The sequence below is a fragment of the Scleropages formosus genome, chromosome 7, assembly GCF_900964775.1.
Source record: "Scleropages formosus chromosome 7, fSclFor1.1, whole genome shotgun sequence".
Lineage (NCBI taxonomy): Eukaryota > Metazoa > Chordata > Actinopteri > Osteoglossiformes > Osteoglossidae > Scleropages > Scleropages formosus.
This window is the reverse complement of record NC_041812.1, coordinates 14,562,134-14,684,312: the sequence shown is the minus strand read 5'-3', so window position 1 is coordinate 14,684,312 and position 122,179 is coordinate 14,562,134. Positions and strand designations below refer to the sequence as shown.

Genomic DNA, 122,179 nt, shown 5'->3' with positions numbered 1-122,179 from the left:
CTGTAGCAAAATGAAAAAAACAACATTACATGGAAGGTGATTTGGAATCGTCGACATTCGGATAATGTTTTATGCAGCTACTTGTATGATGTACATTGGTTTGTATGGTGAAAAGAAACTAACTGCACTTAAGAATCACGCATCTGCATCTATGTCTCTCTTTCTGCTAATGTAATGAACACAATGTATTTTCTATGAGATGTATGTCGCTTTGGAGAAAATCATCTGCTAAATGAATAAATGAATAAATGTAAATGTATGCACCCATTTATATTTTTAATACATCTAGCTGAATACTATATCGCCCTAATACACAGTTACAGGTCTAAATTCATTACCTTGAAAATGTTTTAATCCAGTTTCTGTATTGATGCCAGTTAGAAAAGCTGTAACGGTTATTTGATAATTCTGATGTATCAATGGTGAAAGTGCACTGACAGCTACCAGCATGATGCTTTAAAATAGAATAGGATAGGATACAATAGGATAGGATAGGACAGGATAATTATTAATCCCAGCACAGAAATTCAAACACAGCGGCTCAACATGACATAGCAGACATGACAACAAAGTGCATTATACCAACAAAGCGAATTAAAAAAAAAAAAATCTACATTTAGAAGTTTCATATATGCTAGAACTAAAGTGAGAATGATTAAACTGGTGCAATGACTCAAAGTACTCAATACACCTCCTGGCTTCACCTCTTGAGGAGCTAACAGGCCTTTGAATATTTGAATGACATTATGGAAGCAGATGGCTGTTGATAAGAAGGACAGCTAAAAGCGTCTCTTTGTGTAACTGCATGATCCGATGACTAAAGGAGCTCATGGTGATCACCTAGTGGAGGAGGTGTCAGCTATTGTCCATAATTGACTTGAACTTCCTCCTCATCTTGGCCTATACCACAGCTTGCACTGGGTTCAGGGTTCAGAACCTGCTTTCTTCACAAGCTTGTTGAGTTTATGGGTCTTGAAAATAGTGGTGTTTCTCTCACCACACAACAGCATAAAAGATAACACTGATGACTATGGTCTGATAAAACATGTAGAATTCTTTTGTAACCTCAGCCATCTAAGAAAGCGGTCATCCTTATAAGATCAGTTTCCACATCTTTGCCCTCAGTGGGTGTGGTGGTGCAGTGGGTTGGCCCACAATCCTGCTGTCTGCTGGGTCTGGGGTTCGAGTCCTGCTTGGGGTACCTTGTGACGAACTGGCATCCTGTCCTGGGTGTGTCCCCTCCCCCTCCGGCCTTATGCCCTGTGTTACCGGGTTGGCTCCGGTTCCCTGTGACCCTGTATGGGACAAGCGGTTCTGAACGTGTGTGTGTGCCCTCAGTGGTAACCACATGAAGCACTCTCTGACAGGGTGAAAGTCAACCATCAACTTCTTCTTCCTGCTGTTGAGCTAGAGATAGTTTACCTTACACCATGAAACAAAGTCTTCATTTAGACAGCTGCACTCAGGACAGAATACAAAGATTTTCTTGAAATGTACAAAATGGAATATTATAACTAATAGTAACTAATGGATCATGACTTTTAAGAGCATGATGGGGATGAAACTTTAACATTGATACCAATGTAAACATAAACCCACAGTTAAAATGCTATGCAACTTCTTTTCTTTCCAGGTTGCAGTTATAACTCAGGACTGGCAGGGCCTCTTGGATCTACAATCCATCCTCTCCACTTGATTTAAAACACTACTGGTGGTCTAGAATTTAATATTCCCTGCTTTTCTAAAAAGCACTCCTCTTCACTGGTCAATACATTGGTTCCCCACAACTACTAAGATCATGTTCAAGACATATCTGTAGATCCTGATATTGTGCTGCTCCTTATTACCTTCAGATTCTCATCTCTCACTACTTTCTACCACGTAGTTTGCAATCTGTCTCTAGCAGCTTAGGCTCTTTTCTGTCTCCTCTAGACACACTAGACAGGATGGCACATTCTGTACCCCCCAGTCCTGCAATGAACCTCTACATCAAATCTAGTCTCCAGAATTTACTTCTAAAGCCCAATTATCTTCAGAAGTGAACATAGACCCATCCATCAACTGCTCTTCTATGCTACCTCACTTTTCTACATACCTCACTCACTGTGATCTCAAGCATCGAATATTTTTGTAACAGTTTTTCTTTTTTTATCATTGATCCTGGCATTTTTTTTCTAGTTCTAGGTTAACTGTGTGCTTTTGCAGACTGGAATTCATCTTAGTCATGTTGAAATTGTTACCCTCTGCCATTACAATCACTGTATAAAGCTTCAGTATGGGCAAAGTCCATGGATAGATAGATAGATAGATAGATAGATAGATAGATAGATAGATAGATAGATAGATAGATAGAACTTACTGTAAAATATATGCTTGTAAGTATCTGGGCAAATTGAAAATTAACACACACACACACAAAAAGAACTGAAGCGCAACTGTCAACGATATGCCTGCCAAACTCCTTTTTGGGTTCTCAGTCACTCTGGCGTGAATCGAAGGCGTTTTCAGATCGCGTTAAAAGGGTATCATGCCTTTTTCTTTATTTGATGTTACTCATTTGGCGATATTAAGTCAGGGCCCACGTTGGGAATTGCATAACGTTTCGAATTCAGGCAGGCATACTTCTATTCACCGAGTGGGTGGATGTACGTGCGTGGGTCGGCACTCTCATACAGACACGAGGTAATTGCACATGGCCAGTTCCTCTTTTTTTACATCTATCAATTTCCCTTTGACCGCTTCCCTCGCTTATTTATATATTTATATATTATGTATTTATTTTTGTTTCATTTCACTTGTCCTGTTAATATTTTTTATTTAATCATCGTGACATGTACCTCTCCGAAGCAGCTCTGCAATAACGCACTTGCATAATATTACACACACAGACACACACGAGAAGTACAAGTGGAATTATTATTACAGAGTGTCAGAGAACGTACATGATATTAGGGCCGATTAATGCATCAGCGTTATATAACGGACGTCTCTGTACTTATTATTTGGAAAATAATCATGTCCTCAAAAAGGCTAACTAGTGTAGTGCTGCTGCTGCTCAGGATGATCGCTTCCTTAACAGTTAATGGATGACGAAACGGTTCTTCTTTCCCCGACGGCAGTCCTCCCCAGACACGCAAACTCATGCAGGCGGTAAAAAATGTTCGCCGTGCTGGAGAAAGTTCCTGAGGAGATGGATGGGCGAGTGAGAGACGCGGAGAAGCGGCGAGCGAGAAACGCAGTGAATCACTGAGTGCTTCGAGACTCCCCCCCTCACTTAAAATGCCATGTGAGGCTCGGATTGCTGTGCAAATCATTATTCGACATGACGAAAAACGTTACGAGTTAACGAACACTGGCAGCATATACATCCCATGGGTCCAGCGTCGAATTCTTCAATATATTCACTGGTAATTTTTTAGGGAGAACGTCATCATAAGGTAAGTTTTTTTTTTTTTTTTCCTGTAAAGTGTTTACCTTCACCGTGTGGTATACAAAATTACACTTTACCTCATGCAGTCTTGTTCTTGTAGTCAGAGCGTGTTTTTTGAACGTTTTTCATTCTTCGTGGTGTACATGCGTAGTAAATTATATAATTTCTGCATAATTACGCTTATATGGGTGTATGAACTTGCTTGTGAATTAAATTTATTAAACTAAAAATAAATTCATAACGGTTTTTAAACAGCTGAATGCAACGGGAGTGGTGGTTACTTTTTTGTGTGATTCATTGTTTACCATTACTAATTTAAATTTATTGAGCGCGAGCCCCGCTATAATATTGCTAAAATGAGGACCACCTTAGGCTTAGAACGTCACCTATTTGACTTTCTTGTCTCATAAGATAATACGTTTTCTTTTCCATTTAGCTCCTGCTAACTTCAAAGTTAGACTCTTGGACATGATTGGTGCTTATACTACAATGAAAAGGCATACCTACTCGTTTTTCTTTTTTTAAAAAAAAAAAAAAACTGCACATTGTTACATAATTTTTCAGTGAACGTCCACGTGGAGATATTAATGGAACATACGTCCATCGTGTATTAATATTTTCAGGTTTCCGCAAATTCCGGGTGTTAATTTGAAAATCCACTTTCTATTTAATAGAACAAAAGGTTTTTGTACTACAATACATCCAGTTCCATTATAAAAGTTTTCAAAGCTGTGACCGAATTTCTTGAAGCAGTTATATAATTCAGTTTAATCTGCTGTAATCTTGAGATGTATCACAAGCAGGATCTTCTAAATGTGATGCATTTGGTAATTAAGCAATTAAGGAAAGCAAGAAGGGTCAAAACATGGCTATTCAGCAGTTTCCTTTCACGCTGGTGCCTGGATCATAACAGGTTTTTATAGGTGTCTTAAGTGTCATCAATATGGAAGATGCCCACCTGAAGTTCTAGCTTGTGATCAAAGGTTCAAAATCCAGGAGGGTCTCAGGAACAATTGTTGAAAAGCAACCAGACTGAAAACCAAGTGTAAAAAATGGAAAAAGAGACCACAGAAACAATTTCACACATATACCGTGATTCAATGTATCAACTGTGGTTATTGCTGATCTGTAATTTTATACGATGGTTATGCTGTTCCTGAAGAAAAATAATCTGTGTTGCATTAGAGATTAACTATTGGCCTTAAATAATACATGATGCATGGCTGAGAGACTACATAAAATTTTCAAATACACCCCTCATTATTTGGTCTCTGGATATCCGATTCATCATATATCCAGTCAGCCGTTATTAACACCACTTTTCGTTACTTGGTCTAGATTTTCATATATTCATTTGCAATGCTGGATCTGGGCCTGTGGTAAACTGTGACCGTATTTGAAAACTGCAGTGTGAGAGAGGCTATAATTTTATTCTTCATTTATTTAAATATGACATATAACCTTTATCCTCCTCAAGCCAGTCACTTACACACTCTCATGGTAACTTTACTTTATGGAATCATTATTCTTAAAATTTATTTTGTAAATTTGACCGTGGAATTTCTGCAAGTAGCTTATTACCCTACAGACTGATTAAGCCTTAATAAAGCAACTATAGAGAAATACATCCTTAATTTTTGCATTTATTTGTAATTTAGCATAGAATAAAAGAAGAAATGGGCAACACAGTGGCCCAGAGGGTAGTTGCCTCACAGCGCTTGGGTTTTTCAAGCATTGCTGAGAATCCAGCTCAGTCTTTGTAAAGTTTGCATATTCTCCCTGTGTCTGGGTGGGTTTCCTCCAGGTGCTCTGGTTTGTTGTTCTAAAGACATGCAGTTCAGGTGAATTAACAATGGTAAATTGCCTGTACTTAATCTTTACTTGTGTCTTGAATGTTTTGTCTTAACTGAATTCAATTTGTTTTAATCTGAATAATTTCATTGCACCTTATGCATGGGATCTTATTTTATAACACACCAACAGTGTGCATATAACAAATTGAACGGGAGTGATGAGATGTCATGTGAAAAAAGCTATGTGTCGGTACTTGTTTATACGGTGGTAGGTAACAGATTGACCGTACTGAAGAATCACATGTCTGCATCCAGATCTTTCCTTCTGCTGGTGTAAGGCACTCTATTTTGCATTGGTGCACTGCACATTTGTATTCTCTGAGATGTGTGTGTGTGTGTGTGAGTCGCTTTGGAGAAAAGCGTCTGCTAAATAAATAAATGGAAAGTGCATGTCTGTATGGGGGACTGATTAATTAAACAAGCACTGGCCAAAATTGTTGCTTGACTGCTGTCAATGCATATGTATAAATCATCAGATAGGATGGATACGTCTAGAACAAAAGACCGATATGTCTGTTGTTCAGAGATATGGTTTGTGGAAGGTAAGGTAGGTCTCCAGGTCTATGGATGCTGATCCTATTGATCAGCTACTGAAACACAAGACGAAAAATGTTTTTAGTTTTTCTGTAAAGACAGCAACAGAGGGAGCATTTCTCACTGTTAGGCAGTGTTCCACAGGCCCGATGGCTAAATGCTCTGCCACCCACCATCTTCATGCTGATCTCAGGGACTACCAGGAAATTGGTGTCCTCTGAACACAGGATGCAACTTGGCTTCTGGTTGCTGAGGAGACTGGCCATTTAAGTTGAGTCCCTTGAGCACCTTGTAGGTTAGAATCAGTATCTTAGTCAAATCTATATGCAACAGGAAGTTGGTGATGACAGTGGAGAACTGGAAAAATATGGTAGCACTTCCGGGAGCCGGTGACAGTCCTGGCTGCAGCATTCTGGATGAGTGGAAGGGGCAAGATGACGTAAGCAGGAACGTCAGAAAGCAAGGAGTTTCAGTAGTCAAGCCTGCTGGAAGTGAAGGCATGACTAACTTCTCAATATCTGATCCAGAAAGAAACAGCTTTTGCTTAAATATAGTTCTCAGTTTCAGGAAGCAAGTCTTTGTAACTGTCTTGAAATGAGGTTTGTAAGACAGTTCTTGGTGAAAGAGAACATTGACATTGATTGCAGATAATGCAGTGCTAAAATTTAGGGCCTTGAGATTTAGCTGAGAGGGTATGTTTCTGGAAACGTGTTTCCTAGGAGCATGATCTCAGTTTTATCCACAATCAACGCAAGATAGTTTGCATCCATTCAGGCCTTTGGTGTTGTTGAGACAGCAGGATTGGTGCTTAATAGCAATAATATGTGAAGGCTTTGTAGACAGACAATGCTGTGTATAATTATTGTTGGTAATAAACATGATTTTTCTAGACAACATGACCTAGCAGTAACACAAACAGCAAGAAGAGCAATAGGCCCGCCACTGAACCCTGGACTATTCCATATCGAATAAGAGATAACAAGGACGGAGAGGAGTTACATGAAGATGTCTATACTGAAATCTATTTGTAATATAGGAGTTACACTATTTGAGCACAGTACTGGAAAGGCCAAGGGACATGTCCAACCTGTGCAACAGGATGCTGTGATCCATTTTATCGAAGGCTGCACTGAGATCATGGAGAATGAGCAATGGTGGCAACCCTGCATCAGTTGACAGGAGGATGTCATTGGCTACTCTAACCAGGGTGGTTTCAGGACTGTAGTGTGGAGGAAAAACCAGCCTGAGGTCTTTTAAACAGATAATTTGTGGCTAGATATGAGAGGAGGTGATCTACAACAGTCTTTTCTACGACTTTGGAAGTAAAAGCTGCACACCAGGTCACTAACAAGCATTTCAAGGAGTGCAAGCCTGCACTTCATTATGCATCACCGGCATGGGCCCAGAGACCACCAGTCTCTTACTTTTTTCTTTTTCTTTATAACACCATAACATGAACTTTTTCTTCAATATCTCTGATTATCGATACTTTGTATCATTACCAGGATGAGCAATCACAGTTGGCTTCATTTTGGGATATTAATTCTAGCTATATCTCAATATCAGATACCTTTGTTTCTGCGGAGATATAGATGGTTGGTGGTTTGGGAATTTAACATTTCTAATAATTAATTCAACAATAAGGAATCATTGACAATGTAATTTTCCATTTTTCAGTCCTGGATTGGATTTTGAGCTCTGAGAGGATGTTGTATTAGGAGCATGGATTTAGAACTACTGGATCTCTGTCAGACTGATACCCAGGAATTTTGATGTGGAGAACTCAGCAGGGAGTTGTCTGGTGGGCCAGGTTCAGAGTCCCTGGAGAGAGAGTGGCCTATGAGGTTTATACCCAGCTTGGAGTTTGCCAACTCATCCCTGCAAACAAAATAAAGACATGATTCGGCCTGTTTAATATCCCACAGGGTCAGTGTGTGCTCCTCCAGTTCCCGGACTTTCTCAACATATTACAAATTGACCATACTTTCATAGCAGGTAAAGCCATGCGCCCAGTCGGCAAAGCAGTCAGACTATATGAACTGCAGGATGCACAAGAGAACTGGTGACAGCCCCTGCATAAGCATAGTATGGTGATAATATTTCTTGCTAATAAACAATAATGACTCTATGCAGAGGCAGGAAGATAGGAGAAAAGACATCGTAGGACAGTGTTAGTGAAGGAAAAAATGGAATCAGAGAACACTTTAAGAGTCTAAGATCTGTGCCTTTACTACACTAAACCTACTTAGTGGATGCACAATTAGGTCACTGACCTGTGAAATGACTTTTAATGGTTCTTTGAATCATTCTCCTTCCACTGCAATTAAACAAAATAGAGCTAGACCCTTCAGTGCTTTGTATGACACTGGTGGCCAAGGTAGAGAGCAAAGAATAGGGGTAATATGACAGTATTTCCTGGAAATAATCCTTGCTGCTGCATTTTGGACCAGTTGAAGAAGTGAGATGAAGCAAGCAGGCCTGCAGGACAGCAGTGAATTGAAGCAGTCAAGCCTGCCAGAGATGAAGGCATGAATTAACTTCTTGATCTCCAGTCCAGAGAGAAGGCACTTTAATGTGGTGATATTCCTCAGGTGCGGAAAGCTGGTCTCTGCCACCGAATTGACATAAGATTTAAATGATCGCTTTGAAATGAAGAGAGCGCAAAGATTCTTCGCAGATGATATAACGATAAAATTTTCTGATGGATATTTTAAGTTTCAGAAGCAAGATCTCCTTTTTACCTGCATTTAAAGAACGATAATTAGCGCTTATCTAGGCCCTGATGTCAAAACAGTGCAACAGGTTCATTATTGTGAGCATATCTGATGGCTTGACGGATAGGTACAGTTGCATAACATCAGCATAGGAGTGAAAATTATTATTATTTTTTTTTTTTGCAAATATTACCTAATGATAACATATATAATGAGAACAGTAGTGATCCCAGCACCAGCTGAGTTTATAACTTCGAAGTGTTTGTAAATCCATCCACTGCCTTCTGATCAATAAGAGCTTGAGAATACAGCTTAATCCTTTGATTTATTTACGCATTAGGTTCTGTTAAAAACGTCAGCTAATGCTAAAATGAATTGAAAATTTACTTTAAGACTTTTTATGTATCCAGTTTTCAGCATTTGCTCAGAAGAAGTCTCAGTATTCCTCTCTTCTGGAATCAGTGGGCATCACGCAGAATACACCATGGACACTAGTTCATTTTTTAATCTTTAATTAATATGCAGCAATATTAAAGTTAGATTTACTTTAAAATGACTGGAAATAAAAAAAAATCTTTTCTCCCTAACCCCTTATTCAAATGACCTCATTGTACTAGGCAATGCCACATGCTTCCATCATGTACAATGAAGTAAAAAGATGGTGAGCTGCACTGTAATGGTGGATTGTTTTGGGATAATGTATTGAGTTTTTCACCTTCAGTGCAGGCTGCATGTCTCACAGCAACCTTCACAAAATGGGTCACACAGCTGATGCATTACATAAATGTTTGTCAGCATTTAATTAGTTTGCTGTCAAAATAACGTAATAGAAGTGTACCTATGTTCAGTTGGTGGGTGCTTTTTGTAAAACTTTCTGATATAGTGATAATGGAAAAATTGTGCATGCTCTATGAAGCTGCCCCTGACAGAGCTTGACTTTCTAATCCATATATAAGTGCATCTTGCTGCCCCTAAAGGTAAAGAAGTGGTAACACAAGATATTTGTGAAGATAGAAGACTGAAGAAAATGTGCATGTACACACACACACACACACACACACACACACACACACACACACACACACGCGCACAGTCTGAAACCACTTGTCCTATATGGGGCTGTGGTGAGCCAGAGCCCAACCCAGCAACACAGGGCATATGGCTGGAGGGGGAGGGGACACACCCAGGACAGGACAGAACACCAGTCCATCGCAAGGCACCCCAAGCAGGATTTGAACCCCAGACCCACCAGAGAGCAGGACCCATCACACCCCCCAAAGAAAATACAGTTAAAAATAAATAAATAAACCGAGAAATGTCTGTCTCTTTGAAAATCTCTAAGTTGGATGTTCATAATACGAGGAACAATTGTTCAGAAATCTATCTGTGATGTAGGATCCAAACCAACTGAGGACAATACGGGAAGATACTCTTCTCCAGCCTTTGCAGAAGGGCAGTAAGATCAGTAGTATTGAATGCTACAGTGAGAGAAAAGGGGGCAAGTAGTCAATTTGACTGATGGAAGCATAAGGCCATATTCTGCTCACCAACAGGTTCAAATGATGCAAGGCAGTGTTTAGGATTTGATGGTTCACCAGAAGCTGCTGTGGAATAGAACTGAACTTTTGAATTTGGAGGTGTAAATCTATTTTTAAGTTGAAAAAACTAGAATCTAGACATTCCTGCTGCTAAAGCCATGGAGGACAGCAGTAGTATTACTGTTGGTTTTTAGCAGGAATATTGTTGGGAAGAGAAAATATGGGTTATTACTGCTCTTGCTAATTAATTTGGAGTAAAAGGTCCAGTGAGCTGATAAGACCTCTGTTGTAGCTCATGGTATGGTTGGTCTTAGCGTAATGATGCACATGGAATTTGGTTGATCTCTCCTCGCATTCTTGTAAGAAATGTGCTGTTTCATTAAAGTGCAGGCAGTGCTTTCTAACTTTAACTACTTTAATGATGCAATCTCTTTTTTTCATTATAATGGTATTATAATTGTGTGAGACTTTGTTCACAGTAGCACTTCAGATATGAAATTGTGAAGTGTCTTAATGACTTTGCTGCAACTGATATTGGCAGTGGGCAGGCAGATATTACAATTGATGAGAAGACAATCTGATATTGTGACTAAAAGTACAAAACAACTAGGTTCTGGAGAGTAACGTCCCAGGTGATGACAAGATTCAGCGTATGGTTGTGGTCATGAGTAGGATAAGCAACGTGTTGACTGAGCCCTAATGAGTCCAACAAGAGGCAGAAAGGATTTCCTACTTGTGTCTGATTCCACATTATTGTGAATGTTGAAGTCAGAAAGAAAATGGTAACCCTTGCTTTTAAGAATGTGAGTACTGCCCTTAAAAATAGTAGCTAGACCCCTGCCAAGGCCAGAATCCCTTGGGTTATGCAAAAAGCAGTAGGTGTAGGGGAGACCTCTGCTAGCAGGATAATGTCAGGTGGTCTAAGATTCATTTCAGACAAATGAGGTAGATTGTGTGGGTGAGCATGAAGTTTTGTTTCAGGGAAGATTTTAGCACACATATATTGCTGTTCATAATCACTAAAAGACAAATCTAAGTGCAGATCTATTCCCAAGTCTCACCTAGTGCATCATAAGAGCCAGAATCAGTATTTGAAAAATCTTGATTCAATGAGGAAATCGTGCCCCTGGAACTGTTTGTTGTAATGATCTGTTTTTCACCTTATGTCAATTCTGTCCATAATCTATTCTCCTTTTCTTGGGCAGCATAAACATGAATAAAGTTTGTACTGGACAAGTCAAAATTCTTTCTTAAGAGGTTGAAATACACCAATGATTGATATCCAAACAAGATATTCAACACCCTTTCAGATTCCTCGTGCAGCCATCTCTGGAGGCCAATTTGGCAAATAGTTGGGGTGTGAGCTGGATTAAAAGCAACAGGAGACTGTAACAATAGACCATCCAGGATCCCCAGGAATCTCTTAAGCTCTCCAAACTCGAAGAGTGTTGAATACAACAAAATTTTTGGATAAAGAAGGGTTCTTATGAAATTTCTGAATGGAAGGCAGAGATCTTAACAATCCTGGGTAGCATGAAACAGACTCCATACCCACCCACAGAGAAATCTGGATTAGGCTGAATCCAATTAGTCATTTCTTTAATTTGTGCAACCAAATGGCAAAATCTCATGTTTAGTACGAAAGCCCTACCTTTGTCTTTTGGTTGACACAGTATAAAGAGCTTAATTCTGGTCCTTCCATTATTCTAGATAAATCTAGAGATCAAGGTGTCTAATTTAACAAAAAAAAAATTTGACAAGTAATGGGGTAGATTTTGAAGTAGGTGTGACAGCCTAGATAAAACATTCATCTTGACAACATCAATTCTCCCAAGAATTTAAATAAACAGGTTCACAAAGCCAGGTTCTCTTTAATCTTTTTAATTTGCGATGAATAGATGGTGTCTAAGAGGGGTGCGGTGGTGCAGTGGGTTGGACCGGGTCCTGCTTTCCAGTGGGTCTGGGGTTCGAGTCCCGCTTGGGGTGCCTTGTGACGGACTGGCATCCTGTCCTGGGTGTGTCCCCTCCCCCTCCAGCCTTATGCCCTGAGTTGCTGGGTTAGGCTCTGGTTCCCCATGACCCTGTATGGGACAAGCGGTTCAGAAAACGTGTGTGTGTAGATGGTGTCTAACTGGGGGATGTGGTGGCATGGTGGGTTTGGCCGGGTCCTGCTCTCTGGTGGGTCTGGGGTTCCAGTCCTGTTTGGGATGCCTTGTGATGGACTGGTGTCTTGTCCTGGGTGTGTCCCCTCCTGCCTGGGTTAGGCTCTGGTTTGCCTCAACCCTGCTTGGGACAAGTGGTTTCAGCCTGTGTGTGTGAGTTGGTGTCTAGGTGGCAATTAAGCTCAAGAAGAACAGAATTCCTAGGTTTCTATTCTATGTGCAACTACTGTGGACATGTGTGATGGAGAAGATGGTAGTTTTGGACTAATTACCTACTTTGAGAATCCTGTCTGCTTCTGAATCTGTCTATTGGTACAGTGCACTTTTGTTTACTCTGAGTTGTATGCTGGTTTGGAGGAAAGCTTCTGGTAAATAAACAAAGGTAATGTCAGCAACCAAAATAGCTCCATGGGTTGAGAGGCAGCAGCAGTACAATGTACTGTCTCCCTCTCTCTGTCACACTGAGCAGCGTGTAGAGACCAGATTGGCAAACATCCTTATGCGCGCACCTGTGCATTCTGAGCTCCCTGGCTTGGTATTTATGACCTGCTGTAAAGAAAGGCACATAAAAAAACCCTTATCAAAGCTATAGCAGGGTGTTGAAAAACTTAAGGAAGCACTTACTGTCTACGATTGCTACCTGTCGGTGAATTGGGTAAAGCTTTGGCACATGATTTGTATGGGTATGTTAGCGCTATCTGTGCAAGAAAGGTAAATAAACTAAATCCCTATCAAAGTATTTGTAACGGTGAAAAGGTTGCTACTCGAAAGTTGGTCTCTGTCACATATGTGTCTCTTGATTAAAATCCAGTTCAGGCTGTGTACAGCTGGGAGGGGACAGACTGTAGTGTAGTTAGAGCTTCCTTTGCACTAAAAGGTTGCAGGTTCAAATCCCACCTCCAGCTTTTGTACCCTTGAGTAGGGTACTTACCCTAAATTGCTCCAGTAAATTTACCCAGCTGTATAAATGGGGAAATAATTGTGGGTACCTTAACACCAGTATTATTGTTATTACTGTTACCATTATTTATTGCTATTGCTGTTGCACTACTCACTGTCATTGTCATTTTTTTGTTTGTGCAGTATTTCTATTCTCTCTGTCTTTGTCCATAGTCTGTGGAGAAGCATTCAGGAAGAATTTCATGATACTTGTACGTGGTACTTGTACCTATGACAATAAACAATAAACTTGAATACTGTAAGTCTTTTTGGAAAACAGCATAAGCTAAATTAATAAATGTATAGACTGCATATTCTCCCCATGTTTGTGTGGGTTTCCTTTGGGAGCTTTAGTTTCCTCCCACAGTCCAAAAACAAGCATGTTAGGTGAATTGGTGACTCTAAACTGCCCTTATGGTGTGTATATTTGAGTCAGAGTCTGTGATTTTTTTCTGTGATGGACTGGTGTTCTGTGGACGTTTATGTTATGTTTATCATATACGTTTAGGTTTCTTTATTTAGCAGACACTTTTCTCCAAAGCGACTTCCAATGAACTCTTTGTAGTGTTACCAGCCCACACACCTTGTTCACCGTGGTGACTTACACTGCTAGATACACTACTTACAATTGGTCACTCATCCATACATCAGTGAAACACACTCTCTCTGTCACTCAGACACTGTGGGTGACTTTAGAGTCACCAGTCCACCTGAACAGTATGTCTTTGTACCATGGTGTTATTCCATTGCTGATTAGTTCTCATTTTTAAAAGACTGGTATTTATTGTAAATCAATTTAGAGTTGTAACCCATATGCAGTGCCTTTACTGTAAAGCATTTTGAGGACCTATGTTTATGGTAAGGGGGGGTGTGGAGGCACAGTGGGTTTGGCTGGGTCCTGCTCTCTGGTGGGTCTGGGGTCAAGTCCTGCTTGGAGTGCCTTGCGACAGACTGGCGTCCCATCCTGGGTGTGTCCCCTCCTCCTCCAGCCTTGCACCCTGTACTGCTGGGTTAGGCTTCAGTTCGCCGCGACCCCACTTGGGACAAGCGGCTTCAGACGATGTGTGTTTATGTTAAGTGCACCATATAAAAGATCAGTAGTAGATTATAGATGATTATCACTTCAAGTTTTACATAAGACTTTCTTTTGCCTTTTCAAATCTGAGCAGTTTGTTTAAAACTTCTTTGCTTTAGAGTATTTTATTATTACCCATGATAAAGAGTAACAAGGTACATATGCTTTTAAGCCACCAGAGTATCTAACAACTGGCATGTTGAGGAGAAGTCTTGTCCAGTGTGAGGAGTAGTGTGAGATATCTGAAAAAGAGAAGGGTGTTCCAATTCTGTAATCATACTGAATGCTCTGTTCAATGCATCCCCCCCAGAAGCTGTATTACATAACTGAGAAGCTATAAGGGTTGATGTCTTTTTTTATTTTTATTTTTATGTAAGGAAGACAAATGAAGAGGACAGTTCATCTTGCCTGTAGGTGCCAGGCTATGTGGCCTTGACAGTCTTGTGGAAAAACAGCTCCTTGAACTCACATGTGTGTTTGGGTGTATGTATGAAATTGAATAGTTATGCCTTAACTTTAAACTGAGCTATAAGATACTGACGAAATTTATTTGCAGCTACGTTTTTTTCCCATGAAGCATACATTGTCACAGTTTTTGACACTTCCCCTTGATGTTTCACTAACCAGTGAACCTCCAGTTTGACCTCTTTCTAATTCTGTTAGCTGTCTTAGATTGCTTAAGAAACTCACACATTAAAGTGAGGATGGTCAAACTTTTTGATATATGGCAAATATAGGTAATTGTTATTTAATTTAATGCTATATAAGTTTTTATTAGGACCATTCCATGTGGTGTTTCCAGGATATTCTCCACCCCCGTAAATGTTTAATTCTGTCTCTGAACGTACATAGCCTTTAGGGAATGAAAAATGCTTACATTTTTATGAACTTCATAAAAGCCCACGCTGTTCACACTCAAGTGTGACCCTCTTTGAAAAGGCCATCTTCTATCTGCTGCGCTCTAAACAGGGATTGAGATATAAAGACTATGCATAAACTTGACAGAGCTAACCGTATCTGTTCTACAGAATATTGTGCTGAGCTGATGCAGATATAACACAAAATAATTTGGGTCCCACAGTAACTTTTTTACGTTTTGTTTCTACAAAAATGTGTCCCAGCTTTAGTGTCAGCACTGTCAGATTTTTACAAAAGTTTTATAAAATCAGGAGTATACATGGACAGCTATATATAAAATCAGGAATATAAACGGACAGCTATATACAAAGGACCCCTTTACTTCCTGTTTTCATTTTCTTAATGGCCATGCCACAACCATAGAAAGTCAATTTCTTTGTCTTGTAAATTGAAAAAATAAATCCATTATGTTCTAAAAAAGTTTGTATTTTGTTAATTTGAAGAGATTTTTTTTTTAATGATGCAGAATGGCCTTTCTATAGGTAACATGTAAGAAAACAAACCTCTATAATTTAGTCAGCTCTCTACAAGACCAGCTCCTTCAAGTGCTCTTTTGAGAAAAGTTCTTGGTGTGGATTCTGAACATTGTGACGCAGAAGCAAAATTTTTACACGACAGTGGTCCAAATGCTCATTTTTGGCAGAGACATGACAAAAAAGATATATGGTTCTGTCTACTTGATGACATATTGGTAGAAATCACTGGAAATGGAAGTTCCACCTGTATTCAGTGGTCAAGTGCGAAAAAGGGATTTAAAAAATTTTTTCAGGAGATTGTTTCTTTCTAAAACATGATAGCGAAATCCTAATCTGTCAAAACATGTAATATTTTGCTTAGCCCAAAAAATGTAAATTTAAGGACAACAATATTTTGTCCCAAATGTTAAGAATGCCTTCTTGACAAATGTGTATGCACATATTCAATGGAACCCTGCAGTTCTCTACATCTACTGTACATGAATTTGTGTTACAAATCACATTGTTGGATTCACAAACTTATATTGAGATCAAGTTCTGTTGGTTTGCTCATATAGGGTTTTTCAGCTCAGTAAGGTATGTTGTCATGAAAAGGTATTGTTTGTGCTTGTTAAGAACAGAGGTTTATTACTTTTTGGACCAGCACAGCTACTGTTGCTTTGAGTAGGTAAATGTCCTACCTCAAAGTTCTGGATCAACTGTGGTTATTGCTCTCGTTTTGAAAAAGAAAAAGGTCATTTGAATTTTGAAATGCTAAGTGCATTTCCAGTGTTTAGTTTGCAAGGGGTGTTCTCTAGCAGCACTGTACTAGCAGAGGAGCATGAAGTGGCAGATACCTGCTGTGGGAACAAGTGCTGATGATTGCACTCTGTCTCCTTTTATCTACACATGGTACCACAGTGTCCTGGTACTGGAATTAACTTGCTTCAAGGGACATCAGTTGAGATCGTCCTAGTCTCTTGAGAGCTTTTCAAATTAATCATTTTAACTCTCCTTACTGCCTGTCATCCAAGCAATTTACTACTCTAAAATCTATGTAGTAGAAAAATTTGACTACACCTTCTTTATTCTAAAGACAATTCCTGTTCCCTGCTCCGTAATAATCATTAAAAATATGTTATAAGTACCATGTGGAAGTACACCCCCTAATGTGTCACTCAGAAGTGGAAATGCATCTTTGGACATGTAGAACTCTGTTGTCATGGCAACTGTTTGCTTCTACATTCAAGTACTCGCTGACTGCCCACACAGTATCACCACGGTGATATCCAGCTTTGAGTTCCCAGAATGAGGGAAATAAAGCAGACAATTCAGAAACCCTCCACAGAAATTTCAGTTTATCACTGTTCGACATATTTCTGAAATTAATTTAAAATGATTAGGGGTTAAAATTTTCTGCCAGGCCTTATGCTTATGCATGCTTCTGGGACAAACAAAAGTTGAGGTTATTTAAAGATAATTATTCATAGTGTTGCCGGGTAGGCTCCGGTTCCCTGTGACCCCGTATGGGACAAGCGGTTCTGAAAATGTGTGTGTGTGTGTGTATTCATAGCTACTGCACATAGTTACTGTTCATGAGTGTATGGTAACGTTTATGGTTAAATATGGATGGCATGGTTGCACAGGGATTAGCGCTGCTGTCTCACAGCGCCTGGGTGGTGTGAGAGGATGTGGGTTTGATCCCCACTCAGTTTGTGTGGAGTGTGCATGTTCTACCCGTGTCTGCGTGGGTTTCCTCCCACAGTCCAAAAACATGCTGTTCAGGTTCCCCCATCGTGTGTGAGTGACACAGAGAGAATGTGTTCCACTGATGTATGGATGAGTGACCCAGTGTAAGTAGTGTATCTAGCAGTGTAAGTCACCTTGGTGAGTAAGTTGTCACTTAATCATGGAGGTTTGGAGCCTATCCTGGAATCACTGGGCGCAAGGTTAAGTAGACCCTGGACGGGGTACCAGAGGCAAGGTAGCCACATGCACATACTCATCCATTCATATGCTACAAGCAATTTACAATCACAAGTCAACCTGAACTGCATGTTTCTGGACTGTGAGATGAAATCAGAGCAAACCCACACAGACTGAGTTAGATCGGAACATGTCTATGTCCAAACAGCTCAGGCCCTCATTAGGCAGCAGAGCTACCCAGCACGCCACTGTGCTGCCCTGAAAATGATGACCAGTGAAACAAAATTTTTACCTGTAACTTATTTGAAGTGCCTGATTCAGAACTACATCCCACAGCAGCCGAGATGGGCCGTGGACCTGTGGGTGTGTATGAGTGTCGCACTGCGAAGTATAGCAAATATTCTTGTACCTCCAGCTGGATATGTAACCAGGGTTAGCTTGTGATTCATTCACATTCACTTGAATTAGTTTAAAGAGCATTATTTTTCATTTTAAGAATTATACATATTGTATATAAGGTGGCATTTGGCAGATACATTTATTCAAATTGATGTACAAGTCAGCATAAACAAAAGTACATTCCACAACAAACAAAACACATGAGTTCTAAAAGCCGCAGTACAACTCTGCTATAACCACCTCGGAAGGAAGCAAACACACACACTGGCTGAAGCCACTTGTCTCAAGGCAAGCCAGAGCCTAACCTGGCAACACAGGGTGCAAGGCTGGAGAGGGAGGGGACACACCCAGGATGGGATGCCAGTCTGTCACAAGGCACCCTAAGTGGGACTCGAACCCCAGACCCACCAGAGAGCAGGAACCAGCCAAACCTGCTGCGCCCCCACACCCCCAGAAAGCAAACAGGTATTTGCATGAAAAAAACTGGGCCCTTAGATTGAGGTGGGCAGGAACAAGTTATATTTACTCCATTACTTGTACTTAAGGAAATTTCTGTAGAAAATTTACTTCTCAGAGTAGTTTTTGACATTAATACTTCTTGATAGATTTTAATATATTTCTCTAATACATATGTAAAGAAAAATGTACTTTTATTCTGTCATATTTACTCCATTACAATTTTTTTTGTGTCCAGCTGTTACTACTGTATGTTATTTGCTGGGAAAGCCATATCTATAACCATGTAACTTTTGTTGATAATATGACACCTCTCTTCTTTTTTATCTTGTCCCACTTTGCCATAGCTTTCCTCCTAAGACACACACACATTTTCAGAACCGCTTGTCCCATATGGGGTCACAGGGGAACCAGAGCCTACCCAGCAACACAGGGCATAAGGCCAGAGGGGGAGGGGACACACCCAGGACAGGACGCCAGTCCATCACAAGGCACCCCAAGCGGGACTCGAACCCCAGACCCACAGAAGAGCAGGACCGCGCCACCGCGCCACCACGCCACCACACCCCCCTTTCCTCCTAAGAATCAAGCTCTTTTTAATCTCATGGCTGCAGTCACCATCTGCAGAGAGCTTGAGCCCAGGAAAATAAAATCAGTTACTGCCTCCACTTCTCTCCATTTATTTACAATGGATTTTTAGCACTTGTTCACAATCTTAGTTTTATTTTTAAGTTGGGCAGCAGATGAGCTTTGCCTTTTGTTTTTTCACCTTCATCAGCAGGCTTCTTGAATTCTCAAATCACTTTTTCCATGTTCTCTTCTTACTGTTGCATCTTGGTCTGCATGCAGATTCCTCAAGAGACTATTAAGGTGATCTGGTATCCTCCCATTTTGAAGAACTAGCCACAGTTTGTTATGGTATACACAGTGAAAGGCCTTACAGTAATCACTAAAGCAGAAATAGGTGTTATAGCTTTTGTAATAGATGTGAACCTGTTTGTTCCATTATCCAGTGGATGTTGGCAATTTGATCTCAGGTGCATCTGCCTCTTCTGAAGTCAGTCTATTCATCTGGGAGTTCTCAGCCCATATATTGCTGAAGTGTGACTTGCAAGCATTATCTTATTTTTGCATGTGAGATGAGTTCAATACTATAGTAATTAGAGCACCCTTTGGAGTTGCCCTTTTTTGGTATTGACGTAGAAATTTTCCAATCCAATGGCCACTCTTGTGTTTCCCAAATTTGCTGGCATATTGCAAGCAACAGTTTGACAGCATCATCGTGGAGGATTTTTAATAATTCAGCTGGGAATCCATCACCTTCTGCAGTCTTGTTATCTGCAGTACTTTCTAGGGCCCACTTAACGTCACTCTCCAAGGTGTCTAGCTCAAAATCACCACCAAGTGAGCACACCATTGTATGCCTCATATATAAATCCTTCATGTATTCCTTCCATTTCCTTTTAATCTTTTCTGTTTCTACGGTGACCCTTCCACCTTATATTGCGTGGAGGATCAAATTGATTTTTCCAATTTTGTTCAAAAATTTCCATCTTTCCCTTCAAGCTGTTTGCCTTGTTCTGTTAGGTATGTCTCCCTATCTTTTCTTGCTGTTCTTTGAAACTCTGTATCCAGCTGAACTTATTTTTCCCTATTTCCATTTCTTTTGCCTTCCTTCCTTTACCCAGCTATATAAAATGGGTAAATATTTGTAAGGACCTTAACATTGTGAGTCGCTTTGTAGAAAAGCATCAGCTAAATAAATAAATGTGTGTGCGCGGAGGCATGGTAACCTGCATTAGTGTATGTTGGAGTTTGCCCTCACATGCCTCAGCAGTCTTTTTAACGGTTCTGATCAGTTGAGCACATGTAATCTACTAGTAATGGGAGAAAAAGTAGTGAATACTTAAGTAAGGTAAAGGGATCTAAGGAGAGGAAAACAAAAAACTCCAAACAAACAAAAAAAAAGGAATATTGAGGGTCCAAATGTCAGTGGTTCCCAGCCATCCTGGGCATAGACCATTGCAGATCCTTTCCACTCCAGCCATCACATTTTCCAAGTGCTCCATTCTGCATAACAGTAAAGGCAAAAAACAAGACACAAAAATAGCCTTATTTCTGAGGCAGTGTTCTTTTTTAACCTCTGAAGTGCGCATTATAAACTATATCACTCATGAATGGACTTGAAGATTTTATTTTTGGCATCCAACTTCTCCACTTCTCCACAAGTATTGACTAATCAGATCGATATGGTTTTCTATTTCTCTTACCAGCTCCATAAATTTGCATTGCATCATCTGTTACAGTCATTTTTGTATTTCTTATTAGATTCCATTCTATAAGCAGCATCTTTCGTAATATGCACGGACTTTGAAATGCACTTTTACTCTGAGTTCTTTCACTTTAGAGATAAGAATCTGAAAATTAATAAATGTAAATACTGTATAGCACTGTAAAGTGACAGAGTACTGAACAATAAAGAACATGCTTGTGAGAGAAATTGAGGAGAGTGAGGAGACCGATTTAAGACACATGTTTCATGTACTGATTGTAAAATAGAGCAGCTTGGGCTCTTCTGTAAGGTCTATAAGAGAGTGGACCATAGGCTGGAGGACTTCCCTGTGACAAAGCTAGAACTCAGTTTACATTAGGTGGAATGCGATGAGGAGTAGGGGCATCTGCAGAACGAAGTGACGCAATCAGATGACTACTTTCTCGGCGACGTCTCAGTTCCCTTGACCAGTTCGGTGGTAACCGCGTCAAGGTATTGCTCTGAAACTGTGCCTAAGCCTCTTTTTTTGTGTGGTAAAAGTTGCAGGGCTGCAGCCATGGTTCCTAAGACTACCATTGGCTTGGCCCAAACTAAGCTGAAGGTCCAGCCTGTCCATGACTAATCCAGTGTCCCTGCCTGTGTCTTAGTGTCCTAAAACCCATCTCTGGTCCCACCCCTACCTCTGCCTAGGTGCTGCCTTTTTGTATTCTGGAATTTTCTCCTATCCAGAGTTGTCTCAGGTGACCCTGTCTGTGCCTGTCCTTGATTTTATGCCACTCCTCAAGCCTTTGCCTGTTGCTTGGCCCTGACCCTCACTGTTCAGGTTCCAAACCCCAAGACCATAAGGGACATCCTTCTGTTGGTGTAATGCACTGAGTGTATTTTTCTTTGAGGTATACGTAGCTTTGGAGAAAAGTGTTTTCCTTAGTGAAAAAATGTAAATTTAATTTACACCTCCTGACCCTTTCTGTAAGACTGTGCTGTTTATGCTTGACCATGTCCCCAAGACTGTCCGTGATCTCAATATTAAAATTTTATTAAATTATTAAATTCCTCAAATCTTGGAGTCACCATAAAGAAGAAAGATTTTAACAATTAAAAAATGTTCTGTATTCAGCACATATCACATGTTGTTATTTACATTCTGGTGTATATATTCTTAATTAATTCAATGCATTTTTCAGGCTACATGGACCCCTGTCAAATTCCTTCTAATTTTTAGTTTGAAAGCAATGCAGCAAAGCTGTTGGATCCATTTTTTTTCCTTCTGGATTTATTGTTGTTTTTATATTCTCTCTAAAGTGTTTGTGTTTTTTTAAAAAAAAATGCTGTTATTTGGCTGTCTGCATTGCCTGCTTAGGTTTGGCAGGTTATTCACTACAGCCCTAGTCCAAGTAACTCCTTTCCAGGTACGAAGGGGAAAACTTTGGTATTTTGACTAGAGTACCTCTTCAAGGTTTCAGTAACAATGGGAACACTACCTCTAAATTATAGATGAACATTGTGGCACAGCAAGTGAAGCTTGTGAGTCGTTTAATGGGCCTGGCTTTGAATCAAGTGTGTGCAGTGTTTATATGTTCCTCCGTTTGCTTGTACCCTGTAGACAAGCATGGAAGAAGGCATTGGCAAACCATTTCTGTTCTTCCCTTGCTTAGAAAACAATGTGAGAAGTTGCCAAGAGTGAATTTTACTGGCTGGCACTTCTACACACACCTCTAAATTGGCAGAGAAGGGTGGTGTTGCCATTTTCTAAAAGGTGGACAATATCACATTTTCTGGCTCTCATTTTAAACAACTAAATGAACACTTTCTTGTTAAAATTTGGAAATATAGCTAATTCACAACTATCACATTCAGATTAGTCATTTGAAATGTGGGCTGCAGTCACAATCACAGTCTTAAGATTTTGCAAGCATTGAGTCCTGTTGAGGGAGACTGAGAGGATGAGCAGAAGTGACGCCACAACACTTGATCAGATCTACCAGAAAAGTAGGACTCAGTTTCAATGCCATTTCTTTGATGCTAAGCTGTCCAAGAGATGATAATAGAATCCGATGGTTGACAGTTTTGAATGCTGCAGGTTGTTCTGTAGATAACTACATAAGTGTTTGTAGGTACTGGTTACTGAGGCTGGCGCTTCCAAAATTTTTAACAGAAAAGGGAGAGGAGCAACTGGTCTGTAGTTCAGGACTGAGTCTGTATCCAGAGAGAGTTTCAGTTTACGTTTATTCATTGAGCTGATGCTTTTCTCCAAAGCAACTTACATGTTGACTTACCTACAATTATTTGCCCATTTATACAGCTGGGTAATTTTGCTGAAGCAATTTTAGGGTAAGTACCTTGCTCAGGGGTACTACAGCCAGAGGTGGGGATCGAACCTGCGACCTTTGGTTGGTTGAGTTTCTTTAACAGCTATGAGATGAGGGAAGTTTTGAAGGCAGATGGGAAGAAATGAGAGGAGAGAAAGAAGTTGGTGATCATGGAGAGGAAATTGCCTGTCAGAGAGGTGAAGTGATGGGATCAAGGAAGCAGGTGGTGGTTCTGTGTGACAGCAGGAGGTTGGAAATTTCAATTTCTGATAGGGGCTGAAATGCAGAGCATGAGGCTTTGCTGGGAGACAGCATGATCAGGGGTAGTGGATCCATGATGTCCATGATGAAATTGACTTTGTCTCTGAAGAACAAAGGAAATACCATTGGCAGTAAGAGAGAAAGAAGGAGGGCAGAGCAAGGAAGAAAATGTGGATTGTTGACAGCAGACTGTACCTTGTTGTGGAGTGTGCTGGTCTAGATGTTAGAGGACACAGAGAATCAAGAAAGCTGGACAGGACTGAAAGGAAGACATTGATGGTGCTGACTGTACATAACTGAGAATCGTGCAGCAGATGGGAAAGAGGTTAGTATGACAGAAAGGGAATAGGGTGAAAGAGATTTTAAGTTATGGCAGAATGATGCTGGGCGAATCGTTTTTGACCTGCTTAAGCATTCCCATGTATCCCCCTCCTTGTCTCCTTGTACTGGCTTGATATAGCTGCCTGGATCAAATTCAAGACTCTGATTATGGCCTACAAAACCATCAGTGGATTTGCTCCCCAATATCAACAAGACCTGATCATTCAGTACACCTCAGCCAAACTGCTACGCTCCTCCACCTCTGCCACTTGGTGGTCCCACGCAGAAGAAGTCCAAAATCAAAAGCTCAAAGGTTTTTGGTACTGGCTCCTATGTGGTGGAATGACCTCCCCCTGTCACTCAGAACTGCTGAACCTCTCTCTGCATTTAAGAAGGGTCTCAAAATCACCTCTTTCAGACTCACTTCTGAGCGCTGGAGGATGACCACTAAGAGCGTGGTCGAGGCAGTGATAAAGACAGCATGGAATTCCAAGGAGCACAGGTCAGGAAAGTGGAGAGGGTGAAGTGAATATTCCCACTGGGCAGAAATGAGCAGAGGCCTATGTTTCAACCTCTGTCAAAGGGTGGAGGGGTGTGAGTGAAGACGTACTTGATGGAGAGGGCTGCAGGTGTGGCTGTGTTTTCCGGAGTGATCCATGTTTCACTCAAGACTAGGAGGTCGAGTGAGAGATAGGAGTGTAGCCTGGGATAAATGTCAGTCTTCTTCACAGCAGACTGTCGCTTCCAGAGCCCCATGGGAAAAATGAAAAAGGATGGAGAAGTACACAGAGGAGGAAACGCCACATTGTTGTTGCAGCGTAAACATGTGGGCCTGTGATGACGATGATAGTGCTTAGTTTGGTTACCACTGACAGCTTTACTGTCAAACATTTTTGTTGCACAATATCTCACAGAACACAATATGGATAACAGAACTCAGGACAAATGTTAATTTAATGGTAAATTTAAAATGTTAGTCTGTACCATTTTAGCTCAGCTATGAAATTACACCTCACTGCCTAAACAGTTCTTGCTTTCCTAGGAACAAAGACATTGCGTAACTTGTACATCATGTTACAAACATCCAAATTATGTACAAATATTCCATGTTTCCACGTTTGTTTTTAATTGCCTTTTCTTTGCTATTTTAGAAAATTTCTCATTTGTAGAGTGAAAATGCCCTGCATTTTGATTTCTGCTATAAGGTGTAGTCAAAAGCATTCCGACAGAATAAAAATTGAAGCTATGGAGGGAGGGGGGAGTAGGAGCGGGCAGCATCAGGGACTGATTTCACAAACAGTATTTTTTAAATGTATTGTTCCTGTTAAAGAAGGTAAAATAGAATATATCTAGGCCAGTACTCACAGGTGTACCTGTATTTGTTTATTACAGCATGGAAATGAATGTGTGTCTGCTTCCTTGTGGCTAGTTTTGCTAGTCTAATAGATACATTGAATGTCACGCGGAACCGAGGGAGCCGGAACGGCTGGACCCAAGCGCAGGGTCGTTCGTCTGGACTCAAGGGCTCAGGCAAGTTCTTGGTGTCGGGGACAGGCGAGGAGTCGGTCGATCGGCGGTCGTAGTCAGAGCGAGGATCCATGGGCATGGTCAGGGGAACGAAGCGAGGGGTTGGAAACCGGAGGATGGAAACAGGGAACAAGGGTTGTGTGTGAACTGGACGTCGCGAAAGAGGACGGTTGTCTCTGACGAGATTCCGCAAAGGTATGGGAGCTGAGGAGGGTCTTTTAAAGGGTGAGCGGTTAGTCGGGTGCTTGATCGGAGTCAGGTGCTGTCGACTGTGTAGCGTCATCAGCCGCTTCTGCGCGAGCGTGGACGTGACATTGAAGGTGAAACACTTTGTAATTCATTCTCCCCTCATAATCCTCCATTACACTGCAGCTCAAACTCCTTTATTTTTTTTAGTCATTTTAAAGTACTTGACGAAAGACTGTAAAGAGAAACGCTGAAAGAGACTAGAGAGTGAAAGAGGTGGTAGCGGAACAGCTCCGTAGGTTCTTCAGTGGGTTATGTAATGAAGAACAGAGTGGAGATGGAAGAAAGAGTAAAATGTGAATATAGTTTAGTCATATAGAATAATTATTGATAATTTTGGAGCTGAACTTCTGTTTAGGGTTCTGCAAGTTTGAGATATGGTGGAAAAGCGTATTCTAGAAGGACTGCTTGTTTTTTCTCTTTAAATTTCTGCGTCTGTGCATGTGTATAAAAACCCCTTGTCGTCTTCCAGATGCAGGTTCCATGTGTGTGTCCATCACGTGGCTTGAGGAGCTTCAGCGTGCTGGACCGTCTGCTACTCACTCACCCAGTCTGGCTTCAGCTATCTGTCAATTCTGACTCTGCCCTGAAGATCCTGCAAAGAGAGCCCCCCGGGGTGAGAGATATTTAGACACCCACCTACTTGTGAGCCCAACATTAAGTGCTAGGCTGAGCTGAGAAACCAAACAGACAGTGTTCCCCCACCTAACAAAGGTAATAGGTTCCAGAAAAGCTGTTCTTAACACTAACTTTCATAACTCCGAGATGTTATTACTATTTGTTTCAAAGGAAAAGTTTTTATGCATTCCTGAGCCCCGAAAAGTAACACCCATTTCTACTAAAATACAACCAAATCCCGTTAAAAATGAATACAGCTACTTCAATAATTAGCATTAGTTATCATAGCACAACATTACAAGGTAGTTTCCTTTCCCTTTATCTCTATAACACTGTATGGGATTATTATTATTATTATTATTATTATTACTTTCTCCACCTGCACTTATTCAGCTCTTTCAGTGTTCCTTCATACTGTATGCTTAAACACTCACAAACATAACACACATACATATGATATTCAGTACTTTTGTATTAATTTGGCTTTTAATGCAAAAGACAAAACAACAGTGAAGACAAAAGAAATATTTGGAAAAATGCTAATGTATTCACACTCATCTGAACAAACTCACACAGTGTCTCACAGCTCCTGGGCTGCACAATTCAACATGAGTTTGATTACCACTTGTTCTTGGGAGTTTGCATGTTCCACCCGTGGTCATGAAGGTTTCCTGTCAGACTTGTTTCAGGTGAAGTGATGGTCACGGTTGTGTGCGTGTGTGCGCGTTCGTGCATAGGTGTACCTGTGAGTGTGTATGTTCACGTTTCCATTTTCTTCACACTTCTTTCATAATTTTTTCACTTGGCATAGCCATAATCCACTAAACAGTTTGAAAAATAACTGCAGAAGTGGGGGAGTAAGTGGAGAAATACTGACCAAACATGCGTCCATGCCGTAACTGCCAAAATTACCTCTTGGTACGTAGCGGTGCACTTCGTGACCTGTAAGGGGGTGGCATGGTGGCATGGTGGCACAGCAAGTAGCGCTGCTGTCTTACAGTGCCTGGGTGGTGCAAGAGGGCATGGGTTCAATCCCCAGTCAGTCTGTGTTGAGTTCATATGTTCTCCTCATGTCTGTGTGTGTTTCCTCCTACATGCTGTTCAGGTTCCCCCATAGTGTGTGAGTGACAGAGAGAGTGTGTTCCACTGATGTATGGATGAGTGATCCAGTGTAAGTCACCATGGTAAATAAGGTGTGTGGACTAATAACACTACATGGAGTTCATTGGAAGTTGCTTTGGAGAAAAGAGTCTGCTAAATAAATAAATGTAAGTGAAACCTTTGTATCTTGAGGATGACTATATAATATTTTCACTGAAATAAAAGCATAAGCAGTAGGTCTAATCATATGCACTTCCAAATTTCATAAAGTAGAGTAATCCTTAAAGCAGTGTACAAGAGAAAAAGTAAACTTTGAAATGAAACTTTGCTAAATTTAATAATCTGATATATACATTCTGCCTAACTGTCAGGGTTTCAGATTTTTGCTGCTGTCTGCGATATTTAGTTATGCAACTTGGATGGTGTAATAGGTTTGGGCTGAAGGTTTGGTGTGAATGCTGGATCGGGATGTAGAGAAATGGTGGCTAGAACCATAAAACGAGGTAGGCATTGTCAGTTTTTTCCATCATGATACATGTTCACAGCAACTGTGATCTAACTGCTTTTATCAAACTCTCTGTCTGTGTGATGGTCTGGTTCCACCCCCACCCCCACCCCCCACCCCCCACAGGCCTTCCTTGTCTGCAAGTCTGTGCTAACCCAGAAGGTCCTGTGTATGCGGCTGACAGATGAAAGTGCTCCTTCCACCATCAGGCAGTGCATAATATGTGAGGAGGATTCCAGTGAGTATTTCACTCCCTTCCACAGATCCATACCCCATTTTTGACACAATCACACCTTATACAGTATCACAAAATCACCTTGTTTATCTGTTTTGAAAGAAACTGCTTCTCAGATTGATAAAGCACACGGTCTAAATTGTGGCACATTAGGGCATTCATTACACTGGAGTTCTTTTTGCTTATATATATATATATATTTGCAAATGGTGTGGAATATGTTTACCCAGAGCTGATTAGTTGCATGTTACCTTTACTCTATTAATTAATTAAATTGCACTTGTGGGAATTTATACTTTTCAGATTTTAAGCATCTGAACTGACTGACTATTTAATTTTTATGTTATTTGGATGTTGTTTCTTATGTTTAGGTTTTCATTTCTTTTAATTCATTAGGCAGATGTTTTTTCTCCAGTTCAACATACAACTTAACAAAAGTTAATTTCACCATCATATGGAGATACACATGCAGATTCTCAAAGTACAGTTAGTTTATCCAGTAGCATCATCTTTGACTGCCTACATTAAACAAGTAACTGCATGTAGAATTGATAGGGAATGTATGTGGACATATCTGCATTTTCTCGCAGTACTGTCTCTACCTGTATGTCGCTGTGGCATAGGAAATGCAAGTTTTTTTTTTAAGACAGATAATGTAGCACAATTTTATGGAAGACATGAGATCAAGGGAGAAGCTGGTCTGAAAGAAAGGTGTTTTCAGATGCTTTGTCTTTTTGGAAAGAGATGTGTTTTGAGCCAGAACTGAAAACCTTTTGGATTTTTTTTTTTTTTTTTTTTTTTTTACTTTTTGTGGGTGGGACCACAAAGTGGCCAGAGGTGGAGGAGTATAGCAGTCTGGCTGTGGTATCGTGAGTCATCAACTTTATCCTATTTGTTTCAAGACCCATGTAGGCACAGAACTTAAGTCACAGCATACAAGGTACAATGGTAATGCAAACTGAATTCTGCGTTCAGTGAAATTTTACGTTCCGATGCACATTATTCAAGGGTTTGAACATTTTATTGCAAATGTCATTTCTGACAGAAAGTAGAGATATGTACTTAAACTATCCGAAGTTATTTAGAAGCACCTTTCACAGAGATAGGTTTGCAGCGGCTTCATATAAGACAGAGGTGCAGGACAGCAGGTTTTAACTGAAACTAAACAAAGACAGTGAATGTAAGATGGAAAAAGCCTAGCCTATTATAGGCAGCTGTAACGTGCCCTGCGAAGGGTGCCAAAAGGCTCTCCCAGCCCTATGACCAGCTTTAATTAGGCAGTGCAAAGCCAGCCAGTCAGTGCAAGATAGCAGGGGCAGCAATCAATCATGATCCGCCCTGCCCCCTGCTATGGTTTCACAGCCTATCAGCTCACAGTATGAAAAGTGAAATTATAGAATACTGTGTTGTCATGGGGGGGCGCAGTGGGTTGGGCCAGGTCCTGCTCTCCGGTAGGTCTGGGGTTCGAGTCCCGCTTGGGGTGCCTTGCGACAGACTGGCGTCCCGTCCTGGGCGTGTCCCCTCCCCTTCCAGCCTTACGCCCTGTGTTGCCGGGTTAGGCTCCGGCACCCCGCGACCCCAAATGGGACAAGCGGTTTCAGATGATGTGTGTGTTATCATATAAGTGGTGTTATATAATGGAGGTAACTGTCAAAATATACACCAGTATAAAACACCTTTACCAAAGACTGCATTGGGTCACCACAAAATATCAAAACTGCTTTACTGTGCTTTGGCATACATTGTTTGAGTGTCTGGAACTGCATCGGAGAGATGGGAAACAATTCTTCCATGAGATATTGTTTTGATCGTTTTTCATTTGTTGCCATTTACGTTGCTCTCTTAGGGAATCTGTGGGCCTAAAACAAACCAGGAAATGTAACCCACATATTAACAGTTACCATAACCCTTAACTAAATGAAATAAGCACTCAGCCTTGTTGACTGTTGGTGTGTGCCATACATGTATAGTACTCATTCACCTGAGAAGAAGGATGACATATCAGGCCAACTGATCTCTTTTGTGTTACAGTGGGAAAGTAAGCATTTATTATTTCTGGGAAAAAAAAAGTTTTCAGAGTAAATTAGTGTTTTTAAATTATACCAGCACAAGAATAATTGTAAACATCAAAACTGGACGGTACAACCTTATGGTGAACTAGTGTTATCAGCATAATTCCCCATAACTATGTCGAAAGTAGTACTCGATGACAGTGCGTACCAAGCGTTTGCGCCAGTGCTAAATTGTAATGTTTCTCCAAAACAAACTAAATGTAATTATTTTAATATGAACATTTAAAAGTAGATCTATTATGGGAAAGAGTAAAATAAAAAAATGCATGAAAAAGCGTTAATATTTAGCACTGTTGTGTAATCTTGAAAAACCCACTCCTTACCCTGTGGTACCCAACTGGCCAGCAATTACATATACCCCAATTTGGGCACCCTCCTGGATGACATAGAAAATACTGTAAATGCTGTTTGTATCAGTCCTTTTGTGAAAAATAGTGCCTTTTTACAGTACATGTGATTTCAGTTAATTTGTATGATGAGAGTTAAAAGTAAGCAGTGTAATCATGTAAGGACTTTTCATTGCAAAACTGAAAATGTAGTGTATGCAATGTTACTGTTAATTTAAAAAATACACTCTCAAGACACTGGGAGGCTAACCTTTTTGCAGCTTGCCTATTGTTATGTGTCAAACGACTTGGGTGGACAATTTGCGACTGTTCTGAATTTTTCTAGGCACAAGGTAGCTTTTTAATGGCAGTTTTTGGCTTGATTTTTATAAACATTCGCAGATAGTGGCAAAAACGTATGAGTGAATCAATAGTCCAACGGATGGAATTGGGGGTGAGATGTCTCTACTATATGGTTGCACAGCAGACCTATGATGGTCTGTGTTTAACAACCCAGCCTTTCCTTTTCAAAGCTTTCTTCCTGGAGGGCTCAGCTATCAGCTTCCCTGACCTCTGCCGACTCGTGGCTTTCTATTGCATCAGCCGGTAAGACCTGTCCCCAGTTGCATCACAGACGTGCGTCAAAGGCAACACGCTATCCTGTGACTGATGACGAGGCAATGCATCACAAGAACATGCTCAGAGTCACTAACTTTCCACTGCTCAATGAATCAGATTGATGTGATTATGGAACAACCGGAATAGTCGTTCAGGATCTGTTGGTGAATTCAGCCTGTGGTCTTTTCCAGGGACGTGTTGCCCTTTCACCTTGAGCTCCCTGAAGCTATTGCCAAAGCCTCATCTCATGTACAGCTTGAGTCCATTTCACACATGGGAATAGGTGGGTATGGATTAAATCTTTCCAAGGAATTATGTTTTATATTTGTGAAATTTATATTTTTTACTTTCGTTTCTGCTTTTATTTTATAATTGAATTTTTTCAGAGTTTTGGAGCTCTTACCTAAATAACAAACAACCAACAGTGGAGCAGCTGGCACCCCCGGGCCCAGCCCCTACTGACTGTTCCGCTGCTCTGGAAGCACCAGGCACATCACTAGAGCTGTGTCTGCATCACGTGCACAACAACCAGGAGGTGTTGTGTTTCATCAACCCACTCTTCCTGCAGCAGCAGCAGCGGAGTCGTAGTGCACTACACAAACGCCATCGCTTCAAGCGCAGCCTGAGGGTGCGCGTCTCCACGGAGACCTCCTGTAACTTGTCCCCACCAGCATCCCCACCTCCACCGATGTTACCATCTAGCGGCCAGGAGGACTTGGAATGTATGAAAAAGAAGGCCAGCACTGCAGGTCCTCCCCTCAGAAGAACCCCAGCCCTTTCCCCTACCTCTGAAGAAGAAGATTATCTGATACCTGGTCCAACTATGGTTTGTAATCTAACTCACAAAAAGTCACATACACACAGTATCTTGGCCAGTAATACAATACAAAAAGGTTTATACATTTCCTTTACACCGTATTGCTTACATTTTAAAATCTGTTTTTAATGTGCCTCATAAAAAAGATCCTCATTTTCATCAAAACGGTATCAGAATGTGCAATGGGCACTCAACAGATAACCACAACTGGGACTTGAGCTCTGATAATCAATTTTTTTTTCCAAGATCCAACCACTACATTACAATCAATGAGAGATCAATAATACAGATCTCACCTGATTTATTCCTTAAGGTTAAGATCTGTGAAAAAAGCTCACATAAGGCTATAATGAATTAATAAGTCACTAAGACTTTTATTTATTTCATCCATTTTATCAGCCCCTTATCCTATGCGAGATTGTTGTGTTGCAGATCTTATCGTGGAAACTCAGGATGTGAAGTAGGGAACAGAATGGGTAGAATGCCAGTCCATCCAAAATTTTTAATTGTGCTTTATATGTGACCAAGAAGATGGAACTACAATTGTTCCTCGACTTACCTGAAGTTCGTTACTTGAAGAGTTTGAAAGTGGAACGTGGTGCAGTTCAGATGAACAGCTTATCTTCACTTTTATACACAACTACTTGCAAAATGCACTGGGGAAACATGGTATTTTTCTGCCTATTGCTAGTGCATTTCTGCATACTCTGAGTTGCGCGTCACTTTGGAGAAAAGCTTCTACTAAATGAATAAATGTGATCTAAATGTCAGCAACCCAGACAGCTCCATGAGTTGGGACATTGCAGTAGCAGGAGATAATCTCTTGTGGGAGATAATCTGCATAACTCCACTAGGACTGTAAGCCAGCTGTTTATTATCCAATGTTTGGGATTCTCTTTTTGTTGCATGAATGTGGTTGTCAGTTGGCTGTGTTTTCCTGGCAAATCTTCGCTTTATTTGTGCACACTAAAATATGGTATACTAAGTGAGTTTTTATGCCAGCCACTACTGAGCACCTTCATTTTTGTGCCAAACAACTTGGATGGACAATTTGCGACTGTTCGCCCACTTCATTGAGTTTTTAGCCGCTTTCCTATAGGAGCAATGGCCACAGATTATATCCCCCTGCCTGCAGAGATGAAGCTCACAGGAGATGTGAGTGCAAATTGTGAAACTCTGTCAGAATTTGAGGATTGCACCCTGGATATAAGACCACTTTAAGGACTGTAATAGGCACTAAATGCTGCCAAATTTATAAGCATAATTTCAACTTGACTACTGAACAGCTCAAGGATGTGGCAGTTATTCTAGATGCCCTCAAGGAATACTTCAGGCCAGCAGAAAAGTGAACTTTTCACCACTGAATCCTTTGGCTCAGCGTGAGCCAGAGGTCAGAAATAGTTTGTCACCTTAAACATTAACAATGGGTCTCAGCTAGATTCGGGTATTACCTGCAATGTTATGAGCTTTAAATATAAAATCCAGCTTGCTGCTAGAGTCTAGCTATTTCGAAGCTACACAAAACTGAAACTCTCTTCTGGGCAGTTCATGATATCATTGGTACTGTTTGAGACACAAATTCGTGGAGGCTGATCAGAGGGCTTTGCTGTCCAGTTCCACATGTGAACACCTTGGACTTATTCACTTCATCATCCCTGCAGATATCAATACCATAGATACCAGCGTGCCGCATACCCTTCTAAACAGAGACGTACTCCTTAGAACACATGACAGCATATTTAGCAGGCCTGTGCACTCTGTGCTGGATGAGGTCCATTTTGAACTGGATACACCAGTCAAGCCTATGCAGTGTGTGCCCAGAAACATTCCAACTGCCATGAAAGCTGGGGTTAAAGCACAGTTTGATCAGTGTAAAGCAGATGGGCATATTACTTCGGTAAGCGAATCAACTGATTGGATCAGTAATATATTTACTTTTAAGAAGCCTGATGCAGAAGATGCAAATTTTCATTGATCATGGAAGAAGCACACGATTTGAAGCTTAGTACAAGAACTGTGTAATCTAGAGCACATCAGCCACCTCAACATCACCAACCAATGCCTGCAACGAATGAAAGAGAGCACTGAGAAGGATGTCCACCTGAAAACAGAGAGTTTGAAACAGTGGTCATGTGCAAATGGCCGGATCACAGAGAGAAGTCTGGATAAACTTAGCATCCAAAAGGAACATATTGACCAATGGCCCAGCTGTGATTATCTCATTCTCCATATGCCAAGAGATGCTGGTTTGCATTTATTCTAGCCACATTGGTGCAGATACCTGTTTGTACATGTGAATTGTACTGCTCACCAATGCACAGGGCAATCAAAGAGTTTGTCGTCAACTGTAGTACCTGCAATGGATATGCCACAGCTCAACAGAAGGAGTCAGCGTTCTTCCTCAAACTCCCTTACCAGGCCCTGGAGATCATTAGTATAGATCTCTTCCAGCATAGTGGGAAGGGTTTCTTATTGCTAGTTGACCGCTATTCTGATTTTGGGGAGACTGACCTGCTGCCACATCTCTCAGCCGAAACACTCAATAAATGCTGAAAATGACAATTTTCCTCTTACGGCATACCAGACAGCGTAATCGTAGACAATGGGTCCAGTTTGTAAGCCAGCAGTTTAGTCACTTTGCAGCAGAGTGGGAATGCGAACACATAAAATCTTCCCCCAGGTACTCCAAGGCAAATGACAAATGGCAAAGGGGAATTTGCTGTTAAAATAGCAAAGAACCATTACTAAAAAATCATGTGATGGACACAATATTTGAAACGCCATCTTGCAGTGGTACAGTACACCCACTAAACCAAAGTGCAACAGCCCACCTCAACATCTGATAGAAAGACATCTGAAAACTCTGCTTCTGGTGTCAGACAAGGTCCTGGAGATACGTGTGGTGACTGATATTCTGGATGTCTGAACAAAGTGTTTTTTGGGCAATGCCAACCCCAGCCTTACTCTAGTGTTGGTCGGGCTTACAGCCGCTCGTAAATAGCCAGTCGGGTTTCAGAATGCTCGGGTGCGGGCATGATACTGTTTGCCAGCTTGGTCTCCGTAAGCTGCTCAGCGGAGTGGGTCTTTAGGTTTGCTTGTGTCCGAAATGTGGGCCTGTTTGGGTTGCTGACATTTACACTTACATTTGTCTATCTAACCGACGCTTTTCTTCACAGCAACGTACAACTCAAGGCAAAGGAAGTGCATTTCACCAGCAGACAGACAAATTGCAGGGACACCAATTTTCAAAGTACAGTTACTTCACATTTATAATGTTTACACCTGGCACAGTCAATAAGTTGAAAGACTGCCTGCCATGTGACATTGCCATGCTGCAGCTTGTAATGCTTACCGTATGTTTTATGTAAATCACTTCTCTCAACTCTCACTGTTTTACCTAACCCTAACCCTAGACTCCTCAGTGTCACTCGGATGAGAATAATGTTTTATAAATATAAATACAGTTGAACATAATATGCATACACATATATAAACACAGATATGTGGCACTGTTGTGGTTGTAAGCTGTCATGTGGAAATGTCTATATGTACACAAATTTCTGCCCTTGTCAGACCTGTCACAAGATGTGTAACAATGAGAGGGCTCAAGGTTATTAACTGCCCCCTCCATGTGTTCCAGGGTGATGAGGTGCTCGGTCAAGAGGACGAGGGTATGACGGATGCCTGCTTACTGCTTGAGCGACGTCGTGCCCCCTCTTTATCTGAGCTTGACAGCAGTAGCTCCTTCAGCAGTCTTGAAGAGGTTGAGGACCATTCAGCAGCCAAAGCCAAGCCACACCAACACACCTCTACCCTCAAGAAGGCCAGTGCTGCCTTTGTGTCGCTCTTTGCTCCTGAGAAACGGGTTGCTCAGCTGGTGGAAGAACTGTCTCAGGACCGCCGTTCTGCCTTTGGCTCACTGGTGCAGGACTTCTTACGGAGGCAGGAAGAAGAGCTGAAGTCTGCAAGGTGTCCGGCGTCATCAGCAATGCTCTTGCAGGGCCTGCGACTCTTCCTTTCTCAGGCTAAGGATTTTCTGCTGGACTGTGGGGAGTTGGAGCCTCCCATCGAGACCCTTGTGCCAGAGAATGAGAAAGGTAGAGCAGGGTGCCACAACACACAGTGCCCCTATTCCCACAAATCCACGTTTGTTTAAAACAGGGTAACCACCCCCATAGCCTGTTTTTTCCATGTCACATGCTTCCTCCACTATAATAAAGAGCATCAAAATGTAAGGTTTATTTTAGAAAGAAGGCACAGTCAAACTGTGACTAGAGGACAAAAAGTTGAGTTTATCTGTGCAAAAGCAGTACTTTTTATGCACTGTAACCGGTTTATCACACTAAAAAGAAGAATACAACAGACTCTGCCAGACAGATCAGCTTGGTTTGGACAGATGGGAGTTATTTCGCATTCTGTCAGAGAATGTGACTTCCCTTGCGGGGGTCTGCTGATCCTTCGAAATGTGCAATACTTCAGAAAGCACACAAAGCACTGTGATATAGGGGATACATGGTTTCTGGCAAGACTGAGCACTTCACCACTGACTGCGTAGTCATTTATTTTCCATTGCACTGGTGTACACAATTGCATTTTCTCCCTATTGTTTATATTTAAAGATTTTATAGAACGTTGCTCGGCAGAAAAGCTGAAACAACATTCAGTAACTACACAACCAGCCACAGCAATTTTAAAAAAACGGATGAACTTAGTCCCTTAACCCACCTATGAAAATGTCGTTGTGTGCCAATGTTGTTTGAATGTTTGTGTGTGAATAATACTGTGTACAGTACTGTTGTAAAGCTCTGTGTTTTATCTTCTTTATCATATTATATCTATACATACACTCTACACACATTTCTGCCGATTTGACGCAAACCAAATTTGTTTTGTACAATGTTAAATTCTGGTGTGAAGTGTGCGTCTACGTGTGTTCCAGCTTTGTTGATCGGTGTTGTAAATATGTACATGCATGTATGTCCAAATGTATTTACACGGGTGTAAAAGAGCAGACATACTTGGTCAAGTCTGAAGAACACAGTAATACCCGTTCTCTGTGTGTGTGTGTGTGTGTGTGTGTGTGTGTGTGTGTGTGTGTGTGTGTGTGTGTGTGTGTGTGGTGGCAAACCTGGTCCTCGAGAAATCTGTGTTCAGCTGTACTACAGAACGCTGTCGGATGTGTTTAAGATAGCAGACACAACACTTGAGGACGCAGTCATGTTGGCTGTGAACTAAAAGGCACTGTAAATATCTGTGTGCATATATCTGTGTGTATAACGACAGATCTTGCACTCGAGAAGGCTATGTTTGGCTGTGTACTGAAACCACTGAAGGCACAGCTGAACCAGACCCTGCTGGCACTGCATGCCCAGGACGGGTCCACTCAGCGGATGGTCGACAGTCTGCGTGCCGGCCAGGAGAGGACACTGGAACGTTTCGGAGTGTGTGTGGGCGTGCCGGATGCCCATGGCATGGAGAGAGTGCGTCAAAAGCTGGTCCTCATGCAGCGTGCCTACTCCCCCATAGACAAAGTGGTGCTGCTCCTTCAGGTGTGCAAGTGTGTCTACAAGGCCATGGGAAGCCCAGGTGAGCAGTTCACAGTAATGATGTCACTGGAATCTGCAGTCATTTTGTAAGTGGAACAGTAAAGAAGCACATGCGCAGTTTCGCTGGAGGCCCATCAGCCCATCTTATACATTCTATGTACATTACATTTATTAATTTAGCTGACTCTTTTCTCCAAAGAGACTGACAATTATTTACCCATTTATACTGCTGGGTCATTTTTACCGAAGCAGTGGAGGGTAAGTGCTTTACTCAAGGGTACTAGAGCAGTAGGTAGGATCTGGACCTGCAAACTTTGCGTCCAAAGGCAGCAACTTTAACCAGTATGTTACCAGCTGTCCTTACGTGAATGTCATTTTTTAATTGTGAATGAAAACTCCTTGTATCCCTGTGTTCCAAAGTTTTAGTTTTGGCTGCGTAGTTTAGTATAAACAGCGCGCATATGCATAACAGGAAAAAATGTTTATATGTAACAAATATGGAAACATTTAAATGGGCAAAAAATATGATTTTGATTGTTCTCATATGACCACATTCATTTCTTGTTTTTCTGTATTTTTTCATTAATCGCTCATCACAGTGTTGTCTTCGTTTTTTTTAGTGATCTCATATATTAGTATAAACAGGGTTCTGGTTTCTGTTCTGCTGCTTATCTATATTTGTGACAAAACGGCTCATTTTTGTCCTTATTATTGAAAAAGGGTATTGGAATATGCCAAAAATTATATTGTACATCATCTTCTCTTTGTTTTTTTAACAGCGCAAGGATTTGGGACGAAGGACTTCCTCCCAGCTCTGTCCTATGTCATTGTGCTGTGCAATATTCCAGAGCTGCTGCTTGAAGTGGAGTACATGATGGAGCTTTTGGAACCCACCTGGCTGACTGGGGAAGGTAAGAGGACCAGCCTACGGACTATGTAAAACCTAATGCAATTTGAACATTTCAATAATGACATAATTTTGTATTCCATTTAACATAATTTTGTGTTCCAGTTGGCATAAGTCAGTAATTATAAAACTTGAATTATGGAATCGTGGCTAGAAAAGAAGATGACAGAAAAAGGCATTTTTATTAATTGTCAAAAACTGTAAGCCCTATTTAACTGAACATATCAACTTGTGTGCATGCAACAAAAGCAATTACTAGCTGGACTTCTGAGTCATAAGGCTGAAGTTGCTGTGTGTTCCAGGAGGCTACTATCTTACTAGCGTCTATGCCAGCCTGTGCTGGATCCAGAGTAAGCCAGAAAGTGGGGTTCCAGGGAATTTAACAGATAAGGCACAAGAGTCCTTGAGAGAATGGAGTCAGCGCCGCATCCAAGAGGCCCAGAATCAGAAAGAAGCCCAGCAAAATCAGGTCAGTCCCAAACAGTGTGAGGTCCAAGCCCTGTAACACACCTAAAAGCCCATTGTTAGAACTGGGTAGTCAAAACAATACTCAAGTAAAGTAAAAGCACCGTCGGATTCAAAAGGAAACCTCAAGCATAATAAAAATACTTGTTCAAACGTTGACTTGAAGTTTTATTGTTCTGAAGCATTAGCATCGATAACAGTTGCAATATAGTTTTAATTTACAGAAAAATTATATCTTTATGCTGGGTCCCTATGTTAATCAAGGTGGCTTACAATGTTGACTTTGTATACGAGCTACTTATTTGTCCATTTAGGCACCTATGTTTGTATATTAAGCTGCTTATGATTGGTTATACATTAATGCAGCAAGGTAATTTTACTCTTACTGCAGCAACTTCGGGGTAAGTACATTGCTCAAGAATACCGCAAGTACCTTTCAGATTACGAAACAATGGCCGTAGTTTCAAAAGCCAGTTACTTCAGAAGGTATTGTGACATGAATCTGTAGTTATGATTTAGAAGCCTTTATTTACATATCTAAAGGATGCTAATTTAATTTCAACCTTGCATACCTAGTAACATGGTAAGTGAGACCAGTGCAGAGCCTGAATAAACAAGTTCAGGCCCTTGATGAGACACTCGGAAACCTGCTTTTCTGATCGAACTCACGCATGCAATGAGTTCTATCCACACATGCTGCTTATGTTGCCAAGTTCACATGGTGAAGGAAAGAGGGTCACACGTGGGTGCTATGTGTTGCAGAGGTTTGTGCGAGTGCTGTTCCAAAACAGCGAACACAGTGCTGTGAGGACCGTGCTCTGGAAGATGGGCGATAATGGAGATGCTTTGGCTCAGCTCTGCGCTGTCAAGTTTGCGGTGACTGATCCTGAGCACTATGCCCTCTACTGGAGCAGTGGTGGGGAGATGCAACCGGTGCCCCCCCAGGCTCAGCTCCAGGACCTGCCTGCCACAAGTGGACGTACCCCCACCCTAATCTTCCTCCGCTGCGACCAAGACTTGAGCAAAATGCGGAAGCTTACCAGAGGCAGTGCCGTGGACCTGGGAGAGTCCGTGTGTGAAGAGTAGCCTTGTGATTTATTTGTTGGGCTTTAGCTGTCTGCTGCCAGGCATGTTTCACTTTTACTTGTCTGCTAGATCTATGGCTAACCCCTGTAGGCTCACGCTTAAGTGCCAATGTTTTTAAAGCTTTCAGAATTTCGTTTACCAAAAGTCATGTTCTGAGGAAAGTGAGTATACCTGCTCCCGGTATCCAAACCAGTTTTTTTCTGACTGTTTATGGGGTTTGTGTCCAGGTTCCAGAAAAGCTATTCTTGTTGTTTCTTATGGAAAAAATTATGAACCATTTCGGAACTGACACAAGGTCAGCAAATCACCTAAAACATTTTCCAGCAGTTGAAGCTTTACAAACATTGTCCTCTTCATCAGACTACTTGTTCCATTATCAGTTTTCATAGAGCACAGCTATCGGTGATGTGGATCATGTTGATGTGACTGAAGTGGGTGTGTTATGAATATTCCACTAGTAGATTGAAACTTCCAAAAATTTCAGTCATACAGAAAGAGTAACACAAGATTTATTTCTAACAGATTTTGGGTGTTTAATGTATATATATCAGACATAATTAAATAGAACATCAAATGTAAAAATACAAATGCTATGGAGTGTATCATGGCCATAATTTATCAAGGTCTATAGTGGCAACTGTGCCTATGATGCTCCTTTTGGCTCCAGATGAAACCGAAATAAACACAAACGCAAAAATGATCAAAGTCAATAAAGACAAGGACACAATGAACACAATGAACAAGAACACAACGCTGTGTTTCATTTAAACAAATTAACAAAAGGCAAATATCATCAGCAAAGCTACACAGGTTTTTTCTTTTACTATCATTGTAACAAAGACATAGACAATGTTCATGGTGGGATTGCACTCAAAAGTTAATGGCATAGAGTGATTTATTTTATGCTGGATTTTTTGTGATTGTAAAACTTTTTGACTGTAATATTAGAGAAGTCTATTTTCATAAGTGTGTTGATAAAAGTGAACTTTGTAAAGCAGTAAATATTCGCTACATTGCTTGAAATCATTATAAAATGTCACCTTAAATATTATATCCTTCACAAGTGTTTCTGTAATCAGCTAATGAATTTAAGTAAAACTCATACATTTTCAGTAATTACACAATACATCAGGACACTAGGCATCCGTCCAGCCAGTCCTGGTAACCTCTGGTTGCAGATACATGCTGGAAAGGAAAGGATGCCAGTGACTAAGACACTTGTTCACTCACACTCTAGTTACTTTATACAGGTTCTCTTCATTTAATGAATGTTCCTTTTGTGAGAATTCCTAGTTATCCGAAAGGTTAATATATACAAGAAAATTTGCATAATGACCTGTCAGCTCATTTGTATGAGAAACCCATTACTAGAATAGACATTTCAGTTCCAAATATGTGCCTTGGTGACAGTGAGCGTCATGCAAGGCAAAGAGAGTCCTTGCAGGACATACAGTAGCTCCTCTTGTGCATATCAGTAGTCGGCTGTGTGCCAGCTCACAAACTGTCTCAGAAATCTGGTGACACTTTGTCATCTACAATAACAGTGAAGCAAAAACATTTTAGGCAATACCAGCACAATTGACTTTATTTCATTTATATTCTATCGTGCTTTACAAATGGCTCAGTACAGAGAGGTTATGAGCATTTTTAGTGATTACAATATACATTACGAGAACGACCTCATTAGGTAGCGTTCTGACAATAAGAATTTTGGGGGCATGTGGGCTCTTTGGACTGTGGGAAGAAACCAGGGGAAACCCTGTTAACAGATGAACTCACAACCCAGGAGCCAAGAAACACTAGTTCAACTTTCTGCATCAACACAGCAGAGAGGAACAGAATTAAAGAGCAAAATTGAGAATAATAATGAACTAAATACTAATGAAATAGTGACATTATTATCATTATTATTATTTAAATGATGAGACAGGAATTTTTAATGTTTGGTTGGTAGTCATACATGAGCATTCGTTCGCAGCATGACATCATTGGTGTGCAGATATTCACCTGAACTGATCATGCGAATTCCCCGATGCTATGATGGGGCATGTGGCACACGTCATAGTTGGTACCAGCGCAGCAGCTGCACGATCCACTTCGAGTTGCGGTCAGGTGAACCTTTTGTAGCTCAGGAACGCAGTATCTATTTTTCCTGTTTAAAGTAATAGTAATGAAAGGAAACCTGTAGTCATCAGTTCTTCTCAACAGCACATATTTGTATTGTGAGATGAAACTCATGCAAATGCAAAGACTGCATCCAAATCCATAAGCCTGGAGGTATGAAATGTAAGTACTGCCTGCTGTTTTCATGGTTCTCTGATTTTTTTTTTTTTTTATGTCAATATTGCTACAGTGCAGTGTACGGTTTGATGTGATTGCAGGGGTTTTCATGCAAACATGTATCTAACAGACCCCTTCTCCAAAGCAATGTACAACTTCTATTTTGTGGCCCATTGTGCATTTTTATGCTGTACAACAAGAAAGACTCTTGACATTCAGGTTGTGGAATCCACACAATTTGATTCAGTATATTCTACATGTACAGAACATTTATTTTCCAAAAATATTTTTGTGATTTTTCTCCCAGGAAAATAACAATAATATTAACCAAATAATTCTTGCATCCTAACAATATTGCTTATCACCAATTAATAACAATTTCCATCTAGTATTTTTTTTTTATCATAATTTACTGATTTTGTGTCAAATTGATTGCATTTTATTTTTTGGTATATAGGACCAAATCTACTTGATTTGCATGCTGTTTTCAAAAATACGGTTGTAACGTGAGATGCATGTGTTGTATGTTGAGTAATACAACCAATTCTTCAGTGAGCTTTTATTGTTGCTTTGTATTTTGTGTCTTAAAAAGAACAATAAAACTTATGTGAGTTCCTTGCTTGGAAAACTTTTGTTGCATATTATTTGTGTATAAGTTTACAGTAATGATTATTTTACATTCATTCATTTAGCCGATGCTTTTCTCCAAAGCGATAAACATTTCAGACAACAATACAATGAGTGTATTACATCAACAGATGGACAGATTTGGATGCAGACACAAGATTATTATTCGCGTATACATTACAGTACTCGTCTATGCTCTTTGCTGCCATGTTTACAAAATCCCAGTAACACATTCTTCTATTACTGCTGTGCACACCTCCCTCTGAATCAGCTAGTCCCTCCCCTTCCCCTTGTCATATGGCCATGATGGAACATTGTTCAGACCAGATCTTGCAGGAGAACCTCATCATTGCTGGAGAACCGCAATGCTGTTCGCGTTCCCCCTGCTTTCTTCCCCATACACCAGTGACTGTTCCTCTGACTGGAATACATACCAAGGTCAACTGTGTCGGGAATCCATTTACTCCTTTGCACTGCATGCTCACAAAAACAGGGTAGCATCAGGGCATTTGGGGAGAAACCAGATGAAAAACAGTGGAGAGTAGTGAAATACTGTTTGGGAAACTACTCCGTTCCTCAGAAGTGACAGGGACTAATTACTCTCATCTTCTTGAGGTGACTGGGCAGATCGGTCTGTCTCTCTCAGTTCAACATAGGTCCATGCCTTGCTTTCACTGTTGGCATCCCTGTTTTTGCTGCCCAAGAGGGGTTTCCCCAGGTAGGTGTCATTGTCCTAGCCCATCGTTCGAACCTGTAGGCTGTGGTGTCGAGCACCTGTGAGGGTGGGAAAAAAAACATGTTGATTCCACAGTTCTACTCAAGATCACATCTCCTGGCATGGGGAGCTGTCCTTGGTTCTGTGGGGGTGTCTGACCACTCTTGCATCACAGTTATTCTATTCTGATTGTAACCTTGGAAATTGGAAAGAAAACAGCATAAAGTAGAGTAGAGTAAAGCAGGAAGTTACCAACTTAACTGCAACACTGGCCTGAAAAACTGTCTGACCAACTGGGAGAAGAAAAAACAGTTACTGGAACACCAGGTTCTGCCCGACCACCCTCTTCCATCCCCATACTCTTAATTGCTCTCTTTATAAGCCGATATCTGCTCCCCAAAATGACAAAAATCTAATTTGCTTCCTTAGCTTTCCTCAGGTTCAATAGAAGGGGGATTTATACAAGTAGGGCAGTATGCAAACCCAACTAATACCTTCGCTATAAAGACCTACATTTCCACAGGAAGACTTTCCTCCATACTTTAGATAATTCTCATTAAGCCATTCAACACCTGATGGCGCTGAAGAAACACCTAAAATCTTAAGTACTCTTCTGTATGAACTCATGAATCCCTCTACCTCCTGTTGGTTTCCCTGCCTGCCAAAATATTTCACATTGTACTTCTTTCTATTTAGGACAGCACCCAAAGCCCTCTATTAATTTAAAGGCCAACTTCAAGCACTTGTTGGAGGATAAAATACAGCAGTGCCATCTGGATAATGTGCTATTTTGACTTCTTTCCCTTTCCCACTTGGAAACCTGAGCCCATCAGTATATGAGTGGGTTCATATAGCCTCAGGCAGTAGTTCAATAGTGAGGACAGCCCTGTCATTCAACTTTGTTTCTTAGCCCTCTCACAGTTTGAGTTGTGATTGTAAAGTTAACTATGGAATAAAGCTTTGGAAGTGTAAAAAACCTTGCCATACATCATAGCTACATTGCTTAACATTAAGAAGCAATGCCGATACATTAAAAACACCTTAAAACCTTTCCAACAGCCTCATGAGATTATCAATACAAAGTTTATGCAAATACACCATCTCATTTGTATCATCTTGTCCCACCAGGTACTTGAATTTCAGGCCGTTTGTGGTTGGCAATTGTAGGAGAGTCCTCCACTCCATTTGGTTTTTCGTCCTTTCTGCCTGTATACAGAGGAGAAGGTTCCTCTCATCTCTCCAATTGTGACTCCAGGCTGGTACGCTTGTCCCCGTCTTTCCACATTCTTTCTTTCCTGTGTGTAATTATCCTTTATTGATGTATTATAAAGTACCTGATCCACGCTCCACTTTTTCTTGCATCTCTGCTCCATTACTTTCAGCAACTTTCAGTTACTGCCATGTAGGATAACCTTATGGTTTAGGAATACATTATGCTTTTTTCCATTTAAATTAATGGTACTTTTAAGAGTTCCATTTATGAGCAGATCATCAGAAATGTATGCTTTTTTATATTTTAAATTATTTCAGTTCACAAACCAATTTTATCCCATAAGAAACAATGGTGATTAAACCCCCTCACAACTGGAAATTATTACTGTTGTTTCAAATCAAACCCCCTCACAACTGGAAATTATTACTGTTGTTTCAAATCAAACCCCCTCACAACTGGAAATTATTACTGTTGTTTGTCCCCCTCCCCCTCCGGCCTTACGCCCTGTGTTGCCGGGTAGGCTCCGGTTCCCCGTGACCCCGTAAGGGACAAGCGGTTCTGAAAATGTGTGTGTGTGTGTGTGTGTGTGTGTGTGTGTTTCAAATCCTGATGTTGATTTTATTATTGTAACAAAGTATAATGAAGCTTGAACTGATGTTATCTTATTTTTTGTAGTAATGCTCAGATGTGTGTGCTGGGGTGGTGGGTTCAGCTGGTACCTGCTGTGTGGGGGGTCTGGAGTTCAAGCCCTGCTAGGGGTGCCTTGTGACAGCCTGGCATCCTGTCCAGGCTGTGTCCTGTCCCCCTTGTGCCATGTTGCCAGGTTAAGCTTCCGCTTGCTGTGGCCATTGACGATGGATGGATGGATACCGACATTTTGCGTGACATCTGGTTTAATCACATATGAATTTGGATATACTGCCATCTACTGATAAAGTAACACTGGCAATGTCATATTGAATTACACGTAGCCTTTTCGTCACACTAAGTCAGACTTTTTTTTGCATTTTACGGGTTCATAGACTCCTTTTTGAACGCCCTCCTAGAATAATGTCCAAAAATAAATTCTAATTTATTTCACTGACCCTTAATCACCTTCATGCACAATTATGTCAGTCCAGGTCAGTCTGTGTAGTGTTTGCATGTTTTCCCAAAGTTTTCCACGCTCATGTACAAGCACTTTGTCATATTTTTATTATTATTATTATTATTATTATTATTATTATTGCTGTTGTTGTTGTTGATAGCAATAATAATCATCATCATCACCATCATCAATCTAGATTTTCATTCATCTGGTCTGGGACATCCTGTCCAGGTTTTCCATTTGGTTTGGCAAAATAAATGTGCGCGAAACTGTATGAGAGACTGTGAAATGCGGTGAGAACAGTGTGAGAACTCTAAGAACAGGGTACCTGTACCATCAGCTGGGGTCCAGTATCCTGTAGTCCGGCTTTCATATCTTCCTGTGGCATGCAGGAGCATGGCTACACCAAAAAAAGTTACAGTAGGTTCATTGCTCATCTCCTCCTGTGTTGCTAACTACTCACTAACCAGTACTGTGTACTCTGACCAGAATATACAATGTAAGTATTAGTAATGGTATATCACTTAAATGTCCAAGTTAGAAAACATTTAGTGAGCTGCAGTCAACAAGCTATACCTTGTATTTAAGCCCTTGCTTGCCTGTATAATGTTGATGTCCTACGTGAACATGATTTGAACCAAGATGGTGACGAGTATGGCGATGTCGCAAGTTCTGACGAGAAGCTCATCGGAGACCACATCTGCTCTGTGCTGCCTGTCTCGCTTGACCCACTGCAGTTTGCTTATCATAATAACCGTTCCACTGATGATGCCACCGCCTTCACCCTACACACCGCTCTCTCCCACCTGGACAAACAGAACACATGTGAGAATGCTGTTTGTGGACTACAGCTCAGCATTCAATACCATTGTGCTCTCCAAGCTTGACTTGAAACTTCGGGCTCTGGGCCTGAACACCTCCCATTGCAGCTGGATCACAAACTTCTTGTCAGGAAGACACCAGGTGGTCAGAATTGACAGCAGCATCTCCTCCCTGTTGACCCTAAACACTGGAACCCCGCAAGGCTGTGTTCTCAGCCCTCTCCTGTACTTGTTATACACCTACGACTTGCATGGCCACAAACAGCTCCAATGTCATCGTCAAATTCGCGGATGACACAACGGTGGTAGATCTGATCACTGACAACAATGAGATGGCTTACAGAGAAGAGGTGCGCACTCTGACACCGGTGCCAGGAAAACAACCTCTCACTGAACATCAAAAAGACCAAGGAGCTTGTAGTAGACTTTAGGAGACAGGACAGGGAGCAAACCCCCATCACCATCGACAGGATGCCAGTGGAGTGGGTCAACAGTTTCAAGTTCCTTAGTGTTCATATCACCGAGGACCTCACATGGTCCACTCACACTGAGGCAGTGGTGAAGAAAGCTCATCAGCGCTTCTTCTTTCTCAGATGGCTGAGGAAGTTAAGTATGAGCCCCAACATCGTCGGAAGTGAGTTTCCCTGCCTCCAGGACATCTACACCAGGTGGTGTGTGAGGAAAGCACAAAGGATCATCAGAGACTCTAGCCACCCGAGCCATTGACTGCTCTCACTGCTACCATCAGGCAGACAGTATCGCAGCATCAAATCCCACACCAGCAGGCTGCAGATAGCTTCTTCTTGCAGGTCATCAGACTGTTGAGCTCTAATAATGCCACTACACGCACAACCCATTCTACCTCCCATGTACTGCACTTTATCATTCTACTACGTATGTGTATATGTTTACTGTTTATGCTGCACAGCTGCGGAGAATGCACCAAAGATTTTCACGACCTATACACTTGTGGTTATGGTGAAGTGACAAAGTGATTTCATTTGAACCACTGTCTACCTAGATAAATCTAATCATCTAGACTGCCCAAGTAAATCATGTTCAGAAGCTGTGAATAACTCTTTAGGGTTTTACCTTTCTTTGCATCTGGAGCATCTGATCTGACTGGCCTTTTTATTCAAGTTATCTGGACAGTGCTGCTTTATGAGCATGTTTCTTTATTATGGGTTAGTCAGCAGTATAGCGGCTAGAGATAATGACTTGTAACATAAAGGTTGTCTGTTCAAACTCTCATCCCTCTCATTGCTATATTACCTTTAAGAAAGGAATTAATCCTGAACTCCTCCAGCATAAAACCCTGCTGTTCAAATTAGTAAATATTTGCAAATCACTTTGGTTAGAAGAGTCTGTCAAACAGCAAACAAATGATGTAACTGGTAGCATAATGGTTAGAGCTGTCCCTTTGCAGGGAAAAAAACATAAGTCTGAATCCCTTAGATCCCAAAGTACCCTTGATCCAGGTACTTACACTGAAGTTATCCAGCAAAACATATCCAGCTATATAAGGGGGCAAATTTAAATCTTCGTAAATAGTTTATACTAACATAACATTGTAAGCCATTGTGAACAAAACCATGGTTAATAACACCTAGCAGAATTTGGCCTTTTATTTGCATGTAGCTGATTAGTCTAAAATAGCACTATGCGCAGTTGGTACTACTGCAGCCTCACAGACCTTGAGCTTTTTGTGCGTAGGTTGGAACCCAGCTCAGTCTCAGTTTATATGTACATTCTCCATGATTGTACGGTTTCCCTCCCACATTCCAAAGACATGCAGCTCAGGTGAACTGGTGACATTAAAAATTGCCCATAGTATGTGACGATGGACTGCTGTACCCCCTCTCACCTAGGTTTACACCAAGTGATTCTGGTACAGTGAGTACGTGATTGATCTAATTTGATCACCTAATTTTATTTGCACAGCAGATTCAATTTATTGTAAAAATTATTTAAAAGTGCAAACTGTAAATGTCAGTATTGCTATGTGGTTAACAACATAAAAATCTTCAAGTAACTTCAGTACTGAGTAGTTTTCTTGACCTAATACTTTTTGAGTACAATGTTAGATGAGTAATTTTACTTGCAGTTACTTAAAAAAAAATAATTACTCTTTTGCATTTATTTATTTAGCAGACTTTTCTCCAAAGTGACTTCCAATGAACTCTATGCAGTGTTATCAGCCCACACACCTTATTCACGGTGGTGACTTACACTGCTAGATACACTACTTAGAATGGGTCACTCATCCATACATCAGTGTAACACACTGTCTCTGTGTCACTCACTCACTCTACATTTGAGTACTATGTTTGGCTACTCTACTCACTGCTGCTGGTTCCCACTATTATACCCAACTGGCAAATAGTTCAAACACAGAACAGAAAAATACAACAGTAGTTTTCATAATATCCAAAATATTTTTCAAGTGAGAGACAAATTTTCTTTACAAAGTTTCTAACACTTCATACATTACAAAAACAAACTAATTAGGACATTTTTCAAAAATAGTCACATGAAAGATCCTGTTACTTTTCCAAGTTTGCTCAGTCAGTAACACTCCAGTAGATCCTGTCTTTAACAGTCCACTGCTATTCCCTTCATATTAAAGTACATGCACCAATGGAGTTTAAAATATTACTATAATCCAGGTGACAGTTTATGTGCTTTGTGAATGTCACAATAGCAGTATTAATAAAATTTGTGTTTCTTGTACAGATAAATTTCAGTGCAGTTGTATAAGTTTTCCACCTCTCCCGCATGTACAAATTGACACATTTACAAATTTTACGTGCTAAATATTTTAAAAACTTACCTTTCTTAGGCAGTCCTTTTAAGTATCTCTGCAACTAAGCTTGCAAGTACATTTATTATGCCCATATTCAAATCACTGTTTTGATATTATCCTAGAGTAGTCCAGATAACTAAAGTGCAGTTAATTATTTTCAACAGTTTTAGCAATCAGGAACTATTTTCATTTCCCCTCAGCAGCACTGTAAACACTTTAATTTGTAACTACACTCCTGATATTGAATTATTATACACATATACAAGAACAGCATCACTGAACCAGTGGTAAAACAGTAAAAACATCAGTGTTACTATTAGTGGTCATACAGATTTAAATTAATTGTTCAGTATGGTGTAACTGCTACCCTTTAATACCTTTCCTCTGACAGAGTAAACATTTCATGAGGGCTGTTACATGAAATAAACCAAATGTTCATTTAAAAGTACAGGCATTTTTAACAGGTATCCTTTTGCATTTCAGATCTGTCCTTTCACAAGTCTTGTTAAAGTTACAGGTTCTTGTGCAGATTCTTGGAAATGGATGAGACGACCATCAAAGAACCTAAACAGCTGGCTACCTCTCACAGAGCCAGTGTTCAGAGAGTTGATCAGCATCGGTGAGCTGAATTGGGGTATTTGGTCTTCAGGCCTTCTTTAAAGCTGCGGAAGAGCAGCCGGTTGCGGCGGTTCTCCTCATCCTTGCGAGCGTGAAACTCTCCAGCTACCTTGAAGCCACGGTGCACGAGGAAGGCGGAACTGAGCACAGAAAATCTGTACCCAGCAACATGCAACTCGCATGCCTGGGGACGCCGGAGCCAAGAAACCAGAATTTTTTGGAGAAAATGGGTGAGGAGAAAAATTATGCAATGAAAAATGATGCACGAGGTGGAGACATGTGGTGAGAAAAAGAAATTATGGATTAGCAAAGTGAGTTTACATTTCAGAGGAAGGAAAAGAATCACACCATATCTTCTGTGAACTGTAAAAACACACACAGAGAGTCCGGAACCGCTCGTCCCGAACAGGGTCGCGGTGAACCAGACCCTAACCCGGCAACACAGGACACAAGGCAGGAGGGGGAGGGAACACACCCTGGACGGGACGCCAGTCTGCTGCAAGGCACCCCAAGCAGGACTCGAACCCCAGACCCGCCAGAGAGCGGGACCCGGCCAAGCCCGCTGCACCATCGAGCCCCACCCTGAACTGTAAACAATTGAACCAAATGTAACTTTCCTTTAATGACTCTTTCACTGGAAACTTAAATGCAACAACCAGGCATTACCAGAGCTCACCTGACTGATGCGGTTGAAGCCATACTGCTGGAAGCTCTCATCATACAAGGGCACAGTGCGTGGTCCAATGTAGAAGGGCTCCCAAGGGTCCACCCAGCGAAGGGTGTATGCCACTTCCAGCTCCACTGGTTCGAGCTTATGAAGGTTCACCCATTGGGAGTAGTTGGTAGGAGCCTGGCATCGAGGGCACAGCTCCTCGTAGAAGGGCCGCACCTCACCCACCTGGTACAGCTGCAGCAATTCCTGTTTGGTGGCAGGTATCTTACGAGTGTGGCGGATCTCAAAGGCAGGAAGGACAAAGACCTCATCGGGAGCGGACTCGCGCCGCTTCAGCATGGCAAGGAACTGCTGATGGAGGTCGGCGCTCGGCACCATGTCAACGTCAATGACGAGGACGAAGGCGGCTTCGGAAGCCCCGCGCGCCACATTGCGCAGCAAGTTGTTGGGATACGAAACATTGGCGCCAATTGCATAGTTCTTGTACTTGTCTTGATGCGTCTCCAGTTTAGCAAACACGCCGGCACAGTCTTCTAGCCCGGCAAACTGCTCTCTGTCCTGCTCCGGGAAACTCGCCATCTCTCCGGAGTGACAAACTAAATGGAAGTCCACCAGCGCTTGAATCTGCGGGCAAAAAATACTAAGAGCGTAGACGAGCGCAGTGGCAAACTTGACATCCTGCCCATGGGCAAATATGGCCACAGAGAGAGGATTTTGCCAGCGTTCGAGCAGCGATTCCAGGTGGTGCAAGTTATTTATAGACGTATGGGTTGCCAGGAGCACCCTCTGGGAAGAGGCGCCAGACTTGTGATTGGTGGAAAAATCGCTTTTCATTAAGTTTTTATACACGCGATACTGTCCGCTGCCATCAAAGACACCCCCGGTGGAGAGCGAGTACTTGAGATGCTCCTTCCGCGTGTTTTTGCCCGCGGCCAGGTGCGCATTTCTTTTAGCGGCGCCCCCGAATAACTCTGAGTACCTGTAGCGCTGCTGCTTGCCGTGCAGCTTCGACAGGAAGGACAGGTAGATGAGCTGCAGGAGCGCTACAATAAGTAGAGCACTAAGCACTACTTTAAACACGGAACATTTTTTAGAGAAATGCATTCCAGAAAACCTGCCCTTTTAGTGCAATACTACTAGTTCTTGTTCACGGCACCCTGTAACCCCTCGCTAGCCGCTACCGGTTAATACGAAGGCGACATTTTTTTTCCCCCTGAAGAGAAAGAGAAAAAAAAAATCACCAGAGGAGGAGAGAGGCGTTAGCATGCCATCTGCAAACAAGCTTATATAGTCGGTGGGGCCGTAAGTCGTTGATTTATGACGTCGAAGTGCTTCGCAACAATCTTCTTCATGAATCATAAAATATGACAACTGCTTTTCTAATAGCGAAACAACAACCATTTTCGTGTGCCCAGAAAATGGGCGCATGCAGCGAACTCATACACGCTCCCGTTGGCGCATGCCTATGTGCTGGTCAATCTTACCGTAAAACCTGGACTAAATGGGCCAGACGCGTCAATGCCACATACCGTATTTTCGCAGTCGGACAAAACGGACAAAACTGACAAAAACTCAAGGTGGACCTCACTCGAGAATAAACACACGACTAGCCAACAACAGCTTCAAATGTTTTATCTTTTTAATTTACATTTATATTTTAAAATGTAGCTTTAATCCAAATATACGTAAAATTATTATTAAGCAGCGTTTATCTGACAACTTTCTTCAAAGCAATTTTATTTACGCCGTACGGTCCTGTTTGAAATTATGTAAACCACAGAGATGGTAATTATGCTTGCGTAAAATGTTAAACTTATAAAGCGAAAAAAAGATTATGATTTGCACATCTAATTCTACTTACCTACTTGTTTTAACCAGTGCAACTTGGGATTCACATTTTTACGCTTGAACTACTTCTGCTTTTCTACTACACACGGATTTCCTCAAGCAACATGGAACTGGTCATTACACATGACATTATAATGTCAGATGAGAAAGACTAATTGTCATTAAATAACTTAAAGGTAAAACTAAGGGACACAAGGAGTTTGCATACTTTCAAGCAGCACTGTACTGTATAATGCTAGATGTACTGACACTAAACTTCTTACACCTATTCATCTATAGTCTGCGCCTATTTATTTTCTGAAACATTTCTAAATCCTGCTATCACTCTGTGTTTGAAAGCCAACCGCTAACTCAGAAAAAAGTGTATCACCTCACTGTGTGCAACCCGGAAAGTGGAGGGCAATCAGTTTTATGCATCTTTTTTGAAGTCTATCCTCAACTTATGAGCACAACAGGGACTGACTGGGTGTTCGTAACTGGATTTGTTTGCAAATCCAAAGTCACTTTGCTACTGCACAATCAATAGTAGCTTAACAACAGAGACGTCGGTTTATTTACAGGTTAACTTCAGATGGCTTGATCTGTTATTATTTATGTAATGTATGTTATAACTGACCTTATTCAGCACTCCAACCTTTTTCAGTGCTGTCTTGCTCTGGCATGAATATATAAAAATAAACTGAAGCTCACAGACCAAATGTACTGGTACCTATTACTACACAATCCCAACAATGGCTTCTACAGACTCCAGATCTAAAGTATGTGAACACTAGATACAAAATTATTTTTGCAATAAAAAAAGCCTTTATTTGCTTAAACATATAGATTACAAATGCATGCATAATTTATATGAGGTGCTTTCATTTTCATGTATGAAAGATGTTCAGACATCATGTTGTGTTCTTTGTCAGCCTTTGTCATTCTGGCATGGAGTAATACCTCCAAAACTAGACTATGGTGTTCCAGGGCGCAAAATGTTCTTTTTAGGTATCTTAAATGGTCATTAATATTTATATGACATAAAACAACAACCAAATTAGAATTTCCTTATTTGTAGATTTTTTCTTATTTCTTTCTGCACACCTTGTCAAGTTTTTCCTCCATGTGACATTGTACATTAATACTTTCTGCAGATATATTACTTCATTTGGCTGCCATAAACACATACTGTTTGTAATGAAATGCAATTTTCAATCTCCTTCAATGCATAACTACTTTGCAATAGCACACATTTCAAAGTAGCACTATAAACATCTCAAGTGGGGTAAAGGTCTAGTCCTGTTTGCATCTCTTCCAACGCAAAACATTTTCCTGAAAATCACACACAAAACAACAAAATTTATCATATATAAGGAATGTATGTGAGATTTTATTTAAGACCACTCTGTACTAAGACATTGGTCCTTCCCTATCATACACCTACAAAACTAATTTTGAAAAAGGCCCTCAGCGACAGAGATGCCCAGATAGCAAGTATTTGGCCACAATCAAGTCAACAAATTTCAAAGGTCCTGTGTGACAGTACACTTGTCATCTCAGTACACAGGGTATAAGTTTCTGGACCTTCTACCTTCAAGAAGAATTACATTTATTTCAAAAGATTATCAAATCACCTGTCCCACTTTGTCTTTTTTAAGAAATGGTGAAACACTATTTCTATCTCTTATACTTCAATAGGTTATTTATACATCAAAGTCAATGATCAACTATTATGAAGCTTTATTGACATACTTAAAATCCTATCAGTCTTTTACCATGTTTATACAGTATATGTCATCCATCCATGAATCATCCATTCATCCTCATATACTCACGTGTTAGATAGTTCAACATACCAGGAGGTTTGATTTTGCATGTTCATGCAACACCAAACATTTTTCATTGTATAGGCAACTATGTTTATTTCAATGCATATATTCTGTTATTAGCACTTCACATCTATCATTTTTATTAATGATTAAGACTTCTGGTTTTCGTTTTGGAAATACACACAAAATAACAGTGAAATGTAAAGACAACTATTTCAGTGTGCTCTTACATAAGCTTAGAGTAAAAAATAACCTTACCTTGCAGAAGTACATAACCATGAACAAATGTTAATTTGCTACCTAATAATAAACTGGTAATTTAAATATTTTTTCCTCAGTATTACCACCATTTCCATAATGCCGCATCTTTCTGATGTGTGTATGCTTATCTGAAAAGACTGCAGATTCACACAGAAATATAGCATTTTTATAAAATCTAATTTGTGTAAGGCAGATACACAAAACAAGATAATGCACCGATAAGAGAACTTAAAATGAAACCAAAAATAAATATGTAATAGGTTGATGGGGTGTGTATGTAGCCCTTCTACTTGGAAAGTTACAGTAGTATGGGTCACAAAACATCCACCTAGTGGAAGTAGTTTCTCAGCATTAATTTCAAGGACACTTCCTTTAACTTAATCCAGCAAAGCATTTTCATTAACTGCTTGTCCTGGTCAGGGTCGCAGGGGTCCGGAGCCTATCCTGGAACCACTGGGTGGAAGATGGGGGGGGTCCAGTCCATCGCAGAGTTGCTACACCCTTACTCACCCATTCACACACTATGGACAATTTAGCATCGCCAATCCATTTAAACTGCACATGTTTGGACTGTAAGAGGAAACCCGCGCACCCACAGGGAAACCATGCAGACACAGAGAACATGCAAACTCCATAAAGACTGAGGCGGTTTTCAACTTATGCCTGAACAGCTCGGGCACAGCTACTCGCTGCTCCACCGTGTCACCCTGTTTAACTTAATGGATGCCTGAAATAACAAATACTTAATTCAGAATATAAGTTGAGGATTGATGCACCAACAGACTTAACAAGCATTAATGTGATTTATCAAGAATCCATATCTGTACAGGCATGTCCCTAAATCTGAGTGCTCCCATGTACCTCATGTGGGTGCCTGTTATCTGACAATGTGACCTTACCCAAACAATTGAGTTTGTGAGTTTCTAAATCCACATCAACATGCAACTCTGTGTACCCACAGTAAAACTTAAAAAGTACCTCATGCACACATTACACTGTGATTATAACATCAAACAAAAAGTTGGTCTACAAAGATAGATGTTAAATTCTATTATTCCCCCCCGGTATAAGTGTTTCAGCAGAACCATTTAAGAGTCACCGATTCTTGAAAGAATCACTAGTCTCCACGTACACCTGAACTTGCCAGATACCAGACTCCATATACAGGAGGTTTGAGTTTGGTTTCTGACCTTCTTGCCTCATCCCCTGGCTCTGTTGGCATCAGTTACAGCTCACAGAGTAGGTGTACAGCGGTGGCTCTTGTAAGTGCCCAGGTGGCGGAAACTGCGCCCACAATGTTGGCAGCAGTAGGGTGTGGCCCCACTGTGAATGCGCTGGTGGGTGTATAAATTTCCCAGCTCCTTAAAGCGTCGACCACATTGTGGGCAGGCATAAGGGCTCTCACCTGTGTGCACGCGTTGGTGGCGTTTTAGCCCTGACAACACTGGAAAGCCCTTGCCACACTGGGGACAAGGAAAGGGACTCTGAGCACCACTGTGGCTCAGTCGGTGACTCTTGAGGCGGGCGGCATGACGAAAGCGCTCCCCGCACTCAGGACAGATGAAGGGCTTCTCCCCAGTATGGATGCGTTGGTGCTGGCGCAAGTTTCCCAAGTAGTTGAAGTGCCGGCCACAGTCTGCACACTCATAACCTCCTCCCACCTTCTTCTCCCTGGCCCCTCTCCCAGCTGCCCTGTCCTCTCCTTTACCCCTTCTGTGATCGCCACGCTCTTCTCCTGGCAACGTAGCAGGAAGGTTAGAAGCAGATTGCAGCATCTGCGCGCTGCTGTCTCTGTGTATCAATTTTAAGTGTTCCTCCAAAAACAAGGTATCGGGACAGAAGGTTCCACAGAGGGGACAGAGGTAAGTGTGTGCAGGGTACTGCTGACCTGGAAAGGACAGAATGAGAAGCAATCAGTTAGGCAATAAGTATACCCTGCAGAGAAGTTCACATGAGAAATGCTGCGTCTTAATGACTTTATCAAAAAACCATGCATCTGTTCAATGTGCAAAACTGATCTTGACATCAGGAATGAAGACTAGGCTGCACATACTCATTTACATTTATTCATTTAGCAGATGCTTTTCTACAAAGCGACGTACATCACACAGAAAATACAATGTGTGCATTACAGTAGCAGAAAGAGAGATGTAGATGCAGATGCATGATACTTCAGTGCAGTGTCTTTCCCCCATATAAACCAATGTTCCTCATACAAGTAGCTGCATGAAATTAATTAGAATATCCATGATTACTGATCACCTTCCTAGTAATTTTTTTGGAGATACATATAAACATTTGTTTTCGATTACAGGAGTAGCCATGTAAAGGTAATGTTTTTTGCAAAATAAATAAAGCAGAAGCAAACCTCCTTCCAAATATCAAATTCACAAATTCACAGTTGCAGCCTGAGCTCACTTGAGTCTAATCTGTCCAGGTGGTCGTCCACAGCAGTACCCCCTGCCGCTCCCGAAAGGCCCTGTGTTTCTGTGGGGAACTCCTGGTTGCTGGTGTGAGAGGAGGGGCCCGGCGGTGGGGCCAACATGTCTTTCCCACCCTGCGACCCACCCTCCTCGATGTCAGCCCCACCTACAAGAGTGCCATTTTCACATTTCAGTTCCCTCCCACCTGAGGAGGAGAAGGGACAAGAAAAGAAAAGGGGGAAAAAAAAACAAAAAAACAAAACAAAAAAAAACAAAACATGATACTACAATAAATGAAAAGCAGCAGGGTATGTCTGTGCACTGAAGGGATTTCTTGGGGAACTGGCACAGGATTTGGATTCTACAGGAGTGGTATGAGAATTTGGGACACAAATATTACATGTAATAAAGCTAAGTGCAGAATGCCAGACAACCATTACACACATATTATAAGTCACATACTGTCCGAGGCATAGGAGCGGCGGTTGCAGGTACTTCTCTACACTCTCACACACTAGGACTACACACAAAGGTTTAGAACGAGCCACCTTTCAACTCTGCCGCGTACTCTACGCCTGTCATCCACTCGTAGTCGTAAATTCGTTTGCTTCCCGACGGCAACATGCTGAATATGTCCTCGGAGGCAGAGTCGGGCTCCCCTTCCGCGGGCGCCTCGCCGCTGATCACACAGTCCGTCCAGAGGTGCGAGTGCGCATGCGCGTGCGGCTCGTGGCGGCCCTCCCTGTCACCACTCGACGGGACATTGTTCTGCTCGCTCTCCACCTCAGCACTGCTCCGCGAATTCTTATCCTTCATCAAATAGTCGCAAATCGCATCGATGTTCTCTTTCTTAATGCCCGGAGCGCCAGGTTTGCTCTTCTTCGAGTCGCTGTTACTGTGTTTGTTAGTGGGGTGACTGTCTGCTTTCCTGAAGGCGACCGCTGTGGATGTCGCTGTGTCTAAAGTCACAGGCTGAGGAAGCACATCTCTGCCGTCTCTCTCAAAGGCGTCCAGTCGCGCCTTGAGCGATTCAATTTCGTCTTTTTTCTCCCGGAGCTCCATCTTAAGGACGCGTATCCGAACGCTGACCATTTTCCTGATTTCCGACAGCGCTGTTTCGAGCACCACCGAAATGTTTCTCCCAAGGTGTTCCGTAATCTGGTCCACGGAACCCAGTAAGTCTTCGTCGGGCTGAAATTCAGTGAAATCGTCATCCGCCTGCGATCGGGGACACATCGTGTCCATCAGCGCGCTTGAGGGGTTAGGGGAGAGACCAGCTTCAGTAAAACCGTGTCCTCTCTTTCGACTCATCGTCGGACGCTCCTAGTGTTTTCGATTGTGTCGACAGCCTACTGATTCACACAGGAACCACCGAGCTTTATTCCCGTCCGCAAATATGTGCCGCTCGCACTCCAGCGCCCCCTACGTTGCACGCCAAGCAATTACAAATTTGTCAAAAAAAGATATTTTGTTTTTCCCCTCACCTTGAATCTTGACACTAATGCATACCTTGGTTTTGAGGTAACCCAGATCCACTTTAACCTAATTTTTCATACTGTACATTAAAATATACCAACAGTCCCATCGCTTTTCACAGCTGAAATAATTATCAAAATAAGACTCTGGGGTCAATTTTTTTGCATTACTTCAGTGTTTACCTTCCATTCAATTATTATCAATAGCACATTTGTTTGTAACGGAAGCATATTAGGGAGCGCACACACATTAGTCGCTTTTGCACACACCATGCAAGCGTTTGATTTACTATGTACAAGTGAATACTTGGAGATTAATTACATGATATACATGGAATGTACAAACACATGAGGTCACATAAGGAAAAGGAACATGAGTGGTGCTAAAGAATAGAAAAAATCTAAACCAAACATATCCAGCTAAGCAATGCGAGGAACAAGTTGGGGGCGCAGGATCCAACTTCTGCTGTTTTAAACTTGCGGCAGGGGGTCTGATTGGCTGGCGGTGAAACAGTGATGGCATCACTAATAAAGCATGACAAGAAGATATACAAATGACAAACAGGATAGCTGTATAGAGAGTGAGGGGGTGAGAGAGACAGAACAAGAAAGAAAAATACACACCCACTCATACACAGGGACATAACAGCTTTTCTGCAAAACTTATTTCCTGCAATTTATTCATTAATTATTCCTCAACTTTTTATTACTAATTTTATGCTTCTATCCAACTATTGTGCTGGTGTGTCTCAACTTTGACTAACTGCAAGGCCACAGCTAGGACACTCAGTCTGCTGCTGTGCTTGTGTCTTAGCTGTGGTTAACTGTTAAAAAAAAAAAAAAAAAAAAAACAAAAACAGAAAACAAAACATTGTTTAAAATTAACAGATAATTTACTGCACATTTTATAATTATTAAAACATTGTATTAGTATATATTGGAAAGAACACAAATGTGCAGCTCCTTCAAAGCACTCAATCACCAGTCAACTGATTGGATTATTCATGGAATATTACAACGAAGATTAAATGGCACTAAAAATACAATATTTTCAATCTAGGCTATAGTAGAACTTTTCCTCTCGTCGATGTTGCAGCACTGGCATGTTCCTTCTTATGTCTCTGAGCTTGTCCATGTCAATCTCCACCAGTGTTAAGCCTACCTCTGTACCTCCACAGTCACCAAGTACCTCACCCCAGGGGTCAACTGCCAAAGCATGGCCATATGATGCACGCTTTGCATGGTGGCATCCCACTTGGGCAGCAGCCAAAACAAAGCACTGAGTCTCAACAGCTCTGGCACGAAGCAGCACCTGCCATTGAAATTAAAAATACACAGCAGATGGTGAGAATACTCAGTACAGACGGTCCCCAAGTTACGATGGTCCGAGTCACGATTTTTCGACTTTTCGATGGTGTGATAGCGATATGCATTCAGTATAAACTGTACTTCGAATGTATATTTTTTCCCCAAACAAGCAATATGCGGTACGATACTCTCTTGTGATGCTGGGCAGCGGCAGCAATCCGCATCTCCCTGTCTGCCCCCCCTCTGCCCTCCCCGTACGAAACGCCCATCTGTGTCTCCCGCTACTGGTGTGAAAAAACGAGGAAGGCAATTACTCTTGAGGAGAAACTCAAGATAACTGCCAAGCATGACGGTGGCAAGCCCATAATGGCCATCGAACGTATGCTAATCTACAATGTTCGGTAGGTTAGGTGTATTAAATGCATTTTCGACAATGGATTTATCAGAACGTAACTCCATTGTAAGTCGGGAACCGTTTGTATACAAACCTGGAAATAAGATAAAGCCAATCACTTCATTATTAAATGTAAAAATTTATATGAAATTAATTCATCAACAAATTTTGGTTAAAACTATATTTGGTAAAATAGAAATAGTTAAAAGGCATACATGCACGTAAACAGAATATTTTGTTTTTAGATTATACATGAGACCATTAGTAAAACATTACCACTGTAATTCTTACAGCAAATTAACGTGCTCACCTCCCAGTGAGCTGTTCCTGTTGCCACTGTGAAAGCTGATGGATACGTCAGAATTTCTGCTCCCTGACGCAGAAGTGCCACTGAGAGTTCCGGAAATCTTAGGTCATAGCAAATACCAAGTCCAACCTAGAATTTAAATTCAATTCAATTCAGTAACAGAACAATGTTTTTATACTACTCTCTTTTATAATTATGGAAGCAAAATACTAACCTTTCCAATTGGGGTCTGAACAGGGGGTGAAAGACTCTGTCCAGGGATGGTGAAGGCACTTTCCTTGAGGGACACCTTCTTTTCTGGTAGTTCCACATCAAACAGATGACATTTTCTGTACACTGACACAATGTGACCTATGCATAGAAGACAAATGGAACTTGAGCTCTTACTTTTGTATTCTAGTCTTGTTGCAGTTGCAATTTTGTTATGTGATTCACATTAAAATGACTTAATATTTTCCTGTAAGATTAATACCCATTCCATTAATGATGAGGTGAGTATTGTAGATCCGCCTATCATGTTCCCAGTCATCTCCTCTTTCATGAAATCCCCCCAGGGAAAGCCATATGTTCAGCTTCCTAAAATGGGGGGAAGGAAAATCATCTGAGTTCTAAAACCCAGGACTCTCCTCTGCCAATCTCAAACCACTTTTGATTTAACTGCAAGAACTGTAATGATACAAACGTACCATTACGTAGATTCTAATGGTAAACCCACTGAAAGCAAAAATTGCAGAATGAAGCTGATTTTTGTTTACAATGACCTCAGTAGGTATTTAGTTTTACTTGCACTTATCAAATACTACATTATGAAAGCTGAATGGTTCCAGTTTTGCTGATCAATCCTCTACAAACTGTGAACAGTCAATGCAGCAGAAAATGGAACATCATAGTAAGTAAAGTGTCCACCCCCCCCCCTTTTCTCTTTTTATGAGAAAAGCAGTCTAGTGTCTCTTCACAGCGGAAATCACCTGGCAAGGTCCGAGTAACGTGAGATTGTGTCCCCTGTAAGGTTTTCCGACAGTTGCAAAGTTTCTTTTTGGCTGGAACCGATGTAGTCAAAGCCCTCAGGGAGGAAAACCATATTGGCCCCGCCTTCTTTTGCCTTCTCCACCAATCGCACGCAAGCAGCAAAGTTAACTTCCTTGTCTGGTGTAGAGTTCACCTGACAGACTGCTGCCACTGGCCTGAAAGACATCCTAAAGACAGATATTATTTCTAAACAGGTTGCTGTGAGGATTCTGAACAGTGTGGAAGTTGGACAAGTGGTTGACAAAAATGGAAAAAGACCATTTTTCATCAAAGTTTAACAGTAGCTATTAATATTGTGGATGGTGATATTTGCTCGGTGCCACAATTTACAGCCATATACGACTGACTCTGACCCTTCCCACAACAAGTTTAATATTCCTTCTCACATAAAACATTAAACAACTGCTTAAGCAAGTAAAATCAAAGTATTTAACTTCCTCCATACACTGTCCGCACAGTCCTCAGCAGTGATTCACTGACTTTATACCGTGTTTGTCTGAACATAATAAAAATATTAAAGCGGAGTATTTCATACTGATTGAAGCAATTGAATTGGAATAATTGGGATAAAACGAGGACATATTCGCATTACGAGTACCTGCACAGCTGTCTTAAACTGAGTTTTCCAGCGGATTGAGAGCAGCAAAAAATTAGTCCCCTAGAAGTAGAAACAGCTTTCCGGCCAAGCATGAATATTATATTATAACACAATTTGTAAAGTGGAAAAATTCTGGACAGAACAGGTGTGATTGAATATTCGCACTATGAACTATTTGAATTTAAAATGTGCGACTGAACAGCGAATTGTGTGTTCAATATTTCTCTTTGCCGTAAACCCGTTACTGTAGCGCTTCCTACCACACAAACAAAACCCTGAAAACAACCAATTTTACCGACTCCTCTCCGCAGACCCTACACATCTATACTAAAAGACACATGACGACACGTAAGGCGGTGCAATCTCTTGGATGGCCCCTATAGGTGCCTAACATAATGCATGTTTCTAAGTAGATGAACGACATCATTGAAGTCATGTTCCAATTTATATCAGGTTCGTGGTTCTGTATCCAGCCTCTTATATGTATAAAACTGATCTTCATACTTATCTGGATCAGCAATTAGAAGATAGTTCGCCGTAGACAGTAAATAAACGCTAATTTATTGACTTTATTACAGGCGACTGGTAAGACAGCTATAACTTCAGAAAAAGGTCCTTCAGTTAGTTGCGCAACCTTTTAAAATGGCAGCGAGCAGTAGCCACGATGTCAGCAACAGTGTAAGATCAGAATCACTGGGATAGGCTGAAGGCTGCAGCCTGGGCGGGATGCTAGTATGTCAAAGGGTAGCGGACAGTTTAGCATCACCAATTCACCTAAAGTACATGTCTTCGGAATGTGGGAGGAAGCCCACTCAGACACGAGGAAAACATCCAAACTTCTCGCAGACTGAGAGGCGGCCCTATCGAACCTTTGACCGCGCAGCTTAAGTGCTGTGGGGCGGCAGTGGTGCTACCTGCTGCACCACCGTGCCGCCCTGTCATCATCAATATAATCTGTCCCCAAACTGAGACTACCAACTATCAGCCCTATAGTATATGAAATCCTGCTCAAATGTCCCCGGATTAGCATAATTGAGCAACATGGTAGAATCTATGGGTGTATGTGGTAATTATCCACAAATGGCAAATAATTCTTAAGTCAAAATCAGTGTAGTTAATAGAATGAGGAAATCTGTAGATAGAACCAAGGCAGAGGGGTGTTTCAGATAATCAACAACAATCTTCCTATATAATATGGATCTGTGAGTAGTTTCTACATTAATATTCTCCACCAGATGGGTCTAGACATTTACATTTATCCATTCAGAGCTTCTTTACCTCCCAGCTGGCCTGTCCTCCTGTCACGATCTATTGATCAAACTAGACAACTCACTCATCTTGCCTACCTCCTTGGCTAAGAGTCTGGGAGTAATGACTGACACAAGTCTGTCTTTCTCTCAGCATATCGAAGCCACAACCTGGTCCTGCAAATACATCCTGCATAATAGTCGTAGCTATTTACAAGACTTATTCAGCTGGTACACCCCAGCCAGGCCCCTTCACTCATCTACTTCTGCTCACTTGGTGGTCCCGCGCACGAAAGGTAAAGCTCAGAGGTTTTCAGTCCTGGCTCCGTTGTGGTGGAATGACCTCCCCCTCTCACTCAGAACTGCTGGAACTCTGTCTACATTCAAGAAGGGTCTGAAAACTCACGTTTTCCAGACCCACTTCGCCCAAGATCTCTCCAGCTCATCTGCAGTGTAAATGTTAATGCACCGTAACTTCATGAGCATTACCAGATATAGCCTTTATTCAGCCACTACTCTGGCATCGTATTTGCTTGTTTGTGTATCTTATGTTAAAAAAAAAAAAAAATTAAGAAATGGTAGGAGGCTATCAGGATTTGTCTATCCTGTGTTTTATGCACCTACTTGAATGATGAACCTTGGTGCAGCAAGTGGTAAGTAACAAACTAGGTTGGCTTGAGTCACATGTCTGCAGCTATGTCTCTTTCTCCTAATGTAATGCATAAATTGTACTTTTGCTGAGATGTATGTTGCTTTGACCAAAGCGTCTGCTAAATGAATAAATGTAAATGTAAATTTAGCTGATGCTTTTCTCCAAGTAACTTACAATGTTAAAATAGCTACAATTATTTACCTATTTATACAGCTGTGTAATTTTACTCAAGCATTTTAAAGTAAGCACATTGTTCAAGTGCACTACAGCTGAATGTGGGATTAAAACCTGCAACCTTTGGGTCTAAAGGCAGCAGCACTAACCACTATGCTCCAACCAATACCCTACCAGCTACCCCTGTATAATAACATCAGACTTGGTGTCCATACACCTGTTCAACTTAGATATATTGTCCTTAGTATCTGAAGTTGTGGGCATTGCTGTGGTTTGGCACATCTCTGCAGGACTGCTGTTCACCACACCATGGCCGTCATTGCCATTGTGAACTTTCATTCCTTTTTTAGGTTTAAACAGGACTGTTGTATTTCTGTCTTTAACTATTAACTATTAACTGTTTGCTGGGTATATATGGGGGTGCGGTGGCGCAGTGGGTTGGACCACAGTCCTGCTCTCCGGTGGGTCTGGGGTTCAAGTCCCGCTTGGGGTGCCTTGTGACGGACTGGCGTCCCGTCCTGGGTGTATCCCCTCCCCCTCCGGCCTTACGCCCTGTGTTACCGGGTTGGCTCCGGTTCCCTGTGACCCCGTATGGGACAAGCGGTTCTGAAAATGTGTGTGTGTGTGTGTGTGTGTGTGTGTGTGTGTGTGTGTGTGTGTGTGTGTGTTTGCTGGGTGATCGAGAGCATAAGATGTTTGGAGGATATTTGGAGCTGGTAAACATCCATTCTCTCCATTTTGTCGGATCGGGAACCCTACAATCATCTAAGTTATTTGTTTTTTAAAGAAATAACACTGTTTGCCCTGATCATTGGAATCATCATTTATTTTATGTTGTTTCATAACGCCCACATAGGTTACTATTCTGTCAATGAATTGGAAATGTAGCCATGTATGTTTTGTGCTGTTGGTAGAAGAAAAAACCACCATTAATTCCTAACATTATTTTCATCAATGAAGCATTGCTTATAATCACTGGTACTAGTTCCTCTGGAAATATCTTCAGTGTCCATTCCCCCTTCTTTTTTTAGCTATTGCTCTTGCTGGATATTTTTTAAATGTTTAAGTATCTTGATCCATATCAGACAGAGGAGTAAGTGGAAGAACAACATTATTTTTTCTTTGATCCTTAAACTTAGAAATTATGCAGTGAAGTTATAACTTCTACATCATTTCACGCCACTACATGTGGTGTGTTTTTTTGATGTTGTGATTATTGTTTATGTGTCTTTTAAAAGACTGTTCATTAGTAAGAACAATCTCTCACACACACACACTGAGCAGGGTTGCGGCGAGCCAGAGCCCAACATGACAACACAGGGTACAAAGCTGGAGGGGGAGGGGGCACACCCAGGATGGGACACCAGTCCATCACAAGGCACCACAAGCAGGACTCGAACCTGAGACCCGCCAGAGAGCAGGACCCAGCCAAGCCCACTGCACCACCACGCCCCCGCACAGTAAGAAAAATGTATGTTAAAAATGTTTTGTTACAAAAAAGAATAATTGACTATTGTCTTCAGGAACACTGTTTCAGAAGAACACAATCATTCAGTGGGTTACTTTGTGTTTGGGTCTAACACTTTGAATTACACATTGAATTAGTTCTCAGCAAGTTGCCTACTTACCTGTTTGCCTTTTTGTATTGCTGGTATACAACATAAATCAAGAGCTTGTAATATTTTTACTTCGCATTCCTAGCTCGAATGGTTAAGGTGTCCTTTTGTTTTAGGTAGTGTTAACTGATGTGGTAATGTTGTAGTGTTTCTCTAATAAATTGTAGGTTATACAATGCTAACTGAAAATATGTAAACCATATAGGGATGGTCATTAATACTGTATAAAATATTACAACTTATAAAATGAATGAATGATTGTGATTTACACATCTGATTCTACTGACTTTGGGATTCACTTTCTTTTTACACCTGCACTGCTGTTTTTCTACTACACACGATTTCCTCTAAAGCAACATATATGGAACTGGTCATTACACACTTATATTGATTGTCATTGAATAACAATGTGGTAGTAAAACTAAGGGACACAAGGGCTTCACGCACCTTCAGCACTGTATATTTGTAAATCCCTTCTGTTACATGTGGTATCTTAATAGTAATTTAGGTTTTAATGTATTGCAAGGGTCGCGGTTATTATGATGACAATGACGATGATGATGGTGGTAATGCTGATGATGGTGATGGGGATGATGATGATGATGTCATTTCTCTAGACAAGGGCTAAGAATTCTGGGAGAACTCTGACAACAGCCATTTTCAGCTTCCTGCTGTCATACGCGAATGGTGCCCTTTGGAGGAAGCGGGCTCACTCCCACCCAGAAGGAGCAGCGATGGAGAGGTCGGCGCTGCGGAGCCTCCCGCGTCCAGCCGCCGCTCACTGAGAACGCGCTGAACGAGCGCGCGAGGAGGTCTCTCGGGGGTCTCTCGCGCTCTCTTTCCCTGTAATGCATCGTGTTCAAAGCACGGCGTCAGGCGTTTTTGCAGCAAGCGGCACACGGCGGTAAACGATAAATGAAGCGGCTCTGCGGAGACTAAAGTAAACACAAGAGGAGCGGGAGCAACTTGCTCTCTGCGGGCTTTTCAGCAACGTTTCACCGGTGAAGATCCGAACTGGTTCTCCTCTGTTCCCGCGTCACTTTAAAACGGTAATATCTGTTAAGAAGGCACACCAGTAGTCTGCGTGTGCACTTATGTTCATTTAGTGTTCGCTGGGTACCAGGGGTCTGGTGGAAACGTGCCGGTGATGTAGAAACGCAGCGATGCTGCTCCGCGCGGCGGAAAGGAGGCTGCAGATTGAAACGATGCTGCGGCGCGTCGGCCGCTTCGCCTCCATCGCGCCGAGCCGCTCAGAATCGGGCACATCCACATGTCGCTGAAACCGCTCGTGATTTTTGTGGGCTTTTTTTGTTATTATTTTCCACCGGGTGATAGTTTAGCACGTAGAGCTGTTAAAAAATAAGGCCGACATTGTCCGTACTGTGGAGTGCCGTTCACTGCTTTTGGATCAGAGCTCGACACGACAGCGTCGGAGTTGAAATTCAAGCCGGGTCCCTAACTCACAATAGCCTTTTGAAGGAATGTAACTGAAGTGCTGCCAGCAGACAAATTCCACACCCGAACCGCCGTGTCTAAAATACGATGCAAGGTTAATCTGTCAAATTTAATCGATATTTTCCATTGATCTCGTGTAACAATTTCTAGAGATAAAGTTCAGTTCGCGGCCGTTATTTGTGTGATGCACCTTCTCTCGTATTAACTGCTGTTACCGTTTTTGGAGGAGTAAATGTGTACTTGACAAAGAAAACATTTTTTTTTTTTTTGGCTTGCGCAAAATGTGACGCCCTGAGCGGAACGAACGCGAGCGCGCTGGTGGAAATGGAGAAGGAGCCCGAACGTTGGTGCATTGCAGTCAATCGAGGGACACTGCGAAAGGGCAGGCGGTGCGCGACAGTGCCCCCCGGCGGTGCGAGGGGAAGTGCACGAGGGCCACTTGTCTGGGCGAGCAGAGCTGCGTGCTCGCTTCGTGTCTCGGGGCGCGCGGACGCGTTCGTGCAGCTGGCGCATGTGGCGCATGTAGGCTGTCCTCACCGGCCGAGGTTCTGTATTATTTCACTGTTATATTTTCACCTTAGACTGCTAGAATGGGTCTTGTAGTGCCGCATCTCTGGCGATTATGAGGGAATGAGCGCAGTACCTTTACTACGCCTGTGAGGAACTGGTCCACTAAGTCACAATGTGTGTGTCTCTACATTACTGCTTTCATACAGCACTTCTAGTCGTGTACAGTAACATTCATAAGTTTGAGCATGCTTCCCGGCTCCTCTTCTGCAGTCATTCCCAGACCAGTGCCCTCTTCTCAGTCCGCATTTCTGAGGTTGGGACTTCACTGCGGTGGTGCTTCACTGTCAGTTTTTTGTCTGGAGAAAATTGTGCAGTAAATTGGTGGAAATGTCAAGAAGCATGGGGAACGTGTAACGGGGGTTGGAGAACGACTGCGACACTCTGTTTGGCTTGGCCTTCGAAACCCACCGTTGGTGTGCTGTGATGCGTCATATAAGGGGGGGGGGAATGACATTGTGCTGTAGGTTGTGTATCTTTTGGTGCTGAAATTTTCTAAGGAAAATACTTATTTTTGGAGCAGTCTTTACTTGGGTTGCTTTCATCGTTGCTTATCTTTTCATCCAGAGGGTTATGTGCCGAAAGTCAATAATGGTGTGGAAATATTTACATTTCCATAGCCATGTGTCCAGTTTTTGTAATGCCAGACAAGGTGTTGAGTTTAAAAAAAAACAAACAAAAGAAAACTCTTGGATGTTTCTGGAATAGTTGAAAATTATTAGCATGGTTTATCATCAGTGGCTGTAATTTAGCTTTTTAATTTTGTTTATTCTTTTCATTGATACACTGTGAATGTAAGACTCAGGCAGCCATTTGGCAGGAGGCAAAACAATTGAATTGAACATTAATTTTCTGCAATTTCTAGTTTAGGACTTGTTCCCTGATGCTGGAGGAGCACCAGTGTAGACTTACTCATGCCTGGTTTTTTCCTCAAGTTGCAGTGGACCTAGGAGATGTCCACCATGGTGTACCCACGTGAGGAGGCCTTGGAAAGGCTCAGCCAGGATGAGATTGTGCTCAACACAAAGGCTGTGATACAGGGCCTGGAGACATTGCGTGGGGAGCATACCCAGTTGCTCAATTCCCTGCTTGACTGCGGACACCCGTCCACAGCCCAGGAGAAATCCGGGCTACTTCGCAAAAGCTTGGAAGCTATTGAGCTTGGACTTGGAGAGGCTCAGGTACTGTAAGAGGGGATTAAGAAGTATACAAAGGCAAGGATAGATTGTATGATTGACCTGTGGGGGACTGGATGTTGGGCTGTCTCTGCAATTTCTTTTCTCTAACCTCAGGTGATCATCGCCTTGTCTAGCCATCTCAGTGCAGTGGAGTCAGAGAAACAGAAACTGCGTGCTCAGGTGCGGCGGCTGTGCCAGGAGAACCAGTGGCTACGTGATGAGCTGGCCAATACACAGAACAAGTTACAAAAGAGCGAGCAGAGCGTGGCCCAGCTAGAAGAGGAGAAGAAGCACCTAGAGTTCATGAATCAGATTAAAAAGTTAGATGATTACATGTCACCGTCTGATGAAAAGAACGACGAGACATCCAAAGACAGCTTGGATGACCTCTTCCCCAATGACGATGATCAAGGACAAGGTGGTTTACTTTGCATGGTCAAAATTTGTTTTCTTTGCGAGAGGTGGTGTTTTAAGATCGACATGTGTGTTGTGAACAGTGCTGGATTAAGGACCTAGACTACACTGTCCATTGTTCTTATTTATTCCTTTACACTATACAGTACTTTTCTCCAAAGTGGCATACAATGACAGATTTTTGCATGCTACGTAAAGTTATTAAAGCTTTTATTTAGCAATTTGTACAACTGGAGCAATCCTTAATTGGTCCATGTATTACAAACCTGGCTCTGTCCAGTCTAAGTTGATTACTCTAAACACTACACTACCTCATGCCCTGTGTGCTGGATGGTAAATTTTGAACCTGTTAAGTCAGAAATGTCAGGATGTAGTCCATGGGCAGTTGCAGTGGGTGGTGTTTTTTTTTGCTTTAACTTTCACTCAATTTCAGTATCTACATAATTTATTTTTATGAAGCATTCATACCAACAGCACTGAACAATAGAGTCCATACAACTGACACATAAGTGATAATTAAATAAAAGCAAGGTCAAAATAAGCGAAGAAGGCAGTTTGCTACTGTACCAATCTGGAGTAAGGCATTTGGCAAAAGCAGAAAGAAATTTACAAAAAAGCCTCCTAGGCCCAGGTAAAAGGGAGAAGAATAAAGCTCTATGGAGCCAGTACCAGTGTACCATTCTAGTGTACGTATTACAGTGATACTATGTGAGGTGCTTCTATTCTTAAGAAGTTCAGGAAGCTGCAGAGTTGGCATCAGAATAGAGAGACGTCATGATGCAGTAGTCTCTAGCGATCCAGTCCAGTAAGTGTTGATGTCTGCTGCATACAGGGGTTTCTTGGATGTCTTGTGGCAAATTAGGGAATTAGGACATCGTGTTGCCCCAGGTACATAAAAAAGGAAAGCGAAAATGAGTATAACTGCTAATGCCAAAAGAAGAGTTTAAAACCAGACGATCCAAACAGATGGAGGAAAGTACAGAGTCGGTTATTAGTCTGTCTGGGCCCTGTATTAAGTAGTGTGCAAATTAGTTTTCAAATAGACTATGGGACTTAGAATTGGCATCTTGTAAGCAAAGTGCACAATTCATTGAGTATTTAGTAATGACCTTGGTGATGTAAGACAGCACTAGTCTGATAAGTGTCTTATAGGCTATTAGAAGCATTTTAAAATTGCAGGATTCAGTGTACAGATTGAACAATGGAACCGATACGATTTTTAGGGTCAGTGAGAATCCCAGTTGTTGCATTTTGGGTGAAAGTTTGTAGATGACACATGTTGGGCTTCCAGTAGACCTGAGTGTTATCGACGCAGGAGTTGAAATCGATGTTTCCAAATATCTCCTAAAGCAAATACAGTGAAACGGCTAACGGATTTAACACTAAGCCGTGTGGTATTCCATATTTCCCCAGGGATAAGGAAGGGAGAGTAGGATTGTCATCGGTGTGTATATATGCTGGAATTTATTTGTGATATAGGAAGCAAGCCATCGAAGAACAGTGCTGTCAGATGTGAGTTACAGAACTGTACCTGGAACCATACCTCATGACCATACCTCCCTCATGTTTCTAATCTTTCTTCCCTCAAATTTCTGGTGTCTTTACAAATACACAAAAGGGCACGGTGCAACAGGAAATACTGGTGTCTCACAGTACCTGAGCTGCATGATTGGACGTGGGTTCGTTCCCCATAAAGTCTATGTGAAGTTGACATATTCTCACCTGTTTGCGTAGGTTTCGTCTAGGTGCTCTGGTTTCGTCCAACAGTCTAAAGATGTGTTTTGGGTGAATCAGTGACTGTATGTGCTCTGGTGTATAGAGATGTTAATGATCCTAGGGAGTTTACTGCAGTGTATCTAGTGCTGTAAGTCACCTTGGATAAAACTGTCAGCTAAATTCTAGTTAATAATCATTATATCTTGTTTTGGAGAAAAGTGTCTGCTAAATGCACATGCACAAACACACACACACACACACACACATTGTCTGAGGCCACTTGTCCTGAGCGGGATCGCGGCGAGCCGGAGCCTAACCCTGCAACACAGGGTGCTCAATGAAAAAATGTAATTATGCGAAAACCAGCCTGTGTGCTACCGCTCTGTGGATCGTGTACCTTGATGTAGGTGCAAAGTGGTATGTTAACCAGAAATGTATGAAGGGTGCTCTTTGGCTACTGAAGCTAAACGTTTTTGATTTTGTCTCCAGCCCAACCCAGCAGTGAAGTGACAGCGCAACAGGGAGGGTATGAAATTCCAACTCGGCTCAGGACCCTCCACAACTTGGTGATCCAGTATGCCTCCCAGGGCCGCTACGAAGTGGCTGTACCACTGTGCAAACAGGCCTTGGAGGACTTGGAGAAAACCTCTGGCCATGACCACCCAGATGTGGCCACCATGCTCAACATTCTGGCATTGGTTTATAGGTCTGTACTGTAGCTATTTGTAGCCATGCCTTGTTAATAAGATACATCACAAAAGAAAATATATGTTCATCTATGGATCTGTTTTCTATAACCACCAAGTGAGCCACAGTATTGCTTAAAAATGTATGTGTTATTTTAATGACGATAAATGAGATTTGGCCAAAGTTGCGTAACAATGTCATTTTATACCAGGGATCAGAATAAGTACAAAGAGGCTGCACACCTGCTGAATGATGCTCTGGCTATTAGAGAAAAGACTTTGGGCAAGGACCACCCTGCAGTGGCTGCCACCCTCAATAACCTGGCTGTGCTATATGGCAAAAGAGGCAAATACAAGGAAGCGGAGCCTTTGTGCAAGCGGGCACTTGAAATTCGGGAAAAGGTAATGCACAATTTATATCTTGGATATCACACCATTCAGTATCCATCAAATATTTTCAAATTATAATAGCTATTGCTGCTTATGTTCAGGTTCTGGGGAAGTACCACCCAGATGTGGCCAAGCAGTTGAACAATCTTGCGCTGCTGTGCCAGAATCAAGGCAAGTACGATGAGGTGGAGTACTACTATCGCCGGGCTCTAGAAATTTACGAGTCCAAGCTGGGTGCTGATGATCCCAACGTGGCCAAAACCAAGAACAACCTGGTGAGCAGCTGGGCTTTTGGCCCATACAGTAATGTGACCTTCCTATTACATTTAACTTATGTGAACTTGTTAAGTGAAATAGAGAAGAAATGATTTTGCTGAACTGAAGTAATTTAATTGTTATAAATTCAGTAAGGCTTGGTCTCTTGTAACGGGAGAAAATACCATACACCCATCCCTCTCTTATTGCGCTTAATTTGTTCCCTGAAATCACCTGCTTAGGTGAGACTTTATTGTGGGGGATTGAATTAACATTATTTCTGGTGGAAGAAAATAATCTGTTCATAGAAGAAAGCTGGGTCAATTAAGACTAATTTAAAAACCAAAATAAAAGGTATTTTTCATGCATGATAATGTCTCACATCAGATGAACTTCCTTTAATAGCAAGATTAAAGTTTTGTTTACACTGGTGTAAAAGTATTTGTGTTATTGAAGCTGTTTATTTCAATTTAAGTAACTGAGTTAATAGTTAAATGTTTGGTTAATTTTTAAAAGACCCTGGTTCGAATCCCACCTCCTACTGTAGTACCGTTGACTAAGGTACTTGCCCTGAATTAATACGTTGTAGGTAGCAGTTTTTCTTTGTACAGGTTACATCCTGTTATGTGAAGGATGGTTGTATTTTGGTGGTCCTTTTTTGAAACTAAATGGTTGTTTATGGAATCTCAACTTTTAAGTGTTCGAATGCAGTATTTCTGATCTTTTCTTTGAGGATCTTTAGCTGTTCCATCGCTCTTTTTTGCATTGTTTAACCACTAGCACTGTAGCTAATCGTGATAATTGCCTGCTTATTTAAATACCATGTACTAGTGACCATTCAGTCTGAGGTTTGGGATACACTGTGATGTTTGTAGCTTGCCTTTCTACTAGATCTATCCTGTTACGATGAATTCTTATATACCTATTTGTTAAATTATGAACCTGTGTATAATAATACAATGATTTGTATTATCCCAACATGTAAATAAAATATATCTCTCTCTTCTCCCCCTTATCTTCCCACTTCTCTCAGGCTACATGTTACCTCAAACAAGGGAAGTACAAAGATGCAGAGTCTCTCTACAAGGAAATTCTGACACGTGCACATGAGAAAGAGTTTGGCTCTGTCAACAGTAAGCTGGATAGACTTGACACCCAGTTATATTCCTGACTCAGTTACTTCTTGCATTACTTTTATGAGTATGGGAACTTTGTAGTTTTGGCTGGGCTGTGATGAATGTACTCAGCTGGATCAAGAAACAAAAATTAAAGAAATTAGATGTTTTCCTAGCAGTGCCCCCTTAGGACTCTTACTACATTAGAACAAGACTTGTTTTTGAACAAGGTTATTCTCACAAGGGCAGTTTGGTGGCACAGCAGTTAGTGCTGGAGCCTCACAGCGCCTGAGCAGCACATGGGGACTTGACTTAGAATCCAGCTAAGTTTGTGTGGAGTTCATGTGTCCTTCCAGCATTTCATGTTTCCTTTGGTTGTCTGGTTTCCCACAGACCAGTGATGTTTTTTCAGGTAAATTGAGGTCTCAAAATTCCCCATTGTGTCTGAATGTATGTCTGTGTGTGTAATTGCCCTGCAATGGGCTGGCACCCCATCCTGGAGGCTCCCTGCTTTACATCCTATACTTACAAAATAGGTTGTGGGCAACTGTAAAACTGCATTTGGCAAATGGGTACTGAAAAAGAATTAATGATTTTTTACAACAATTTATATGAGCTTAAGATCTATACTGATGGTCATAGTGCAAATTTCAGTAGTTATTTGTTCATTTACCTCCTTCATAAATAATGAAAACAATCTGGTATATGGAAAGTGACACCCCTTTCACAGAATTTGATTTTAGTTTATCCATATCGTATCAATTTGACCCCCAAAGGTCCCAAAATTTGAAAGGAGATGTTAAATATTCTGCTTCTTGCAATGTTACAGGTTGTGATTGTTCTGCCTTCTTTCAGCACAATGGCAAATCCTTGAAGCTGATGTCCAACAGTCAGTGGACAAATTGAAGTTCAAAAATGTTGGATATTTCAGAGAGATTGATGAAGGTTTTGAAAATATGAAAATTTGTGGGAATGTAACATACTGAAGAAGTGTTACTGACTGATTTAATGCCCAGACTTTTGTATATGTCATATTCACTTCTTTTGTTATTTTTCAGTATGGGATATCCAGTTTAATACTCACTGCATGAAAATTGGCAAAAAGAAACTATGTTCCATGCAGATCCAGCATCAACTCCTTTTTGGTTTGAGATTAAATGTACAGTTTAACCGGGGTGCTTAAACTTTTTTACACAACTACCTACCACAAGCTCACGTGAACATGCAGTATATGGGATGGGAATATTACCTGATCAAAGTGATGAGTGCAGGACATGTGTCATGTGCATAAAGTGACCTATATTTTGACTTTTCCAGATGACAACAAGCCTATTTGGATGCATGCAGAAGAAAGGGAAGAGAACAAGGTATAGTTTTTAATTACCATCATTTACATCTTATTTTTCCGTCTTTGAATAATGGAGTGCAGTTTAATGATTAATGATGGCTGTTGAAGCTTGGTTATGATTTTCTTCCTGTGCTTTGTTTCTTCTTTACTATATCACCACTTGTGCCTGTACACTACCAGGGCAAACGTAAAGACTCTGGTCCTTATGGGGAATACGGCAGTTGGTATAAGGCTTGCAAGGTAGACAGGTCAGTGCTGAATTGTCTTTGATATTGTAACACTTAGTAGTTTCTGCAAACACCACATGGCTATATGCAGTGTCAAAAACATTAAGAAATTGATGTTAAAAGGAACTATGCTATATTTTTAACTATGTGAAAAATGCAGTAGTTTTCCCTTTGAATATTTCTTTGGATGTTTAAGAGCATTTCCTTTATTAGCCCTACAGTCAATACTACTCTGAAAAGCCTGGGGTCGCTGTATCGTCGGCAAGGCAAATTGGAGGCTGCTGAGACACTGGAGGAGTGTGCTACAAAGTCACGTAAACAGGTCTGAGAACACAGTAGCAATGGCTCATTGCTGATCTTGCGTTGTTGGTAAACACTAACGCTGAATGATGAAAGCCCACTCACTTGGTGGAGCCTCTGCATGCTGAGATTGTCATTCACATTTTGGGTAATCCTTCATTCAGCATTTATACTCAACAGTATACATTTTATAATAATTTTTGAGAGAATAAGTTCCCAGGAGTGACTTTTCGGTCTGTCTCATTACTTCTCTGTCTTAGGGAATTGATGCCATAAACCAGAGCAAGGTGGTGGAACTGCTGAAGGATGGGATGTCAGGAGCCAGAGAACAACAGAGTCGGGAAGCAATAAATGGATCTGGGAGCCCACATGGGGATGCCAAGGGTGATGAGGGGGCCGAGTGGAATGGGGTCTGTTTTCCCCTTTCACTTGTCAACTTCACTTCACATTTAGGAATTTTAATAATTTGTCTTGTAACTTTTGTATTGAAAAGATTCCTCCACTTTTACAAACAACAAGAACGATTCACGGTGTCCAATACTGCTAGTTGCAAGCTGGAATAAATGCAAGATTTGATGCTTCGGATTAATACCAGATGTTTGTTTGATGAGTTACTGAGCAGGGACATTGTACTCTATAATTCCTCCACCCCCAAGGATGGAAATGGTTCTCTGCGTCGCAGCGGTTCTTTTGGGAAGATTCGTGATGCTTTGCGCCGGAGCAGTGAGATGCTGGTGAAAAAACTGCAGGGCAGTGGGCCACAGGAATCTCGCAACTCTGGGTGAGATAGCAATTAGTGCCCATGGTGGAGCACTGTAGAATGTGAGGCAATGCATCGTTTCCCTTTACCCAGGATTGTTGCTAATTCTGATGGTGTCTAGCTTTAGGTGGAGTTCTCTGGTATGTTAATTTTTCACCCAACAGTGAAGAACACTCGTGTTGCTGCATTAGCAACTTTGACAACCTTCGTGATCAAATTAATTTGAAATGTCTAATTTAATGTGAAGCTATTTTAAAAAATTCAGATTGACACTGTTTTTTTCTGTCTGTCAGGATGAAAAGAGCCTGTTCCCTCAACTTCCTGAATAAGAGTGCCGATGACCACCCACAGGTATGAAGCAGTCATGTAGTCCCATCACATTAAAGACCTCAGAATATACAGCCTACTCTTTTACAACCGGTTGTACCAGAGCAGGACAACAGCACTTTTCTCTGTGTGGATCCTACTGTTCACTAATATTTGTTGTTTTACATAAGGGGCACTTATTTCACATAAATGTGAAATGCATGTAGAATGTTATTTGTATGTGGCATTTTTTTAAATGGTGTTTTGAATTTCCTGATAGAAGAAGCGTTGGGGGGTATTTCATTCATGGCTGGATTTATTGCATAAATTTTTAATCTCAGCCTACTTTGATGTTCAGATTTGTGTCCCTTCAGGGAGGCATTACTGTCAAATTTCTTGTGTTAAATTTTGAAGAAAGAATTTGGCTGTTTTTATCACAGATGATATATATATCCATATATTAGTGTCATTAAGTGGGGTTTAAAAATAGTATAGGCAAACATCTTTCTCCTGTTTTTATAGAGCATTCTTTTTTAAACCCTCACATTTTATTTGTTCAGTTTAATATTATGCACAGATTTAATGTCAATGTCCAACTCCTCAGCAACCAAGCAGTGGATTGTCAGAATCCAGAGGACTGAGCGCCAGCAATGTGGACCTGTCAAGGCGTAGTTCTCTGATTGGTTGATACCAAGGAACTGGAGCAAGATGATGGACATCCCATGGCAGAGGAGGCACGATTTTTGGAGAAATGCTATCCTTTTCTGAATTTAAAAAAAAAACTTTGTTTTGGTGTTACTTATGTGATTATTCCAATGGAACAGTTCCTACTTTGCTGTAAGATATACTGAATGAACAAAAGCTAACCTAGAAATTACATGATCACGATAAGTAGACATTAATACAAGCATGCTGCTTTCTAGACATAAAGTTGAACAACTTACATAGTAAGATGATAGTAAAATCATTTTAACATGTAAAACATCAAAAATATTTTGTAGATGCTTCACCTCAGATGAAAGGATTGAATTGCAAGCAATCAACATTTCATTAGTTGCATGAATGTAGTGAATGCTAACAATCTAATTTGCTGGAATGTTAATCCTCTGTGTCAAAATGAAGATACAAACCTCACAATTTACTGAATATAGGAAAAAACGGGAACAAATGGACAACGTACCAAGGTTGAACATAAGTTTTTACCTTTTGATTTCTGTATATATAGCTATTTAATTTTTATGTTGTGTATAGGGTACAGGGAATTCTTGACTGTGTTAGGTGGATGATTTTTTTCTGCTATTTAATGCTCTGGAAATTGCTGAAATTGGCATGTTTCACTAGTTATACCATGCAAACTGCAGTCTCTAGAGCTTATAAGGTTTTCAGTGAAATCATGTATACTGAGAAACTGTGACAGTGACCTGGCATTGTGGCAATCTTCTGTTTCAACCCTGGTACTGGCAACAATGTAATTTATTTGGTTAGTATTTCTGTAAACATAATCTCTTAAGATACACATATGTACAGCATATTCTATCGTAGCTGTGGGGATAGGCCACATTTTCATCCCATTACGAGCTAAAGTATTCTTAGATTCATAACATTAAATGTCATTTATTACTATAAATCTAGGAATATTGTATTAATTTCATTTTAATTGGCTCAAACAAAATGTTGTGCAGTGTTCGTCAGTTTTGAATGCTGCTGTTACTACAATCATCTCTTTCTTTTTGCAGACTGTGATGGGAATACAGATGCCCTCTTGATGAAATGCCCTGGCTGACAAATCATAACTTTTTTTAAACTGCTGACTTTACATTTCAAAGCCAAATGAGCTCTGTCTAAATGCCTTAGAAATTTAATTTAATGCACATTTAATGAGGAAACTGGTTGGAACACAAAGAAATTTGGCTGTGGTGTTTTGAAATGCTCAAGAAAGGGATGTTGTGAAGCCTTAGAAGGTAGGATTGTAATCAGCTTTGACTGTTTTACTTGCAGTATGTTAATATCTCACCATAGAATTATACCTCCTTGACTGTATCTACTGTATGCCATGTTTTGACTGATCTGCTTTGCAAGTTCAACTGTAAAGCAGGGCTCAAGCTGGGAAATGTGGCTACTGGCTTTAGCCCTTTTCAATAGATGATCACTAAATAAAGCACCACTTTTCAAACAATTTGCTCCTGTTGCTTTAATCCATATATCAAGTGTACGAACTGAAAAACTTCAAGAAGATTGGAAAGACACTTAACAGTTTTGTGAACTCATGGAATTTCTTCTGAATATTGGCAGGTGTATGGAATGCATGGACTCTAGATTATCAAGACAATGTCAATGATTAATTTCATGATCAAGATCAGGTTAATAATCTTAAGTACAAAGTTCATTCATGTAAAAATGCTTGGTTAGGAATGATCTGGAGTTAAAAATACTAACACTGTACAGGAGACTAAGTTGCTGCAATGCTGTAAAGACAGCAAATGGTCTGACACATATCCATTGCAATATGTAACTGAAATTATGGGTAGATTTTTTTTTTTTATCTGATATTTATGTGACATTTGTTTGCAGTAGCTCGGCAAATACACACACACACACATTTTCAGAACCGCTTGTCCCTGACGGGGTCACGGGGAACCGGAGCCTACCCGGCAACACAGGGCGTAAGGCCAGAGGGGAAGGGGACACACCCAGGACGGGACGCCAGTCCATCACAAGGCACCCCAAGCGGGACTCGAACCCCAGACCCACCGGAGAGCAGGACTGCGGCCCAACCCACTGCGCCACCGCACCCCTTCCCTCGGCAAATATCTTTTGTTAAAAACAAGATAGTGTATATTCTTGTACCCTGCAGCTGAAGTATACAGTGTTACTTGGTGATAGACACTGTCATTCTTGTTCTGTCTCCATCTTCTCTCTTTGTGATGTCATGAAGCTTATCTCCCAGTCCCATGTATACCTTCCAGCCCCAAGTTTTGATCCAGTTACAGACTGTCCAGGGAGGTGGTGCATGTGCTATAGACTCAGTTCCCACAACCTTACACTGAGACCCCGATTACTGTGTAAAGGATAGCAGTGTAATCTATGGTTCTATACAGATCCACTTTTGCTATTTATGAACTGTGGCAGACACAAACCCATGACACACCCGCACCTCAAAGACCAGAAGATGCTTTTAGGGTAGAGCAGGAGCTGCTGTTCCAGTCTGAGATACCAGCCAAACCCTACTGTGAGTGGCAAAGGTGCATCACCGCACTGGGCCCCATTTGGTAGTCTGGTGACCTCAGTGACGTGGACTGAACACTCAGAGCAGCAGGGACACAACGTTGGTTTGGCCAAGCCATTCTTTCAACGATGCTGAGCTATGCTGCGACCATGGGTACTGTATAGGCTGCCCGAGTGGCAAGCACAGCTGGAGATGCTGAAGAAGGCAAATGGCCAGTGTAGGCCTCAGGTGTGAGGGGTGCTGGGTGTGTATAATGCAATACTCTCTTAAAGCAACTGACACACACACAGCCCAACAGAGGGAGACATCTGGATGCAGACATGCCAGTAACAACTGGACTTCTGCTTCACTGCCTGTAGTGTATGCCAATATGTAGTTATTTTCAAGGATACAACTCATAACATAAAAATATTCTTAAAAGACTTTTCTTGTTACGTTTTTAATAACTGTGACTTAATTAACAGTATAAATAACTTAAATTAAATGACTAGAGGAAGGGAAAAAAAACACTCTCTGCAAAAATTCTTATTTAATTCTCAAAAATGTTGATCAATTCATTGCATGAACTGCTTTAAAAAAATAATTGCGATTGGTTTTCAATACTATTTTATGATCGCTAAGTACTGAGCTACGTTGTATAAATGTTACATGTCGATGGGACTGAAGGGATTGTTTTACTATGGAAGCCATGCTGACCGTAGCACGGAAAACCCGGAAATGTAAGAGGGAGTAGAGTGTGGGTGGTTTTCGTTAGCCATATTATTGTAATTGAATTATAGTACAGAATGGGAAAAGACTGGATTTCATTCTAGACTATTGTAAAAGTAAAAATTCTGACACCGTGCCAAAGAGATTTTGTGAAAATAAATCTAGTATAATGTAAATAAAAATGTAAGCCCCGAACCAAAACTTTGGTCACAACTTCACTTTTATAACAAACATAATTTTAGGCCATGTTTGTTTATTATTACATGAAGAGATTTTTTCTGAGAGGGTAAATTATCAAAACTGTTAATTCGAACTGTTTTAACCGACTGGTAAGCAGAAATCACGCGAGATTTGTATATCCGCGAGTTGACTGGTTTCTCATTGACGAAGCATCTCCGTTGTTCAAAAAAAAAAAAAAAAAAAAAACGGAAGTAGCCGCGACCATTTTGAAACACTGCACCCTTTAGGTAAGATGGAAGCCGTAGTGTCCTCGGGTTTTTTTGACGTTTTGATTGAATTTATTCAGTGAAATTACTTACTACTTTGAAATATTTATGTTGATAGTGATTAGTATAGACTGTATAAGAAAACTGCATTTCTTAGCGTTGAAGCGACCGTCGATTTATCCCGACACGTAGTACTTCAGTTCGTTTCGTAATCTAACGATTCTAACGCTCCAAGGTCCTCCTCCTGGAGAGAAACACAATCGACTGGGTTTAGACTAGTATATTTTATTTGCGGGCTTCGCATTTTAAATATTATATGTAATTACTATATTTAAATTTGTTATTTGCTAGGTTGGTTTGTTATTTGGCCTCGTTTGGTAATACGCGGGAAGTCAGGACTCAGGAAACGGCGCGTATTTCTCTTTCTGGGTCGCCATAATGGCGGTGCGTGGAAGCGTGGAGATCCGAACTGCTAACTCAAACTTGCTTTTCGCAGTATCTCTGTGTGCTAATCCTCAGTAGTATATACTATTAAATAACTAAGACCGGGTTACTCACTGCAGGGATTGATTATGTTAACTAAATGTCCACGTCACTAGGAGTGGCCTTCAAATTTATTCTGTGTAAAGTGGGAACGCTGACTCGAATTTAGAACTATCTCGATATAAAGATTTGAACGAATCAATAATTAACCCCTTAGAGAGATGAAAACTGCTTATTGTAATAAGTAAAATAAAATAGCTTCAGCAAGCGAAGCGTTCGCTCTCCGGATATCCGGTTTGTTCTTTATTCGCGGGAGGCCAACCCGCAACCGGTGAGCTCAGCAGCTTTTCCCTAGCTGGAACGTGCTTTTTATCTCTCTGTTGAACTTCATATAACTTCGGAGAATGGTATAAAAAGGAATGTGCTTCCATCAATTGTTATACCTTTTCTTAATTTTGTTATTTTACGAAGAGAATGGCTGGCGTGACTCACTTTTGTTCAGCTGAATACCTTTTCACCCTTCCCTTGTTTTCGAAGATTATGTTACATAAGCTTTTGTTAAATGTGTGATTTGTGTGTAATTGCCTTATGGGATTAATCCATGCTGTAGATCTTTAGTTCACTGAAACAAGGAAGAGATTAAGAACAATGTTGTTTTGTTTTTATTGATAGTTTTACAATAAAACAAGTTTTACAAGTCTTTTCAGTATAAAAATGTTTTTTCAGTAAAAAAAGCTTTCCTTAGCCACACATTAAAAAGTGTAAAACTGTAACAGGTAATGCAGATACTGCAGTTATTGAGCAAAATTTAACAATGTGTACATGTTGCTTGTAATTCTGTCATTTTGTCTTTGTTTGTTATAGGAAGAATGTCTTTGTTGAGATAGGAATAAGTATGACTTTACGATGGCATATCTAAGACATTCAGCTTTCCAATATTCTTATCACGAAGTGCAAATAATGCTGTGAAAGTCTTGCTTTGTCATGTAGATTGTTGAAGTGCACTGACTTTTTTTTTTTTTTTTTTTCTCCCCCCCCCCGTTTTGTCCTTCTGTTGCATTGTGCTTTTAGGCGCAATGGACAAAAGCAACACTGTAAAGCTGTTTGTTGGGAACCTGGCGCTTGACACAAGCCAGGAGGAGCTGTCTGCCATCTTTGAACCTTATGGCTCAGTAGTGAGTTGCAGTGTGCTCAGGCAGTTTGCCTTTGTCCATCTGCAAGGCGAGGGAGCGGCAGCTAGGGCCATCAAAGAACTTAATGGCCGTGAGTTTCGCGGACGGAACCTGGTTGTAGAGGAATCGCGAGGACGGCCACTGCACTCTACAAAGGTGTTTGTTGGAAACCTCAGTGGTATGTGCACCACAGAGGACTTGCAGGAGCTCTTTCAGACCTTTGGCAAAGTACTGGAGTGTGACAAAGTTAAAGGTGAGAGGAACACTTCTACATGGTGGCTTTTAGTTTCCAGAATGGTTGGTTTACCATGCAATTTGGTTGGATTTCAGTCTTGGGGAAATATATATACACTTGTACCTCATGTTACGAACAACATATTTACATTTTGTTGAACATATTAACATTATCATCTTTATTTTTTCTTGCATTTTTCTGTACTGGTCTGTTTTTAAAAATTCCTGTGCTGAGTGAAAATGACCTGTATTTTTGCCTTCTGTCTTTAGGGACATCAAAATGTGCTAATTGAGTAGAAATAAGGATTGGAGGTAGGGAGGAGGGAGGTGGAACTCCTGGAATGATTACTTGGTGTATTTTTCAATTTATTATTGCTATATTGAGAAACTACCCAAATAATGCAAATAAACAGAGGTATTTCTATTAGGCTGTTTTGACTGCAGACTTCACCAGATGCTGACAGACATGTTAATGTAATACATCGCCAGCTTGCTCTTGGTCAGTTTGAAGTTTTGGAGAGACGGGTGGCAATTTTGAAACACTTATGAATTTGTTTGTGGCATTGTTTCATGTGCTTAAAGCTAATCTCAGCACTTTGTATAGGTGGTTGTGGAGGTGATGCAGAAGTTCTGAGTTAGAGATAGACTTCGTAAATTGAGGTACAAGTGTAGTCATATTTCCTGAATTTCTGTTGATAAGCTAGCTGAAGCATTCTTAGGTCAGTGTGTCGTTGTTGAAAAGTTATTTTCACCTTTGGGCCATGTTTAACATGGCCGACTGACTCATCTTCTGTAAAGTGTGTTCTTTTTTGCCGTATTGCTAAGAGCAGGCATGAGGACTGTGTCTTAATTGGATTTTAAGTTAATTGCTCCTCCCTGCTAAGTATGCCCAGACCACTGTTTCTTTGGGATTGTAATGTCCTTAACTTAATCCAAATGATTCTCTTGCACTATCAGTTGTTTTATTAGTGTATTATTATCAAACTATTTTGCACTTGAAGCATGTGCATAGTAAAGACCTGTGAGTAATGAGGGTCATTTGTGACGGCATGGCATATCTCAGGGTTCTAACTAGTTTTCCTGTGCTCAATGACAGCCAGGCTCTCCTCTTCTGCAGGCTATGCTTTTGTGCATATGGAGAATAAGGAGGATGCTCTGCGGGCTATCGAGGCACTCCATGGCACTTCCTTCAAGGGCCGTCCGCTCTCTGTGGAGCTTTCCAAAGTGCAGCCTAGCAAGCAAACTCCCACAGGCAAGATTCCATGTGTGAGCTGTGGGAAACAGGGCCACTATGCAGGGGAGTGCCCCATGGGCAAGCCTACACTGGAGCAGTACCAGAGTCAAGCTGCTGTGCTTGCTGCTGCAGCTGCAGCTGCTGCTGGACTGCCGCTCCAGGTGCAACAGAGCGTCCACAACTCAGTGTACAACACTTCGACCTTTGACCCTACGTATGCTGCCCTCACAGGTCTGACAACTGGCAGTCGTACGGATGGCACCCCTGTTAGCCCTGCTGTGTATGGAGCTCTGGCCAGTCAAGTTTATGGCACAGTGGCAAACCAGCTTTATGGTTCTGTAGCCAGTCAAGCTTTGACAGCTGGTGCCACCCAGGTGTACAGCTCTATGAATACCCAGGGGTACACCCAGGTAACCAATGACTCAGCTGCGGCTGCTGCAGCTGCTGCAGCTGCTGCTGCTGCATACAGCAGTCAAATGTACACTCCGACGGTGAGCAACTCTGTCTACTTGGACAGCGGACAGGTACCATCTGCCACTGCAGCTGTGAATCCGGCTTACAGTGTGGCACCTGCTCTCTACAGTGGGAGTCCAGCGTATGGGTCCTTGGGAGGTACAGACCCTACAGCACAAGCCATCTTTGAGGCAGCACGCGCCCACTACTTTGCACAAGGCCAACAGGTTTTGGCTGAACAGCAAGCTGGATCAAAATCAGGGGAAAGAGACCGGAGCCCAGTACGTCGCTCAGCTCCTCTTCTACCCGATCCTGTCCCTAAGCCTTTCCTCTACCAGAGGCCCAAACGTAGAGCTCTCCTGCCCACACCCACCAGCAGGCCTGAAGACACTGCTGTACCAGAGGAAGATGCCATGGCAAGGTATGGTTTCTTAGTTCATTTTCATTGCATTTCTACTACTGTTTATAACTAATTTTTATTGGTACTTTATGTGCTTACATGCATCTTGCAAAACTTTCAGATACTACGCGGAATACTACCAGCAGTACCAACAATACCAGCAATACTCACAGTACCAGTATGCCTACCCACCCCCCAGCCCAGTGCCCCCTGTGCCTGGCCAGCCTGCCACCCCTCTGGATGCTCAACACCCAGCTGCTCCTGCTGCTGCCACTTCACCCAGAGTGTATGATCCGCCGCCCCCGCCGTCGTCACGCAAGGAGCCCCTCCTCCGCCGCCCCGACCTCCCCCTTCACACGCCAGAGCCCCCTTTCCGATAGTCGCCTTCCTGGGGAGGGTGTGTGTGTTTGTGTGTCTGTGTCTAAGGACTGTATCCCAACTTTGGTCCGCTGTCATTTTACTTTGTGCAGTCAGATCATTTGGATGAAACATTTGCTTATCCAAATGGTGTCAACACTTAAAAATTGCATTACTCCTTTTTTTAAAGATCGGAATTTCAAGACTTACTTTGAGAAGTTGTAACTGATATGCTAGATATTTGGTTCCCCTTGATATATTCATACAGACCTTGTATAAGCAGTGCATGGAACATGTTCTGAATGTGCATAGCTGTCTTTGTTTTCTTTTTTTAGTTTTTGGTCAATATGGTGACATAAGATGCCACAAACAATGAGTTGTTTAAATGAAGCCGAAAACATGTGATGCAGCACATCATACAGGACCAGGGTTGGACTCTAGTGCTTCATGTCATGTGTGCCTGAAATGGGGTGTGTGATGTCTTTGCTTTTGACAGCCACCAGAATGACAGATACAAACAGGGAAGTAGTCAGCTTCAGTCATTCTGCCCATAACGGGCCAGGAGGTGAAGGCACACAAGCAGGAAGAGGTGTACCTCTTCTGAACCGTAACCACCCTTCCCTCTCCATGGAAAACTGAATAAACAGTGTATCTACCACTGTCAGTAAGATGCAGCAAGGGGCCGCGTCTGGTTCAGCCAATGAGCATTTGGGATTGATTTGCCATGTACCGGATTGCAAATAGGTTGCCAACATGTTTGCCTTTAAAGGTTGAAGAAAATGTGGATTCAATAGATTTTTATTGTTATTCCTTTTTCAGATACCCCTAACTTTCCTGCCCCTGTGGATGTTTCCATAGGGGCCTCACATGTTTTCTTTTGAAATTTAGTGTTGTTTTTCATGATGTAAATAAAATGGAAAAAGGGACTCAAAAGTAAACCTCTTCAAACAGGTGTTATGGACCTCTGTAGTTGTAGAATATGTGATATCTGATTTGTTATGGAGGTGTTTGTGTCCTGCTGCATGTGGTAGATGCTTGCTGCAGGACTGCCCCATGAGCTCCACCTGCCTCTAAACAAATCAAGTACCATTTCTCACACTGGTGTTTCACTTGTATGTTTTGTGATGTTTGCCACAACCTTGCACCACTCAAATGATGAAAAAATATGGCCAGGTGACATGCTTATGAGTCAAAAGGGCAGTGGTTGCAGTTAACTGTATACATTTGTCATTAATATAATGCCCAGACTAGGCCTTAGGTTCCTTCTGTACCATACCTGAATGACACTGGGCTATGTACAGTCCATACAGGCAGGATGTGTGCACACGAGTTTCAGGATTGAAGTTTTTGGAGAAATGTCACAGAAGGCAGGCAAAAGTTGACTGACAAAATGTCACATTTCTGCTGACTGCTGGCATTTTCTTCTGATGCATAATTACTTTACAACACAATGTTTCCAACCCTTCTTTTAATGAACACTGAGTAATGTACTGGCTGACAATTAGGCGGGGCCTAAAAATGGATATGACGGGGCAGTGAAGTTGCTCAGTTCAAGGGGTGGTTTTTGATTCCAGGGATTTCTCTGTAAAGGCAGCCTTCTGGTATTTTATTTCCTGTTTAAGACATGCCCTTAAAATTTATGATGCTATACCATTTTATAAAAGAAATTTCTGCACCAAACTTTACCCCTTGAATAATACCTGAGAAAGTAGTGAAATAGACCAGTCTCCCCTCAAATTGTTCAATATTTGTAGTACTTGTGTGACCAGAAGTACTGAACAAGTACATCTAAAATACACATTTATAATGTAATTTGTGTTTACAGGGACATAAGGTAATATTTTCCCCCAGTAGAAAGTTTGTAAAAGTATTTTGTTTTGCCACATCAGATTGCACATAACATTTTAGCTTCTTGGATGTGAATTCATACCATTTGACTTTGTACTTCATGTTAAGAAGTTAAATTATTAAATTGACCTAACCTAGAGCTGTTTTGTGCGACAAATAAACTTCTTCCTACTTTTCATTGTATGGTCGCAATACATTTTACCATAAGATACATGGAAGATGTTTGAAAAGTGGGGCATTGCAAGGCTGAAAGTTTAATCAATTCTAATACATTTTATCAAGATCTTTTCCATTTCTTTCTTGTCCAGCTCTTTTTTCTCCTCTCTAGGAGTATAAGTGATGGTTTTCCTTCCTTGAGTGCCAGCGGTCAATGTGATGGTGAGAACAGGGAGCGCTCACACACAAACACACTTTTATCCACTATCTTTGTCTTACTGTCTAAATCTGAGTCACATTTTGATTGTGTTAGGATTAAAAGTTTTCTGTTAATTTTACCATGTTTTCACAGCTTTTTTTTTTACTTCCAGTTTTTTTAAGGATTAAAAACTTATGTACCAATGTTAAAGAATATTCTCAGTATTATTAATAGGGCTTTAAAATATTCTTTTTTTTGGTTTGCTGAGATTTAATCCATGCAAATTTTTCAGCGCACAGGGGAGTTGGGAGGCATGCATTGTCTGACCTCACCAAACTCAGTCACCGTGTTGTGAATGTTCAGTACAACCTGCTACAGCAACTAGGGTTACTCAGTGCTAGTTGTCCAATACATTACAAATTGGTTTATTTCAAATTTGTTTTATGTGCTCTTGGCATTTTAGTAGATTCAGCATAGTGAACAAATGTTGGAAGAAGTCCACAGTGTGGCAAGAAACCCCTAATATAACATTTGACAAGCAAACCCACAGTTAGTGATTCATGCAGTTCTGAGTACATTTGAAGTTTGGGGGTTAAATTTGATGGGAAAGGTGAAGGCACCAAGGCTGTGCTTATGCATTGCCGAGTCTATGCCCAGTGTTTTGTAATAGTGCATGCTTTTTTGCTCATACTTCTGTTTTAGACAATTGTTTTCCCCCCCTCTGACTAACCATTCCAACTGAAATAGGTCCGAGGCCACTGGACGCCATGTGCGTGTGATGTGGGGGGAAGAAAATTAGCATCACGAAATGCTGTGGAAGCGCAACCCCCCAAGGTAAAAGCACGAAGCCCTTGATTGATGCCTGCGCCTCAACAGTACACTAGCCCCCTTCCTTCATTAATCCTACACCTGCGTTAACTTATGGAGAGCCATAGACCATGAAATATCATAGGATATACACAGACACACAAACACATACACACAGACACCAAATATGTAGGATACTGCGCAAAAAAAAAAAAAAAACTGACAGCACGCAAGAGTATTGAACTTTTGGGGTATACCCCACATTTCTTTGTAGGTGTATGTGTGTTTGTGTGGGAGAGCAAGAATGTAGGTGTGCCTGTTGAGCGCTGAGGCTTGACGGATCCAAGTAATACAGTGACCACCGCCTGCCCGCCGCACACGTTAGCCGCCGCTGTCGTCGCCTCGCTTTCTGGTTCTGGTCAGCCTTTTGCAACAGCAGCCCAACTGCCCAGGCCTCTTTCTGGTACTACAAAGGACTAATATTTGCCTTCTTTTGACTGTACACTGTAAAGTAAAAGGTAACAGTGCTGTGCAATGGGTTTGTCTATGATTACGTCTCTGGTTTATAAAGCTTGATCTGATCCTAATTGGATTTGTGCCTTTTAAGAAAATTCTTCCCAAAAAGGGACACTTCATTAATTGTAAGTGGTTTGGTTTTGTGTGTTTCCCATGAAGTGAAACATGAAAAAGTAGTCAGATTTTCCACCCCAATTCATTCAAGTCCCTCCCAAGCCTTCAACTTTGCAAAACTGTCATATAGGATCAGGCCATTGACTTTAGGATCAGCTACACAAAATTTAATGGGCTTAAGTGTCAGTAGACCTGTGGACCATTTAAGGGCAGAGTTGAACATAGGTGGTAAGGGGAAGTTGCTGGAGGTGTTGCATCGGCTTGTTCATGGTGTGTGTTTGTGAGGAGTTTCCATCGGTACACGGGCACACACACGCACAACTGAGGTGTTCCACCTGTGCTCTGAACAGCTGTGAGGCGCAGTGCTGTAGAGAGGCTGAGATGAGACGCGAGTTCCTCTTTCTGTGTCGGCAACTCTGCATCTCCTCACCGATGAAGGGATGGATGGATGGAAGGTAAGCAATGCATGGGTCACCAGCTCCAATCCATCCCCATTCCCTAACCTCTCACCATAGATGCACCACACCCTTTACCCTGTTTTTGGAGGGCAGTGGGTCAGAGGGCTTTAGCAATTGCAGTGGAAAAAAAAGTAAATGGAATTGCCGTGAGAGCTGCATTCTGTACCATTTTTTTCCATTTTTAATACTGTACAAAGTGAGTGTGTTAGTTTTACCTTACCTAGGACGACACATCTGTGACATTCTTGCCAACAAGAACAGTATTCCCACTACTTCTACAGTTTCAGCCTAAACGGAGGATATGGTACTATTTCCGTGGTGGTCTCTATGCAGGAAGGTAAATCTGGGCTGAAACTGCAGCAAAGTCTTTTCATGGGCCAGTATGTCTTGGGTTTCTCCTTGTAATCACACCTATTTATTTTTATGGCCTGTGGTAATTGTGTGAATGAGCCCCATCCGCACACACTTGCCCTACTGCTGTTGAGCACAGCACCACAGCATGTTTGTTCTTGCAAGGTTCCTAGTGCAGAAAGCTGCTGTAGGACATGAAGTGCTGCTAGCTGACAAACCCAAATGTCTGCAGGGACATCAAAAATCAAGTGTTTAGTGAGAGCAGGGTAGTACTTTGTTCTGACCTACTCAACCAAAATGTAAGGGTTAGGTACATGTACAATTATTGTGCAGAAGTGTACAGTTTTTTTCTTTTTTTTAAACATCAAAACCATTTGTGACCTTGTGTTTTTATAGACGAGATTAAAATTTTAAAATTGAATTCTGTTGAACTTATTGTAAGTTGTTTTTCTGGGTAAGTGCCACGTAGTCAGAAATAAAATGTTTTGTGAAGTCACTGTTCACTCTTAGATGCATTTGGAATGACACCTTTCAACTATACCTCAACCAGTAAACTTGTTTTGTTGAAACTTCCATCTTGTTTGAGTGCTAAATGAAAATAAATGTTTGCTGAAAACGTGTGCGTTTTTTATGTGCTTGGGGGGGTATGTGAAGTTGGCGAGACATTGTCTTTAGCCAGCTAAATCCTTACTGGTGTTGGAAGTGCTAGCTGTGGCAGCACATATTTGAAATCTGGAATGGTACAAAGAAGATTAGCATGGCTCCCGCGCAAGGATGACTTTTCCACATTTTGGGACAGCTGGTAGCATAGTGGTAAGAGTTACTGCCTTTGACCCCAAAGGTTGCAGGTTTGATTTCCACCTCCAACTAGTACCCTTGAGCAAGGTATTCATCATAAATTGCTCCAGTAAAAAAAAAAAAAAATTACCTCGCTGTAAAAAATGGGTAAAAGTACCTTTACAAATTTAAGTTGCTTTGGAGAAAAGTGTCAGCTAAAAAAATGTAAATAGAAGGGAGCAAAGATGTTTAATGACTTCTATAACATAATTAAACCTTGAATACCCAAAGCCTGGATGATTGACTAGTCTAGCGGGGTCTATCAGCAGAATTAACTATACAGTATTATCAGGGTTACTTAAACTCATGTCCACATCATGGAGCTAATGACCAAGTTCCCTTGTTCAGACTACGCTAGAAAAGAAAAAACACAAAGCATTAAATATGTTCAGGCTTGTAAATCTTTACAGAGCTGGTTGATACACCGGTACCTGCCGTATTTTGTGCTTAGAGCACAGGCTCGAGTGCGGCTGGTGCCGGACGGGCTGTGTTCCCTTTACCCGAGGGGGGGGGGGCGCGGCTGCACGAGCAGCAGCTTTAAAGAAAGCGCGGGAAAGCGCCCCTGTTCCGAGACTTGAACTTCACCGTTGCTTTTATTTGTATCTGTTCATTGTGAGTCAGTGAACGGAAAAGGACTTTATTAAACATTTAAGTTCATGCCACGCTTTTATATGACGTTTTTTTTTGTGGGGAAAAAAAGGTTATTCGATGTTCCACTGAAGTATTTTAAATCCGTAAATTCGTCTAAACACGGACGGAAAGCTGTTAGTGCTGCGCAATGGTGAACTGCGCTCCGTCGAGAAAGTGCGGGAAAGTTTCGGGAGAATAACGCGCAACAAACATTTGTGGAGGCACGAAGGTGACACGATTCTAAAGGATCCTTGAAGAGTTTGAAAATATACTGTACACACACAAAGCTGGTCCAAAACTTAAGTTTAGCCACACATGGTACAGTAGTCCTTAAAAGGAAAGTTGAAGATGAGGTCCTTGTACTTCTCTCTAATGAGGGTTATTGCACAATTTTTAAAATTTAAATTGTAATCCCTTTTAATAGTTCTGTGGTTTAAAGTCCTGGTGTTTTATTGTCTTTCAGAACATGTTATACCATTCATATCAGTTTTTAAGCTGAAATTATCACTTTTGCTGTGTAATTGTAATGGGATCTAAGATGAAAGGTTAATTTCACGCACTTGTGAATGATCTTTGTCATGTATTGATTTTCCTGGAGTTTTGAAAAAAAGTTCTTAGAAATATAATACCAAACATTTGCAAATCGCTTTCTGCTCATTGCTTTGCTTCTCGCAACCAATGCTTATGCCGGGTGTGCCATCTTCTTTTGTCTCCTCACTAGGATGGGATGTTTCAGAACCTACCTCGCTGCATACCAGGACTGTGAAATCATTATGTGCCTAATTCCACCTGATTGGGTTTCTGTGACATGCGCTGTTCTCCACTTTCCTGTGCCTCTTTGGTACAGCGCCATTTGCAGGTGCTGCTGAATGCATCTTTGCAACTGAGCTGTCTTTTTGCTCTGTTCTGTGCCCCATTTCCTTCTCCTTCCTTCTCTATTCCAATTGGATGGGTCTGCTAATATGTGCAACTGCATGCATCTTTGTAACTGAGCTGATCCCCCTCCTTACCCCTTTCTGACTTTGGGGTGGGGCCTCTTAACATCACAGCTGACCTAGTCTCTTTCCAGGCTACGTCTAGTTTTCTTTCTCCCTTTGTCGTGACTCCACTTGCTCATGCCTTGTGTAGTCAAGCTCTCTCCCTTTTCTTTTCCGTCTGTCCTTCTGCCTTTTGGGGTGGCTCCACTCACGCACGCTGCTGCACATACTCTCACAACTGAGTCTCTTATCCAGTTTCCCCGATTTTCAGTTGTTTTCCTTTCGTTCTCTGGGAAATGGTGACCCTACCTGTGCCATGTTGTCCCCTGTCAACTGATTTCCTTTGCAATGGCTGCAGTCTCTTGATCAGTAGTCATGTGCCCATTTCCACATACTCTTCCTCTTCTGCCCTGCTGTCCTTGGCTTTACAGAGTTGCCATTGGATCACTCTGTACCAATACTCGTTTTATGTCATGTTGTTTCAGTGCACTACTATATGTGCTTCTATTTGTCCTATTTTTCTCCAAACGATCCACTGTCCAAACTATTCCAAGTATTCATCACCAAAGCTAATTTCATATATGTCATATGTCACCGCAACTCATCTCCAGATACTGATTTCCCCCACTTCTTCGGGATCCATGTGTTTCACAAGTGGCAAGTATTGCCTTTTCTCCCTCTCATTCTATTTAATCCATCTAATGTCACTTGATATGAACTGCTCATTAATTTTTTCTTGGTGTTTGTCCCTTACTAACACAAAGCACAAGTAACTGTTTTGGATGTTGTTCCTTGGGTAACCCAGTTCCCTTCCTAACAAGGTGAGCAGTATATGGTACTGTATTTTTCTTGATAGCATAGGGTCACTGCAACATACGTGCAGAGACACCGAGGGTTTGCAAATATGTCCATATACATAGAGCTATGGGTGAAGTTAAAGGGTTACAGTGTATCACAGGTGTGATCATATAGCACTTTCTCATAACTTCCAGAAGGCTGTCCATACCTTCCTGAGTTCATAAGAGTGTCGTCATACAAATCAAATATGAATTTTTCCAGTGGAAGAAATTAAAAAACTTAAGTCATCCACATTTTTCTGGAGGGAACTTTTGGGATGGATCACAACATTAAAATACATCTCCTTGTAAAAGAAGCTAGCCTACATACCATAACATCAATAAATAAAACAATAATATATGTATATGTGGCTGTTTCATCTGCATGGCCATCAGTCTGTAATAAAAAAACTCTCTGTGTACGTACAGATATTAATCAGTCATATCATTTGTTTTAAGATTGCCTGTCAATACCACTGTTCAACATGTTGAAGCCAGTGGAACTGTGGTTGGTTTAATGTGTACACTTTATTTGTTTCAGTCTGTTGTACATCACCAATGCTATACCTTTGATTTGTGCTGTTGTTCATTACCTCTGCTATTAAGTTTGTCTCCCTTTTCACTGTCTCCATCCTTAAGTTGTGTACACGCAAAAGCCGGATTGTATACTACACTATTGTCTCAGCATCAGGGTTTTCAAACAGAATTTTTAAAGATGTGATAAAATTATATTTTAGAAGTTTCGCGTTCCACGTTGGCCTGAAATTGCTATCCTGAGTGAGTTGTGTATATCCTGTGCCATCTTGGCTCAGCTGGCTAGTCAACACCTTAGTTAGCCTGCAGAGAGTAGACGTGCTGTAAAAATGATAGAAGGATACGATACCTCAGTTTTATGTCTACCAAGAAAATGCCTTAAATTGCCACGGTAAGAGCATTTTTTGATATGAGGGCAGTAGAACACAACAGATATCCATGCAAAACAAGCCGAAAAGTTGCTTTCAAAGGTTTAAACACATCTAATCTGCTTCAGCATCTCCGTGACAAATGTCCATCCCTCTGTACATATTATAGATGAATTTTGATGCCCATGTCACTGACCTACTTAGTGACTACGAACCAGGTCTGTGTGTACAGGATGCCGTCTTGCTCATAGACCCAGAGATCCATGTGAAACTGAGGGGCCAGAGCATTTAGCCATTGTACCTCTAAAATTGTGTAACGCTCTTCTTACTACAGTAAAGCAAAAATATAGATATATAATATTAGGTAGCTTAACATTGAAAGTTGCTTTGGAGATAAGCATTAGCTAAATGTAAATGTACGTACAAGAGTGTTGAATATGACAAAGTTTTAGTTCAAGATGGGATCTTGAAACTTTTGAAGGAAAGGCAGAGATCTTAATGCTCTTTGGTAGCATGAAGCAGATTCCATGCTCACCCACAGAGAATCGTCATTTGTTTACTTTCTCCAGCACAATAGTAAAATCTCGTATTTGGTACAGAAGCCCCACCCATGTGTTTTGGTTGGCAAAGTTTGGAGAGTTTAACTTCGGGCCTTTTGTTATTAAAGATAAATCTGGAAACCAAGTAGTCTGAACAAATCTTCTGACAAGTAACGGTAGATTTTGGAATAGGTATAGCAGACGAGATAAAACCTTCATCCCGACAGCATTAATTCTACCAAATACTGAAGTAGGAACAGAGGTGCACAGAGTCAGATCCTTTTTAATCTTATTAATTAGTGGTGAATAGTCGGTGTCTAGAAGGTGATTAAGATCAGGAGTAAGAAAAATTCCTACATTTCTAAAATCAGAGTTCAAAGGGGAAACAGCAAGTGGAATTAAAAGGGGTATTCACTTCTATGGCCAGTGATTTAGACAGATTGATTTTATAACCTTAAAGGTCATTATAATAAGACATAATGTTTAAACCTGCTGGGACTGATATTTCATGATTACTCCAGTATAACAGTGCATCTTCTACACTTACACTGCATTTATCTTGATTACTTCTAAGTGTGAATAGTAAGGGGGAAGGAGACAGCCTTGCTGGCATCCTCTTCTAAGAAATATTGTCTAACAAAAAGCCTTTTGTATTAATTTGTGCCAAAGGTTTTAAATATAAGATCTTAATTAGGTTAATAAAGTATATGATTATGTTATGTGACACTGAATATCTGTTTTCCATATAATTTTATTTACTCCAGCCATTTTATATATTACATGTTATTAGGTATATGGTTTTTAAATGAACAATTTAAATTTGTGCTTTATTGAAATCGCGTGTTAAATGACTAAAAAAGAAGACAAAATTTGATGTGTCAAATGTGTTTACTTTTTAACTGTAGTTGTCAGATTGTGGAATAAAAAGAAGTAAGAACAGTTAAACAGGAGAAGAAGGAGAAAAAGCTTTCATTCAGCAGGTGAAGGTGAATGTTTACTAATTTTGAGGTTAAAACTGCAAGAATTATTCATGTACAATCATTACAATCGTTGACCATTTGGAACAGATACAAGGACGCTATCGGTGTTTGGCGCTAAGACAACACTGTATTAGCCACTGCCAGTAGTATTATTTCTTAAACCCTGACAAAAGTTTAAATGTTTCCTGCTTGTTAATAAAAGTTAGCACAGGGGTTAGTGCTGCTGTGTCTGGTCTCAGAGGTTGCATGTTTGAATACCCTTGAGCAAAGTGCTTACTCTAAAATGCTTCAGTAAAAATTTCCCAGTTGTATAAACAGGTGAATTGTTGTAAGCTGCTTTGGAGAAAAGTGGCTGGTGTTTTCCTAGATTCTTTTTCATTACTGGATTCTTGTCTTTACCTGTTTAATTCAATGTGTCAGTGATCTACTGCATCTGTATTTCTTAAGGGAGATTTTTGGGCAAAAATGTGTTATGGTATGAACGCTAACAGAAATGAACTAATGGTATTAATAGATACATAGCAAACACACCTACAAAGTGTGGATTGAGTGTGTTAATTGGTGTCTTTTTAAATTTCTCTATATAGATGTTATGTGCTAGTGGAACTGTGCTTATGAATGTGTGCTAATAAGTGTGTGTGTGTGTGTTTAACAGCTTGTTAATGCACCTACCTATACATATGTCAATATGTACTATAAAGAGAGCAAGTTTCAGTAAAAGAGGCAAAAAATTATGTTTTGTATACTGACTGACTGACGGGATACTATGACACACTGACAGAAGATACAAGAAGCTAGTGAACACAGTACTTAATCAATTTTGCGGATCATACTGGATGAGGCGAAGTGCATCCTCATTCTCGGTGACTCCTTTGATAAACTCTCCTTCCGCTAGTCTCTCTGGAACACAAAGTGAATAAAGATTAACGTAGCACTTTTTCTTGCACTGATTCATCTGTCATTGACTCATCCTCTATTTCTCATATAGAAAAATAACCTGTCAGTCATGTACTGGTTTTATTTATCTGCTTGCTCAGTCTAGTGTTATTTCTATCCTGCGTCTCTGTAATGTCATCCCTTATGTACTAAGGCATGGTTTAAGAAGTGGGTATGGGTCATTTTACTTAAGTAGCCCTGTGCTTTAATCTCCCAGAGTGCATCATTATGTTAAAAGCACTCTATCATGCCGTTATACCACAGCCAAGCTCCACTTACCATTATCGCCTTTATCAAAATAGCTCCAGAGCTTGTCTGACCTCTTCTCAGGTGTATTCTCGTCACTGGGTAGCAGGGCCTGTTTCTCTTTAGGGATCAGCTTGAAGATGGACTGAGGGAATGAGGCAGATTAACAATAACTAAAGAATAAGAACATTCCCTACACTTTATTGTCATCACAGCAGTGCACAAGGTCAGAGATCAGTTGTCTAAATAAGGGATGTGATCACACAGTTGTCTAAGGAGACACCTTTCTTTTCCTGTTATTTTTGTGGAATGTTAACACCATCGTCAGTGAAGAGTAATTAATGGCTCGTTCATGCTCTGTGCCACCGGTGAGAACATTCTAGAAATATGTTCAATTGAATTGCATTGAATTGAATTGAACTGGAAACTCGTGAGTCCTGGTTCTCACCTTAGATAAGCTTTGTCAGATCAGTTTGTTTTCCATGTGTTATTTTTGGCTCCTAGTACTTAAGGTTTGTCTTACTTCTTATCTCAGAGTAGTGACACAACAGGACTGGATTTATCAGGCTTTAGTAACACTAAATATTGCAAGTACCTCTTTAATTCTTTGAATAAATAAATCATAATGTAACAGCAACTAAGTTTTTAATATGAAGCATCGGGCTCTTGCAAGGCTGATCTTTATATGTGTGATTCTTTATCCCTATCCTGTTACCCCCAGCTTGGATGGTAGACTCACTTGGCAAATCTCTTTCACTTCAGATTTCGTGATGTAGCCATCCTTGTCCACGTCAAACAGCGAGAAGGCCCACTCCAGTTTAAGTGCCGTCTTGCTTGAGGTCATGTGCAGGGCAATGATATATTCCTTGAAGTCTAAAGTACCATCATCATTGGTGTCAAAGGAGCGGAACACGTGTTGTGCATAAGCCTTAGCGTCACTATTTGGAAAAAAGCGATCGTAGATTTTCTCAAACTCTTCAGGGGAGATGCGGCCTGTGGGACACTGCTTCTGGAAGTTCTCATACCACTGACAGAGCTCTTCTTCTGAGAACTTGGTGTTGAGCTTTAAGTCTTCCAGGATCTCTTTGGACACCGCACCACTTTTTGCATTTCCCATCTTCCTTACAGCTGGGTGTATCTCAGTCCTCAGCTCCTGGATCACCTGTACAGGCCAGTTGTTTCAACTGTTGTTCTACCTCGTGTCACGTCTTTTCTCCTTAAATGATTGTGGAAATTATTTTAAGTCAGTTTCGTTCTATGGTTATCTAAATGTCTGTCACATCTGCTACACCCATTGGCAGCTGAAATATAAATTTTTCAAAATTAAGGAGAAAAATGAAAAAACACAACAATGAAGTGCTTAAACATGTATTAGCATAAATAAAACAGAAAAATAAAATTAATAGGATATATGAATAGATACCCAAACTATCAACATTAAGAACATGCGTGTCCATTCATACCGAGACCAAGGTGATCGGAGCTTAACTGCTTGAAACTGCTCTCCCAATCCCCACCTAATCAATTTCCCAGATGTGTAAAGTAATTCTAAAACCATTACTTAATACTGACCATTCACAATTATCTCACAAGGATGAATTGCACTGTAGTGTAATAAACTGTCCCAGTTAATTTTCTACATTTAAATGTTTGCCAAATTGTTTACATATAAAATTATGTTTATCTTCAAAAACCTTTTTCCATATGTGTGTGTGTGTGTGCGCTTAGAGAGATTATGCAGGGCCTGGTACCTACCTTCAGAAAAATGATTGAAAGCAAGGTAATGAAAGAGGCTGCAGACAGCAGACAGGCTCAATATATGAGGATGCTAAGAAAAATAATAAGGGGGTGTTAGAGGAGATGACAGAAAGTGAGGGGACAATAGGTGACTAAATGAGGCAGTACATAGAAAAAAAAAGTAGAGAAATAGTGACAAGACATATAGGGAGCACAGGAGGAAGTGTAGAAATGTAGTAACAGAAAGAAAGGGAGGGAAGACACCAGGGAAATGACAAGAAATGGATAAAATGAGAAAGCCAAAAACTACATAATCATAAAAGTATAACAGATTTCATGATGGAAACAACTGAAAGATAAACTGTAAACTGCAGACCTTAAAAGAGGCAGAGCAGAAAGGAGAGAGTTGCAGAAAATCTGACTGAAAGAACAGTCCCTTGGTATGTGGAAAAGGCAAACTAAGACTAATATATACATAAAACAGAGAACCGCTCAGTCCACAAGTTTAAAATATAGAGCTATATAAATTAATTGAGTTATAAAATGAAAGTTATAATATAAAAGCAGAAGGAAAATAAATCAATGAAACGGCATACAGAAGAGAATAGAATAAAAAGTGCAGATTCAGGTCTGAGACTCACCTGCAAGAGCTGCAACCAGGCTGGATGTTTCAGCTGGTTAACAGCAAGACGAAGTCGCAGATAAAGGCCATTACCTTTGACTGCTGGGTTAAGTCAATTATCTGAGATTTACAGGTCTTAAGACACTGGTAACTTTGGTCTTGATGTTGCCTCGTCTCTTGTCTCTCTCTCTCTCGCTCTCTCTCTCTCTCTCTCTCTCTCCCAGTGAGTGTCACTCATTTATTTTATCTGCTAGGTCTGTCTGTATCAATCTGCTTTCTTAATCTGTCCAAGCTGTAGCAAGTCAATAAAAAGGTCAGCTAACACTAATATGTTTTTACAAAATTAAACCAAAAGCGAAATGTTACTTACATTACATTACATGCAAATGTTACGTACATACTTCATTTTGTGAAAACAGAGCATTAGACCAATGAAAATTTATGAACATGAAAATGTCTGGGAAATGCAAAAATGCTTTAGCAATGTTAGTAAAACCTTCTCAGTCATGAATTTTAGCGTGTCTTCTCTTTTAATACCTTAACAAAATTCTTACACATCCATATTTCAAAAACAAAGCAGCATGATTTTAACAGTACAACTTGCATACAACAGGCAGCACAGTGATGGCACTGGTAGCACTCTTGTCTCACCTGTTGGTTATTGGTTCGGATGGGGATTTGAGTATAGTTCAGTGCCTGCAAAGTTTGAAAGTTTGATTTTCCCCATGTTCATGTTCATCCCCTAGTTGCTTTGGTTTCCTCCTACAATCCAAAGACATGTTACAGGATATATGGTCACTCTAAATTCCCCCTAGTGTGTGCCAGTTGATGTGCGGGTAAATTCTGTGTGTTCAACTGTTGTATTATATACTAGTGTTCTATCCAACATGTACCGCATCTTACACCCAATACTTCAGGGACAGCCTCTAGACAACTATGATGCAGCACTGGAGAACAAGTTAAGAAAAACAAACAAAAAAAACACCTATTTAACTGACAAATGCTTTTCTTGAAATAATTAAAGAACTCAGGGTTTACAAAAGTGAATGCAGATTTTGACAGATGGTGGACTGGTAAGAGGGTGTAACAGTACTGGGATGGAAGCCTTGCTTTAAACAGTGAATGAGATAGGAAACAATGCAGTGCTTGGGATGGCAGGTAAGAAGCCGGTATAGATCAGGGATGTTTACAGGAATAGACAATGATCTAGTCAGAACATCTTCAAACTGCTGAGGACAGAGTATTGTCAGTTGATGCAATATGGGCTATGGTACAAAAGTTGCAGACATGAAGGAAACAGCTTTTAGGTAATTGGCAGTCAGCATTGTTGAAGTTATTTCAGATTTGGCTACAATCCATGAAAATAAGCGGATTTTTCTGAGAATCGATGGAGCTGCTTTGACTGGTACCAGTGGCTAGTGATGTGTGACTTGCGTGTCAGAGAGTGATAGAGCAGTGTAAAGAGGGAGGTTGAGCCAGGTGATTGAGAAGCAAGAGTTGGAGGGATCAGTCAGGAGCCACAAACCTCGTAGGTTCATGCGCTCAAGCTAGCAAACACTGTATAGTATTGGTCGTGGTCTGGAGCTCGCTGTTGGACACACTGATTCTACTGCACCATCTGTGCTGTGCTTCTTGCTGAGAACAATTTATGATTCATGTGAAAATGAGACTCCTCCAAAGATGTAGCCAGGTCGGTGAGAATAGACCACTGAAATCTTGGCAGCTTTACGGAAACACACAGCAGACCACTTCTGTGTTAGCGGCTGAGTGCGATGCAAAATTTGGGTAGGAGAAGACCCAGGATGAAGCAAAGCTAGTTGAAGAGACAAAGATGATGAGGGTGTCGTAGACAACAGCGCAAGTGGAGACAATGTTGATGGTGTCAGCAGCGTTAGAAAAAGAGAGGAGGGAGGCTAGATGCCTAAAATCAAGTAATTTTTTGATCATTCAGTACTAGATCTAATATTGGAGTTAACTGCAAAAGAAGCAATACTAGTCTTTAGAGCAAAGGGAAAATTTGATGAAAGCTTTTGCCTGCCTCCTTTTTCTATTCAGTTCATTTTTCTGGTGCTTGTAACACTTTAAATCTGAGAAAATGTATGCTTCCATTCTGCATTTACACTTGTTTGTTTTTTGTTCAGTGAAGCCAATGTAACTTGCTTCTGTAGCTCTAAAACTTTACAGGATGAAAAATTCACCCCATCTTATCTACCATATGATTTCTTAGGAGGTTGTCTTCCAAGGCAAAGGGACAGCAGCTCCTGGGGGGGGGGTTGGAAGTGCTTTGAGGAGGTGGAAGGGGAATTAGAGTGGAGAGGAAATAGGAGGGTGGCCAATGTGTTGAGGAGAACAGGCATGGTCCAGTGCCATGGGAGGAGCATTGGGTTAGAGAGGGAATGCCGATGAGGTGGTGGGGTGGGAGGAGGGCAGAGAAATCTGTAGGGGGGCAAAGGCTATGGTGTTGGGACAGGACAGCAAGAAAACCAGAGCCAGCCCAGAATGAGAGGCTGGGCACTGGATATTTATTTACATGTGTAGCTTTGCAACTGTACTACACTCCTGTTGGTGACTCTACCAAAATTTTATGTGGTCTTGTACTGAATGGTGTTCAGAACTTAGTTTCCACTAATAGCATCTGAATATTGTCCCCCTGCATGCAGCTGGATTTACCATTTTATTCTGCATTCATTGCATACTTCCAAGTCTGTGTATGACAGTCTGAAGTCAGGTAGTTTACCGCTCACCTTTATATTGAACAACAGCTCAGCAGGGCTTTTTCTAGCTGCTTGTGTAAGCAATTCCTCTCTAGAAATTTCCTTAGCTCAGTCTTCCTGTCCTGACATTCTGGCTGTGCAATACAACCCTGTTGCATGATTCGTATATTTTGACATTCTTCAACTTCAACTTCTTCATTTGCCTGAGTCCACGTAGGCATAGTTTTCAAACATCTAATTCCATCCTCTTCACAGAATGTCCAGTGTAAGCTGTGGATTGTGGACCTAAACTGTTTTTCTCTGGTTATTAATGTAAGCACATCATATTCACAGTATCTACTGTAATAATGTACAATAACTAGAAGATACAATGACTAGGAGACAAAGGTTCAAGTACATGAATAGTAACATCTTGCCAGGGTCTATTTGGCAGTAAGGTTGGCCTTAATGGATCAAGCTGTGCAACAATGACATGACATGCTGTGCAACGTCTCAGTCAGTGGTCTCATTCATGCTTGGCCAAAATACTTTACTTCTTACATGCTGCTTTGTTCCAATAATATCGAAGTGTCCTTTATGAGCTAATGCAAGTGTTCAGGCTTACTGTGCTTATGGACCCGTTATGCTTGTTCACACAACAAGATTAGCTGCAGTGTCTATTAAAAGTATCCACCCACTTGAACTTTTACATGTTTTATTGTTTTACAGCACTGAATCGTAGTGGATTTAAATAGGCTGTTTGATACCGATCATCAGAAAAAGACCCTGAAATGTCAAAGTGAAACCAAATCTGTAGAAATTGCATTCACCCCCTTTACTATGATACACCTAAATAATCACTAGTGCAGCCAGTTGGTCTAGGAAGTTAAATAATTAGTTAAAAGGAGATTACCTGTATGCAGTCAAGGATTTTCTAGCGATTGTAGTATACATACACCTGTATCTGGAAGGTCCAGTTGCTGGTAAGTTAATTTCCTAGCAAAAACTAGAGCACAAAGACAAAGGAACATGGCAAACAACTCCATGACAAGGTTACTGAAAAGTACCAGTCAGGATGGATACAGGAAAATATGCAAGTCACTGACTATCCCTTGGAGTAGAGTTACATCAATTATTAAAAGTGGAAAGAATGTGGCACAGCTCTAAATGTGCGTAGAGCAGACTGTTCTCAAAAACTGACTGACACGGAGGGAACCGGTGAGGGAGACCACCAAGAGACCTATGATAACTCCACAGAAGTAACAAGCTTTTGGAAGAGACTGCACAGAACAGCTGTTGGCCGGGTGCCTCACCAGTCACAGCTTTATGGGAAAATCACCATTGAAAAAATCTCATGATATTTTGGCTGGAGTTTGCCAAAAGGCTGTATGTTCTTTCTACTTCCAGAGCTACTGAACCCCCTCTTTTTGACAGTTGTGTGTCTGCTCTTAAAACCCACAGGCTGTTGTGAAATGCACTTTTGTATAATCTGTTGTACATTGCTTTGGAAAAAAGTGAACAAATGTGAAAAATACATAAGATGGATGTGGAAATATATATTTTGGAGAAGAAGAAACTAAAGACAATTAAATCTTGTCTATTATACCTAATTCACTGTTATTCCTGCAGAAAAGAAATAAAACGGAAGAAAAACAAACACTCCTGGACTCCTGTCCTGTATAATTTTAATTACAGAGGGAAATAGAGATTTGCACCCCAAATGACATACACACAATAGAAGTTAATTTCACACAGACTTTTAAACTTTTTCATACAATAAGATTTTTTTTAAACCTCTACAAAGGTAATACATACTTAATTACATAAATAATTTATTTAACTTTTTAAATTACAGCATATCAGCTGTCAATAGTCTGTACCCAGTAGTGGTAGACATGCTACTGTGACTTCTTCAGTCCAATGCACTGTAGACTACAGTCTATACCATCCAGATATCTCTACTTTTCCCTAAAAGAGCAGGATCCATTTTTAATCTCACAGCATCGCTGATTGTTCTCTGAACTCTTATGAGGAATGAATACACAGTAGTGACAACATAATCACATTTATGTACAAATTGATAAGCTTAGTATAACTCTTTCTGAATTCTGTTCCAGAAACAGCCAAATTCACATGGAAGTTAAAAATTTAACATCTTTCCCCGACACAAACACAGCTGCACGCACATTGAACACATCCATTGTCTTTATGTATAGTGCTGCATTAGGTTTGGGATGCTAGTGATTAGCTTCTTTTGAACAAAGAAGGATCATGCTTTTGGTAGTCTTTGCTCCATTACCTGGTCTCCATTCATTCCCATTCAGCATCAGTTGGAACTGTTTTGAGACTTCTGTACCTATGAGACTGATAGCCCCTGACAAAGTCTTGAGATGAATCCAACCATAAGGCATCCACAGATCCATTCTTAGAGTACTGCATGAATAACCTTTGTCTTATTATGTTATCACTATGTATCAGTTTCATACTAGAGGAACACACCTTGGTTAAGAGGGTTCTTTTTAACCAAGGTGTGTTCCTCTGGCATGAACCCTTGGTTAAGAGGGTCCATCCTTCTCCTCTGCATGTGGCTTAAGTGGCACTGAAATTATAGACAAGATTAATTAGCTCAAGGGAAGTGCTGGTTGCCATCTCTTAAAAAGATTAATGCTGGTATTTTGATACCTACGGCAAATGCCATGCATGAGGCAAAGAAGTGCCAAAAATACAGGTGAATAGGAAGGAACAGGGTAAGAGGGAATGAAAGAGAGAAAATATAGAAAAAGCAGAGGAATAATCATCAGTGGTGTTGATGTCAACATTACTACAGATTATTTACAGAGTAATTGAATACAGGGAAATAATAGACTATATCAGAACACAACAACATCACTGCTGCAGTAACCATGTTTAGTTTTCCACTCAGTTTTCTTTCTCCTATCCCTCCTTACTCTGTGGCTGCATTATGGGGTTTGCTACAGAAGATGTGGAACTGGAAGGAGGGGATGACTGTTTTGATTTTTGCTCAGAGGACAAAGAGCTCAGGTCCACCAGTGCTGCATTTGGTCCAAGAAATGATTCTGGTGTTTTATTGGTTGGGAGAGCGGTTCCTAGGGGTGACATGTCAAAGGGCGCAGAACCCTGTGCTTTGTCTCCACCTTGCATGTCAGTTGCTGAGGTTTTGCTGAGGTCCATGTCACCTGGAAGGCAGCGGAAGAGTATAGTCAGCACACTTTACACTGCCGCTACTCTGGCATTGTATGTGATTGTTTGTGTACCTTATTAGAAAAAAAAGTTTTGGTAGGAGGTTATCAGGATTCATCTATCCTGCGTTTTATGCACCTACTCAAGGGATGAACATCAGTGCATCAAGTGGAAAGTAACAAAGTAGGTTTACTTAATCACGTCTGCAGCTATGTCTCTTTCTCTTAATGTAATGCACAAATTGTATTTTTGCTGAGATGTACATTGCTTTGGAGAAAAGCATCTGCTAAATAAATAAATGTAAATGTAAAATGTGGAAAAGTAGCCAATCATACTTAGCATGCTTTAAAGACAGTCGGAATGCTCTCAAAGACAGCCAGTATCACAAGGTTGCGGTCAAGGACAATGGGGCATATATTTCAGTTTCTGTGCTTGTTTTGTATCTCACTTACTAGTGGATTCCCAGGGGTCATTGCTGGGGGGCAGAGCAGGGGTTGTCCCATCCCCTCCCCAGGGGTCAGAAGCAGCAGGTGAAGATGTGGAAGTATTATTCCCTCCCCAGGGGTCACAAGTAACAGGTGGGGATGTGGAAGTCACATTTCCTCCCCAGGGGTCTGAGCTGGTGGGTGCAGCAGTGGACATCCCATCATCTTTCCAGGGATCAGAGCTAGCAGACAGAGGATTAGATGTCCCATTCCCTCCCCAGGGATCAGAGGTGTTGGGTGCAGCAGTGGACATTCCACCATCTTGCCAGGGATCAGAACTAGCAGACGGCGCATTAGATGCCCCATTCCCACCCCAGGGATCGGCGGTGCTGGGTGGAGCAGTGGTATTCTCATCACCTCCCCAGGGGTCAGAAATGTTGGATGGAGCAGAGAGGTTTCCATCACCACCCCAGGGATCAGAGGTGTTTGGTGGAGCAGAGAGGTTCCCATCCCCTCCCCAGGGGTCACAGCTGGTGGGTGGAGCAGTGGTGGACCCAGCCTCAACCCAAGGGTCAACAGCTCCTTGCTCCGTTAAGGAAGGCTGAGGAACAGGAAGAAAAAGGCAAAAGTTAAAATCTGAAGACTTAACAATGTCCTAGAAGTGTGAAAAGAGTGAGTGTCTTAATAGTGACAACAGTGCTAAACTCCTTTGTACTACACTTTTTCACATGGCTCTGCTCAAATTCTATCTGCAGTTTCTGGTGACAGCCCTTAAACAGACACACCTATCAGATACATATGCACACAGAGGTGACATCCTCATAGTGCAACAATTACTGGAATGGACTGGACTCCTATCTGGTCTGAGATTCTTAACATCATTTATCGTTAGCCAGTCCAAATTGTCACTGATATGGTCTGCAGCATCAGGTTTGGGCCTGTGACACTTGGTCTAGTGCAATAACCTGGGACCACATCTGAAAATTGCACCAAGCAGCTTGACGAGAGAGACTGTGAAACACCCTGTGCTTTAATTTTCTTGTTATTCATTTATTTAAATGAAACATATAGCCTTAGACTCTTTGTCAAGCCAGTCCACCCACACCACTACAAGCATGATTCAAAAATGCTTTATAGACTGTAAAAAACAAACCTTTTTGACAATTATTTTCCAATGTTTTTAATTGTTTTCAATGTTTTTAATTGGGGTTAAGTGTATTTGTAATTTACAAATAGCAGACACTATTAGTTATTCCTACTCATGGATATTACATGATATTACATAAGGTTGATATTTATATCTGTGGGTTTATATCTTTTCATTATACCCAAGGCATACATTTTCACACATATGCATCTTTGAGAAAAAGAAACAGGGCACAGTAATAAGATCATCAGGCAAACTGCAAGAAAACTGCTTAATGACAGGAAGGCAAGCATGAGGTCATTATTTATTATTACATTGTATAGCTGTATCCAAAGCAAATTATACTTTTTACTATTGTGTACTGTTGGGTAATTCATAGGAGCAACTCAGTGTAGATAATTTTTTCATGGGTGGTTAGAGGGGTTAGAGCAGAACTTGAAACACCTCCAGATTTCAATTCCACATCCTTAATAAGTATAGTAAAAAAAAATTACCTAAATTATTTTCAAGAGGTTTGTTGCTATGTTTACATCACTTTGCTCATCAGCTACTGTAACTGAACACTCCAATTCACCCATAAGAGTTGTAGAGCCACAATTAATAAAGGTGAGGAACAATGTGTGATTATTGAGTGCAATAGCATAAATAAATATAACTATAACAATTTGACTAACCAAATTATAGTCAATTCCCAAATTAATAATTTGAGGACTGTATTACCTGTTCCACTTCCTCTTTGCTTCTTGCTTTCATCTGCACATCCTCCTCATCAGTGTTCTTCTTCCACTCCTGATCTGTCTTTAGCCCACCTCCTGAATTCTTGGTGAGAGAGCTTAACAGTGAGAGCCCACCTTCTAGTAGTTCCCCTCCTGATCTTCCCCTTCCTAGGCCAAGTGTAGGAGTTGAGGAGCCAACTGGAGTGAAGCAGGAAAGAAAAATGGAAGATTATCTGTTGTGTACTCACTGTCTGCAACTGACATAAGGAACAATAGCAATTTTGAAACTGTATTTAATTTTAACATTAGTATCTGAACACCACTGATTCAGAGAGCTGCAATGTTGTTCTCTATTGTAATGCTGAGTAGATTTTTACATTTGGTTCCATTGCATAATTGAGGAAAGAGAATAGTTTTGACCACTGATGGAGTGAATGTTTGACTTCGGGACTTTACTAGTATCACTGCGACCCTATGATGAAAAACATTTTGATTATATTTTAAATTACAGCAGAACTTGACAGAGGGTGTGGAGGAAGGAAAGGGGTAGCACTGTTGGTGCTGGGCTTAAAGGACATAGTAGAAATAGTAAAAAACATGACCATGTTTCTAGAGAAGACAAGGTTCAGATGACTGTCTGCCTTGTGAGTAGCAGACAGAGAGAGGTCACTGTAGATGTGACAGAAAGCTGGTTGCTTGAATGTCTTCAACATGCAAGTTGATGTCACCAAGGAGGATTATTTGAGTATTGTGTTTTGGGGAAGAACTCAACAAGATATCAAGGTCATCCTGGAAGCAGCCAGGAGGGTGATAAAGAATGACCACTACGAGCGTGGTTAGGGCAGTAATAGAAACAACTTGGAATTCAAACTAGGACAGATAAGGAAGGAAGAGAGGGAGAAAAGTGAATATTCCCACTATGGAGAGATGAGCAGGTTTGTGTCTCTTCCTTTGTCAGAGGGATGAGGGGTGTGACAGAGGGACTTGGTAGGAGTAGCCCGTAGGGTGATCCAGGGCCAGAGGGTCAAGTGAGAGGTGGGAGGTAAACAGGATGAAGTCAGCCTTCTTCTACACATCACGTATAGATGCGGCTTCAAGATACTGCTCTTAACTTACAAAGTGCTCAAGTGCTGGAGCCACTTGACATTGCAGAGCTCCTCACTAACTCCAAGCCAAGTCACGCACAGTTTGTTCATTACTCCATAAATTTGCCAGTAGATTGTGACAAGTGGGCTCATAGTCAATTCTACAGTTTTATTTCAATTCTATGCGCAGCTACTTGTAAAATGCGTGCCGCAAAACCTGTGGTTTTGGACGAAGTGACTGCACTTTGACTGTGTCTTTATCCATATTTCTCCATCTGTTGGTGAAATGAACTTTTGTTTACTCTGAGTTGGACATCGCGTTGAAGAAAAGCATCTGCTAAATAAAAAAATTGCAAAATGTTAATGGAAGTATTACTTCCTAAAAACAACTGAAAATTTCAAAGAAAAGTTAATATCTTGTTACTAACTGCACCTATCCTTTTGTTTTTGTTTGATTGGAACTATTTGAACAAAATGAGCTTTGTGTTGTGTTGACCTTTAGAATCCCATCATAGTCCCCATACATCCCCATAATAGATGTCACTTTTTGGTACATAGTGAAATATAGTAAAAGGAGTATGGCATGTTATCTTAAAACAAGTAGGAAAACACAGATTAAAAGATTCCAAATTAATATCTCTAGTAAAGATAGAATTGGTATGCTTACTACTAAAAGCCAAGACAAGTAGTTCATCAAAACACATCCTGTAAAACATTTTCATTTCAATGTAAACACAAACACTGTACAACAAATTTACATTCACTTTCAACACAAACACTCTAATTGCTTCCAGATAAAACCAGATCAGATCATGCCTTTAACAAGGGGAAACATTGTAAAATACAGTTTGGGAAATTGCTTATTTAGCAATACTGAAAGTCTCATATTTCAATAATTTGAAAAATGATAGATAATTACAGAAAGGCACAAAGAACATTTTCTTACTATTAGTAGTCTGGGCCATCTTCTCTTTGGTTTTGAGAGCAAGGGTCCTCTCTTCTTGTAGTTTGTCCTCATCTTTCAGCAGTGTCACTAGGTGTTTTGCTTTCTCTCTCACATTCAATCCCTACACAAGATAGCATTTATTTTTTGCAACAAATTTACACTGATTCATTTTGCAGATACTTTTCTCCAAAGCAATATACGATTGTTCACTAACTGAAGTATTTGTACAATGTGAGTTTCAAAACAGTGCAAAACAGATGAAGAAGCTGGAGCATGTGAGTAAATAGGCAAAACCACAAAGTGCTAGAATGTAACCCAGAGCACGACTGCATTCTCCAGCTTTTGCACTGTGCATACAGGCATGGGAAGTCTTCTTAATTTGCAAAATGTTAACATTTCTATTTCTTTTTTCAGCTTTAAGTAAAATTGTTCCTGACCTGAAGTCCTTGTATATGTATACAGTACATAAACGTAATCATTTACAATCTTAGAATCATTAAATTCAATTTTACAATGGGATTATTGGACGCTATGTACGCTATTTTCACGCTTCAGCTTTAGACAGAATTTCAAAACTGTGTTCTCTTATTTAAAATTTCTCAGTTGCAGACATGAAGAACATCTAAACAGCAAGGTTATCAGTGATCCTCAGCAGCCACTAATTACTCAGTTTACTCCAGGACTGTCTACAACCTAAACTATGCACTAAAAAGATCAGTCTCTGCTATTTAACAATAACAAACACACATCAGAGCAAATCCACAAACAGCAATCACAGACACAATAATGTTTGACCTATATAAATTGCAACATATCATTATCCATAATCGAAAATAAGCTTTTTCACCATTTTCTTTCAGCACTGGCCAGCAAGCACTCTCCACTTAAAACCATTATTGCAAAAACGGGAAGCTTGATTACAGAAGGAAAACTAAACTAAAAGACCAGCTGGTACATGTGGATAAAGTGTCTGTCACAGTAGACATTTGGTCAGACAGGAGAATGGAATTACAGCTCATTGGGCAGGTATTAGTCCTGAAAGTACACACACACACTGGCTGAAACTGCTTGTCCCAAGCAAGGTCGCGACGAGGCGGAGCCTAACTCAGCAACACAGGGTGCAAGGCTGGAGGGGGAGGGGACACACCCAGGACGGGACGCCAGTCCATCGCAAGGCACCCCAAGCAGAACTCGAACCCCAGACTGACCAGAGAGTAGGCCCTGGCAAAACCCGCCACACCATCGCACCCTCCAGCTCTGAAAGCATTCAGCTAAAATCCCACTTTATTGGAACCGATTTAAAGGTTCAAATACAGGAGAACGGACACGTGAGGAGATTGTGCAAGTATGTTACGAGGATCGCCTCAAAAAAGAAGGCTTGCTGCATAATTTAGGACAGTGCTCTGTTCACGACTTGGTTCCCAGGTGTTGTTGATGCAGATAATGGTGATGAAGATAATCTTGATGATGTTAAAATACGGAATGATTTGACAGTTGTGACACAGGGTTGCCGATCATTCAGCACTGTGGACAGCTCCCTGCGGGGACGATTGGTCCAGCACTGGGAGCCGTCTCAAGTAAACATACCTGAACACAATTCCCTCGTTAGGAAATGCTAAGAAAGAGACTTGGGGTTGGACAACGTTTACTCATTTGCTGACACTTTTCTCCAGGCGACTTGCAATGTTAAGCTACTTAAATTATTTACCCATTTATACAGCTGGGTAATTTTACTGGAACAATTTACCGTAAGTACTTTGCTCAAGGGTACTAGAGCCAGAGCTGAGATTCAAATCTGCAATCTTTGGGTCCAAAGGCAGCAGCTCTAACTACTACAATACCAGTTACCCCAACGACAGAACAAGAGTGTCCTTATTTCGCACTCACAGGGGTCCGCAGATCCGATCCAAGAACGGATTCACCGTCAGATTCCGACAAGGACACTGACAACGAAAGTGAAGCCCTCGAGCCGTGGTGAGTTGGCTTTCCGCCAAGGGACGGTGGAGTCACAACGTGGCCGACAGCACAGACAAGATTCTCAGTGCCACCTCAACGTCGGCCACAATTCGCTCCATTTTCTTTCCTGTCCTCGTCACCTAAAAACTGGCAGAGTCACCCACCCGACTTGTGTAAATAAAAGGCGCTTCACTACTCTCCTCAGCTAGTTGTATATTGGTTTGTCCCCTCGACCTGTCACAGAGCGGATCAACAGGTCTATAAGCACGGCTCTTGTGAAGGTGCGCTTTGCAAATGTTTCTGCGTACACAGGTACATATGCACTTACACATTTTTTTATTGATTTAGTGCCTATTTTGTGAATTTTTCATTTTTGTATTTTCATTAACCTTTTTTAAGAATTTTTTCCAAAAATAAAAAAGTAATGTTTTTTTGGCTGCTGTCCATTGTTCCTGATGTTCTTGTGCTGTTACGTGGATTCGCTACAGTTATTTAAAACATATAAATAGCTTTAATGACATGAAATCCTTCCACTAGTGTAACTAAAGCCTGAATCTTGAAATCCAATGAAGATAATCTAACGTTAAACATTTGTTAGTAATCTCACAAGGCCCCACTAACAGCACAGTGTCTGCATGCTTTGCAGAGTGAAACACATAAGCAGTGCTTTTTGGAACTTCATTTCTTTATATGATAAACATCCGGTGGCAAAATTATCAAAATGTCTGACTCTGGGCTTCCGCAACCATGCGTTAAGATTTATTGACAATGAAGAAATGAATGAAAATATAACATTAAAAGGCAAGCAGGAAATGCTAGTTTTATTATCAATACAAAATATTTTGGTGTTATTATCTTGAAAGAAAGGATTTAAATTTTTGTATTTTAATTAATTCTGAGTGGCATATATTTCATCCAGAAACCAGTTTTTTCTTGCATTATGTATGTGGAATTTCAGTCACCTCACAACAGGAATTCATGGAACAGGGTGATTTCATGGTATTAATGGACTATTCATATGTTAAAAAACACAATACATTCCCTTGCTCTCAGTTTTATAAACAATCATACTCATTCTATGAAGCACAAAATAATTCTCACACTTAACCCACTTAAAAAAAACATACAAATCCATTAAATGATCTTTTCATGACCACGAATACAGGGTACGGCATTAATGCTGAAGTCAGAGGGCTGTCAGTCAGCTCTTTAACTCCTAGTTAAATTAACTCAGAAGGAGACACGCCTCATCCGGACTGATGACCACATTATGGAGAGCTGCACAAGCCACTGCGGTGTTTCTAACCGAGATGTACAACAAAGATGACATTTGCTAGACAATAAGGATTAATGACCAAGTTTAAACTACTGTCAGGAAATAGGGAGCACTGAGGTAACAAATAACCTGCTGACAGAACCCCGGACAAAAATAATTAAAAAAATGTTTTATTATCAAGCACATTTAGAGCACATTTAAACATTTAAAAAGGATTTAAAAAGGAGCTTCACATTCCCTTAAAGTATACTTATGCACAGGATTTAATATGTCTCATTTAAAAAATTAAATTCCTAAGCCACGTGAAAAGATCAGTCTGGTATTTATCAATAAGAAACATGTATCAGAGCAATCCTTCTTCTCCTGTCTAAGGGATGTATACATGGGCATGCATGAGGCCAAACCTGATCCTTGCCATCTTTGTCTATGTACTGGAAGTCCATGAGTGTCTGGATGACATAGATATTTTCCCGGCACTGTTGGGCCACACGATCAGAGCCAGTCTTTACCATGTAGTCCAGCAGCATCAGGGCCTGTAGTCAGGGAAGAATGGAATGGAAGCTCAGCTAGATAGATAGATAGATAGATAGATAGATAGATAGATAGATAGATAGATAGATAGATAGAGATCAGGAATCATCCTGCATTTTGATGTTAACCTTTGGGAATCTCACCCATTTACAACTTTATTATTAAAACATTTCATTTAAACTGGCTTCTATAAGACTTCATGACATCCTCCACACTAGGCATTTGACTTTTACCAGTGTTATTTAATTTACGGAAATAACTAGGAATAAAGCTGGTAAAAAGGTGTAATAATTTTAGGAAATAATGTACGTTTTATAATTGCTTCACAAAAAATGATAATGAACTTATCAATTTTGGATGCTTAACAGCAAAAATATAAAGCTGTCTTGAATGCAACCCAAAGGCTGTATTAATGTACAAAGGCAACAACTGGGTAAAATGAAATGCAAATGAAGGCACAGATTAAATGTAAAATTAAACAAACTCAGGTATAATAAACATTCTTTACTGTTTATATGGAATAAAAATTTAAGAGATTTATATGTTAGTCACTCAAGTTGCAACACTTCCATTTACAAAATTCTAGTGACTTTGCAGCCATTTTAAAACTTGATAAATCTATATTACTAATTCATTATTAATAGTTTACATTTACATTTACATTTATTCACTTAGCACATTCTTTTCTCCAAAGCAACTTACAATGGTTACTATGTAATGTTACTAGTCCACACCCCTTATTCACCAAGGTGACTACACTACTAGATACACTACTTACAAGGGGTTACTCATCCATGCATCAGTGAAACATACTCACTCCATGACACTCACACACTATGGGGGAACCTGAACAGTATGTCTTTGGACTGTGGGAGGAAACCCATGCAGACATGGGGAGAACATGCAAACTCCAATAGTTAAAATCTATTCAACCATTATCAATCACTGCTTCTCCAGTGCAGAATTGTGGTGGCCTGAGCCTATCCTGGAGGCATAGAGGACAAGGCAGGGTATGTCCTGGACTGGCATATCCTAGATAGTAGTCCATCCCAGAGCAAACACACACATTCCCTCACACATATATACACTAAGGGCAATTTACAGGCACCAGTTCACCTACACTGCATGTCTTTGGACTGGGGAACAAAACTGAAACCCCTGGAGGAAACCCATGTAAACATGCAAACTCCACACACACCAAGAAAGATTTGAATTCACAACCGAACCCACAAACTAGGAACCAGCAACACGTACAACTGCAGTGTACACCTTCAAACACACACACACACACACACACATTTTCAGAACCGCTTGTCCCTTACGGGGTCACGGGGAACCGGAGCCTACCCGGCAACACAGGGCGTAAGGCCGGAGGGGGAAGGGGACACACCCAGGGCGGGACGCCAGTCCACCGCAAGGCACCCCAAGCGGGACTTGAACCCCAGACCCACTGGAGAGCAGGACTGCGGTCCAACCCACTGCGCCACCGCACCCCCCTCCACCTTCAAACATTAAATTAAAAAAACATCAACATGATTCCATTTGTTTGCATTCAAAAATCCTAAGGGAAGGCAAAACTGAATATGCCATGCTCATTTTTCCGAGACCAAAACTGCTTATTTTGTTGGAAATGACCACCAATGATAAAAAGACAAAAAACAATTAATGAATTTGGAATAGCGAGGAGTACTGCAGTCCAAGAAAGTATTAAGATCATACCAGCTCTATTACAAAGAAAAGCACTGAATATAATCAAAGGAGCCACACACACACACACACACACACACACACACACACACACACACATTTTCTAAACCGCTTGTCCCATACGGGGTCGCGGGGAACCAGAGCCTACCCAGTAACACAGGGCGTAAGGGACACACCCAGGACGGGACGCCAGTCCGTCGCAAGGCACCCCAAGCGGGACCCGAACCCCAGACCCACTGGAGAGCAGGACCCGGTCCAACCCACTGTGCCACTGCGCCCCCCTCTCAAAGGAGCCAGTTAACAACAATTATTATTTCTAGCTTTTTTGGTCTTTTAAGGTTATACACTGGGAACACTAACAGAAATGAAAATATAAATGGTTAAGACACAAATAATGCTCAACACCAAATTTCTTGCTATTTCACACTTCACCGGAACTCTCAACATCACTCATGAAAGTTCTGGATATACTTTGTAGCAGAAGTATTCCACAAAGATTTTAACACCTACAATAGGAAAAATGAAAATGCTACAACCCCTACATTTTCCTACTAGCCACTGACCTTATAAACATGCCTCCAGTTCTTGCCATGGTCATTAAGGCGCTTCCAGACCATACTCATAATCTCAGAGAATGCTACTACATTGTAGGTCAAGTCTGAGATATCAGACATCAGAGAGCTGGATGGTCCCCATGGATCATTAGAGGTTGCCTCCCTCACCTAAGGACAGAAGGAGGAAAGGTGAATGAGTAGACTAAATCCTGCATTGACCACAACAGTCGTTTCTTCTTGAAAACACAAATACTGATACTTGACAATATGGCGTGACAAAAACATTGTAAATTCCCTTATATTAATGTTGAGTCAATCAGCTTTCCTCACTTCTTGCCTTGTCTTTTTTCTTCTTTTCCTTCCTTGTCTTCTTCACTAAAAAATTACTTTACTCCCTGAAGATTTGCACTTATATCCTAATTTTTTGTACATATGGTCTGTGTCAGTATTGTAACGAGCTGTTTACCGAGATAATGAGGGATCAATTATTTGGCATTTTTGACCGAGCCATGGAATTTACTGAAAAAGTCAATAATTGAATTTGAAATATAAATTTAAAAAAACATGAAGAAATAGACAGACACAAGACAATAGTCAACAAAGCAGGAATGTTAAGAAGATGGTAGAAAAGGAAGGCAAATATCTCACCTTGATCTCTGCCTCAGAAAAGTTGTGGACAATGTTCTTCATCTGACGGCGTAACGATGATGTGGACATGACTACTGGTTGACTACGCACTGCTCCGGAAAACTGGGTTACGGGGACGCTGTTGACATTGCAAACCATTAAAGACTAGTTAGATTCCTGAAAACACAGCCTCTACAAATTCCAAGACCTTAGCACTGGTATTATTCAGGAAGAAATAGTGTGCATCCAAAAGAAATACACATAAATGCACACACACTTTCTAAATTATGTTTAAACAAAAGTCAATCTATTTAAAAATAAAATTAATCCAGGAAATTACTTACTACTGAGATAAAAATATTTTATAAATTCTACTTTAATTTTACAATGAATTAAATAGCGCAAAGGTGTTGCTTTACAAAGTTCCACCGTTTTCCACTTGCCAATGTAACCCATCCATCCATCCATTATCAATAACCACTCATCTGAACGTAGAGCCTTGGTGGTCCACAGCCTACGCCTGAATCATAAAGCATGGGGCAAGGTAGACTCTGGACAGGATGCCAGTCCATCGCACAACGAGAACAACGCAACCATGCACTCAATATAACCAATTTGGAGACACCAGATCACTGGGAACACATCTGTAGATGTGGAGGGGACTCATGCAACATGGGGCATGAGTGAGAGGGCATGAGAGAACAGGTTGCAATGAGAATTATAAGATGCAAAGTTCATATAGAACAAACTAACATATTTCCTAATATAAATCACCTTGTACACAAAGTTCTCATCAATAAATAATGTCCATTGTGTGCTCTACTGCAAATCTGCTTTTTGATATTCCATTTCAGTCTAATGACCACAAGTATATATTACAGAAAAGCTATTCAAATGTATTAATGTCTTAAGTGGGTACAGGGTACATATATGGTACAGTGTTTCAAACTGGAGAATTTGCAAGCAACTTGCACTCTGCTACCAGAATATTCATTACACAACCATTTCAGTCATAGGAAGCTTGAAATTTGACAATAGGAGCAAATATTTTGACAACATGAACAATCTTTTGAAAGCCTTGAATTTTTATTAATTCTTTATTAATCTAAAAGGAATGGATTATAAACTTTCCTGTGACAAATGGAAACCGCTAATTCTGTATCCATTTGTTCACCTCATGAACAGATTTTTAGGAACACACACACATACACACAGAATAAATAAATAAAAAAAAAACAGAGCCAATTTGCCTGAAACAGATGTGTTTTTGAGGAAACCCACACAAATAGGAGGAGAATATGCAGGCTCCACAAAGACTGAACAGGGATCGAACCCACATCCCATCACGCAGCCCAGAGACACCTTGTCAACTTGTTTACTGCCCTGCCTTCTTTATATGTAATTAATTAAAGCATGTTTGTTTGCAAGCGTTTGTGTACAGTGTACAGAATGCAGTGTACAGGGTAAAGTGTACAGTGTACAGGGTATAGTGCGCAAGGCCACGAAAGCACCGAAGGAGCGCAGGTCCCCAGTGAAGCAGTGTTATAAAGAAATCAGTGAAGAAAGGAAACTGCCTGGTTATATTGTCTTATGATTGATAAATAAGGTAAACTATTTAACTGTGGGGGGGGCGCAGTGGTGCAGTGGGTTGGACCGGGTCCTGGTCTCCAGTGGGTCTGGGGCTCGAGTCCCGCTTGGGGTGCCTTGCGACGGACTGGCGTCCCGTCCTGGGTGTGTCCCCTCCCCCTCCGGCCTTACGCCCTGAGTTGCCGGGTTAGGCTCTGGCTCCCTGCAATCCCGTATGGGACAGGCGGTTCAGATGATGTGTGTGTGTGTGTGTGTGTGTGTGTGTGTGTGTGTGAGATGTGTGTATTTAACTGTGTGCATTTCAATGTGATTTGGTGATTTTTACCATAAATGGGTGTCGATTTTAGGTTCTTGGAAACGCATGGAGTTTTTCAACATTTAAAGAAACTAATTACATCTTCGAGTTATGAGAACTGACCGCACAAACTGGTTTTTGGGGAACGCATTACCTTTGTTGGGCATTACTGTAACTGGATGTTCATTCCCGCCAGTCAGCATTAACTTGCATAAAATAGCTATATCGCATACTTGATTAAATGTACAGCTGTAGCCAACATAATTATTTCACGTTATGGCTAGTAACAGTCACAGTAACGTAAGAATTATACACACACACACACATTGTCAGAACCGCTTGTCCCGGGGAACCGGAGCCTACCCGGCAACACAGGGCATAAGGCCAGAGGGGGAGGGGACACACCCAGGACGGGATGCCAGTCCGCCGCAAGGCACCCCAAGCGGGACTCGAACCCCAGACCCACCAGAGAACAGGACTGTGGTCCAACCCACTGCGCCACTGCACCCCCCCGTAAGAATTATAGTCACACAGTAACAGCAACTGTATTGCATGTGAACTGAAGCAACGGAAGTCGTCACACGTCGCTCCTGTCGCCTGGGTAGTACGAGAGGACATGGGTTCAATCCCCGCTCAGTCTGTGTAGAGTTTGCACGTTCTCCCCGTGTCTCCATGGGTTTCTTCTGGGTGCTCTGGTTTCCTCCCACAATCCAAAGCCATGCTGTTCAGGTTCCCCCAGAGTGTGTGAGTGACAGAGAGAGAGAGTGTGTTCCACTGATGATTGGATGAGTGATCCAGTGTAAGTAGTGTATCTAGCAGTGTAAGTCACCTTGGTGAATAAGCCTGGTGTGTGGCCTGGTAACACTACATAGCATCCATTGGAAGTTGCTTTGGAGAAAAGCGTCTGCTAAATAAATAAATGTAAATGTAAATGTAAATGTAAATATCGTCTCTCTTCACACTGTATTTGAACGGGTTCCGGCGACTGCTGCACTGTGCACACGACACACGGCCCGGGACATCGGCGCCATCTGCCATCTGTACCGGTCCCTGGTTCCTGGTTCCTAACCCTACGTAACCACCATGTTTTGTCTGAATAATTTCTTTTTTTTTTTCCCCAGTAAAGTTTTTATCACTCCTGATAAAAATAGAAATGGGCTCTCCCGCGCATGATTTTAACGAGGCTGAAAATCATATCGGATCATAGAAATGTTCGGACCTACATCCGCCACGACGTAGGACTCGGACGGAGAATATTATCATATTATCATCATGTATCGCGGCAATGGTGAATGGAACATTTGATTTCGCCTTCGGACGATCATCATGCGCGATTGCAATTTGCACAGCTTTGCTGGAGCACCGCGCAGCCCTGTACGACACGGTACCGTCGCTGCCTAAAAAACAGCTAGACAGAAAACGAAAACTGTCACGTTTTGCCCAGGGTGCCACGTACTACTGTCACGATACCCAGGTCTGACCAGCCAGGTCAGGTGTGTGTTTACATACCGTTGATGTGAGTCGGGGCGCAGAGAGACGCACGGCCTCTACCTGAACGGACAGCGCCGCGAATACAGCGAAGACACGTTTCCCCACCGCCTGTCCTCCTCCAGCTACAGAAATACACAGTAACCGCACGCGCACGAACACTCTACACTCCAGTGATGCTGGCAGTGAAGGACAAAAATAACACAGGGCGTATTTCAAATGAAAACAACGCATTCGCAGATCACCGTAAATTACTGTCCACATTTATTAACCGGGCGTTTCACCAGTGTTGTAACCCTTCACGGGTACTCAGGGGTTATGGAAATGTGCGGATTGTGGAAAACGTGAATGAAACCGCTGCCTATAATATTCCACAGTCAAAGTCACACGCGACACAAGCCAAGCCAAGCACCGATACATTTAGCCGAGATATACGCATCGAAATGTGTTTGGTTCGCCCACGTAATGAATGACGTTACGTAACATCTAATGTATATTGCTAAAATATTCGGTTTAAACAGCTGATTTTTTTTTCCAGCGATGTTTTAAAATATCAATTACTATGTATGAATATAAATCCTTACAAACCACAAGGTGCAGAACTGTCACAGGGGCCTTTCCGCTTCCGTTCGTGCAGCGGTAGCACCGGCACGCGCGCTCCATATATTCATGAGAAGGGCGTGGTCATACTGTACGTCTCCATACAGATTACATACATACAAACATATATATCTACACACACACAAAGAAAATAAAGTATTTAATATTACTAAAAAATATTTGTCATTTTTTATGCGTTTCTGACCCTGAAAATTGACATTCATTTATGTTTACCATACGTCCACTTAACAAACATGACTTTTCTCCAAAGTCAGATGCAATGCAACGCATCATGACATGATCTTCAAAATTCTACAGTTCGATCATTTGTACTGAAGAAATACAGGGTAACTACCGCGCTCAAAGTCACTATACTATAGCAGCAGATGGGATTCGAACCTGTAAATTTCGGATCCATATGATCAACCCCACCTCCGTGAAGCTGCCCCCCGACAAAGAGTACAAAAAAACCCCAATATTCTCTTAGTTCTGAGTTTGTGCAGTTTTGTGCCGCAAAAATTAGAACTTGTGCCGTTTTTATTTTCACCATGTTAATTATAATTTATACACACTGTGACGTCACAAAACATCGCTCTCTTTCTCTATTGCAAAGCAGCGACAAATCCTTACAACTCCTTTCTAACCAAGTAAACTGAGGAAAAACCACTTCAATAAATCATGGGGTGGAGGAATTCTGTATCAAGAATGGAATTCTCTTTCTCAGGAGCACAGGCAAAGGCTTAGTTGTCCCGACTGCTTCATCTGACTCTCACAATACCACCATGGTCAGGTCACCTAGGCACTCAGAAAATATACCTGAGCGCTAGTTTTCCTTTTCTCTGGCCTTCAGTGTATACAGATACACACACCTATTGCTCCACAAGCCCAGTCTTCCAAAAAAACCAGCTGAGTCCCCACGTCTCACAGAGCATCTGTGTCCATTACCTGTTATCTCCGCTCCATTTTGGCGCATTGCGATGGACATGGAGGCGGCCGCTGAAAAGGAGCAGCGCTGAGTATACACACGCCCTTGTTGTTTGTGATTATGCCACTGAATTTCCTGGAGCATTTACTCCGCTCTCCGTTACCACACCCAAGATCATTAGTGTGTTGGTCCAGTTTTTCCTCTATAATGGGCTTCCCTGATGGCATTTTGATAAATCAGGGGGATCAATTTTACTAATTGGATTATGAGACAGTGCCATCATAATTTGGGCATCACAGCTATTAAAATGAGTCCCCACGATGCTCCAGATAGACAGCCTTGTCGGAGATTTCATGAAACTCTGAAAAACATGCTTAGAAAGTTTGTCACCAACACCAGCAAAGACCGGGACAAATGGTTACCGTTCCTCCTTTATGCATACAAAGAGATGCCACAAGCATCCACTGGATTTTGTTGCTTGTATGTTTTGGGGAAAATGTGTGATGGAAAGAAAAAATATGTTTTATAACGCTGAATGGAAGTATGTTTGTGTTAAATATATTTCATTGTGTGATTGTTGGCAAAAATATACAACACACAGTTTTCATCCTCATTCTGTAACAATCTCTTTTACATCCTGCTACAACATATTCATAAGCAAAAACTAAATGAAGATATTCAAAATGCAGGTCTCACTGACTTTGAATAAACATACATAGAAGGCACCTGGGAAAACCACGCTACAGTAAAAGCCCAGTAGTACAATGCACAGCAGCGTGAAGAAGTTACAAATGGGAGAGAAAGCCAAATATGGACACTATTCATCAAATGAAATTACACAGTACTCATTTATACTGGAAGCAGTATATCATGATTTAACAGTGCATGATAACACAAATATACACTTAAAATACATGTATACTTTTTCTCTATAATACTTACAAAGAATTTTGGGATTTAAAGCACACAGCGAGATAGCTTAGGCAAAGACTCCATGTGTATTAGAACCTTTACGTATTTATAAACTAAACCCTATATTATGTGGTATTAATGTTGCAACTTTTAAAATATTACACATACACGCACACTAATGTTACTTGAAGTTACATAAATAAATCCTATGAATATAAGGTCTGCCTGTACTACAAGTGTTTCACATCGTTTTAAATTACTTGTATGTGATTAACTGAGCTGAGACCTGGTTTTGTAAAGTGACAGTGTTAACATTGCTAGACTTTCCATCAACCTTATAAATAACACTAAATTTTGTTTGTGATATTGAGTTACATCTGTATATATACATACACACAGTCTGAAGCTGCTTGTGTCAAGCAGGGTAGCGGCGAGCCCGAGCCCAACCTAGCAGCACAGGGTGTAAGGCTGGAGGGGGAGGGGACACACCCAGGACAGGACGCCAGTCCATCACAAGGCACCCCAAGCAGGACTTGAACCCCAGACCCACCAGAGAGCAGGCCCTGACCAAGCCCACTGCGCCACCACACCTCCCCCACGCACCTACATATGCATATATATATATATATATATACACATACACAAACACACACTTTTGTCTGGTTGTTGCATGTGTCGTTTAAGTTAGCTCTTATAGAAATGGGTCAAGTGTTTGAGAATGTTATCCTTTTGGTTGGTCAGTCCGGCAGCTTTATTCTGTGGTTGCGTCTACCCCACAC

General features: G+C 41.1%; 8 protein-coding genes and 1 pseudogene across 18 annotated transcripts; 4 read left to right on the top strand and 5 right to left on the bottom strand.

The window, feature by feature from the left end:
* Positions 1-3,287: 3,287 nt before the first annotated feature.
* Positions 3,288-39,631, top strand: LOC108926591 (ras and Rab interactor 2-like). The gene is made up of 11 exons (XM_018739338.2): positions 3,288-3,437; positions 25,808-25,951; positions 27,686-27,797; positions 30,726-30,798; positions 31,002-31,093; positions 31,197-31,636; positions 35,268-35,724; positions 36,911-37,213; positions 37,953-38,084; positions 38,383-38,549; positions 39,308-39,631. The coding sequence occupies exons 2-11, from the start codon at positions 25,808-25,810 to the stop codon at positions 39,629-39,631; spliced, it is 2,244 nt and encodes a 747-aa protein (XP_018594854.1). The 5' UTR covers positions 3,288-3,437.
* A 10,043-nt stretch (positions 39,632-49,674) lies between these two features.
* b4gat1 (beta-1,4-glucuronyltransferase 1) lies at positions 49,675-51,946 on the bottom strand. The gene is made up of 2 exons (XM_018739307.1): positions 50,472-51,946; positions 49,675-49,979 (listed from the first exon to the last, which is right to left on the bottom strand). Exons 1-2 carry the CDS (start codon positions 51,570-51,572, stop codon positions 49,788-49,790), a joined length of 1,293 nt encoding a protein of 430 aa, XP_018594823.1. The 5' UTR covers positions 51,573-51,946; the 3' UTR covers positions 49,675-49,787.
* Positions 51,947-53,157: 1,211 nt separating this feature from the next.
* Positions 53,158-58,292, bottom strand: znf16l (zinc finger protein 16 like). Of its 2 annotated transcripts, XM_018739230.2 has the most exons (3): positions 57,357-58,292; positions 56,804-57,013; positions 53,158-56,273 (listed from the first exon to the last, which is right to left on the bottom strand). In XM_018739230.2, exons 1-3 carry the CDS (start codon positions 58,117-58,119, stop codon positions 55,618-55,620), a joined length of 1,629 nt encoding a protein of 542 aa, XP_018594746.1. In that variant the 5' UTR covers positions 58,120-58,292; the 3' UTR covers positions 53,158-55,617. The 2 variants fall into 2 exon arrangements, with proteins under 2 accessions (XP_018594746.1, XP_018594747.1); XM_018739231.2 differs by lacking the exon at positions 56,804-57,013.
* Positions 58,293-58,473: 181 nt separating this feature from the next.
* nit1 (nitrilase 1) lies at positions 58,474-62,279 on the bottom strand. 2 transcript variants are annotated; one of them, XM_018739233.2, is made up of 7 exons: positions 61,920-62,279; positions 61,261-61,488; positions 60,765-60,868; positions 60,507-60,643; positions 60,296-60,421; positions 59,446-59,595; positions 58,474-59,107 (listed from the first exon to the last, which is right to left on the bottom strand). In XM_018739233.2, the coding sequence occupies exons 1-7, from the start codon at positions 62,009-62,011 to the stop codon at positions 59,033-59,035; spliced, it is 912 nt and encodes a 303-aa protein (XP_018594749.1). In that variant the 5' UTR covers positions 62,012-62,279; the 3' UTR covers positions 58,474-59,032. The 2 variants fall into 2 exon arrangements, with proteins under 2 accessions (XP_018594749.1, XP_018594748.1); XM_018739232.2 differs by having other exon boundaries at positions 58,474-59,595.
* Positions 62,280-66,253: 3,974 nt separating this feature from the next.
* On the top strand, positions 66,254-78,484 carry klc2 (kinesin light chain 2). 4 transcript variants are annotated; one of them, XM_018739471.2, is made up of 14 exons: positions 66,254-66,657; positions 68,572-68,811; positions 68,923-69,226; positions 71,428-71,644; positions 71,837-72,026; positions 72,116-72,289; positions 73,303-73,402; positions 74,702-74,751; positions 74,913-74,980; positions 75,173-75,281; positions 75,520-75,669; positions 75,916-76,040; positions 76,313-76,370; positions 76,930-78,484. In XM_018739471.2, exons 2-14 carry the CDS (start codon positions 68,584-68,586, stop codon positions 77,011-77,013), a joined length of 1,857 nt encoding a protein of 618 aa, XP_018594987.1. In that variant the 5' UTR covers positions 66,254-66,657; positions 68,572-68,583; the 3' UTR covers positions 77,014-78,484. The 4 variants fall into 4 exon arrangements, with proteins under 4 accessions (XP_018594987.1, XP_018594986.1, XP_018594989.1 ...); XM_018739470.2 differs by having other exon boundaries at positions 68,566-68,811; XM_018739473.2 differs by lacking the exon at positions 66,254-66,657 and adding an exon at positions 66,701-67,608.
* A 2,207-nt stretch (positions 78,485-80,691) lies between these two features.
* On the top strand, positions 80,692-85,391 carry rbm14b (RNA binding motif protein 14b). Of its 4 annotated transcripts, none has more exons than XM_018739362.2 (4): positions 80,692-80,726; positions 82,260-82,613; positions 83,712-84,702; positions 84,803-85,391. In XM_018739362.2, exons 2-4 carry the CDS (start codon positions 82,265-82,267, stop codon positions 85,059-85,061), a joined length of 1,599 nt encoding a protein of 532 aa, XP_018594878.2. In that variant the 5' UTR covers positions 80,692-80,726; positions 82,260-82,264; the 3' UTR covers positions 85,062-85,391. The 4 variants fall into 4 exon arrangements, with proteins under 4 accessions (XP_018594878.2, XP_029109196.1, XP_029109198.1 ...); XM_029253363.1 differs by having other exon boundaries at positions 83,691-84,702; XM_029253364.1 differs by lacking the exon at positions 80,692-80,726 and adding an exon at positions 81,360-81,519 and having other exon boundaries at positions 83,691-84,702.
* Positions 85,392-90,189: 4,798 nt separating this feature from the next.
* LOC114910997 (uncharacterized) lies at positions 90,190-90,280 on the top strand (annotated as a pseudogene).
* Positions 90,281-96,149: 5,869 nt separating this feature from the next.
* On the bottom strand, positions 96,150-97,571 carry LOC108926600 (visinin-like). Its single transcript, XM_018739368.2, has 2 exons — positions 97,110-97,571; positions 96,150-96,515 (listed from the first exon to the last, which is right to left on the bottom strand). The coding sequence occupies exons 1-2, from the start codon at positions 97,485-97,487 to the stop codon at positions 96,378-96,380; spliced, it is 516 nt and encodes a 171-aa protein (XP_018594884.1). The 5' UTR covers positions 97,488-97,571; the 3' UTR covers positions 96,150-96,377.
* Positions 97,572-102,939: 5,368 nt separating this feature from the next.
* Positions 102,940-119,637, bottom strand: LOC108926599 (epsin-1-like). Of its 3 annotated transcripts, none has more exons than XM_018739365.1 (8): positions 119,548-119,637; positions 115,615-115,732; positions 114,976-115,134; positions 112,579-112,707; positions 108,943-109,063; positions 106,916-107,109; positions 105,076-105,649; positions 102,940-104,619 (listed from the first exon to the last, which is right to left on the bottom strand). In XM_018739365.1, the coding sequence occupies exons 2-8, from the start codon at positions 115,681-115,683 to the stop codon at positions 104,357-104,359; spliced, it is 1,509 nt and encodes a 502-aa protein (XP_018594881.1). In that variant the 5' UTR covers positions 115,684-115,732; positions 119,548-119,637; the 3' UTR covers positions 102,940-104,356. The 3 variants fall into 3 exon arrangements, with proteins under 3 accessions (XP_018594881.1, XP_018594882.1, XP_018594883.1); XM_018739366.1 differs by having other exon boundaries at positions 119,552-119,637; XM_018739367.2 differs by lacking the exon at positions 119,548-119,637 and adding an exon at positions 118,985-119,093.
* Between the last annotated feature and the right edge of the window lie 2,542 nt (positions 119,638-122,179).

Excerpts from the sequence above, each read along its gene's own strand:
- LOC108926591 (XM_018739338.2), top strand. The coding sequence starts at position 25,808 with ATGCAGGTTCCATGTGTGTGTCCATCACGTGGCTTGAGGAGCTTCAGC. Across the intron at positions 31,094-31,196 it reads CATTTCACACATGGGAATAG|AGTTTTGGAGCTCTTACCTA; the intron begins GTGGGTATGGAT and ends GAATTTTTTCAG. Across the intron at positions 31,637-35,267 it reads TGATACCTGGTCCAACTATG|GGTGATGAGGTGCTCGGTCA; the intron begins GTTTGTAATCTA and ends CATGTGTTCCAG.
- b4gat1 (XM_018739307.1), bottom strand. The coding sequence starts at position 51,572 with ATGCATTTCTCTAAAAAATGTTCCGTGTTTAAAGTAGTGCTTAGTGCT. Across the intron at positions 49,980-50,471 it reads GCTTCAACCGCATCAGTCAG|GCATGCGAGTTGCATGTTGC; the intron begins GTGAGCTCTGGT and ends CGGCGTCCCCAG.
- znf16l (XM_018739230.2), bottom strand. The coding sequence starts at position 58,119 with ATGAGTCGAAAGAGAGGACACGGTTTTACTGAAGCTGGTCTCTCCCCT. Across the intron at positions 57,014-57,356 it reads GTACGCGGCAGAGTTGAAAG|GTGGGAGGGAACTGAAATGT; the intron begins GTGGCTCGTTCT and ends TCTCCTCCTCAG. Across the intron at positions 56,274-56,803 it reads CCTGGACAGATTAGACTCAA|GTCAGCAGTACCCTGCACAC; the intron begins GTGAGCTCAGGC and ends TGTCCTTTCCAG.
- nit1 (XM_018739232.2), bottom strand. The coding sequence starts at position 62,011 with ATGCTTGGCCGGAAAGCTGTTTCTACTTCTAGGGGACTAATTTTTTGC. Across the intron at positions 60,422-60,506 it reads TTCAGACCCCAATTGGAAAG|GTTGGACTTGGTATTTGCTA; the intron begins GTTAGTATTTTG and ends TTTAAATTCTAG. Across the intron at positions 59,596-60,295 it reads CAGGAACAGCTCACTGGGAG|GTGCTGCTTCGTGCCAGAGC; the intron begins GTGAGCACGTTA and ends TTTCAATGGCAG.
- klc2 (XM_018739471.2), top strand. The coding sequence starts at position 68,584 with ATGTCCACCATGGTGTACCCACGTGAGGAGGCCTTGGAAAGGCTCAGC. Across the intron at positions 71,645-71,836 it reads ATTCTGGCATTGGTTTATAG|GGATCAGAATAAGTACAAAG; the intron begins GTCTGTACTGTA and ends ATTTTATACCAG. Across the intron at positions 72,027-72,115 it reads CACTTGAAATTCGGGAAAAG|GTTCTGGGGAAGTACCACCC; the intron begins GTAATGCACAAT and ends GCTTATGTTCAG.
- rbm14b (XM_029253363.1), top strand. The coding sequence starts at position 82,265 with ATGGACAAAAGCAACACTGTAAAGCTGTTTGTTGGGAACCTGGCGCTT. Across the intron at positions 82,614-83,690 it reads GGAGTGTGACAAAGTTAAAG|CCAGGCTCTCCTCTTCTGCA; the intron begins GTGAGAGGAACA and ends GCTCAATGACAG. Across the intron at positions 84,703-84,802 it reads GAGGAAGATGCCATGGCAAG|ATACTACGCGGAATACTACC; the intron begins GTATGGTTTCTT and ends CAAAACTTTCAG.
- LOC108926600 (XM_018739368.2), bottom strand. The coding sequence starts at position 97,487 with ATGGGAAATGCAAAAAGTGGTGCGGTGTCCAAAGAGATCCTGGAAGAC. Across the intron at positions 96,516-97,109 it reads AAGTGAAAGAGATTTGCCAA|TCCATCTTCAAGCTGATCCC; the intron begins GTGAGTCTACCA and ends TCATTCCCTCAG.
- LOC108926599 (XM_018739365.1), bottom strand. The coding sequence starts at position 115,683 with ATGTCCACATCATCGTTACGCCGTCAGATGAAGAACATTGTCCACAAC. Across the intron at positions 115,135-115,614 it reads TTTCTGAGGCAGAGATCAAG|GTGAGGGAGGCAACCTCTAA; the intron begins GTGAGATATTTG and ends TTCTGTCCTTAG. Across the intron at positions 105,650-106,915 it reads GCAAAGAGGAAGTGGAACAG|CCTTCCTTAACGGAGCAAGG; the intron begins GTAATACAGTCC and ends CCTGTTCCTCAG.